The following is a 136,416-nucleotide window of genomic DNA, read 5'->3' as shown; positions in this document are numbered from 1 at the left end:
TGGCACAGTCAGGGCCCCACCCTCAGCCAGCTGGAAGGACATGGACGTCTCTGGACAGCAGTCCCTGGGGCCCTTAGCTCTCATAGGAGGCACCCTTGGGTTCCAAGGGGGAGGCCATGGGAGTGAGTGAGATGGTCCCAGATGGTAGAAGGGAGATTTCTGTTTATATAAAACATTCCTCACCATCAGAGAGTATGGTGGTTGGGGGCTCCTTGAGGTCAGGTGGTGGGCTTGGGGCTGGGTGCTCCCCAGGGTCCCAGGTGGTGGGTTGGGGGCTGGAGGCTCCCCAGGGTCTCAGGTGTTGGGTTGGGGGCTGGGGGCTTTCCCAGGGTCTCAGGTGGTGGGCTGGGGGCTGGAGGCTCCCAGGGTCCCAGGTGGTGGGTTGGGGGCTGGGGGCTCTCCCAGGGTCCCAGGTGGTGGGCTGGGGGCTGGGGGCTCCCCGGGGTCCCAGGTGGTGGGCTGGGGGCTGGGTGCTCCCCAGATTCCCAGGTGGTGGGCTGGAGGCTGGGGGATTCCCGGGGTCCCAGGTGGTAGGCTGGGTGCTGGGGGATAGGGTGCTCCCCAGGGTCCAGGTGGTGGGTTGGGGGCTGGGGGATCCCCAGAGTCTCAGGTGTTGGGCTGGGGGCTGGAGGCTTCCCAGGGTCTCAGGTGGTGGGTTGGGGCTGGGGGCTCCCCAGGGTCCCAGGTGGTGGGCTGGGGGCTCCCCAGGGTCCCAGGTGGTGGGTTGGGGGCTGGAGGTTCCTTAGGGTCCCAGGTGATGGGTTGGGGGCTGGGGGCTCCCCAGGGTCCAGGTGGTGGATTGGGGGCTGGGGACTCCCCAGGGTCTCAGGTGGTGGGCTGGGGGCTTCCCAGGGTCCAGGTGGTGGGCTGGGGCTAGGGACTCCCCAGGGTCTCAGGTGGTGGGCTGGGGGCTCCCCAGGGTCTCAGGTGGTGGGCTGGGGGCTGGGGGCTCCCCAGGGTCCAGGTGGTGGGCTGGGGCTGGGGGCTCTCCCAGAGTCTCAGGTGGTGGGCTGGGGGCTAGGGGCTCCCCAGGGTCCCAGGTGGTGGGTTGGGGCTGGGGGCTCCCCAGGGTCCCAGGTGGTGGGCTGGGGGCTGGGGGCTTTCCCAGTTCCCATGTTCATGTGGTGGGCTGGGGGCTCCCCAGGGTCCCAGGTGGTGGGCTGGGGGCTTCCCAGGGTCCAGGTGGTGGGCTGGGGCTAGGGACTCCCCAGGGTCTCAGGTGGTGGGCTGGGGGCTAGGGGCTCCCCAGGGTCTCAGCTGGTGGGCTGGGGGCTGGAGGCTCTCCCAGGGTCTCAGGTGATGGGCTGGGGGCTCCCCAGAGTCTCAGGTGGTGGGCTGGGGGCTGGGGGATCCCCAGAGTCTCAGGTGGTGGGCTGGGGGCTGGGGGCTCTCCCAGGGTCCCAGGTGGTGGGCTGGGGGCTCCCCAGGGTCCCTGGGGGTGGGCTGCGGGCTGGGGGCTTTCCCAGGTCCCATGTTCATGTGGTGGGCTGGGGGCTCCCCAGGGTCTCAGGTGGTGGGTTGGGGGCTGGGGACTCCCCAGGGTCCCTGGTGGTGGGCTGGGGGCTAGAGGCTCTCCCAGGTCCCATGTCCAGGTGGTGGGCTTGTTGCTGGGGGCTGTCCTGTGTCCCCATGTCCAGGTGGTGGGCTTGTTGCTGGGGGCTGTCCTGTGTCCCCATGTGTAGGTGGTGGGCTTGTTGCTAGGGGCTGTCCTGTGTCCCCAGGTGTTGTGACCACAACAGGAGTCTGGGACTATTAGCACACAAATGGTTGTCGCCCTGAGAAGGTGCTTCAGAGAAGGGTGGTGTAAAGCAGGGACTTTGAGCACTTCACTCTCTGGCTGCTGCTGCTTCTCCTGGTCAGAAGCATCTTGGCAGAGGAGCACCAGGTTCCGCCATGGCTGCTTCTCCTGGGAACTGAACGCGTGTGACTCTGCAGCCGGTAAACTTTTAGACCCTCCACAGCCATGAGCAACTTTCCCAGAGCTGGTAATAGTTTATCTTGTGGGACTAAACTCTTGATGACTATACTCAGACTTTATGGACCTAGCGTACTCTTAACCCTTGATGACAAGTGCTTACTTTGTCTTTTCCCTGCTTCACCCTAATAAACCTTGTGTTGTTTAAACCCGTTCCCAGCTCCCAACCTGAGTCCCTTCAGACACCGCAACTGCCCTCAGCCACAACCCTTTTGAGTTAAATCACAACACTCAGGGGTATGAGCTGGGGGCACCAGCCTTGCTGGGCCCTGCCCGCACCTGCAGAGCGCCCCCTTTGCCCAGGGTGAGATTCTGCCGCGTGGGGCTCCAGGGGCTTTGGCAGTTTGAGGGCAATTGTCCCCATCCCGAGAGCTGTCCCCTCAGGTGCCTGTGTTTAGGGCACTGTGTGTGCTTCTTATGTTCAGAAAGACCTACACTGCACACGTTGGCCTCCTTTTCCCGATTTCCATTTGTCTACGGACGGTAATGCTTTTATTTACAGTAGAAGAAAGGCCATTAGTGTCCACGTTCACACCCTGTGCGCTGGACTTGTCTGGTGGTGCTGGTGGATGTCTTCGCTCAGTTTACAAGGGGTGAGACGTAGAAGCCCTCCTCCCTCCATGCTCCTGCTCCTCCTCCTCTATCCCTCTCCTCCTCCCCCTCTCACTTCCTCTCCTTCTCGTCCCTCTCCTCCTCTGCCCTCCTCCCTCTCTCTAATCCTCTCTCTCCTCACTCCCCTTCCTCTCCTACCCCATGTCCTCCTCCTCCTCTCCCTCTCCTTCCTCTCCTACCCCATGTCCTCCTCCTCCTCCTCCCTCTCCTTCCTCTCCTACCCCATGTGCTCCTCCTCCTCTCCCTCTCCTTCCTCTCCTACCCCATGTCCTCCTCCTCCTCCTCTCCCTCTCCTTCCTCTCCTACCCCATGTCCTCCTCCTCCTCCTCTCCCTCTCCTTCCTCTCCTACCCCATGTCCTCCTCCTCCTCCTCTCCCTCTCCTTCCTCTCCTACCCCATGTCCTCCTCCTCCTCCTCTCCCTCTCCTTCCTCTCCTACCCCATGTCCTCCTCCTCCTCCTCTCCCTCTCCTTCCTCTCCTACCCCATGTCCTCCCTCCTCCTCTCCCTCTCCTTCCTCTCCTACCCCATGTCCTCCTCCTCCTCCTCCTCCTCTCCCTCTCCTACCCCATGTCCTCCCTCCTCCTCCTCCTCTCCTTCCTCTCCTACCCCATGTCCTCCTCCTCCTCTCCCTCTCCTTCCTCTCCTACCCCATGTCCTCCTCCTCCTCTCCCTCTCCTTCCTCTCCTACCCCATGTCCTCCTCCTCCTCCTCTCCTTCCTCTCCTACCCCATGTCCTCCTCCTCCTCCTCTCCCTCTCCTTCCTCTCCTACCCCATGTCCTCCTCCTCCTCCTCTCCTTCCTCTCCTACCCCATGTCCTCCTCCTCCTCTCCCTCTCCTTCCTCTCCTACCCCATGTCCTCCTCCTCCTCTCCCTCTCCTTCCTCTCCTACCCCATGTCCTCCTCCTCCTCCTCTCCTTCCTCTCCTACCCCATGTCCTCCTCCTCCTCCTCTCCCTCTCCTTCCTCTCCTACCCCATGTCCTCCTCCTCCTCCTCTCCTTCCTCTCCTACCCCATGTCCTCCTCCTCCTCTCCCTCTCCTTCCTCTCCTACCCCATGTCCTCCTCCTCCTCTCCCTCTCCTTCCTCTCCTACCCCATGTCCTCCTCCTCCTCCTCTCCTTCCTCTCCTACCCCATGTCCTCCTCCTCCTCTCCCTCTCCTTCCTCTCCTACCCCATGTCCTCCTCCTCCTCTCCCTCTCCTTCCTCTCCTACCCCATGTCCTCCTCCTCTCCCTCTCCTTCCTCTCCTACCCCATGTCCTCCTCCTCCTCTCCCTCTCCTTCCTCTCCTACCCCATGTCCTCCTCCCTCCTCCTCTCCCTCTCCTTCCTCTCCTACCCCATGTCCTCCTCCTCCTCCCTCCTCTCCCTCTCCTTCCTCTCCTCCCTCCCTCTCTGACTCCTCCCTCCCTCTCTGACTCCTCCTTTCCCTCTGCCATTTCCTTTCTCTCTTCCTCCCTCTGCATGTCTGCCCTCTCCTCTTCCTCCTCCACCCTCCACATCTCTCTCTAGTCTTCCCCCTTTCTTTCTCCTCCTCTCCCCCTCTCCTTCCCCTCCTCCTGCCTCCCCCGTTTCCTTCCTCTCCTCTGTCCTTTCCTCTCCTCCTCCCTCTCCCCCTCCTCCTCCTTTCCCTGCTCCTCCCTCTCCCCCTCCTCCTCCTTTCCCTGCTCCTCCCTCTCCCTCCTCCTCCTCCTTTCCCTGCTCCTCCCTCTCCTCCTCCCCTTCTTCTTCCCCATCCCCAGCTACCTCGCCCCACTCAACTCCAGAGACGGGTCTGACAGGGTCAGCACCCAGGAAAACTCTCTTCAAGGAAGAAGAATTCTGGGAGTGGGTCTTGGCATCCTGAGCAGATCTAAACTGGAAACTCTGATGAGTGTTTTCATTATGTACATGGTAATGATGCCGTGTAATCAGGGACGAACAGCCCTTGTTCCCAGATTAGATACAGATGAATAGGAAATGAGGTGGACAAAGTTTTAGGAAAAATTCTTAATACTTACCTCCTCTTATGATATATGTTAAAACTCTATGTAAAATGCTATTCTGCTAAGCCTATTCTTCAGAAATGCATCACCCCATGAAGTCCGACATTTCTGTGTAAAACTGCAAGGCTGTCTAATCAAGAAGCTTTGTTCCAGATATTGTTTATGTAAGACTGAAGAATATATAAACTATGACTGCTGAATAAAACTTGAGTTCAGATTCCCCTCCAACAGAGTGTGGTATATTCTGTTCTCCTCCTGACCCAACACGTGGTCACCTTCAGAGTTCCCTGATCCTTCCTGCTGCTCCTCGGCCTGAGCGGTCCGTCGCACCCAGCCCCCTGCTAAGTGGACTTGTGCTCCACCCAGACGCAGGCCATGGCCGCCCTGGGCCTCAGTCCCCTCAGCTGCTGTCCCCTCCCCACAAGGACCCTTTCATCATCATGCCCTCAGCTTCTCACTCCGTGTTGAGTCCCTCGTGGCCCCACAGCTGCCTGCAGAGGAGTGGGCCCAGGAGAACCTCTGTGTTCATCACTGGGCAGGGGCGGGCCTGCACCCACAGCGCAGATACCCCCACACGTGTGCCCACGGGAAGGGTGCGTCTCAGCGGCACCCAGACCCCTGCGGGGTGCGGGGGTAGACAGATGCCCCAGGAAGAGTGAGCTCCTGGGGTGACCACCCTGAAGGCTTCTGGAAGCCTGGGACCCACTCCCCATGGCCACGGCAGACCACTGCAGGCTGACCGACACTGAGGGTTCCCAGCCACCCTGGACGGAGCAGGACCCTCAGAGTGGGACCCACAGCAGGGTGCTCCCCGGGGTGCCAGCCTGGACCTGGGGGTCCTCACTGCACAGACTCAGCCACCCACCGAACAGCAGGCCGAGGCAGGCCTTGCCGCGGTGCCCCCGCCCCTACCTTCCTCCTGTGGCCCCGGTAGGCTGTCTCCCAGCTGTGCTGCAGGCCCCGGGGGGCCCGGGGAGCCATGAACTGGGGGGCCACGCTCATCTCCAGAAGAAAGCTTCCTGCTTCTGCAGAGGGCTGTTTACTGCGTCATGTGACCGTTGTCATGGCAGCAGAGCTGACAAAGCTGGGGCGTCCTCCACCCTGAGGGTGTGCTCTGGGGCTTGACTGAGGGGCCCTTGGAATGCCTCCTAAGCAGGACTCCATGTCTCCGCAGCTCAGGGGGCATTCCTCAGGAAGGAGGACTTGGCGCAGGGAGGACTCCTGTAGGACATTCTACAAGTCCTGAGCTGCCCAGAATGTCCCTGCCACAGCCAGGAGGACGCAGAGCTGCCAACCTACCTGCGCTAGCCGGAGCGGAGCCTCACAGGCAGTGTTGGGGCGTCTTGAAGGGCCAAGCTGGAGGCGATTTCACCATGGCTGTCACTCGAGAACCGCAGCCTTGGGGCACTGGCGTGGCAAAGGCACAAAGTCCACGTGCAGGACCCGTGCCACCTCGCACAGCGGGACCACGTGAAATTCAGGGACAGAAATGGACCCGGAGGTGGTGGGCAGCTGCCCTGCAGTGGGCTTGACTCGGGCTTCCCATCACCCGTACAGGGCCAAGCCCGCCTGCGTCAAGGCGGCCTTGTGGAGAGGAAGCCGGCAGCCTGCTCCAGGAACCCTGGCTGGACCAGCAGCTCTGAGCACCCCCAGAAGCGGTGACTTCAGGGCTGGTGCTTTGCTCACCTTCCCCCCAGTGGGTGCCCACAGTAGGGGACAGGCAGGCCCGCCTCTGACACCCATGCCCTCACACCTGCGTGCACATTCATGGGCTGCCTGGCTGAGGGCAGCAAACACACACACACACACACACACACACACACACTCACACATAGTCACACTCACACTCAAACACACACAGTCACACTCACACACACACAGTCACACTCACACACTCACACACTTACACAGTCACACTTACACAGTCACACTCACACACACACACAGTCACACACACACTCACACACACACTCATACAGTCACACACTCACTCACACAGTCACACACACACTCACACACACAGTCACACTGTCACAGTCACACACACACTCACACACACACACTCACACACAGTCACACACACAGTCACACAGTCACACACACACTCACACACACAGTCACACTCACACACACTCACATAGTCACACACTCACACACAGTCACACACAGTCACACACACTCAGACACTCACACAGTCACACAGTCACACACACTCACACACACACTCACACTCACACATAGTCACACTCACACTCACACTCACACATAGTCACAGTCACACTCACACACACAGTCACACTCACACACAGTCACACTCACACACTCACACAGTCACACTCACACACTTACACAGTCACACTTACACAGTCACACAGTCACACACACAGTCACACTCACACACACAGTCACACTCACACAGTCACACACACACACACTCAAACAGCCACACAGTCACACACACAGTCACACTCACACACACACAGTCACACTCACACACACTCACACACACACACACTCACACAGTCACACACACTCACACACAGTCACACACTCACACACAGTCACACACAGTCACACTCACACACACTCACACACACTCACACAGTCACACACACTCACACACATACTCACACAAGTCACACACACACACCACACACACTCACACACAGTCACACTCACACACATACTCACACAAGTCACACACACAGTCACACACACAGTCACACACACACACACACACACTCACACACACACTCACACAGTCACACACACAGTCACACACACTCACACACACAGTCACACAGTCACACACACACACTCACACACAGTCACACACATACTCACACAAGTCACACACACACAGTCACACACACACACAGTCACACACACACACACACACACACACACACACACACACACACACACACACACCACACACACACTCACACACACACCAGGAGGCTCTGTGCTTAGACTGTGGCTGTGGATTCTGCTCTTTCCTGGAATCTGTGTTTCCACAGCCCCAGTCCAGGCTGTGCTCAGCTGAGCTGCCGGGGAACTGGGACGGGCAGAGGTCTGCAGGGGGAGCCAGGCCCGTAAGTCCAGGCTGAGCTGGCAGGAGCTGGAGATGGGCAGAGGTCGGGGGTGGGGGTCTGGGAGAGAGCCAGCCCCCCCGAGTCCACAGCCCAGGCAATGCTGACCTTCCAGAAGGCTGTGTGTCCAGCGGGTCCCTGAGATCTCTTTTTGTTTTTATCTTTATTTATCTATTAGATAGAGACAGCATAAATCGAGGCAGGAGAGGGGAAATACAGGGGAAGAGAGACAGAGAGACACATGCAGCCCTTGCAAAGTTTTCCCCTTGCAGGGGACCAGGGGCTCAAGCACGTAACCCGCAGTTGTCTGAGCTCTCTGCTGTGGCCCAGGACCTGAGGACAGGGAGTCAGGAGAGCCAGGCCTCCCCGCCTCCCCCACGCCACTGTGACGGGCGTGTGGCCCCCGCCTGGAGCTGAGCTGTGCCGCCAGCAGCTGCTGCAAGGAAGCAGGCCTGCCCCTTGAGAGCAAAGCAGGAATAGGCTTTGCTTGAGGCCTTGCTGCCCAGTGTCCAGCCTGACCCCACACTGCAGCTGCTCCTCCCAGAATGGCCCTGGGGCCACGTGTCCAGTTTGGCCAGGACGGCCCCCTTTCCTCACGGGAAGTTCCCCGTCCCAGAGTCCCCTCGGCTCTGCCACGCTGGGAGGGGCCTCTCCCTTCTGGGATGGACGATGGAGCGCCACTTGGGGGAAGTGGACAGAGCTGCCACAGACCTGTGGTCAGCCTGGGCGTGGCCTGTGGCGGTCACTGGTGTCATTTGGCCTCAGTGACCAGCCTTGACAGCCTGCTGTGGGAGGGCAGCCTGCTAACCCCAGGGCCACTCCAGGGCTCTGACCAATGGCCCCGTGAAGGGTCCTGGTGCAGCTGTGCTGTGCAGTGTGCTCAACCAGTTGTGTGTGCCACCACCCGGCCTCTCTCCCTTTTCCCTCTCAGTTTTTCTCTGTCCTATCAAATTTAAAAAAAAAAAAAGGGAGTCGGGCGGTAGTGCAGTGGGCTAAACGCAGGTGGCGCAAAGCACAAGGACTGGCGGGAGGATCTGGGTTCGAGCCCCCGGCTCCCCACCTGCAGGGGAGTTGCTTCACAGGCGGTGAAGCAGGTCTGCAGGTGTCTGTCTTTCTCTCCTCCTCTCTGTCTTCCCCTCCTCTCTCCATTTCTCTCTGTCCTATCCAACAACGAGGACAACAATAACAACAACAATAGCAACAAAAGGTAATAGAGAGGGGTGGGGGTAGATAGCATAATGGTTATGCAAACAGACTCTCAAGTAGAGGTAGCCACTGGGTACTGACTGTACCCCTACTCCAGCCCGTGGGCAGGGGAGCCCTACACCCAGCCCCCTGTATCTGCCCCACAGCCCTGGGGCCTGTGCAGCCGCTGGTCCTGACCCGGGCAACGTGGGGCTGTGGGCTGGCTGCACGGCTTCCCGCGTGTGTCTGTGCACAGTGACTGCCATGGGGACAGGGGTCTGCATCTTGGGGCTGTGCAGCCTGGTCCCCAGTGCAGCTGACCTTGCCAGCGAGCCTCAGAGGCTGCCGGGAAAGGCCCTGCCTGGGGCTGGGTGCCTACAGTCTTCTCAGGGCAAAGGCCTGGGTGTCTGGCCTTCCCAGAGACCATGCAGAATCACACGGTCATGCTGCTGCGTGTGCGTGACTGCTGGCACTTAGCTCAGAGAGTAAGTCTGTGAGCGCAGACTTGAACCACACATCCGTTGGTCCTCCCATTCCCTGTCCCTTTGAATAGAAATTGAAGACCTGGCACAGCCTTCTTGGCACACCCAGGAGCCAACACACACGTGCCCAGAGGAGTCGGAGGGATGGAACAACGTGGGCGGCTCCCGTGAGCTGAGCGAGAGTCAGACACCTGGGGCCTGTGACCCGGCTGCACGCAACCCTGAGAGCTGGTGGCGAGGCACTCTGGGATGGCCAGCAGGGGCTCCACCACCTCAGCTTGGGCCAATCTCACCACACAACCACCCAGCACTTCAGACGCAGCACCCAGAGACTGTGAGAGACCAGGATTAGCTCAGCCAGTAGAGTGCACACTGTACCGTGTCCAGGGCCTGGATGTGAGCCCTCAGCACCACTCCCTCTGTCATCCTCCCACTTTCTGTCTTTCTCTATTTAAAGTTTAAAAAGATAGAGCTCGTCTGAAGTGGTGAAGTTGTGCAGGTATAAAGCCCGGCATGAAAAGAAGTGTCAAGGGTGTTGTTCAGAAGGGCTGCTGCACGAGGGAGCCCGGTGCCACTGCACAGCTGTGACTGACAGACAGCCCAGCCCTCCCTCGGGCCCTGCTCTGCCTCTCCTTTAGGGTCTGAGCACTGTCGCCTATATTTCTTTTAAAGGTGTTTATTGAGTGGGTGTGAAGGTGACCTGTGTGTGTGTGCATGGGCAGGGGGTCAGAAGAGACAGGCCACACACACAGGTGGGACCCCAGGGGCGTCTGGGCCTGCACAGATGAGGGTGCTGGGAAGTCCCCTTTCCGGACAGGAGGAAATGGGGGCTGGCGCCCCAGAAGAGGCATAAACAACCCCAGTGTCATCTGGGACCACACCCAAGCACCCTATGTTTCAGGCCTTTTGGTTTACAGATCTGAATCCTCTGTGGTTCAAAACCACTTGTGTGAAGTTAAAAAGAAAACAAACAGCCACATTTTGGCCCAGGATGGGCAAGAGACCCAGCAGAGGCCGGGCACTGCTCCTGGGAGCTACTGGGCTAGTGATGCATGTGGTTCTGGGGAAAGGTGCCACGTCCTGCTGAGCCCCCAGGGCTCAGCGTGACACCCACAGCACCCAGCAGGGCACAGACGTGCTGGCACACACAGTAGCTCCTCTAGGACCCGGAGCCTCCTGAGTCTGAGTGCAGACCAGGGCTGCACTTACTGCTGCAAAATGAGCCCGGAATTAGATGTTTTCACCCCACAAATCTGGAAGAGAGACAGTAACAACCACTTGCATAAAAATAGGCTGGGCGGAGACATGTGTTGGGAAGGAAAATAAAGCTGTGAGGAGAGGAGGTGGGACAGTGGTTTGGAGACAGGCAGACAGCACAAGCTCTCTGATGGCTCCCAGCTGTCCCAGAGGACTCTGGTAGAACCCTCTTCTGCACCCCGCCGCCACCTTTAGAGAAGTATCAGCCTGGTGAAGGTCAGGGAGGGTCAGGTACGGGGGCCGTGTGCACCACAGACCACATGCACAGGGTGTGCGGTGCTGCCCTTGGGAGACCAGAGGCACCAGAGGCCACATGGGCCTGGGGTCACACTCAGTGGGGGACAGAGGCTGTGCCCAAGTGAGCTGGCACAGCAACTCTAATTGGGGCCGTTGTGTGGTTGAGTCTGAGGGGGTCCACTGTCAGTCCACAGACCCTTCTGGCATAGGCCCACTGTCAGTCTACAGACCCTTCTGACATAGGCCCACTGTCAGTCTACAGACCCTTCTGACATAGGCCCACTGTCAGTCTACAGACCCTTCTGACATAGGCCCACTGTCAGTCTACAGACCCTTCTGACATAGGCCCACTGTCAGTCTACAGACCCTTCTGACATAGGCCCACTGTCAGTCTACAGACCCTTCTGACAGGCCCACTGTCAGTCTACAGACCCTTCTGACATAGGCCCACTGTCAGTCTACAGACCCTTCTGACATAGGCCCACTGTCAGTCTACAGACCCTTCTGACATAGGCCCACTGTCAGTCTACAGACTCTTCTGGCATAGGCCCACTGTCAGTCTACAGACCCTTCTGACATAGGCCCACTGTCAGTCTACAGACCCTTCTGACAGGCCCACTGTCAGTCTACAGACCCTTCTGGCATAGGCCCACTGTCAGTCTACAGACCCTTCTGACATAGGCCCACTGTCAGTCTACAGACCCTTCTGACAGGCCCACTGTCAGTCTACAGACCCTTCTGACATAGGCCCACTGTCAGTCTACAGACCCTTCTGACATAGGCCCACTGTCAGTCCACAGACCCTTCTGACATAGGCCCACTGTCAGTCTACAGACCCTTCTGACATAGGCCCACTGTCAGTCCACAGACCCTTCTGACATAGGCCCACTGTCAGTCTACAGACCCTTCTGACATAGGCCCACTATCAGTCTACAGACCCTTCTGACATAGGCCCACTGTCAGTCCACAGACCCTTCTGACAGGCCCACTGTCAGTCCACAGACCCTTCTGACATAGGCCCACTGTCAGTCCACAGACCCTTCTGACATAGGCCCACTGTCAGTCTACAGACCCTTCTGACATAGGCCCACTGTCAGTCTACAGACCCTTCTGACATAGGCCCACTGTCAGTCTACAGACCCTTCTGACATAGGCCCACTGTCAGTCCACAGACCCTTCTGACAGGCCCACTGTCAGTCCACAGACCCTTCTGACATAGGCCCACTGTCAGTCTACAGACCCTTCTGACATAGGCCCACTGTCAGTCCACAGACCCTTCTGACAGGCCCACTGTCAGTCTACAGACCCTTCTGGCATAGGCCCACTGTCAGTCCACAGACCCTTCTGACAGGCCCACTGTCAGTCCACAGACCCTTCTGACATAGGCCCACTGTCAGTCTACAGACCCTTCTGACATAGGCCCACTGTCAGTCTACAGACCCTTCTGACATAGGCCCACTGTCAGTCCACAGACCCTTCTGACATAGGCCCACTGTCAGTCTACAGACCCTTCTGACATAGGCCCACTGTCAGTCCACAGACCCTTCTGACAGGCCCACTGTCAGTCTACAGACCCTTCTGGCATAGGCCCACTGTCAGTCTACAGACCCTTCTGACAGGCCCACTGTCAGTCTACAGACTCTTCTGACATAGGCCCACTGTCAGTCTACAGACCCTTCTGGCATAGGCCCACTGTCAGTCTACAGACTCTTCTGACATAGGCCCACTGTCAGTCTACAGACCCTTCTGACATAGGCCCACTGTCAGTCTACAGACCCTTCTGGCATAGGCCCACTGTCAGTCCACAGACCCTTCTGACAGGCCCACTGTCAGTCCACAGACCCTTCTGACATAGGCCCACTGTCAGTCTACAGACCCTTCTGACATAGGCCCACTGTCAGTCTACAGACCCTTCTGACATAGGCCCACTGTCAGTCCACAGACCCTTCTGACATAGGCCCACTGTCAGTCCACAGACCCTTCTGACATAGGCCCACTGTCAGTCCACAGACCCTTCTGGCATAGGCCCACTGTCAGTCTACAGACCCTTCTGACAGGCCCACTGTCAGTCCACAGACCCTTCTGACATAGGCCCACTGTCAGTCTACAGACCCTTCTGGCATAGGCCCACTGTCAGTCTACAGACCCTTCTGACATAGGCCCACTGTCAGTCTACAGACCCTTCTGACATAGGCCCACTGTCAGTCTACAGACCCTTCTGACATAGGCCCACTGTCAGTCCACAGACCCTTCTGACATAGGCCCACTGTCAGTCTACAGACCCTTCTGACAGGCCCACTGTCAGTCTACAGACCCTTCTGACATAGGCCCACTGTCAGTCCACAGACCCTTCTGACATAGGCCCACTGTCAGTCTACAGACCCTTCTGACATAGGCCCACTGTCAGTCCACAGACCCTTCTGACAGGCCCACTGTCAGTCTACAGACCCTTCTGGCATAGGCCCACTGTCAGTCTACAGACCCTTCTGACAGGCCCACTGTCAGTCTACAGACTCTTCTGACATAGGCCCACTGTCAGTCTACAGACCCTTCTGGCATAGGCCCACTGTCAGTCTACAGACTCTTCTGACATAGGCCCACTGTCAGTCTACAGACCCTTCTGACATAGGCCCACTGTCAGTCTACAGACCCTTCTGGCATAGGCCCACTGTCAGTCCACAGACCCTTCTGACAGGCCCACTGTCAGTCCACAGACCCTTCTGACATAGGCCCACTGTCAGTCTACAGACCCTTCTGACATAGGCCCACTGTCAGTCTACAGACCCTTCTGACATAGGCCCACTGTCAGTCCACAGACCCTTCTGACATAGGCCCACTGTCAGTCCACAGACCCTTCTGACATAGGCCCACTGTCAGTCCACAGACTCTTCTGGCATAGGCCCACTGTCAGTCTACAGACCCTTCTGACAGGCCCACTGTCAGTCCACAGACCCTTCTGACATAGGCCCACTGTCAGTCTACAGACCCTTCTGGCATAGGCCCACTGTCAGTCTACAGACCCTTCTGACATAGGCCCACTGTCAGTCTACAGACCCTTCTGACATAGGCCCACTGTCAGTCTACAGACCCTTCTGACATAGGCCCACTGTCAGTCCACAGACCCTTCTGACATAGGCCCACTGTCAGTCTACAGACCCTTCTGACATAGGCCCACTGTCAGTCTACAGACCCTTCTGACATAGGCCCACTGTCAGTCTACAGACCCTTCTGACATAGGCCCACTGTCAGTCTACAGACCCTTCTGACATAGGCCCACTGTCAGTCTACAGACCCTTCTGACATAGGCCCACTGTCAGTCTACAGACTCTTCTGACAGGCCCACTGTCAGACTACAGACCCTTCTGACATAGGCCCACTGTCAGTCTACAGACTCTTCTGACATAGGCCCACTGTCAGTCTACAGACCCTTCTGACAGGCCCACTGTCAGTCTACAGACCCTTCTGACATAGGGGTTCTGCCTTTCCCCAGGTGTGTCTCTGTCTGAGAGGACCTCCTTCCGCCCCACATCATGGAGTCAGGGTGGGTGTCCTGCCAGGTCCTAGTGTGACCACACCCACTCTAGCTTAGTGCCAGGGTAGCACCCACGCAGGACCAGCCCAGTGTGCCACTCCACCCGCAACACAGTCACCTGATGGGGCATCGGCCCTCCCAGCCCAGCAGCAGCACCAGCTGAGCCACGTCCTCCAGGCTGACCTGCCAGGTGCGTGCAGACCAGGGGGAAGGCCCCAGCACCATGGGCCATGGTCGGCAGTTCAGGGGCGAGAGGGGCTGTAAGCTGGCAGAGGGACTGTGGCTCTGCTGGGTGGGGCAACCTTGCAGCCTCCCAGCCCGGCTCCGGCTGCCTCACCTGTACGGAGGGACCTGTCCTCGCTGGCCGGCCCAGCACCACCTGCACCGCTGTCCTGCCCTCGCACCCAGCGCCAACTCCTCCATGGCCTTCAGCCTCCTTGCTCACACCATGACCCTCGCCAAGCCTCTCAGGGGGAATTCACCACCTGGCCTCTGTCCTGCGCCCATGCCCCTCCTACAGTGCTCACAGCCACGGTCAGAGCAGCGCACCTGCGGGTGTCCCCTGCACGTTGCTGCAGGGCATGCGAGTGTGTGAAGGCCCCTGCGCTCCGGTGAAACTGGGCGGGAAGGGGCCTGCTGGTGGCGACTGAGGGAGATGGCCTGCTGGTGGCGACTGAGGGAGGGATGGCCTGCTGGTGGCGACTGAGGGAGGGATGGCCTGCTGGTGGCGACTGAGGGAGATGGCCTGCGAGTGAGCTGGAGGCGGCCCCTGGCCGGGCCCGAGGGGGGCTGCTCTGGGCCACCCGTCTGGCCACAGGCCCGGCCAGCTTGCGCCGCTGGCGCTTCCCTCGGACGCCTTCAGCCGGGGTGTGTAAGGATCACAAGCCGCGGGGTCTCAGCGCCGTCTCTGGGTAAGAACGTGCCGTGGGGACCCCCAGAGCGGACCGGACCCGCAGCGACGACAGCCGCCCGACCCCTCCCCAGCGCTCCCCGGACCCGCCACCCCTGCCCGGCCCCGGCCTCCCCACCGCCCCTGCCAAGCGCTCTGCAGGCCCGCGCCTCCTCTGCCTCCTGCTCCCCTTCCCGACCCGCCCGCCCTTCCAGGCCCCCTGCCCGCCGCCACTTCTCGCCCCCGCAGCTGCCCTCCTCTATTCCCCGATCCCGCCTCGGGAGGCCTGGACCAATGGGAGTCGGCATGGGCGGCAGGCGTGGCCACCTTATCCCGCCTCCCAGGTCTTAGCCAATGAGCAGTTGGAATCGTTGTGTGGGCGGGGCGACAGGCTGGGGGATGGGCAGCTCTGTAGGCGGGGGTACGGCCCCTGCTCCGCTGCTCCGATCAGCCAATGGGAGAGCGAGGAGGGGGCCGACGGGCGGACGCGGAGGAGGGGCCTTCGGTGACGGGGCGGGCAGGGGGCGGGGCCTGCGGCGGCGGGGCGGGGCCTGCGGCGGCGGGGCGGGGCCTGCGGCGGCGGCGGGGCGGGGCGGAGCCTGCGGCGGCGGGCGGGGCGGGTTGGGGCGGCCGCGCTCGCTCGCTCGCTCGCTCGCTCGCTGGGGCTCAGTCGCCGCGGGCCGGGCCGCTGTGGGGCCGCTTCCTCCGGGCAGCTCCTGGGCGGCCGGCCGGGCAGCCAGCATGGCGGTGGAGGACGAGGGGGCTGCGCGTCTTCCAGAGCGTCAGGATCAAGATAGGTGAGCCGCGCACCGCTGATGCGGGACCCGCGCCTTCATGGACCACACTGAGAGTGCCGGAGACCGCGGGTCCGCAAACGGGTCCCCTCCCCAGACCCGCACCCTCCCCCCAGGACCCTCCCCTCCGCCAGACCCGCACCCCTCCCCCAGGACCCTCCCCTCCGCCAGACCCGCACCCCCTCCCCCAGGACCCTCCCCCTCCGCCAGACCCGCACCCTCCCCCAGGACCCTCCCCCTCCGCCAGACCCGCACCCCTCCCCCAGGACCCTCCCCCCTCCCCCAGGACCCTCATCCCCTCCCCCAGGACCCTCATCCCCTCCCCCAGGACCCTCATCCCCTCCCCCAGGACCCTCATCCCCTCCCCCAGGACCCTCATCCCTCCCCCAGGACCCTCATCCCCCTCCCCCAGGACCCTCATCCCTCCCCCAGGACCCTCATCCCTCCCCCAGGACCCTCATCCCTCCCCAGGACCCTCCCCTAGGACCCTCCCCCTCCCCCAGGACCCTCCCCCTCCCCAGGACCCTCCCCTTCCCCAGGACCCTCCCCCTCCCCCCAGGACCCTCCCCCTCCCCAGGACCCTCCCCCTCCCCCAGGACCCTCCCCCTCCCCCAGACCTCATCCCCTCCCCCAGGACCCTCCCCCTCCCCAGGACCCTCCCCCTCCCCAGGACCCTCCCCCCCTCCCCCAGGACCCTCCCCCTCCCCCAGGACCCTCCCCCTCCCCCAGACCCTCATCCCCTCCCCCAGGACCCTCCCCCTCCCCCAGGACCCTCCCCCCTCCCCCAGACCCCTCATCCCCTCCCCCAGGACCCTCCCCCTCCCCAGGACCCTCCCCCTCCCCAGGACCCTCCCCTTCCCCAGGACCCTCCCCCTCCCCCAGACCCTCCCCCCTCCCCAGGACCCTCCCCCTCCCCCAGGACCCTCCCCCCCCCCAGGACCCTCCCCCTCCCCCAGGACCCTCCCCCTCCCCCAGACCCTCATCCCCTCCCCCAGGACCCTCCCCCTCCCCAGGACCCTCCCCCTCCCCAGGACCCTCCCCCTCCCCCAGGACCTCCCCCTCCCCCAGGACCCTCCCCCTCCCCCAGGACCCCCAAGATGCCGGCTTCCCATCCCTCCTCTTTCTGTTTCCTCTCTCCTGAGTCTGTCCCAGCCTTCCCAGCCCGGATCCATGGTCCCCTATTCCCTGCCCCTTATCCTGAGGACCCCGGGTGCCGCCCCACTCCCAGGCCCACCCCAGCTCTGTGACCACCCACAGGCCCAGGGAGGGTGGAGGTGCAGGGCAGAGGTGCTGGAAGGCTGGGGGCTCCATCCTGTGCTGTACCAGAAACTTCTTTCCCCAGCCTGGGGGCAGTGCCCATGGGGGTGGCCTGTGACTGTGCTGTGCACGTCCTTGTGTGACATGTGTGCACACTGCGTGTGGCGTGGTGTGTGCATACTGTCTTGTGTGTGACGTGGTGTGCACATTGTGTGACGTGTGTGCACAGTGTGTGACATGTTGTGTGCGCACTGACTGTGTGACGTGTGCGCACTGCGTGTGAGTGCACACTGTGTGACATGGTGTGTGCATACTGTCGTGTGTGATGTGTGTGTACACTGACGTGTGCACAGTGTGACATGGTGTGTGCATACTGTCTTGTGTGTGACGGGGTGTGTGCACAATGTCTTGTGTGTGACGTGGTGTGCACATTGTGTGACGTGTGTGCACAGTGTGTGACATGGTGTGTGTGCACTGTGTGATGTGTGTACACTGCGTGTGACGTGTGTGCGCACTGCGTGTGAGTGCACACTGTGTGACATGGTGTGTGCATACTGTCGTGTGTGATGTGGTGTGTGCACACTGTGCGATGTGTGCACAGTGTGTGACATGGTGTGTGCATACTGTCTTGTGTGTGACATGGTGTGTGCATACTGTCTTGTGTGTGACGTGGTGTGTGCACACTGTCTTGTGTGTGATGTGGTGTGTGCACACTGTCTTGTGTGTGATGTGGTGTGTGCACACTGTGTGTGATGTGGTGTGCACAGTGTGTGACGTGGTGTGTGCTCACTGTGTGTGAGTGCACACAGTGTGTGACATGGTGTGTGCATACTGTCTTGTGTGTGACGTGGTGTGTGCACACTGCCTTGTGTGTGATGTGGTGTGTGCACACTGTGTGTGATGTGGTGTGCACAGTGTGTGACATGGTGTGTGCTCACTGTGTGTGAGTGCACACAGTGTGTGACATGGTGTGTGCATACTGTCTTGTGTGTGACGTGCTGTGTGCACATTGTGTGTGACGTGTGCACAGTGTGTGACATGGTGTGTGCGTACTGTGTGTGACGTGTGGGTACATTGTGTGTGATGTGGTATGTGCGCACTGTGTGTGATATGGTGTGTGCACAGTGTCCTGTGTGTGACATGGTGTGTGCTCACTGACTGTGACGTGGTGTGTGTACACTGACTGTGATACGGTGTGTGCACACTGTCCTGCATGTGGCACTGTGTGTGCAATGCCCTGTGTGGCCATGTGTGTGCATCCTGCCTGTGTGCTGTGGGTGTCGTGTGCTCAATGCGTGTCTCAGTTGAGTACACTCGCTGCTGTGTGTGCACCGTTCCCCATAGCGCTGGCTCTGGGGCAGCAGACAGGAGCCTCCCACCCTCCAGCCACTGTGCTGGCCGCTGCCCCGCTGGCTCAGGGGCCTCCATTCAGGCCGGCTCTCACGGCTGGGGGAGGGCTGGGGGAGGGCCGAGGGCAGCGGGCCCCCACTTCCTGGGTTCAGCTGGGGAGAGACTGTTCCCAGTTCTGCTTTCTCCTGGGAGACTCGTGCAAACCCTCCCCCACACCCACACCCAGCAGGGCATGGCAGGCGGGCAGAGGAGGAGGGTGTCCCTGTGGGAGGCCTCCCCGGGACCCCAGTGTCTATCCCCCAAGCGTGAAGCAGGGTGGGGGGCTGCTTCTGGCTCAGGCTGGGGCTGAGTCTGTTGGTGTTGCTGGCAGCGTGTAGGCGGCGGCGGTGGCCCGGGAGGCTCCTGGTCATGGCAGACACGCAGTCGCTGTCAGAGGGGCGCGTGGGAGCCACTGCAGCCCCTTTGTGGGGGCCCGGGGCCGGTCTGTGGGCTCCACGGGCTCTCAGGGCTGGAGCTGGTGGCAGAGCTGGCCTGCCCATTGCAGGGTGGTTGGGGCGCAGCGGGCAGCCATCTCCTTCCAGGGTGGCGTCGTGAGGGGAGAGGGGAGGCCCTGGACCCTGGGGACCAACAGCCTGTGGAGGTGTTTCTGTGAAGGACTGGATGTTTGACCTGGACCCTGGCTTGGGGGCTCTGCAGTGAGGGAGGGGTGTCCACTCCTCTGCCCCAGTCTCGCTCCCAGAAGCCTCTGCTTCTTTGCACTCTTGCCTGCAGTGACGGGCTACGTTCTGCCTGAGTGTGGGGTTCAGGGAGTGGTCCCACCATCCACCCAGCGGGGTGCCTTCTGTGGGGGGAGGCAGGGACCCTACCACCCAGTGGGGTGACCTGTGGGGTGCAGGGGCTAACTCTCAGTGGGGTGCCCTGTGGGGTCAGGGGGTCTGCCTGGGGATGCTTGTTCAGAAGAGCCTGGCTAGGCCCTGCATGTGGCCAGTTCACTGCTCCTGGCTGGGTCCTGCATGTGGCCAGTTCACTGCTCCTGGCTGGGCCCTGCATGTGGCCAGTTTGCTGCTCCTGGCTAGGCCCTGCATGTGGCCAGTTCACTGCTCCTGGCTGGGTCCTGCATGTGGCCAGTTCGCTGATCCTGGCTGGGCCCTGCATGTGGCCAGTTCACTGCTCCTGGCTGGGCCCTGCATGTGGCCAGTTTGCTGCTCCTGGCTGGGTCCGGCCTGAGCAGCCTGGTGGCAGGAGTGGGTGGCAGAGGCTCCATCTGAGGCCCCAGCTCCCACTCCTGCACCCCTGCTGTGAGGCTGGCGGGAGGAGGGCTGGTCAGAGCTGTGCTCCCCCTGCCCCCAGCACTGGCTCACAGGCCCTGGGTGTCCTTTGCTCTGGGAACCCTGCATCCCAGTTGTCTGTCACCTCTGACTATGGGTGCTGGGTGCTCAGGCCTGGGGCATATCCATCCCCTCTGGCCCAGGAAGGGAGCAGGACCCCCCTAGGCTGTACTGCTGGGGGCGAGGCCAGGCCATACCCTCAGGGCCAGGCCTAGTGTGGGGGGCTGTGCGGGGAGGAGAGAGCCCTGCCCCTGCCCCCGCTCCCCTCCCTCTTCCCAGCTCCCCTGGAGGCTCATGGGAGGGCCCGCCAGCTCATCCTGCCTCTGCAGAGCGGGTCTCTCTCCGCTCCAGGCCCACGTCCACTTGGGTCTGCACACCCAGACCTCCGTCGTCCATCCGTCCATCGGTCAGCATGGGCCTCCCGCAGAGTCTCGGTCACTTCCTGAGGCCGCTCAGAGAGGCACTGCTTCCAGGCTGAGGCCTGTCTCTGGGCAGCTGACCCCTGGCTGCACACAGCCCCGCCCAGAGACACCTTTCTTTTCTGTGAGCTGGGGGAACACACAGGGCTCTGCAGAAGACTCCTTCTGCCCCAGGTTCAACCCCAGCACCACCACCAGCCAGAGCTCAGCAGGGCTCTGTCTCCTGCCCCCTTGCTCCTCCTTCCAAAATCTTTCATTAAAATGATTAAAGCATCTTAAAAGTAACTTTAAAAAGGCCTTCAGGGCCAGTGAATAGCTGTCTTGCTTAATGTTCTGTTTTCCAAGTGCATGGCCTGAGTTTGAGCCCAGCACCCACCACACCGAAGGAAGCTTGGCTATTGGGGCCTTTCTCGGTCTCTGGGGGCGAAAAAGTTTTTCCCTCTGCTGGGGCTTCACACCTGTGTGGACCCAGTGCTTCCAGACAGGACAGGAGGGAGCGAGACAGAGGAGAGCCCCAGACTCCAGTGCTCAGGAAACCTCCCAGCGCCAGTGCTTCCAGACAGGACAAGAGGGAGCGAGACAGAGGAGAGCCCCAGACTCCAGTGCTCAGGAAACCTCCCAGCGCTAGGTCCCCTGCGGTGGCCACAGCTCTACCCCAGACCCAGACAGGGTGTGCCACCGGGCCCAGCTCCTCCCTCTGGGGGGCAGACATGTCTCCGGGAGGAGACAGCATGGGGAGCAGAGGGTTCCCCATGGCGGAGCTGCTGGCCCACAAGCCCTCGGAGCCCTTGGGTGCTAAAATTAGCCTGGGTGTTCTGCTAACGGGAGTTAGTTCCTGTGCTGTTCTTAGCCCGAGACCAGAGTGTACAAGTGGGGCAGCAGGGAGGGGAGCAGGAGGGGAGGCCGTGCAGGGGCAGCAGGAGGGGAGGCCGTGCAGGGGCAGCAGGCGGGGAGGCCGTGCAGGGGCAGCAGGGAGGGGAGGCCGTGCAGGGGCAGCAGGAGGGGAGGCCGTGCAGGGGCAGCAGGAGGGGAGGCCGTGCAGGGGCAGCAGGAGGGGAGGCCGTGCAGGGGCAGCAGGCGGGGAGGCCGTGCAGGGGCAGCAGGGAGGGGAGGCCGTGCAGGGGCAGCAGGAGGGGAGGCCGTGCAGGGGCAGCAGGAGGGGAGGCCGTGCAGGGGCAGCAGGAGGGGAGGCCGTGCAGGGGCAGCAGGCGGGGAGGCCGTGCAGGGGCAGCAGGAGGGGAGGCCGTGCAGGGGCAGCAGGAGGGGAGGCCGTGCAGGGGCAGCAGGAGGGGAGGCCGTGCAGGGGCAGCAGGAGGGGAGGCCGTGCAGGGGCAGCAGGAGGGGAGGCGGAGGCGTGCAGGGGCAGCAGGAGGTTAGGCCGTGCAGGGGCAGCAGGCGGGGAGGCCGTGCAGGGGCAGCAGGAGGGGAGGCCGTGCAGGGGCAGCAGGGAAGGGAGGGTGTGCAGGGGCAGCAGGAGGGGAGGCCGTGCAGGGGCAGCAGGGAGGGGAGGCCGTGCAGGGGCAGCAGGAGGGGAGGCCGTGCAGGGGCAGCAGGGAGGGGAGGCCGTGCAGGGGCAGCAGGAGGGGAGGGTGTGCAGGGGCAGCAGGAGGGGAAGCTGTGCAGGGGCAGCAGGAGGTTAGGCTGTGCAGGGGCAGCAGGCGGGGAGGCCGAGCAGGGGCAGCAGGAGGGGAGGCCGTGCAGGGGCAGCAGGGAGGGGAGGGTGTGCAGGGGCAGCAGGGAGGGGAGGGTGTGCAGGGGCAGCAGGGAGGGGAGGCCGTGCAGGGGCAGCAGGAGGGGAGGGTGTGCAGGGGCAGCAGGAGGGGAGGCCGTGCAGGGCAGCAGGGAGGGGAGGGTGTGCAGGGGCAGCAGGGAGGGGAGGCCGTGCAGGGGCAGCAGGGAGGGGAGGGTGTGCAGGGGCAGCAGGGAGGGGAGGCCGAGCAGGGGCAGCAGGGAGGGGAGGGTGTGCAGGGGCAGCAGGGAGGGGAGGCCGTGCAGGGGCAGCAGGGAGGGGAGGCCGTGCAGGGGCAGCAGGGAGGGGAGGGTGTGCAGGGGCAGCAGGAGGGGAGGCCGTGCAGGGGCAGCAGGGAGGGGAGGGTGTGCAGGGGCAGCAGGGAGGGGAGGGTGTGCAGGGGCAGCAGGAGGGGAGGGTGTGCAGGGGCAGCAGGGAGGGGAGGGTGTGCAGGGGCAGCAGGAGGGGAGGCCGTGCAGGGGCAGCAGGAGGGGAGGCCGTGCAGGGGCAGCAGGAGGGGAGGCCGTGCAGGGGCAGCAGGGAGGGGAGGGTGTGCAGGGGCAGCAGGAGGGGAGGCCGTGCAGGGGCAGCAGGGAGGGGAGGGTGTGCAGGGGCAGCAGGAGGGGAGGGTGTGCAGGGGCAGCAGGGAGGGGAGGGTGTGCAGGGGCAGCAGGGAGGGGAGGCCGTGCAGGGGCAGCAGGGAGGGGAGGGTGTGCAGGGGCAGCAGGGAGGGGAGGGTGTGCAGGGGCAGCAGGGAGGGGAGGGTGTGCAGGGGCAGCAGGCGGGGAGGCCGTGCAGGGGCAGCAGGAGGGGAGGCCGTGCAGGGGCAGCAGGGAGGGGAGCAGGAGGGGAGGCCGTGCAGGGGCAGCAGGAGGGGAGGCCGTGCAGGGGCAGCAGGCGGGGAGGCCGTGCAGGGGCAGCAGGAGGGGAGGCCGTGCAGGGGCAGCAGGGAAGGGAGGGTGTGCAGGGGCAGCAGGAGGGGAGGCCGTGCAGGGGCAGCAGGGAAGGGAGGGTGTGCAGGGGCAGCAGGGAGGGGAGGGTGTGCAGGGGCAGCAGGAGGGGAGGCCGTGCAGGGGCAGCAGGGAGGGGAGGGTGTGCAGGGGCAGCAGGAGGGGGAGGGTGTGCAGGGGCAGCAGGGAGGGGAGGGTGTGCAGGGGCAGCAGGAGGGGAGGGTGTGCAGGGGCAGCAGGGAGGGGAGGGTGTGCAGGGGCAGCAGGGAGGGGAGGCCGTGCAGGGGCAGCAGGAGGGGAGGGTGTGCAGGGGCAGCAGGGAGGGGAGGGTGTGCAGGGGCAGCAGGGAGGGGAGGGTGTGCAGGGGCAGCTGGAGGGGAGGGTGTGCAGGGGCAGCAGGAGGGGAGGGTGTGCAGGGGCAGCAGGGAGGGGAGGGTGTGCAGGGGCAGCAGGAGGGGAGGGTGTGCAGGGGCAGCAGGGAGGGGAGGGCGTGCAGGGGCAGCTGGAGGGGAGGCCGTGCAGGGGCAGCAGGAGGGGAGGCCGTGCAGGGGCAGCAGGGAGGGGAGGCCGTGCAGGGGCAGCAGGGAGGGGAGGCCGTGCAGGGGCAGCAGGGAGGGGAGGGTGTGCAGGGGCAGCAGGGAGGGGAGGCCGTGCAGGGGCAGCAGGGAGGGGAGGGTGTGCAGGGGCAGCAGGGAGGGGAGGGTGTGCAGGGGCAGCAGGGAGGGGAGGGTGTGCAGGGGCAGCAGGGAGGGGAGGGTGTGCAGGGGCAGCCGGAGGGGAGGGTGTGCAGGGGCAGCAGGAGGGGAGGCCGTGCAGGGGCAGCAGGAGGGGAGGCCGTGCAGGGGCAGCAGGGAGGGGAGGCCGTGCAGGGGCAGCAGGGAGGGGAGGGTGTGCAGGGGCAGCAGGGAGGGGAGGGTGTGCAGGGGCAGCAGGGAGGGGAGGGTGTGCAGGGGCAGCAGGGAGGGGAGGGTGTGCAGGGGCAGCAGGGAGGGGAGGCCGTGCAGGGGCAGCAGGGAGGGGAGGGTTGCAGGGGCAGCAGGGAGGGGAGGGTGTGCAGGGTCAGCAGGGAGGGGAGGGTGTGCAGGGTCAGCAGGGAGGGGAGGGTGTGCAGGGGCAGCAGGGAGGGGAGGGTGTGCAGGGGCAGCAGGGAGGGGAGGCCGTGCAGGGGCAGCAGGGAGGGGAGGGTGTGCAGGGGCAGCAGGGAGGGGAGGCCGTGCAGGGGCAGCAGGGAGGGGAGGGTGTGCAGGGGCAGCAGGGAGGGGAGGCCGTGCAGGGGCAGCAGGGAGGGGAGGGTGTGCAGGGGCAGCAGGGAGGGGAGGGTGTGCAGGGGCAGCAGGGAGGGGAGGCCGTGCAGGGGCAGCAGGGAGGGGAGGGTGTGCAGGGGCAGCAGGGAGGGGAGGCCGTGCAGGGGCAGCAGGGAGGGGAGGGTGTGCAGGGGCAGCAGGGAGGGGAGGCCGTGCAGGGGCAGCAGGGAGGGGAGGGTGTGCAGGGGCAGCAGGGAGGGGAGGCCGTGCAGGGGCAGCAGGGAGGGGAGGGTGTGCAGGGGCAGCAGGGAGGGGAGGCCGTGCAGGGGCAGCAGGCGGGCAGCAGGCGGGGAGGCCGCGCAGGCCCAGTGAGTGGCTGGTGCGGGCCGTCCCTGCGTCCTGGAGCGGCTGCGAGGCTGTGCGGCAGACACGCTCCCCTCTGTCTCGCCCAGAAGCCGGTCCTCGGTGGCCTGTGCCGGACCTGTGCCTCCTCGGCCTGGACCAGGCCCTGCCCCGGCGGGGCGGCCACGCTGTCCGGGTGCTGGGACACCCTCGGCTGGGCTGCTGGGGGTGGGCGCTCCTCCCGCTGTGCCGGCCCCTGTCCCCTGGGGGCCTGGTGGCTTCCCCTGGCCCGGCCCCCGCAGCTGCTTGGCCCTTCTGAGGCAGGTCAGCCGGGACACGCGGTGCAGCGCTCAGGCTGGGCCTCCTGACGGGGTGGCTGGGTGGCGCCCCGCCAGGAGTCACAGGGGCTCGTCCTCATGGGGGCTCTGAGCTCACACACCACCACGCGAGGGCCTGGGCTCAAGCCCCTGCTGCCCACCTGTGGGGGCACTTCTGACACGGTGGAGCAGGTCTCCCATCCCTCTCAATTTCTCTCTGTCCTGTCAAGTAGAATAGGAAAAGAAGGAGAGGGAGGGAGGTAGAGAGAGGCCCGGGTGCTGTTTCTGAGTAGCTGTTATTTGCGTGGGGTGCACAGAAGGCCTCAACCTGACCGGGCTGGGTGTCTGTCCCAAGAGTCAGTGGCTCCGGCCTCTTTCTCCACTGGCCGTTCCTGTGCTGACCAGCGAGGACCTGCAGGGCCTGCAAGGGTGACGGGGTCGCACCCTGGACGGCACCTGAGGAGAGCGAGTAGGGCAAGGTGCTCGGCCGCTGGACAGACCGGCCTCATCCAGGCCCTGCCTGACGCCTGCCTGGAGCTGAGGGGACCTGGAGCTGAGGGGAACTGGAGCTGCGGGGACCGGTAGCTGAGGTGACCTGGACTGAGGGGGCCCTGGAGCTAAGGGGACCGTGAGCTGAGGGGAACTGGAGCTGAGGGGACCTGGAGCTGAGGGGACCTGGAGCTGAGGGGGCCTGGAGCTGCGGGGACCTGGAGCTGAGGGGACCTGGAGCTGAGGGGACCTGGAGCTGCGGGGACCTGTAGCTGAGGTGACCTGGACTGAGGGGGCCCTGGAGCTGAGGGGAACTGGAGCTGAGGTGACCTGGAGCTGAGGGGACCTGGAGCTGAGGGGGCCTGGAGCTGCGGGGACCTGGAGCTGAGGGGACCTAGAGCTGAGGGGACCTGGAGCTGCGGGGACCTGTAGCTGAGGTGACCTGGAGGGGGCCCTGGAGCTGAGGGGACCTGGAGCTGCGGGGACCTGGAGCTGCGGGGACCTGGAGCTGAGGGGAACTGGAGCTGAGGGGACCTGGAGCTGAGGGGGCCTGGAGCTGAGGGGACCTGGAGGGGGCCCTGGAGCTGAGGGGACCTGGAGCTGCGGGGACCTGGAGCTGCGGGGACCTGGAGCTGCGGGGACCTGGAGCTGAGGAGACCTGGAGCTGAGGAGACCTGGAGCTGAGGGGGCCTGGAGCTGAGGGGACCTGGAGCTGAGGGGACCTGGAGCTGAGGGGAACCTGGAGCTGAGGGGACCAGGAGCTGAGGTGACCTGGAGCTGAGCGGACCTGGAGATGAGGGGGCCTGGAGCTGAGGGGGACCTGGAGCTGAGCGGGCCTGGAGCTGAGGGGGCTTGGAGCTGAGGGGGACCTGGTGCTGAGGGGACCTGGAGCTGAGGGGTCCCTAGAGCTGAGGGGACCTGGAGTTGAGGGGGACCTGGTGCTGAGGAGACCTGTAGCTGAGGTGACCTGGACTGAGGGGACCTGGAGCTGAGGGAACCTGGATTTGAGGGGGACCTGGAGCTGAGGGGGCCTGGAGCTGAGGGGGGCCTGGAGCTGAGGGGGGACCTGGAGCTGAGGGGGGACCTGGAGCTGAGGGGGACCTGGAGCTGAGGGGACCTGGAGCTGAGGGGACCTGGAGCTGAGGGTGCCTGGAGCTGAGGGGGACCTGGAGCTGAGGGGGACCTGGAGCTGAGGGGGACCTGGAGCTGAGGGGACCTGGAGCTGAGGGGACCTGGAGCTGAGGGGGGACCTGGAGCTGAGGGGGACCTGGAGCTGAGGGGACCTGGAGCTGAGGGTGCCTGGAGCTGAGGGGGACCTGGAGCTGAGGGGGACCTGGAGCTGAGGGGGACCTGGAGCTGAGGGGACCTGGAGCTGAGGGGACCTGGAGCTGAGGGGACCTGGAGCTGAGGGGGTCCTGGATCTGAAGGGGTTTGGAGCTGAGGGGGGCCTGGAGCTGAGAGGGACCTGGAGCTGAGGGGACCTGGAGCTGAGGTGAACTGGAGCTGAGGGGGGACCTGGAGCTGAGGGGGACCTGGAGCTGAGGGGGACCTGGAGCTGAGGGGACCTGGAGCTGAGGGGGCCTGGAGCTGAGGGGGACCTGGAGCTGAGGGGGACCTGGAGCTGAGGGGGCCTGGAGCTGAGGGGGACCTGGAGCTGAGGGGACCTGGAGCTGAGGGGGTCCTGGAGCTGAAGGGGTCTGGAGCTGAGGGGGGCCTGGAGCTGAGGGGGACCTGGAGCTGAGGTGGGACCTGGAGCTGAGTGGACCTGGAGCTGAGGGGATTTGGAGCTGAGGGGGCTTGGAGCTGAGGGGGACCTGGAGCTGAGGGGGCCTGGAGCTGAGGGAACCTTGACCTGAAGGGGATCTGGTGCTGAGGTGAGGCCTGGTCTCTTTGTTGGTATGTACTGTGAGGGCTTCCCTGGGTAAATTGACAGTTCTGGGGCTTCTTAGCCTGAGCCCACATGGGGAGTATGGGACTGTGAAGGGGTCTTTCTTGCCCCGCAGTGCCACCCCCTCAGTGCTTGTGCAGGCAGGCCTAGTGCAGCCTCCCCAGCTCGGGCATGTTGTCGGTCCTATGGTTCTGGGGACCGCGGGGCCCTCCGCTGCCTCTCGCCTGTGGCCTTGCCCCTGGCTTCCATCCCGTGCCTGGCCCTGCGGTGGCCCCGGATCCTGTCTCATCTGACAGCGGCCCCCAGGAAGCCCAGCAGCACGGCCAGAGGAAACCTGTTTTAGCTCTGCAGATAAGACTGCGGTCTGGCGTCTGGTATCGCTGTGAAGTGGGTACATCCCCAGGACTCTGGCCTGCACGTCCCCTGTGCCCCAGCCCCCATGTCCCGGGCCCCTTTGGTCCCCAGGCTCCACCATGTGGCCAGGGACGTGGTTCAGGGACAGCTGGCCCTCTCTGTCCATGCGCTGTCTGCTCTGGGCTAGACGCCTCTCTCGCTCCCATCTGTACTCAGGTTAGGGCTGCTTCACACTCCAGGCCCAAGGGCTCCTGGGCCCTGTGCAACAGAGGGCGACGGTGAGGTCAGGTCAAGGTGAGGTCATGCCAGGGTGAGGTCATGGTTGGGTGTGAGGTAGGGGTGAGATTGGGCTTGAGAGAGGTCAGGGTCAGGGTGAAGTGGGGGTTGGGGTGAGGTCAAGGTCAGGGTGAGATTGGGTTTAAGATGAGATTGGAATTGGAGTGAGGTTGGGATGGGGGAGTTAGGGTTGAGGTGAATGGGCTGTAGGCTGAGGTGAGGGTCGGGGTGAGGTCAAGGTCAGGGCTGACATGGGGTCATGGGTGAGTCAGGGTCAAGGATGAGGCCAGGGTCAGGGCTGAGATCAGGTTCAGGGGTGAGGTCGTGTTCAAGGGTGAGGTCAGGGCTAAGGGCGTGGGTGGTCTGAGGCCGGCATCACAGTTGGGGGCTGAGTTCAGCTGAGTTGGGTGAGGTGATGGTGAGGTTTGGGGAGTTCAGCTAGGGAACCCAGAGGAGGTGGGTTTGGACAGCACATGGGCTCTGTGTGGACAGGAACTGTGACCAAGTGGAGACTCTGAGATGGCTCAGGAGGCCGGAGTGTCTCGGCTCTGCCCTTCCCCAGCTGCCCTGCCTGCCCTGAGTCTTGAGCTCTTAGTAGAGCTTCCCTTGCAGTCTTAGGCCTGAGGAAGGCTGCCCCAAGGGGTTGGGGTGACACATAGCCCTTCAGGTGCCTCAGTGACCAGGAAGCGGAGGAGAGTGACTAGTGCAGGCCACCAGCTCCAGCCTAAGTGACCGCTTGAGGGTCCCAACAAACTGCAGGCAACCCAGCTGCTCCCACCTTTGGAGAGTGAGCCCTTTCTGAAGTGAGAGTGGCCGTGGGCCCAGTGGGTAGGTCCCTGTGGGCTCTGGCTCTGTGAGTAGAGACCCCATGGACTGTGGGCTCTGTGGGCAGGGGTCCCGTGGACCGTGGGTTCTGCGGATAGTGGACTGTGGCCCCGTGGGTAGCGGCTTGTGGGCATCGTGGGTAGTGTTCTCTGGCAGGTTCTGTGGGTAGTGTCTTGTGGACTCCATGATAGCGGCCTGGAGGCCGTGGGCCCCGCGGTCTCTTGCGTGACCTCGATGTTGGGGTCTGTCCACGTGCAGTGAGTGACTCCTGTCTTCCACTCCGCCCCGGCCTCTCAGCCGGGCGCTCCCTGCTCCGTCCCTCAGGCCAGCCTTCTCCTGTGGGAAGTCCTCTGATGGGGAAGCCCAGGCCCATGTCCCACGTCAGGGAGCTGTTGTGAGCCCAGAAGTCCCCTGCTCTTCTCTGGCTGTGTGCAGGCCGCGGGCTGCCATCCCTCTCGGGATCCCGGCGGAGTCTGAGTGGGTTGTGGGGTCTGGGCTCTGAGCTGGCTGTAGCGGGCGCGGGGGGGTTCAGGGACTCAGGGACGTGGGGGCCTGCGGGGTGCGGTCCAGCTCGCACGAGGCCCCTCCGGGCTGTGGGTTCAGGCCTCTGGGGATCTCACGCTCTGGCCGAGGGTGCGGGTGGCGCGGTGCTGGTCTCTAGCCCCGAGTCTGGAGGAATCACTCCTTTCCATCTCCAGACACCCCTGGGATGCCGCTCCCAGCCCACACCACCATCCCTGGGGACTACACGCAGAGGGAGGGAGTCTGCCGTCTTTACAGCGCCACTGCCCCCGCGCCCTCGGAGGCCTGGCTGACAAGGGCTGTCCACCCTGTGGAGTATTACTCAGGCCTGAAGAGGAAGGCATCGCGGTGCTGCTTTGGTCTGGGCGCCCCATGTGCTGGCAGTGTGTGGTGATGCCGTGTAGAGAGGGCAGCCCTCCCGGCCACGTGCTTCACTGCACACAGGAGGCCATGTCAGGGATGGCCAAGTGAAGCAGTGAAGCAGTGCCTGCCTCTCCTACCTTGCCTGCCCCACCTGCCACACCTGCCTCGCTTGCCTCGCCTGCCTCACCTGCCTCACCTGCCTGGCCTGCCTCACCTGCCTGGCCTGCCTGGCCTGCCTCACCTGCCTGGCCTGCCTCACCTGCCTGGCCTGCCTGGCCTGCCTCACCTGCCTGGCCTGCCTGACCTGCCTGACCTGCCCCACTGCCCCACCTGCCCCACCTGCACCACCTGCCTGGCCTGCCCCACCTGCCTCACCTGCCCCACCTGCCTCACCTGCCTCGCCTGCCTCACCTGCCTCGCCTGCCTCACCTGCCTCGCCTGCCTCGCCTGCCTGGCCTGCCTCGCCTGCCTGGCCTGCCCCACTGCCCCACTGCCCCACCTGCCCCACCTGCCCCACCTGCCTCACCTGCCTCACCTGCCTGGCCTGCCTGGCCTGCCCCACTGCCCCACCTGCACCACCTGCCTGGCCTGCACCACCTGCCTCACCTGCCCCACCTGCCTCACTTGCCTGGCCTGCCCCACCTGCCTCACCTGCCCCACCTGCCTTGCCTGCCTCACCTGCCTCGCCTGCCTGGCCTGCCCCACCTGCCTCACCTGCCCCACCTGCCCCACCTGCCTCACCTGCCTCACCTGCCTCACCTGCCTCACCTGCCTCGCCTGCCTCACCTGCCTAGCCTGCCCCGCCTGCCCCGCCTGCCCCGCCTGCCCCACCTGCCCCACCTGCCTGGCCTGTCCCTCCTGCCCCACCTGCCACCTGCCTTGCCTCACCTCACCTGCCTGGCCTGCCCCATCTGCCCCGCCTGCCCCACCTGCCTGGCCTGCCCCACCTGCCTGGCCTGCCCCACCTGCCTCGCCTGCCTCACCTGCCTCACCTGCCTGGCCTGCCCCACCTGCCCCACCTGCCCCACCTGCCCCACCTGCCCCACCTGCCTGGCCTGCCCCACCTGCCCCACCTGCCCCACCTGCCCCACCTGCCCCATCTGCCCCACCTGCCCCACCTGCCCGGCCTGCCCCACCTGCCTCACCTGCCTCACCTTCCTCACCTGCCTGGCCTGCCTCACCTGCCTGGCCAGCCCCACCTGCCTGGCCTGCCTCACCTGCCTGGCTTGCCCCACCTGCCTGGCCTTCCTCACCTTCCTCACCTGCCTGGCCTGACTCACCTGCCTGGCCTGCCTCACCTGCCTCACCTGCCTGGCTTGCCCCACCTGCCTGGCCTTCCTCACCTTCCTCACCTGCCTGGCCTGCCTCACCTGCCTCACCTGCCCCACCTGCCTGGCCTGCTCCACCTGCCTGGCCTGCCTCACCTGCCCCAGTGCCTCACCTGCCACACCTGCCTCACCTACATCTGCCCGGCCTGCCCAACCTGCCCAAGCCTATCCATCACCCTTACCTGTCCCACCTGTCTCAGCTACCCCACCTGCCCCAACCTGCCCCTGTCACCCCCACCTGCCCCACCTGCCCCAGCCTGCCCCTGTCACCCCCACCTGCCCCACCTGCGCCGCCTGCCCTCGTTGCCCTAAGCCAGCATGCCAGAGCCTTCCTGGAGCACGAGTGTGCCGGGACAGGGCAGGCTGGCCTGGGGTTCCCGCTGTGTGGGGGGCTGACGCTCTGCTTCCCCCAGGTGAGGCCAAGAACCTGCCCACGTACCCGGGGCCCAGCAAGCTGCGCGACTGCTACTGTACTGTTAACCTGGACCAGGAGGAAGTGTTCCGGACCAAGGTGGTGGAGAAATCACTCTGGTGAGCCCCCCACAGCGGGCGTGAGCGGGGAGGGAGTGTTCCTCACCAAGGTGGAGACGTCACTCTGGTGAGCCCCCCAGGGCAGGCTGGCGTGAGCAGGGAGGGCACGGCCTGGCCCCAGGGCCAGGTAGGGGCGGCCACCACCTCTGGCCTCTCTGCAGAGAGTGGACATGCCCTCGCAGGCAGCTCTGAGGGCACTGGGGGGCTTGGGGGACAGGGCAGCAGGGGAGCGGGGCCCAGGCAGGCAGGGAGACCTGGGGGGGAGCGCGTGCCCCCAGCCTGGGGCTGTGCCCAGTTTTACCTTCAGAGTCAGGGCCTCAGGCACTGAGGGCTCTCGGCCCCAGGCCATGCTCTTCTCAGGCAGAGACAGAGAAAGAGAGACAGAGAGTCAGAGACAGAGTGAGGAAGAGAGAGAGAGACAGAGAGAGAGAGAGAGTAGACGAACCTTGGCTCTTCATGAGCTCTCCTCAGTGCCGTGGCACCTTCCATGAGGTGCCTGAGTGCACAGGTGCGAGCAGACTCCCTGCCCGCTGAGCTCCATGTGGCTGAGCAGAACCCGGGTGGGGACCCGGTTTGCAACCCGGGACCAACCACACCCAGCCCCGGGGTGTGTGTGGCAGGAAGTGGTGGCACCTCCAAGTCACAGCGGTCCCCTGGGGTGACAGCAGGCCTGCTGGGAGTGGCCCTGAGTCACTTGTTTGTGCCGAGAGGCTGGTGGCCCCCGGTGGAAGTGTGGGCTGTGCACGTGGCTATTTTGAGCTTGGGAGTCTTAGCAGATGACTCCTGTCCCCGCATTAGTGCCAACAGGAGCCAGTGGCCTCCATGACTCAGGGCTCGGATAGTCAAGGGGCTGCCTTCTTCCCTCCTTCCCTCCTTCCCTGCAGGGCTGCCAGCCAGAGAGTCCATGTGGAGCTACCAGCTGGGAAGAGAGGGGCCTGTCACCAGGAGAGAGAGGGGACCTGTCACCAGGAGAGGGGGGGGGGCTGTCACCAGGAGAGAGAGGGGACCTGTCACCAGGAGAGAGAGAGGGGGGGCCTGTCACCAGGAGAGAGAGAGAGGGCCTGTCAACAGGAGAGAGAGAGAGAGAGAGGGGGCCTGTCACCAGGAGAGAGAGGGCCTGTGACCAGGAGAGAGAGGGGGGGGCTGTCACCAGGAGAGAGAGGGGCCTGTCACCAGGAGAGAGAGAGAGGGCCTGTCACCAGGAGAGAGAGAGGGGGACTGTCACCAGGAGAGAGAGAGGGGACCTGTCACCAGGAGATAGAGAGGGCCTGTCACCAGGAAAGAGAGAGAGGGGGCCTGTCACCAGGAGAGGGAGTCTGTCACCAGGAGAGAGAGAGAGGGCCTGTCACCAGGAGAGAGAGAGAGGGGGCCTGTCACCAGGAGAGAGAGAGGGGACCTGTCACAAGGAGGGGGGGCTGTCACCAGGAGAGAGAGAGGGGACCTGTCACAAGGAGGGGGGGCTGTCACCAGGAGGGGGGGCTGTCACCAGGAGAGAGAGAGGGGGCCTGTCACCAGGAGAGAGAGAGAGGACCTGTCACCAGGAAAGAGAGAGAGGGCCTGTCACCAGGAGAGAGAGAGAGGGGGCCTGTCACCAGGAGAGAGAGAGGGGACCTGTCACAAGGAGGGGAGGCTGTCACCAGGAGGGGGGGCTGTCACCAGGAGAGAGAGAGGGGGCCTGTCACCAGGAGAGAGAGAGAGGACCTGTCACCAGGAGAGGGGGACTGTCACCAGGAGAGAGAGAGAGGGCCTGTCACCAGGAGAGAGAGAGGGGGACTGTCACCAGGAGAGAGAGGGGGCCTGTCACCAGGAGAAAGAGGGCCTGTCACCAGGAGAGGGAGCCTGTCACCAGGAGGGGGGGGCTGTCACCAGGAGAGAGGGGGCCTGTCACCAGGAGAGAGAGAGCGGACCTGTCACGAGAGGGGGGGGCTGTCACCATGAGAGATGGGGGGGAGCTGTCACCAGGAGAGAGAGAGGGACCTGTCACCAGGAGAGAGGGGGCCTGTCACCAGGAGAGAGAGAGGGCCTGTCACCAGGAGAGAGAGAGGGGACCTGTCACAAGGAGAGAGAGAGGGACCTGTCACCAGGAGAGAGAGAGAGGGCCTGTCACCAGGAGAGAGAGAGGGGGCCTGTCACCAGGAGAGAGAGGGGGGGTCACTTGAGTTACTGTGTCCTGGCCCTAAGTGACTGTGTCCTGCCCCTGAGTGACTGTGTCCTGGCCCTGAGTGACTGTGTCCTGGCCCCTGAGTGACTGTGTCCTGATCCTGAGTGACTGTGTGGCTCTGAGTGACTGTGTCCTGATCCTGAGTGACTGTGTCCTAGCCCTGAGTGACTGTGTCCTGATCCTGAGTGACTGTGTGGCCCTGAGTGACTGTGTCCTGATCCTGAGTGACTGTGTCCTGGCCCTGAGTGACTGTGTCCTGATCCTGAGTGACTGTGTCCTGATCCTGAGTGACTGTGTCCTGGCCCTGAGTGACTGTGTCCTGGCCCCTGAATGACTGTGTCCTGGGCCCTGAGTGACTGTGTCCTGGCCCCTGAGTGACTGTGTCCTGGCCCTGAGTGACTGTGTCCTGGTCCTGAGTGACTGTGTCCTGGCCCCTGAGTGACTGTGTCCTGGCCCTGAGTGACTATGTCCTGTCCCCTGAGTGACTGTGTCCTGGCCCCTGAGTGACTGTGTCCTGGCCCCTGAGTGACTGTGTCCTGGCCCTGAGTGACTGTGTCCTCGCTCTGAGTGACTGTGTCATGGCCCCTGAGTGACTGTTTCCTGATCCTGAGTGACTGTGTCCTGATCCTGAGTGACTGTGGCCTGATCCTGAGTGACTGTGTCCTGATCCTGAGTGACTGTGTCCTGTCCCCTGAGTGACTGTGTCCTGGCCCTCAGTGACTGTGTCCTGGCCCTGAGTGACTGTGTCCTGACCCTGAGTGACTGTGTCCTGATCCTGAGTGACTGTGTCCTGTCCCCTGAGTGACTGTGTCCTGATCCTGAGTGACTGTGTCCTGGCTCTGAGTGACTGTGTCCTGATCCTGAGTGACTGTGTCCTGGCCCTGAGTGACTGTGTCCTGATCCTGAGTGACTGTGTCCTGATCCTGAGTGACTGTGTCCTGGCCCTGAGTGACTATGTCCTGGCCCCTGAATGACTGTGTCCTGGGCCCTGAGTGACTGTGTCCTGGCCCCTGAGTGACTGTGTCCTGGCCCTGAGTGACTGTGTCCTGGTCCTGAGTGACTGTGTCCTGGCCCCTGAGTGACTGTGTCCTGGCCCTGAGTGACTATGTCCTGTCCCCTGAGTGACTGTGTCCTGGCCCCTGAGTGACTGTGTCCTGGCCCCTGAGTGACTGTGTCCTGGCCCTGAGTGACTGTGTCCTCGCTCTGAGTGACTGTGTCATGGCCCCTGAGTGACTGTTTCCTGATCCTGAGTGACTATGTCCTGATCCTGAGTGACTGTGGCCTGATCCTGAGTGACTGTGTCCTGATCCTGAGTGACTGTGTCCTGTCCCCTGAGTGACTGTGTCCTGGCCCTGAGTGACTGTGTCCTGGCCCTGAGTGACTGTGTCCTGACCCTGAGTGACTGTGTCCTGATCCTGAGTGACTGTGTCCTGTCCCCTGAGTGACTGTGTCCTGATCCTGAGTGACTGTGTCCTGGCTCTGAGTGACTGTGTCCTGGCCCCTGAGTGACTGTGTCCTGGCTCTGAGTGACTGTGTCCTGGCCCCTGAGTGACTGTGTCCTGGCTCTGAGTGACTGTGTCCTGGCCCCTGAGTGACTGTGTCCTGGCTCTGAGTGACTGTGTCCTTCTTCTAGCGTTTGCCCTTCTTCCGTACCAGTCAACAGCGTCAGGTTGAGCCTGATGTAAAGTTTCGAGACCTCCTTTGAATCTGGAGAGGTGGCAGTCGTTGACTATGTGGGACATAGTCTGTCTGTAGCCGCAGGGGCAGTACGGGTCGTCTCTGACTCCCCAGCGGTGGAACATAGCGGCGCACCGGCCATGGTCTGATCGATAGCGATTGAGGAGGGCCCAATCATAACTTGCTAGGTCAAAGCTGGGTTGACGCTTGCAGGGGTCTGTGATGAGGTGTTTGTTCTTTACCTCAGCTGACTGCCAGCTCTGTTTCCAAGAGACTGGAACTGTGTCCTGATCCTGAGTGACTGTGTCCTGGTCCTGAGTGACTGTGTCCTGACCCTGAGTGACTGTGTCCTGGCCCTGAGTGACTGTGTCCTGATCCTGAGTGACTTTGTTGGCCCCTGAGTGACTGTGTCCTGGCCCCTGAGTGACTGTGTCCTGGCCCCTGAGTGACTGTGTCCTGGCCCTGAGTGACTGTGTCCTGACCCTGAGTGACTGTGTCCTGATCCTGAGTGACTGTGTCCTGTCCCCTGAGTGACTATATCCTGATCTTGAGTGACTGTGTCCTGACCCTGAGTGACTGTGTCCTGGCCCTGAGTGACTGTGTCCTGGCCCTGAGTGACTGTGTCCGGATCCTGAGTGACTGTGTCCTGTCCCCTGAGTGACTATGTCCTGATCTTGAGTGACTGTGTCCTGGCTCTGAGTGACTGTGTCTGGGCCCCTGAGTGACTGTGTCCTGGCCCTGAGTGACTGTGTCCTGATCCTGAGTGACTGTGTCCTGGCCCTGAGTGACTGTGTCCTGGCCCTGAGTGACTGTGTCTTGATCCTGAGTGACTGTGTCCTGGCCCTGAGTGACTGTGTCCTGTCCCCTGAGTGACTGTCCTGGCCGCTGAGTGACTGTGTCCTGGCTCTGAGTGACTGTGTCCTGTCCCCTGAGTGACTGTGTCCTGATCCTGAGTGACTGTGTCCTGGCTCTGAGTGACTGTGTCCTGGCCCCTGAGTGATTGTGTCCTGATCCTGAGTGACTGTGTCCTGATCCTGAGTGATTGTGTCTTGGCCCTGAGTGGTGACTGTGTCCTGGCCCTGAGTGACTGTGTCCTGGACCCTGTGTGACTGTGTCCTGGCCCTGAATGACTGTGTCCTGGCCCGAGTGACTGTGTCCTGGCCCCTGAGTGACTGTGTCCTGGCCCTGAATGACTGTGTCCTGATCCTGAGTGACTGTGTCCTGGCCCTGAGTGACTGTGTCCTGTCCCCTGAGTGACTGTGTCCTGGCTCTGAGTGACTGTGTCCTGGCCCCTGAGTGACTGTGTCCTGGCCCTGAGTGACTGTGTCCTGGCCCCTGAGTGACTGTGTCCTGGCCCTGAGTGACTGTGTCCTGGCCCTGAGTGACTGTGTCCTGGCCCCTGAGTGACTGTGTCCTGGCCCTGAGTGACTGTGTCCTGATCCTGAGTGACTGTGTCCTGATCCTGAGTGACTGTTTCCTGGCCGTGAGTGACTGTGTCCTGGCCCTGAGTGACTGTGTCCTGGCTCCTGAGTGACTGTGTCCTGGCCCTGAGTGACTGTGTCCTGATCCTGAGTGACTGTGTCCTGGCCCCTGAGTGACTGTGTCCTGTTCCCTTAGTGACTGTGTCCTGGCCCTGAGTGACTGTGTTTTGGCCCTGACTGTGTCCTGGCCCTGAGTGACTGTGTCCTGGCCCCTGAGTGACTGTGTCCTGATCCTGAGTGACTGTGTCCTGGCCCCTGAGTGACTGTGTCCTGGCCCTTAGTGACTGTGTCCTGATCCTGAGTGACTGTGTCCTGGCCCTGAGTGACTGTGTTCTGGCCCCTGAGTGACTGTGTCCTGGCCCTGATTGACTGTGTCCTGGGCAGGAGTTAAGCGCTGGTGGTGGCTGTGTGGGATGCAGTGGCCTGGCCTAAGGGGGGTTGTGTCTCCGGCTGGGTGGAGTCCACTAGCCCCTGACTGCCCCTGGCCTAGATTAAAGGGTGGTCTGTGCTGAGTCCCCGGCGGGCTAATGGGCCGGAAGCATCTGCGGGCCGGGAGTCCCCAGAATGGGACATTGTCCTGCCCAGGAGGAGACAAGTGGACGCCCACCTGCTTCCTCTGCCCTTGTCTTGGGGACAAGTCCTGTGCCCGTCCCGGGGTGCTGTGATTGGGATGCTGCGTGTGTGGGTGCTGTGTGGGGTTCTGTAATTAGCGTGCTTCCCCCAGGCTGCTGCCCTGGGGTGCTGTGTGCGGTGCTGGTTGCGTGGTGCTGCCGGGGTGCTGTGTGTGGTGCTGGTTGCGTGGTGCTGCCGCGGTGCTGTGTGTGATGCTGGTTGCGTGGTGCTGCCAGGGTGCTGTGTGTGGTGCTGGTTGCGTGGCGCTGCCGGGGTGCTGTGTGTGGTGCTGGTTGCGTGGTGCTGCTGGGGTGCTGTGTGCGGTGCTGGTTGCGTGGTGCTGCCGGGGTGCTGTGTGTGGTGCTGGTTGCGTGGTGCTGCCGCGGTGCTGTGTGTGATGCTGGTTGCGTGGTGCTGCCAGGGTGCTGTGTGTGGTGCTGGTTGCGTGGCGCTGCCGGGGTGCTGTGTGTGGTGCTGGTTGCGTGGTGCTGCTGGGGTGCTATGTGTGGTGCTGGTTGCGTGGTGCTGCCGGAGTGCTGTGTGTGGTGCTGGTTGCGTGGTGCTGCTGGGTGCTGTGTGTGGTGCTGGTTGCGTGGTGCTGCCGGGTGCTGTGTGTGGTGCTGGTTGCGTGGTGCTGCCCGGGTGCTGTGTGTGGTGCTGGTTGCGTGGTGCTGCCGGGGTGCTGTGTGTGGTGCTGGTTGCGTGGTGCTGCCTGGGTGCTGTGCACGCAAGTGCAGTTGTGCAGCTGGTGGCCCTGCGGGGGTCCCTCTGTGGACGTGGGGCCTGAGCCGCTGCCCCCGCAGCCCTTTCTACGGTGAGGACTTCTACTGCGAGATCCCGCGCAGCTTCCGGCACCTGGCCTTCTACGTCTTCGACAGAGACGTCTTCCGGAGGGACTCCATCATAGGTGGGTGCCGGCCCCACCCCGGGCGTGGCGGGAGGGCGTGGCAGGCCTCTCTGCTGTGCTGCGGGGAGCGAGTGCACCTCAGGTACCTCAGGGCCGGGATACCTGACGGCCGCTCTGCCGTGGGACTGGAGGGGCTCTGGGTCTCTGGGAGCTGTGGGTCCCTGAGGTGTGGGGTCCCTGAGGTGTGGGGTCCCTGAGGTGTGGGGTCCCTGAGGTGAGGGGTCCCTGAGGTGAGGGGTCCCTGAGGTGTGGGGTCCCTGAGGTGAGGGGGTCCCTGAGGTGTGGGGTCCCTGAGGTGTGGGGTCCCTGAGTTGAGGGGCCCCTGAGGTGAGGGGTCCCTGAGGTGAGGGGTCCCTGAGGTGAGGGGTCCCTGAGGTGTGGGGTCCCTGAGGTGAGGGATCCCTGAGGTGTGGGGTCCCTGAGGTGTGGGGTCCCTGAGTTGAGGGATCCCTGAAGTGAAGGGTCCCTCAGGTGAGGGGTCCCTGAGTGAGGGGTCCCTGAAGTGAGGGGTCCCTGAGGTGAGGGGTCCCTGAAGTGAGGGGGTCCCTGAGGTGAGGAGTCCCTGAGGTGTGGGGTTTCTGAGGTGTGGGGTCCCTGTGGTGTGGGGTCCCTGAGGTGGGTGGTCCCTGGGGTGTGGGGTCCCTGAGGTTAGGGGGCACTTGAGGTAAGGGGTCCCTGAGGTGTGGTGTCCCTGAGGTGTGGGGTCCCTTAGGTGAGGGGTCCCTGAGGTGTGGGGTCCTTGAGGTGTGGGGTCCCTGAGTTGAGGGGTCCCTGAAGTGAGGGATCCCTGAGGTGAGGGGTTCCTGAGTTGAGGGGTCCCTGAAGTGAGGGGTCCCTGAGGTGAGGGGTCCCTGAGGTGTGGTGTCCCTGAGGTGAAGGGGTCCCTGCGGTGTGGGGTCCCTGAGGTGTGGGGTCCCTGAGGTGTGGGGTTTCTGATGTTGGGGGTCCCTGAGGTGAGGGGTCCCTGAGGTGTGGTGCCCTGATGTTTGGGGTTTCTGTGATATTGGGTTTCTGAGGTGTTAGGTTTCTGAGGTGAGGGGTCCCTGAGGTGAGGGGTCTCTGTGGTGTGGGGTTCTATGATTTGTGGGGTCCCTGAGTTGTGGTGTTCCTGAACTTGTGGGGGGTCCCTGAGTTGTGGGGTTTCTAAGGTTTCGGGTCCCTGAGATGTGGGGTCCCTGAGGTGTGCGGTTCCCTGAGGTGTGGGATTTCTGATGTTGGGGGTCCCTGAGGTGTGTGGGTTCCTGCGGTGATGGTTCCCTGAGGTGTGGGGTTCCCTGAGTTGTGGGGTTCCCTGAGGTTGGGGTTCCCTGAGGTTTTGGGGTCCCTGAGGTGTTGGGGTCCCTGAGGTGTTGGGGTCCCTGAGGTGTTGGTGTCCTTGAGATGTGGGATATTCTGAGTTGTGGTGGTCCCTGAGGTATAAGATTCCCTGAGGTGTTGTCCCTGAGATGTGGGGGTTTCTGAGGTGTGGTGTCATTGAGGTGTGGTGGTCCTTGAGGTGTGGTGGGTCTCTGAGGTATGGGGGTTTCTTAGGTGTTGTGGTTGTGGTTGAGGTGTGGGGGTCTCTAAGTTATGGGGATTTCTTCGGTGTTGTGGTTGAGGTGTTGTGGGTCTCTGAGGTGTGGGGTTCCCTGAGGCGTGGGGTTCCCTGTGGTGTGTGTTTTCCTGTGGTGTGATGGTCTCTGAGGTGTTGGGGTTTCTCAGGTGTCTGGGTTTCTGAGGTGTGTGTTTTCTGAGGTATGAGTGTTCCTCAGGTGTTGCAGTTTCTGATATGTGGGGGTTCCTGAGGTGTTGGAGTTTCTGTGTTTGGGTGTCCCTGAGGTGTGGTGTATCTGAGGTGTGGGGGTCCCTGAGGTGTGGTGGTTTCTGTGGTGTGCTGGTCCCTGAGGTGTGGGGGTTTCTGAGTGTGCGTGTCCCTGAGATGTTGAGGTTTCTGAGATGTGAGGGTCCCTGAGGTGTTGGGATATCTGAGGTGTGGGCTCCCTGAGGTATTGGGATATCTGAGGTGTGGGGGTCTCTGAGGTGTTGAGGTTTCTGAGGTATGGGGGTCCCTGAGGTGTTGAGTTTTCTGAATGTGGGGTGGTCCCTGAGGTGTTGGGGTCTCTCCCCAGATAGTCATCCCCAGGTTGGTATTAGTGTCACCACAGGCCAGATCCTTGCCTACCCTTGTCTCCATTTTTTCTCCCCTCCTTCCTCACTCTCCCCCTCCGTCCTCCCTTCTCTCTGCCCCTCCCTCCTCCCCACCCTCTCTGCCATCTCTCCTCTGCTTTGTCATCTCCTTTCCTCCTTCCCTGTTCCCTCCTCAGGATCTTGCCCTGCGTGCATCTTCTGTGGCCCTGGTGTGGCTCTGCTCCACACTGAGTCACCTCCTCTGACTCAGCCCTGGGAGACATGGCTCCAAGACACCCCTGGCTCTGTGTCTAGGGCACTCAGGCAGGGTGCTGGATGCAGTAGCACCGAGGGTGAGCGCAGGGAGTCACCCTGCAGCTCTGACTGGCCAGCCACAGGGTCTCGCTCGAGGGCTGGGAGAGCTGCCTTCAGCCAGAGTGGGGGTGCGGCCCCCTGAGTGGGCAGATTGGATAGGACAGAGAGACATGGAGAGAGGAGGGGAAGACAGAGCGGGGGAGAGAAAGACAGACACCTGCAGACCTGCTTCACCGCCTGTGAAGTGACTCCCCTGCAGGTGGGGAGCCGGGGGCTCGAACCCAGATCCTCCCGCCAGTCCTTGCGCTTCACGCCACATGCGATTAACCACTGTGCTGCCACCCAACTCGCTGACTCAGTGTTTCCAAGGGAGCTTTTCAGAATTCCTTTGCACGTTTATGGAGAGTGTTTGAATAGTGTCACCTTTCCTTCAGATGACAAAAGAAAGTGTTTTTTAGGCATTTTGTTTTAGACTATTTTAAAGTATATCTGGGTCAATCCTGGTTTCAGTGCTCTAGCAGCATAGGAATGCATGAGTGTGTGTGTGTGTGTGTGTGTGTGTGTGTGAGTGTGAGTCTGTGTGAGTGTGTGTGTGTGTGTGAGTGTGTGTGTGTGAGTGTGTGTGTGTGTGAGTGTGTGTGTGTGTGAGTGTGTGTGTGTGAGTGTGAGTGTGTGTGTGAGTGTGAGTCTGTGTGAGTGTGTGTGTGTGAGTGTGTGAGTGTGAGTGTGTGTGTGAGTGTGAGTGTGTGTGAGTGTGTGTGTGAGTGTGTGTGTGAGTGTGAGTGAGTGTGTGTGTGAGTGTGTGTCTGTGAGTGTGTGTGTGAGTGTGTGTGAGTGTGTGTGTGAGTGTGTGTGTGAGTGTGAGTGTGTGTGAGTGTGTGTGTGAGTGTGTGTGTGAGTGTGTGTGTGAGTGTGTGTCTGTGTGAGTGTGTGTGAGTGAGTGTGTGTGTGAGTGTGTGTGAGTGTGTGATTGTGTGTGTGAGTGTGAGTGTGTGTGAGTGTGTGTGTGAGTGTGTGTGAGTGTGTGTAATAGTGTGAGTATGTGTGTGAGTGTGTGTGTCTGTAAGAGTATGAGCCTGTGTGTGTGAGTGTGTGTAAGATTGTGTGTGAATGTGTGTGAGTGTGAGTGTGTGTGTGAGTGTGTGTGTGGGTGTGTGTGTGAGTGAGTGTGAGTGTGTGTGAGTGTGAGTGTGTGTGTGAGTGTGTGTGAGTGTGTGTAAGAGTGTGAGTGTGTGTGTGAGTGTGTGTGTGTGTGTGTAAGAGTGTGAGTATGTGTGTGAGTGTGTGTGTGTCTGTAAGAGTATGAGCCTGTGTGTGTGAGTGTGTGTGTAAGAGTGTGTGTGAATGTGTGTGAGTGCGTGTGTGTGTGTATGTGTGTGAGGGCGTTTGTGTGTGAGTGCATGTGTGAGATGTGTGAATGTGTGAGTGTGTGTGTGAGTGTGTGTGTGAATGTGTGTGTGAGTGTTGTTGTGGCGGTCTGGTGTCGGGCTGCACCGCGGAGAAGAGAGTGGACGTCTAGAGCAAAGGGGTACACAAATCTTTATTATAGGATGGGGGGGTTTGGTTCAGACCACGTGGAGCCAGCCGGCAATGGCCGACCACGGGGGGGGGGGGGGGAGAGCAGGGAGCAAGACCTCAGAGAGGGAGAGCCCAGAGCCCAGAGAGGGGGGAGGTGAGGGGGCTTTTTATTGGGCGACAACCAGAGGTGACATGTAGGGCCAGGATTGGTTGAAGGGGGCACTGCTAGGGTTTCGCTCCCCGAAGTAAAACCTGGGGGCGGAGACTGCATCAGAATAACTCCTCAGCAACATGTGAGTGTGCGTGTGTATATATGTCTGAGTGTGTGTGTGTGTGAGTGTGTGTGTATATGTCTGTGTGTGTGTGAGTGTGTGTGTATGAGTGTGTGTGTGATTGTGTGTGAGTGTGTATGCGTGTGTGAGTGTGTGTGAGTGGAAGTGTGTGTGAGTGAGTCTGAGTGTGTGTGAGTGTGTGTGTGTGTGTGTGTGTGTGTGTGAGTGGAAGTGTGTGTGTGTGTGTGTGTGTGAACTCATGGAGTTGTGAGGAGGGTGGGCGCTGGACTTCCCAATTCCACTTGATAGTAGTGACTTCAAACTCCGAGCTAAGGAATGGAAACTCCCTGTGTGCGGATGGTCCCTGCTACAGTTCACACTGGGAAATCTCCGGTGAGGCTAGACCAGTATCCAGCGTGCAGGGCAAGGAAGGACCCTGAGTTTATTCCTGCATTACAGCTAGGGGGCCTCAAAGCCCTCACACCTGGTGCACAGCCCCCTGGGTCCCAGCTCCTCCTACAGCCCCTCACACCTGGTGCACAGCCCCCAGGGTCCCAGCTCCTCCTACAACACCTCACACCTGGTGACAGCCCCCTGGGTCCCAGCTCCTCCTACAGCCCCTCACACCTGGTGCACAGCCCCCTGGGTCCCAGCTCCTCCTACAGCCCCTCACACCTGGTGCACAGCCCCCAGGGTCCCAGCTCCTCCTACAACACCTCACACCTGGTGACAGCCCCCTGGGTCCCAGCTCCTCCTACAGCCCCTCACACCTGGTGCACAGCCCCCTGGGTCCCAGCTCCTCCTACAGCCCCTCACACCTGGTGCACAGCCCCCAGGGTCCCAGCTCCTCCTACAGCCCCTCGGACCTGGTGCACAGCCACCAGGGTCCCAGCTCCTCCTACAGCCCCTCACACCTGGTGCACAGCCCCCCAGGGTCCAGCTCCTCCTACAGCCCCTCACACCTGGTGCACAGCCACCAGGGTCCCAGCTCCTCCTACAGTCCCTCACACCTGGTGCACAGCCCCCTAGGGTCCAGCTCCTCCTACAGCCACTCACACCTGGTGTACAGCCCCCTGGGTCCCAGCCAGCTCCTCCTACAGCCCCTCACACCTGGTGCACAGCCCCCTGGGTCCCAGCTCCTCCTACAGCCCCTCACACCTGGTGCACAGCCCCCAGGGTCCCAGCTCCTCCTACAACCCCTCACACCTGGTGCACAGCCCCCTGGGTCCCAGCTCCTCCTACAGCCCCTCACACCTGGTGCACAGCCCCCAGGGTCCCAGCTCCTCCTACAGCCCCTCACACCTGGTGCACAGCCCCCAGGGTCCCAGCTCCTCCTACAGCCCCTCACACCTGGTGCACAGCCCCCAGGGTCCCAGCTCCTCCTACAGTCCCTCACACCTGGTGCACGGCCCCCCAAGGTCCAGCTCCTCCTACAGCCCCTCACACCTGGTGCACAGCCCCAAGGGTCCCAGCTCCTCCTACAGCCCCTCACACCTGGTGCACAGCCCCCAGGGTCCCAGCTCCTCCTACAGCCCCTCACACCTGGTGCACAGCCCCCCAGGGTCCAGCTCCTCCTACAGCCCCTCACACCTGGTGCACAGCCCCCAGGGTCCCAGCTCCTCCTACAGCCCCTCACACCTGGTGCACAGCCCCCAGGGTCCCAGCTCCTCCTACAGCCCCTCACACCTGGTGCACAGCCCCCCAGGGTCCCAGCTCCTCCTACAGCCCCTCACACCTGGTGCACAGCCCCCCAGGGTCCCAGCTCCTCCTACAGCCCCTCACACCTGGTGCACAGCCCCCAGGGTCCCAGCTCCTCCTACAGCCCCTCACACCTGGTGCACAGCCCCCCAGGGTCCCAGCTCCTCCTACAGCCCCTCACACCTGGTGCACAGCCCCCCAGGGTCCCAGCTCCTCCTACAGCCCCTCACACCTGGTACACAGCCCCCAGGGTCCCAGCTCCTCCTACAGCCCCTCACACCTGGTGCACAGCCCCCCAGGGTCCCAGCTCCTCCTACAGCCCCTCACACCTGGTGCACAGCCCCCTGGGTCCCAGCTCCTCCTACAGCCCCTCACACCTGGTGCACAGCCCCCAGGGTCCCAGCTCTTCCTACAGCCCCTCACACCTGGTGCACAGCCCCCCAGGGTCCAGCTCCTCCTACAGCCTCTCACACCTGGTGCACAGCCCCCCAGGGTCCAGCTCCTCCTACAGCCCCTCACACCTGGTGCACAGCGCCCAGGGTCCAGCTCCTCCTACAGCCCCTCACACCTGGTGCACAGGCCTCAGGGTCCCAGCTCCTCCTACAGCCCCTCACACCTGGCGCACAGCCCCCAGGGTCCCAGCTGCTCCTACAACCCCTCACACCTGTTGCAGAGCCCCCAGGGTCCCAGGTCCTCCTATAGCCCCTCACACCTGTTGCACAGCCCCCCAGGGTCCCAGCTCCTCCTACAGCCCCTCACACCTGGTGCACAGCCCCCAGGGCTCCAGCTCCTACAGCCCCTCACACCTGGTGCACAGCCCCCAGGGTTCCATCTCCTCCTACAGCCCCTCAGACCTTTGGGCCAGCCTGGGGGGAGCTCCCTGGTAACTGGGGTGCAGAGCCCCCTCGTAACTGGACTGCATATCCCCCTGGTAACTGGGATGCAGAGCCCCTGGTAACTGGGGTGCAGAGCCCCCAGGTAGCTGGGCTGCAGAGCCCCTGGTAACTGGGGTGCAGAGCCCCCTGGTAACTGGGGTGCTGAGCCCCCTGGTAACTGGGGTGCAGAGCCCCCTGGTAAGTGGGGTGCAGAATCCTCTGGAAACTGGGGTGCAGAGTCCCCTGGTAACTGGGGTGCAGGGCCCCTGGTAACTGGGGTGCAGGTCCACTGGTAACTTGGGTGCAGAGCCCCTGGTAACTGGGGTGCAGAGCCCCTGGTAACTGGGGTGCAGTGCCCCTGGGAACTGGGGTGCAGAGCCCCTGGGAACAGGGCTGCAGAGCCCCTGGTAACTGGGGTGCAGAGCCCCTGGTAACTGGGGTGCAGAGTCCTCTGGTAACTGGGGTGCAGGGCCCCTGGGAACTGGGGTGCAGAGCCCCTGGGAACTGGGGTGCGGAGCCCCTGGTAACTGGGGTGCAGAGTCCTCTGGTAACTGGGGTGCAGGGCCCCTGGGAACTGGGGTGTAGAGCCCCTGGTAACTGGGCTGTAGATCCCACTGGTAACTGGGCTGCAGAGCCCCTGGTAACTGGGCTGCAGAGCCCCTGGTAACTGGGCTGCAGAGCCCCTGGTAACTGGGGTGCAGAGCCCCTGGTAACTGGGCTGAAGAGCCCCTGGTAACTGGGGTGCAGAGCTCCAGGATGCTCACACACCCCGCACGCCATGCTGCCTCTTTCCTTGGACTCTGCTACAGGGAGGCAACGGCGTCTGTGCGGGGGTCAGTATTGCAGATCCTTGCGGTGACCCTGGAGACTCAGCCAACGGAGCCTCATGTCCCCTGTCCATGCAGGGAAAGTGGCCATCCAGAAGGAGGACCTGCAGAAATACCACAACAGGGACACCTGGTTCCAGCTGCAGCATGTGGATGCTGACTCAGAGGTGCAGGTGAGGCTGGGGAGACTCAGGTGCAGGTGAGGCTGGGGGGAGATTCAGGTGCAGGTGAGGCTGGGGGGAGATTCAGGTGCAGGTGAGGCTGGGGGGAGACTCAGGTGCAGGTGAGGCTGGGGGGAGACTCAGGTGCAGGTGAGGCTGGGGGGAGATTCAGGTGCAGGTGAGGCTGGGGGGATATTCAGGTGCAGGTGAGTCTGGGGGAGATTCAGGTTCAGGTGAGGCTGGGGGGAGATTCAGGTGAGGCTGGGGGGAGACTCAGGTGCAGTTGAGGCTGGGGAAAGATTCAGGTGCAGGTGAGGCTGGGGGAGATTCAGGTGCAGGTGAGGCTGGGGGGAGACTCAGGTGAGGCTGAGGGGAGATTCAGGTGCAGGTGAGGCTGGGGGGAGATTCAGGTGAGGCTGAGGGGAGACTCAGGTGCAGGTGAGGCTGGGGGGAGACTCAGGTGAGGCTGGGGGGAGACTCAGGTGCAGGTGAGGCTGGGGGGAGATTCAGGTGCAGGTGAGGCTGGGGGGAGACTCAGATGAGGCTGGGGGAAGATTCAGGTGCAGGTGAGGCTGGGGGAGATTCAGGTGCAGGTGAGGCTGGGGGGAGATTCAGGTGAGGCTGGGGGGAGACTCAGGTGCAGGTGAGGGTGGGGGGAGATTCACGTGAGGCTGGGGGGATACTCAGGTGCAGGTGAGGATGGGGGAGATTCAGGTGCAGGTGAGGCTGGGGGGAGACTCAGGTGCAGGTGAGGCTGGGGGGAGACTCAGGTGCAGGTGAGGCTGGGGGGAGACTCAGGTGCAGGTGAGGCTGGGGGGAGATTCAGGTGCAGGTGAGGCTGGGGGGAGACTCAGGTGAGGCTGGGGGGAGACTCAGGTGCAGGTGAGGCTGGGGGGAGATTCAGGTGCAGGTGAGGCTGGGGGGAGACTCAGATGAGGCTGGGGGAAGATTCAGGTGCAGGTGAGGCTGGGGGGAGACTCAGGTGCAGGTGAGGCTGGGGGGAGACTCAGGTGCAGGTGAGGCTGGGGGGAGACTCAGGTGCAGGTGAGGCTGGGGGGAGATTCAGGTGCAGGTGAGGCTGGGGGGAGACTCAGGTGAGGCTGGGGGGAGACTCAGGTGCAGGTGAGGCTGGGGGGAGATTCAGGTGCAGGTGAGGCTGGGGGGAGACTCAGATGAGGCTGGGGGAAGATTCAGGTGCAGGTGAGGCTGGGGGAGATTCAGGTGCAGGTGAGGCTGGGGGGAGATTCAGGTGAGGCTGGGGGGAGACTCAGGTGCAGGTGAGGGTGGGGGGAGATTCACGTGAGGCTGGGGGGAGACTCAGGTGCTGGTGAGGATGGGGGAGATTCAGGTGCAGGTGAGGCTGGGGGGAGACTCAGGTGCAGGTGAGGCTGGGGGGAGACTCAGGTGCAGGTGAGGCTGGGGGGAGACTCAGGTGCAGGTGAGGGTGGGGGGAGATTCAGGTGCAGGTGAGGCTGGGGGGAGACTCAGGTGCCGGTGAGGCTGGGGAGAGATTCAGGTGCAGGTGAGGCTGGGGGGAGACTCAGGTGCAGGTGAGGCTGGGGAGAGATTCAGGTGCAGATGAGGCTGGGGGGAGACTCAGGTGAGGCTGGGGGGAGACTCAGGTGCAGGTGAGGCTGGGGGGAGATTCAGGTGAGGCTGAGGGGAGACTCAGGTGCAGGTGAGGTTGGGGGGAGACTCAGGTGAGGCTGGGCGGACTCAGGTGCAGGTGAGGCTGGGGGGAGACTCAGGTGAGGCTGGGCGGAGACTCAGGTGCCGGTGAGACTGGGGAGAGATTCAGGTACAGGTAAGGCTGGGGGGAGATTAAGGTGCAGGGGAGGTGGGGGGGAGATTCAGGTGCAGGGGAGGCTGGGGGGGGATTCAGGTGCAGGGGAGGCTGGGGGGAGATTCAGGTGCAGGTGAGGCTGGGGGCAGACTCAGGTGCAGGTGAGGCTGGGGGAGATTCAGGTGCAGGTGAGGCTGGGGGGAGACTCAGGTGCAGGTGAGGCTGGGGAGAGATTCAGGTGCAGGTGAGGCTGGGCGGTGAGGGACTCAGGTGCAGGTGAGGCTGAGGGAGACTCAGGTGCAGGTGAGGCTGGGGGGAGACTCAGGTGCAGTTGAGGCTGGGGGGGAGATTCAGGTGCAGGTGAGGCTGGGGGGAGACTCAGGTGCAGGTGAGGCTGGGGCGAGATTCAGGTGCAGGTGAGGCTGGGGGAGATTCAGGTGCAGGTGAGGCTGGGGAGAGATTCAGGTGCAGGTGAGGCTGGGGCGAGATTCAGGTGAGGATGGGGGGAGATTCAGGTGCAGGTGAGGCTGGGGGGAGACTCAGGTGAGGCTGGGGGGAGATTCAGGTACAAGTGAGGCTGGGGGGAGACTCAGGTGCAGGTGAGGCTGGATGGGAGATTCAGGTACAAGTGAGGCTGGGGGGAGATTCAGGTGCAGGTGAGGCTCGGGGGAGACTGAGGTGCAGGTGAGGCTGGGGGGAGATTCAGGTGAGGCTGAGTGGAGACTCAGGTGCAGGTGAGGCTGGGGGGGGAGACTCAGGTGCAGGTGAGGCTGGGGGGAGACTCAGGTGCAGGTGAGGCTTGGGGGGAGATTCAGGTACAGGTGAGGCTGGGGGGGATATTCAGGTGCAGGTGAGGCTGGGGGGAGACTCAGGTGCAGGTGAGGCTGGGGGGAGACTCAGGTGCAGGTGAGGCTGGGGGGGAGATTCAGGTACAGGTGAGGCTGGGGGGAGATTCAGGTGCAGGTGAGGCTGGGGGGGAGATTCAGGTGCAGGTGAGGCTGGGGGGAGATTCAGGTACAGGTGACGTTGGGGGGAGACTCAGGTGCAGGTGAGGCTGGGGGGGAGATTCAGGTACAGGTGAGGCTGGGGGGAGATTCAGGTGCAGGTGAGGCTGGGGGGAGACTCAGGTGCAGGTGAGGCTGGGGCGAGATTCAGGTGCAGGTTAGGCTGGGGGGGAGATTCAGGTGCAGGTGTGGCTGGGGGGAGATTCAGGTACAGGTGACGTTGGGGGGAGACTCAGGTGCAGGTGAGGTTGGGGGGGAGATTCAGGTGCAGGTTAGGCTGGGAGGAGACTCAGGTGCAGGTGAGGCTGGGGGGAGACTCAGGTGAGGCTGGGGGGAGATTCAGGTGCAGGTGAGGCTGGGGGGAGATTCAGGTGCAGGTGAGGCTGAGGGGAGATTCAGGTGCAGGTGAGGCTGGGGGGGAGATTCAGGTGCAGGTGAGGCTGGGGGGAGATTCAGGTGAGGCTGGGGGGAGATTCAGGTGCAGGTGAGGCTGAGGGGAGACTCAGGTGCAGGTGAGGCTGGTGGGAGATTCAGGTGCAGGTGAGGCTGAGGGGAGACTCAGGTGCAGGTGAGGCTGGGGGGGAGATTCAGGTGCAGGTGAGGCTAGCGGGTGCTTCAGGTGAGGCTGAGGGGAGACTCACGTGCAGGTGAGGCTGGGGGGGAGATTCAGTTACAGGTGAGGCTGGGGGGAGATTCAGGTGCAGGTGAGGCTGGGGGGAGATTCAGGTGCAGGGGAGTCTGGGGGGAGACTCAGGTGCAGGTGAGGATGGGGGGAGACTCAGGTGCAGGTGAGGCTGGGAGGAGACTCAGTTGAGGCTGGGGGGAGATTTAGGTGTAGGTGAGGCTGAGGGGAGAGTCAGTTGAGGCTGAGGGGAGACTCAGGTGCAGGTGAGGCTGGGGGGAGAGATTCAGGTGCAGGTGAGGCTGGGGCGAGATTCAGGTGCAGGTGAGGCTGGGGGAGATTCAGGTGCAGGTGAGGCTGGGGAGAGATTCAGGTGCAGGTGAGGCTGGGGCGAGATTCAGGTGAGGATGGGGGGAGATTCAGGTGCAGGTGAGGCTGGGGGGAGACTCAGGTGAGGCTGGGGGGAGATTCAGGTGCAGGTGAGGCTGGGGGGAGACTCAGGTGCAGGTGAGGCTGGGGGGAGATTCAGGTACAAGTGAGGCTGGGGGGAGACTCAGGTGCAGGTGAGGCTGGATGGGAGATTCAGGTACAGGTGAGGCTGGGGGGAGATTCAGGTGCAGGTGAGGCTCGGGGGAGACTGAGGTGCAGGTGAGGCTGGGGGGAGATTCAGGTGAGGCTGAGTGGAGACTCAGGTGCAGGTGAGGCTGGGGGGGGGGAGACTCAGGTGCAGGTGAGGCTGGTGGGAGACTCAGGTGCAGGTGAGGCTTGGGGGGAGATTCAGGTACAGGTGAGGCTGGGGGGGATATTCAGGTGCAGGTGAGGCTGGGGGGAGACTCAGGTGCAGGTGAGGCTGGGGGGAGACTCAGGTGCAGGTGAGGCTGGGGGGGGAGATTCTGGTACAGGTGAGGCTGGGGGGAGATTCAGGTGCAGGTGAGGCTGGGGGGGAGATTCAGGTGCAGGTGAGGCTGGGGGGAGATTCAGGTACAGGTGACGTTGGGGGGAGACTCAGGTGCAGGTGAGGCTGGGGGGGAGATTCAGGTACAGGTGAGGCTGGGGGGAGATTCAGGTGCAGGTGAGGCTGGGGGGAGACTCAGGTGCAGGTGAGGCTGGGGCGAGATTCAGGTGCAGGTTAGGCTGGGGGGGAGATTCAGGTGCAGGTGTGGCTGGGGGGAGATTCAGGTACAGGTGACGTTGGGGGGAGACTCAGGTGCAGGTGAGGTTGGGGGGGAGATTCAGGTGCAGGTTAGGCTGGGAGGAGACTCAGGTGCAGGTGAGGCTGGGGGGAGACTCAGGTGAGGCTGGGGGGAGATTCAGGTGCAGGTGAGGCTGGTGGGGAGATTCAGGTGCAGGTGAGGCTGAGGGGAGACTCAGGTGCAGGTGAGGCTGGTGGGAGATTCAGGTGCAGGTGAGGCTGAGGGGAGACTCAGGTGCAGGTGAGGCTGGGGGGGTGATTCAGGTGCAGGTGAGGCTAGCGGGTGCTTCAGGTGAGGCTGAGGGGAGACTCACGTGCAGGTGAGGCTGGGGGGGAGATTCAGTTACAGGTGAGGCTGGGGGGAGATTCAGGTGCAGGTGAGGCTGGGGGGAGATTCAGGTGCAGGGGAGTCTGGGGGGAGACTCAGGTGCAGGTGAGGATGGGGGGAGACTCAGGTGCAGGTGAGGCTGGGAGGAGACTCAGGTGCCGGTGAGGCTGGGGGGAGACTCAGTTGAGGCTGGGGGGAGATTTAGGTGTAGGTGAGGCTGAGGGGAGAGTCAGGTGAGGCTGAGGGGAGACTCAGGTGCAGGTGAGGCTGGGGGGGAGATTCAGTTACAGGTGAGGCTGGGGGGAGATTCAGGTGCAGGTGAGGCTGGGGGGAGATTCAGGTGCAGGGGAGTCTGGGGGGAGACTCTGGTGCAGGTGAGGATGGGGGGAGACTCAGGTGCAGGTGAGGCTGGGAGGAGACTCAGGTGCCGGTGAGGCTGGGGGGAGACTCAGTTGAGGCTGGGGGGAGATTTAGGTGTAGGTGAGGCTGAGGGGAGAGTCAGGTGAGGCTGAGGGGAGACTCAGGTGCAGGTGAGGCTGGGGGGAGAGATTCAGGTGCAGGTGAGGCTGGGGGGAGACTCATGTAGGCTGTGGGGAGATTCAGGTGCAGGTTAGGCTGGGGGGAGACTCAGGTGCAGGTGAGGCTGGGGGGTGATTCGGGTGAGGCTGAGGGGAGACTCAGGTGCAGGTGAGGCTGGGGGGAGACTCAGGTGAGGCTGGGGGGAGACTCAGGTGCAGGTGAAACTGGGGGGAGACTCAGATGAGGCTGGGGGAAGATTCAGGTGCAGGTGAGGCTGGGGGAGATTCAGGTGCAGGTGAGGCTGGGGGGAGATTCAGGTGAGGCTGGGGGGAGACTCAGGTGCAGGTGAGGCTGGGGGGAGACTCAGGTTAGGCTGGGGGGAGACTCAGGTGCAGGTGAGGCTGGTGTGTGAGGGACTCAGGTGCAGGTGAGGCTGGGGTGTGAAGGACTCAGGTGCAGGTGAGGCTGGGGGGAGACTCAGGTGCAGGTGAGGCTGCGGGGAGACTCAGGTGCAAGTGAGGCTGGGGGGGAGATTCAGGTGCAGGTGATGCTGGGGGGTGAGGGACTCAGGTGCAGGTGAGGCTGGGGGGAGACTCAGGTGCACGTGAGGGTGGGGGGTGAGGGACTCAGGTGCAGGTGAGGCTGGGGGGTGAGGGACTCAGAGGTGCAGGTGAGGCTGGAATATGACATGGTTGGGTGGGGAACTCAGGTGACAGGAAGGGACTCAAGTACAACTGATACTGGTGTGTAAAGGTGTGACCAGAAGGAGGACCTTCTGGTCACACCCACAGGACAGGTGGGTGGGGCTCTTCAGAGTGACAGGAGGGGACAAGTGGCCAGGCCCTTTTGGAGAGTGACAGGTGGGCACAGGTGACAGAAGGGTCCTGGTTGAGCGGGGGGGGGGGCTCAGGGCCTGGCCCGCAGTGGGTGCTGGCTGGACTCCGTGTCCGTCTCCCCTGTCCAGGGCCGTGTGTCTGTCTCCCCTGTCCAGGGCCGTGTTTCTGTCTCCCATGTCCAGGGCCGTGTGTCTGTCTCCCCTGTTCAGGGCCGTGTGTCTGTCACCCCTGTCCAGGGCCGTGTGTCTGTCTCCCCTGTCCAGGGCTTTGTGTCTGTCTCCCTGTCCAGGGCTGTGTTTCTGTCTCCCATGTCCAGGGCCGTGTCCGTCTCCCCTGTCCAGGGCCGTGTGTCCGTCTCCCCTGTCCAGGGCCGTGTGTCCGTCTCCCCTGTCCAGGGCCGTGTTTCTGTCTCCCATGTCCAGGGCCATGTGTCCGTCTCCCCTGTCCAGGGCCGTGTGTCCGTCTCTCCTGTTCAGGGTTGTGTTTCTGTCTCCCCTGTTCAGGGCCGTGTGTCTGTCTCCCCTGTCCAGGGCCGTGTGTCTGTCTCCCCTGTCCAGGGCCGTGTTTCTGTCTCCCATGTCCAGGGCCGTGTGTCTGTCTCCCCTGTTCAGGGCCGTGTGTCTGTCACCCCTGTCCAGGGCCGTGTGTCTGTCTCCCCTGTCCAGGGCTTTGTGTCTGTCTCCCTGTCCAGGGCTGTGTTTCTGTCTCCCATGTCCAGGGCCGTGTCCGTCTCCCCTGTCCAGGGCCGTGTGTCCGTCTCCCCTGTCCAGGGCCGTGTGTCCGTCTCCCCTGTCCAGGGCCGTGTTTCTGTCTCCCATGTCCAGGGCCATGTGTCCGTCTCCCCTGTCCAGGGCCGTGTGTCCGTCTCTCCTGTTCAGGGTTGTGTTTCTGTCTCCCCTGTTCAGGGCCGTGTGTCTGTCTCCCCTGTCCAGGGCCGTGTTTCTGTCTCCCATGTCCAGGGCCGTGTGTCTGTCTTCCCTGTCCAGGGCCGTGTGTCTGTCACCCCTGTCCAGGGCCGTGTGTCTGTCTCCCCTGTCCAGGGCTTTGTGTCTGTCTCCCTGTCCAGGGCTGTGTTTCTGTCTCCCATGTCCAGGGCCGTGTCCGTCTCCCCTGTCCAGGGCCGTGTGTCCGTCTCCCCTGTCCAGGGCCGTGTTTCTGTCTCCCATGTCCAGGGCCGTGTGTCTGTCTCCCCTGTCCAGGGCCGTGTGTCTGTCTCCCCTGTTCAGGGCCGTGTGTCTGTCTCCCCTGTCCAGGGCCGTGTGTCTGTCTCCCCTTTCCAGGGCCGTGTGTCCGTCTCCCATGTCCAGGGCCGTGTGTTTGTCTCCCATGTCCAGGGCCGTGTGTCTGTCTCCCATGTCCAGGGCCGTGTGTCTGTCTCCCCTGTCCAGGGCTGTGTCTGTCTTCCCTGTCCAGGGCCGTGTGTCTGTCTCCCATGTCCAGGGTCGTGTGTCTGTCTCCCCTGTCCAGGGCTGTGTGTCTGTCTCCCCGTCCAGGGCCGTGTGTCTGTCTCCCATGTCCAGGGCCGTGTGTCTGTCTCCCTGTCCAGGGCCATGTCCGTCTCCCCTGTCCAGGGCTGTGTCTGTCTCCCATGTCTAGGGCCGTGTGCCCGCCCTCCCTGTCCAGGGCCGTGTGTCTGTCTCTCCTGTTCAGGGTTGTGTTTCTGTCTCCCCTGTCCAGGGCCGTGTGTCTGTCTCCCATGTCCAGGGCCGTGTCTGTCTCCCATGTCCAGGGCCGTGTGTCCGTCTCCCATGTCCAGGGCCGTGTGTCTGTCTCCCATGTCCAGGGCCGTGTCTGTCTCCCATGTCCAGGGCCGTGTGTCTGTCTCCCATGTCCAGGGCCGTGTGTCTGTCTCCCCTGTCCAGGGCTGTGTCTGTCTCCCCTGTCCAGGGCCGTGTGTCTGTCTCCCATGTCCAGGGTCGTGTGTCTGTCTCCCCGTCCAGGGCTGTGTTTCTGTCTCCCCTGTCCAGGGCTGTGTGTCTGTCTCCCCGTCCAGGGCCGTGTGTCTGTCTCCCATGTCCAGGGCCGTGTGTCTGTCTCCCTGTCCAGGGCCATGTCCGTCTCCCCTGTCCAGGGCTGTGTCTGTCTCCCATGTCTAGGGCCGTGTGCCCGCCCTCCCTGTCCAGGGCCATGTGTCTGTCTCTCCTGTTCAGGGTTGTGTTTCTGTCTCCCCTGTCCAGGGCCGTGTGTCTGTCTCCCCTGTCCAGGGCTGTGTCTGTCTCCCCTGTCCAGGGCTGTGTCTGTCTCCCATGTCTAGGGCCGTGTGCCCGCCCTCCCTGTCCAGGGCCATGTGTCTGTCTCTCCTGTTCAGGGTTGTGTTTCTGTCTCCCCTGTCCAGGGCCGTGTGTCTGTCTCCCTGTCCAGGGCCATGTCCGTCTCCCCTGTCCAGGGCTGTGTCTGTCTCCCATGTCTAGGGCCGTGTGCCCGCCCTCCCTGTCCAGGGCCGTGTGTCTGTCTCTCCTGTTCAGGGTTGTGTTTCTGTCTCCCCTGTCCAGGGCCGTGTGTCTGTCTCCCATGTCCAGGGCCGTGTCTGTCTCCCATGTCCAGGGCCGTGTGTCTGTCTCCCCTGTCCAGGGCTGTGTCTGTCTCCCCTGTCCAGGGCTGTGTCTGTCTCCCTGTCCAGGGCCGTGTGTCTGTCTCCCCTGTCCAGGGCTGTGTCTGTCTCCCCTTTCCAGGGCCGTGTGTCCGTCTCCCCTGTCCAGGGCCGTGTGTCCGTCTCCCCTGTCCAGGGCCGTGTGTCCGTCTCCCATGTCCAGGGCCGTGTGTTTGTCTCCCATGTCCAGGGCCGTGTGTCTGTCTCCCATGTCCAGGGCCGTGTGTCTGTCTCCCCTGTCCAGGGCTGTGTCTGTCTCCCCTGTCCAGGGCCGTGTGTCTGTCTCCCATGTCCAGGGTCGTGTGTCTGTCTCCCCGTCCAGGGCCGTGTTTCTGTCTCCCCTGTCCAGGGCTGTGTGTCTGTCTCCCCGTCCAGGGCCGTGTGTCTGTCTCCCATGTCCAGGGCCGTGTGTCTGTCTCCCTGTCCAGGGCCATGTCTGTCTCCCCTGTCCAGGGCTGTGTCTGTCTCCCCTGTCCAGGGCTGTGTCTGTCTCCCCTGTCCAGGGCTGTGTCTGTCTCCCCTGTCCAGGGCCGTGTGTCTGTCTCCCATGTCCAGGGCCGTGTTTCTGTCTCCCCTGTCCAGGGCTGTGTGTCTGTCTCCCCTGTCCAGGGCTGTGTGTCTGTCTCCCCTGTCCAGGGCCGTGTGTCTGTCTCCCTGTCCAGGGCCATGTCCGTCTCCCCTGTCCAGGGCCGTGTGTCTGTCTCCCCTTTCCAGGGCCGTGTGTCTGTCTCCCATGTCCAGGGCCGTGTCTGTCTCCCATGTCCAGGGCCGTGTGTCTGTCTCCCCTGTCCAGGGCCGTGTGTCTGTCTCCCCTGTTCAGGGCCGTGTGTCTGTCTCCCCTGTCCAGGGCCGTGTGTCTGTCTCCCCTTTCCAGGGCTGTGTGTCCGTCTCCCATGTCCAGGGCTGTGTCTGTCTCCCATGTCCAGGGCCGTGTGTCTGTCTCCCATGTCCAGGGCTGTGTCTGTCTCCCCTGTCCAGGGCTGTGTCTGTCTCCCCTGTCCAGGGCCGTGTGTCTGTCTCCCATGTCCAGGGCCGTGTTTCTGTCTCCCCTGTCCAGGGCTGTGTGTCTGTCTCCCCTGTCCAGGGCTGTGTGTCTGTCTCCCATGTCCAGGGCCGTGTGTCTGTCTCCCTGTCCAGGGCCATGTCCGTCTCCCCTGTCCAGGGCTGTGTCTGTCTCCCATGTCCAGGGCCGTGTCTGTCTCCCCTGTCCAGGGCTGTGTGTCTGTCTCCCCTGTCCAGGGCTGTGTCTGTCTCCCTGTCCAGGGCCGTGTCCGTCTCCCCTGTCCAGGGCCGTGTGTCCGTCTCCCCTGTCCAGGGCTGTGTCTGTCTCCCCTGTCCAGGGCTGTGTCTGTCTCCCTGTCCAGGGCCGTGTGTCTGTGGGTCTCCGCTGTCCAGGGCTGTGTCTGTCTCCCCTGTCCAGGGCTGTGTCTGTCTCCCTGTCCAGGGCCGTGTGTCTGTGGGTCTCCGCTGTCCAGGGCTGTGTCTGTCTCCCCTGTCCAGGGCTGTGCCCGCCCTCCCTGTCCAGGGCCGTGTGTCTGTGGGTCTCCGCTGTCCAGGGCCGTGTGTCTGTGGGTCTCCGCTGTCCAGGGCCGTGTGTCTGTGGGTCTCCGCTGTCCAGGGCCGTGTGTCTGTGGGTCTCCGCTGTCCAGGGCCGTGTGTCTGTGGGTCTCCGCTGTCCAGGGCCGTGTGTCTGTGGGTCTCCGCTGTCCAGGGCCGTGTGTCTGTGGGTCTCCGCTGTCCAGGGCCGTGTGTCTGTGGGTCTCCGCTGTCCAGGGCCGTGTGTCTGTGGGTCTCCGCTGTCCAGGGCCGTGTGTCTGTGGGTCTCCGCTGTCCAGGGCCGTGTGTCTGTGGGTCTCCGCTGTCCAGGGCCGTGTGTCTGTGGGTCTCCGCTGTCCAGGGCCGTGTGTCTGTGGGTCTCCGCTGTCCAGGGCCGTGTGTCTGTGGGTCTCCGCTGTCCAGGGCCGTGTGTCTGTGGGTCTCCGCTGTCCAGGGCCGTGTGTCTGTGGGTCTCCGCTGTCCAGGGCCGTGTGTCTGTGGGTCTCCGCTGTCCAGGGCCGTGTGTCTGTGGGTCTCCGCTGTCCAGGGCCGTGTGTCTGTGGGTCTCCGCTGTCCAGGGCCGTGTGTCTGTGGGTCTCCGCTGTCCAGGGCCGTGTGTCTGTGGGTCTCCGCTGTCCAGGGCCGTGTGTCTGTGGGTCTCCGCTGTCCAGGGCCGTGTGTCTGTGGGTCTCCGCTGTCCAGGGCCGTGTGTCTGTGGGTCTCCGCTGTCCAGGGCCGTGTGTCTGTGGGTCTCCGCTGTCCAGGGCCGTGTGTCTGTGGGTCTCCGCTGTCCAGGGCCGTGTGTCTGTGGGTCTCCGCTGTCCAGGGCCGTGTGTCTGTGGGTCTCCGCTGTCCAGGGCCGTGTGTCTGTGGGTCTCCGCTGTCCAGGGCCGTGTGTCTGTGGGTCTCCGCTGTCCAGGGCCGTGTGTCTGTGGGTCTCCGCTGTCCAGGGCCGTGTGTCTGTGGGTCTCCGCTGTCCAGGGCCGTGTGTCTGTGGGTCTCCGCTGTCCAGGGCCGTGTGTCTGTGGGTCTCCGCTGTCCAGGGCCGTGTGTCTGTGGGTCTCCGCTGTCCAGGGCCGTGTGTCTGTGGGTCTCCGCTGTCCAGGGCCGTGTGTCTGTGGGTCTCCGCTGTCCAGGGCCGTGTGTCTGTGGGTCTCCGCTGTCCAGGGCCGTGTGTCTGTGGGTCTCCGCTGTCCAGGGCCGTGTGTCTGTGGGTCTCCGCTGTCCAGGGCCGTGTGTCTGTGGGTCTCCGCTGTCCAGGGCCGTGTGTCTGTGGGTCTCCGCTGTCCAGGGCCGTGTGTCTGTGGGTCTCCGCTGTCCAGGGCCGTGTGTCTGTGGGTCTCCGCTGTCCAGGGCCGTGTGTCTGTGGGTCTCCGCTGTCCAGGGCCGTGTGTCTGTGGGTCTCCGCTGTCCAGGGCCGTGTGTCTGTGGGTCTCCGCTGTCCAGGGCCGTGTGTCTGTGGGTCTCCGCTGTCCAGGGCCGTGTGTCTGTGGGTCTCCGCTGTCCAGGGCCGTGTGTCTGTGGGTCTCCGCTGTCCAGGGCCGTGTGTCTGTGGGTCTCCGCTGTCCAGGGCCGTGTGTCTGTGGGTCTCCGCTGTCCAGGGCCGTGTGTCTGTGGGTCTCCGCTGTGTGCTGCTCTCTGCTGGTGTCGGTATCCTGAGCTGATCTCTTTGCCTTGGTTTCTCTCCTTCCCCTCGGCCTTCCTTGCAGCTCTGAGAGTCTCCGGCTGCTTTCACGCCTACTCACCTCACAGATCTGACAAGTTTGTTTTCTTTCAAGACAGCGTGGGACTTAGTCTTTTTAAATTCTTTTTATTATTTCCCCTTTTTTCTTTTTTGCCTCTTCTCGCTGGGTCTCTGCTTGCACTAGAATCCACTGCTCATGTGGCTATGTTTGAAATTTTTTTTTTTTTGGACAGATAGAAGTTGAGAGGGGAGGGACAGACAAAAGAGTGAGAGAAAGATATCTGCAGACCTGCAGGTGGGAAGCCGGGGGCTCGAACCGGGATCCTTGTGCATTGTGCCACGTGTGCTCAACCTGCCATACTACCGCACGGCCGCCGTATTATCTTTATTGGATGTAGACAGAAATCAAGAGGGAGAGGGGTGACAGAGAGACAGAAAGACATCTGCAGCCCTGCCTCACCACTTGCAAAGCTTTCCTCCTGCAGGTGGGGCCAGGGGCTCGAACCCGGGTCCTTGAGCACTGTAACATGTGTGCTCAGCCAGGTGCGTACCGCCCGGCCCTGGGAATTAGTCTTTTTAAAAAAATATTTATTTATTCATTTCCCTTTTTTTTTTTTGCCCTTGTTGCTTTATTGTTGTTGTTATTGTTGTTGTTGGGTAGGACAGAGAAATGGAGAGAGGAGGTTGGGCGCCATACGTCAGTCAGAGTTCAGGGCGCCATTATGTTGTTTTCGCCAGGCTGGCTTTACGGGCGGGAGACAGAGACTAGGGACTCATGGCTGAGCGGAGAAGCAGTATTTCTTTATTCATGAGTGAACGGTTCAAAAACCTAATCTAATCTAATCACAACCCAAATCTGTCTTGCCTCTCTTTTCTCCGGCTGCAGCGTCCCAAACCAAGGCAGTACCCATACGATAGGGGCAGGGAGAAGGAAGGAGCACCGGACTAGCAAAGACTAAACCACAATCTCCCGGAGGCTGGGGGAGTGAGACCAAACCAGTGTAACAGAACGACCGTGTAAATAGACCCTGTCTAGCAATGTAACAGAAGGATCCCAGAACAGAACTAGAAGCACACCAACAGGAGGGGAAGGCAGAGGGGGAGAGACAGACAGACACCTGCAGACCTGCTTCACCACCTGGGAGGCGACTCCCCTGCAGGTGGGGATCCTTATGGCAGTCTCTGCACTTTGCGCCACCTGCACTTAACCCACTGAGCTACCTCCCGACTCCCCTGGGAATTAGTCTTTCACTGCTTCTTGAGTCTTCTGCTCAGGCTGCCTTGTAGACTGGACATGTGTTGTTTGATGGCCGGGGCCACACCACTCAGCAAGGAGCTGGGTGTGGACGCTGGGAGCAGGAATGGACGCCGGGAGCAGGGTGTGGACGCCGGGAGCAGGGTGTGGACGCAGGGAGCAAGAGTGGACGCTGGGAGCAGGTGTGGACACTGGGAGCAGGTGTGCACCATGGGAACAGGTGTGGACGCCGGGAGCAGGTGTGGACGCCGGGAGCAGGGTGTGGACGCCGGGAGCAAGAGTGGATGCTAGGAGCAGGTGTGGACGCTGGGAGCAGGTGTGCACGCTGGGAGCAGGTGTGGACGCCGGGAGCCGGTGTGGACGCCGGGAGCCGGTGTGGACGCCGGGAGCCGGTGTGGACGCAGGGAGCAGGGTGTGGACGCCGGGAGCAGGGTGTGGACGCCGGGAGCAGGTGTGGACGCCGGGAGCAGGGTGTGGACGCCGGGAGCCGGTGTGGACGCAGGGAGCAGGGTGTGGACGCTGGGAGCAGGTGTGCACGCCGGGAGCAGGTGTGGACGCCGGGAGCAGGTGTGGACGCCGGGAGCCGGTGTGGACGCCGGGAGCCGGTGTGGACGCAGGGAGCAGGGTGTGGACGCCGGGAGCAGGGTGTGGACGCCGGGAGCAGGTGTGGACGCCGGGAGCAGGGTGTGGACGCCGGGAGCAGGGTGTGGACGCCGGGAGCAGGGTGTGGACGCCGGGAGAAGGGTGTGGACGCCGGGAGCAGGTGTGGACGCCGGGAGCAGGTGTGGACGCCGGGAGCAGGGTGTGGACGCCGGGAGCAGAGTGGACGCCGGGAGCAGGGTGTGGACGCCGGGAGCAGGAGTGGACGCTGGGAGCAGGTGTGGATGCTGGGAGCAGGTGTGGACGCTGGGGACAGGGTGTGGACGCCGGGAGCAGGGTGGACGCCGGGAGCAGGGTGGACGCCGGGAGCAGGTGTGGACGCCGGGAGCAGGTGTGGACAATGGGAGAAGGTGTGGATGCTAGAAGCAGGTGTGGACGTGGGAGCAGGTGTGGACGATGGGAGCAGGGTGTGGACGCCGGGAGCAGGATGTGGACGCCGGGAGCAGGGTGTGGACGCCGGGAGCAGGTGTGGACGCCGGGAGCAGGTGTGGACGCCGGGAGCAGGGTGTGGACGCCGGGAGCAGAGTGGATGCCGGGAGCAGGGTGTGGACGCCGGGAGGAGGGTGTGGACGCCGGGAGCAGGTGTGGACGCCGGGAGCAGGTGTGGACGCCGGGAGCAGGGTGTGGACGCCGGGAGCAGAGTGGATGCCGGGAGCAGGGTGTGGACGCCGGGAGGAGGGTGTGGACGCCGGGAGCAGGTGTGGACGCCGGGAGCAGGTGTGGACGCCGGGAGCAGGGTGTGGACGCCGGGAGCAGAGTGGACGCCGGGAGCAGGGTGTGGACGCCGGGAGCAGGAGTGGACGCTGGGAGCAGGTGTGGATGCTGGGAGCAGGTGTGGACGCTGGGGACAGGGTGTGGACGCCGGGAGCAGGGTGGACGCCGGGAGCAGGGTGGACGCCGGGAGCAGGTGTGGACGCCGGGAGCAGGTGTGGACGCCGGGAGCAGGGTGTGGACGCCGGGAGCAGAGTGGACGCCGGGAGCAGGGTGTGGACGCCGGGAGCAGGAGTGGACGCTGGGAGCAGGTGTGGATGCTGGGAGCAGGTGTGGACGCTGGGGACAGGGTGTGGACGCCGGGAGCAGGGTGGACGCCGGGAGCAGGGTGGACGCCGGGAGCAGGTGTGGACGCCGGGAGCAGGTGTGGACAATGGGAGAAGGTGTGGATGCTGGAAGCAGGTGTGGACGTGGGAGCAGGTGTGGACGATGGGAGCAGGGTGTGGACGCCGGGAGCAGGGTGTGGACGCCGGGAGCAGGGTGTGGACGCCGGGAGCAGGGTGTGGACGCTGCGAGCAGGTGTGGACACAGGGAGCAGGTGTGGACGCTGGGAGCAGGTGTGGATGCCGGGAGCAGGGTGTGGACGCTGCGAGCAGGTGTGGACACAGGGAGCAGGTGTGGACGCTGGGAGCAGGTGTGGATGCCGGGAGCAGGTTTGGACGCCGGGAGCAGGGTGTGGACGCCGGGAGCAGGTGTGGATGCCGGGAGCAGGTTGTGGACGCCGGGAGCAGATGTGGACGCCGGGAGCAGGTGTGGACGCTGGGAGCAGGTGTGGACGCCGGGAGCAGGTGTGGACGCCGGGAGCAGGTGTGGACGCCGGGAGCAGGGTGTGGTCGCCGGGAGCAGGGTGTGGATGCTGGGAGCAGGGTGTGGTCACTGGGAACAGGGTGTGGATGTTGGGAGCAGGTGTGGACGCTGGGAGTAGGTGGGGACGCTGGGAGCAGGTGTGGACGCTGGGAGCAGCTGTGGACGCTGGGAGCAAGGTGATGCTGGGAGCAGGTTGTGGACGCCGGGAGCAGTGTGTGGATGCTGGGAGCAGGTGTGGACACAGGGAGCAAGGTGATGCTGGGAGCAGGTTGTGGATGCCGGGAGCAGGGTGTGGACGCTGCGAGCAGGTGTGGACACAGGGAGCAGGTGTGGACGCTGGGAGCAGGGTGTGGACGCCGGGAGCAGGTGTGGATGCCGGGAGCAGGTTGTGGATGCCGGGAGCAGGGTGTGGACGCCGGGAGCAGGTGTGGACGCCGGGAGCAGGTGTGGACGCTTGGAGCAGGTGTGGATGCTGGGAGCAGGTGTGGACGCTGGGAGCAGGTGTGGACGCTGGGAGCAGGTGTGGACGCTGGGAGCAGGTGTGGATGCTGGGAGCAGGTTTGGACGCCGGGAGCAGGGTGTGGACGCCGGGAGCAGGTGTGGACGCCGGGAGCAGGTTGTGGATGCCGGGGGAGCAGGGTGTGGATGCCGGGGAGCAGGTGTGGACGCCGGGAGCAGGTTGTGGACGCTTGGAGCAGGTGTGGACGCTGGGAGCAGGTTGTGGACGCTGGGAGCAGGTGTGGACGCTGGGAGCAGGTGTGGACGCTGGGAGCAGGTGTGGACGCTAAGAGCAGGTGTGCACGCTGGGAGCAGGTGTGGACGCTGGGGAGCAAGGTGTGAACGCTGGTAGCTGGTGTGGACGCTGGAGCAGGTTGTGGACGCCGGGAGCAGGTGTGGACGCCGGAGCAGGTGTGGACGCTCGGAGCAGGGTGTTGATGCTGGGAGCAGGTGTGGACACTGGAGCAAGGTGATGCTGGGAGCAGGGTGTGGATGCTGGGAGCAGGTGTGGACGCCGGGAGCATGGTGTGGATGCTGGGAACAGGTGTGGACACTGGGAGCAGTTGTGGATGCTGGGAACAGGTGTGGACACTGGGAGTAAGGTGATGCTGGGAACAGGTTGTGGACGCCGGGAGCAGGGTGTCGACGCCAGGAGCAGGTGTGGACGCCTGGAGAAGGTGTGGATGCTGGGAGTAGGTGTAGATGCTGGGAGTAGGGTGTGGACGCTGGGAGCAGGGTGTGGGTGCTGGGAGCAGGGTGTGGATGCTGGGAGCAGGTGTGGACACTGGGAGCAAGGTGTGGACGCTGGGAACAGGTGTGGATGCTGGGAGCAGGTTGTGGACGCCGGGAGCAGGGTGTGGACGCTGGGGGCAGGGTGTGCACACTGGGAGCAGATGTTGATGCCGGGAGCAGGGTGTGGATGCTGGGGACAGGGTGTGGACACTGGGGGCAGGTGTGGGCGCTGGGAGCAGGTGTAGACGCTGGGAGCAGGTGTGGACACTGGGAGCAGGTGTGGACGCTGGGAGCAGGTGTGCACGCTGGGAGCAGGTGTGCACGCCGGGAGCAGGTGTGCACGCTGGGAGCAGGTGTGGACGCCGGGAGCAGGTGTGGACGCCGGGAGCAGGTGTGGACGCCGGGAGCGGTGTGGATGCCGGGAGCAGGTATGGACGCCGGGAGCAGGGTGTGGACGCCGGGAGCAGGTGGTGGACGCCGGGAGCAGGTGTGGACGCCGGGAGCAGGTGTGGACGCGGGAGCAGGTGTGGACGCTGGGAGCAGGTGTGCACGCTGGGAGCAGGTGTGCATGCTGGGAGCAGGTGTGGATGCCGGGAGCAGGTTGTGGACACCGGGAGCAGGGTGTGGATGCTGGGAGTAGGTGTGGATGCTGGGAGCAGGTGTGGATGCTGGGAGCAGGTGTGGATGCTGGGTGCCTGGTGTGTGTTGGTCTGCTTCTAATTCTGCTTCTAAGACCCCTTCTGTTTCATTGGTTTAATCCCCCTGCTTAACACTGTATTCTGTTTACATAACCACTGTTAACTAAGCTCCAGCCTGCCTCCTGGGCACTGGTTTAACCCTCACTGTTTTGCATGCTTTTTCCTTCTCCCCACCCCCTATCCTACGTACATCCTCTTCAGACCTGACTCTTCCTCCTCAGGGTATATAAGGACAGGCTTGTGATTAGAGATGGCTTAGATTGTGCTGCGTTCCACATGAATAAAGACTGAACTGCGTACCGCTCAGCCATGAGTCCCTGGTCGTCTGTCTCCCGCCCGCAAAGCTAGCCCAACAATATGGCGCCCTGAACAGGGACTGATAGGGAGCAGGATTTGGACGCTGGGAGGAAGGGGTGTGGATGGCTGGGAGGAAGGGGTGGATGCTGGGAGCCATGAGTAGAGGGACCGGAGCCGTGTAGACTCAGCCCGTCCCAGCTCAGCCCAGGCTGCAGGGCATCTGTCAGGGTCATGCTGCCACTGGTCACTCTGGGCACTTCCCCTGGAGCAGCACAGGCCTGAGGCCTGAGTGGGCTGGAGGACCGGCTCACAGGCCAGGGGGTCATGGGGTGTGCAGGCGGCCTCAGCGGAGCCGACCTGTCCCCTCGGTCTTCCGGGCACAGCTCTCGGCCCTGTGGGGCTGCTTGGGACATGGCGTCTCTAGGCTCACGGTGTCATACCTCCTGCGGGTGCCACCAGCCAGGGCTGTCCCCATGTGCTTTGTGAGCTGACCACTCTGTGGCCCCTCAGCTCTGCACTGCCCACTCTGCCTGGCTGCCCCGACCTCTGCTCTTGTCCTTTGCAGGGGAAGGTCCACTTGGAGCTGAAGCTGAGTGAGGTCATCACGGACTCAGGTGTCGTGTGCCACAAGCTGGCCACACGGTGAGCGTCCCAGTGGGCAGCGGCTGGCCTGTGCCCAGGCCCAGGGTGAGGCTGCACACCGGCCCCCAGGGCAGCGCTCAGCCCCATAGAGTGGCCCCAGTCCGGGGGCACGGCGTGAGCGTGGGCTGATGCACGTGCACGACCGAGCTGGGAGCCTGGGCTCGAGGGAGCCACGCGTGCAGCCATGAGCGGGAGCTCACCGTCTGTGAGGGTGCATGTGAGCTCACGTGTGGGTGAGCGTGTGCGGCCCACTCTGCCAGGTCTGGTGAGCCCAGAGCCTGTCTGGATGACGCCTCCTCCTGACCCTGGGTAACCTGTGGGTGGGTCAGGACTCTCCCCCATCCTCCCCCACTCCTTCCTCACTCCTCCGTCCTCACCTCTCTTCACCCGTCTCATCCTCACCTCCCCACTCTTCCCTCGTCCACCTCCCTCCTCTTCCTCCTCCCCCCTCCTTCCTTCTTCCTGTCTTCCCTCCTCCTCGCCTCACCACTTCCTCCTCCTCTCCCCTCCCCTCATCCCTTCATCCCCCTCCCTGTCTGCTCCCAGCCCCTCCACTCAACCCTCCTCCTCCTCCTCCTCCCCTGCTCTTACAGCATCATCGAGTGCCAAGGCCTCCCCATTGTGAATGGGCAGTGTGACCCTTATGCCACCGTGACACTGACAGGACCCTACAGGCGAGTGTCCCCCCTCAGAGCGGCCACCACAAGGGCTCAGCCCTGGCTCCCTCCCTCAGGCAGAGGCTTGCTTGGTCAGGAGGGTCCTGGCTCCAGCCCATGGCTGCAGGAAGCCCTGGTGAATGGGGAAGGACCAGTGCCCTGCCCCTGCCCACTCTCCCTGGTACCCTCAGCCCCTGCCCTGTGCCCAGCCCTGGGGTCCCCACAGTGCCCTCAGCCCCTGCCCCGTGTCCAGACGGTCCCCACACTGCCCGCAGCCCCTGCCCTGTGCCCAGCACTGGGGTCCCCACACTGCCCTCAGCCCCTGCCCTGTGCCCAGCCCAGGGGTCCCCACACTGCCCTCAGCCCCTGCCCTGTGCCCAGCACTGGCGTCCCCACAGTGCCCTCAGCCCCTGCCCTGTGCCCAGCCCTGGGGTCCCCACAGTGCCCTCAGCCCCTGCCCTGTGCCCAGCCCTGGGGTCCCCACACTGCCCTCAGACCCTACCCTTCACTCTTAATGGCAGGTCAGAAGCCAAGAAGACTAAAGTGAAGAAGAAGACCAACAACCCCCAGTTTGACGAGGTGTTTTATTTCGAGGTTGGTATCTAGCGGGCGTGAGCTGCGACCCTTTCTCCGAGCTTCTTAGCAGGCAGTCCACAGAAAGTTCTGGACTGCAGGAGGGCGCCATGAAGCCCACTTCCGTGTCAGGCTGTGACTCTCAGAGTGACTGACCACAGTTTCACGATTTGTTTGCTTGGGGCTTTCCTGCCGGCGACACCCTGCCCCCTGAACAGAGCTGGGAGGCCAGTCTCCAGGGGTGAGCTGCAGGGTAGAGGCCATGTGGGGGTGAGCTGCAGGGTAGAGGCCACGTGGGGGTGAGCTGCAGGGTAGAGGCCACGTGGGGGTGAGCTGCAGGGTAGAGAGGCCACGTGGGGGTGAGCTGCAGGGTAGAGGCCACGTGGGGGTGAGCTGCAGGGTAGAGGCCACGTGGGGGTGAGCTGCAGGGTAGAGGCCACGTGGGGATGAGCTGCAGGGTAGAGGCCACGTGGGGGTGAGCTGCAGGGTAGAGGCCACGTGGGGGTGAGCTGCAGGGTAGAGGCCACGTGGGGGTGAGCTGCAGGGTAGAGGCCACGTGGGGGTGAGCTGCAGGGTAGAGGCCACGTGGGGGTGAGCTGCAGGGTAGAGGCCACGTGGGGGTGAGCTGCAGGGTAGAGGCCACGTGGGGGTGAGCTGCAGGGTAGAGGCCACGTGGGGGTGAGCTGCAGGGTAGAGGCCACGTGGGGGTGAGCTGCAGGGTAGAGAGGCCACGTGGGGGTGAGCTGCAGGGTAGAGAGGCCACGTGGGGGTGAGCTGCAGGGTAGAGGCCACGTGGGGGTGAGCTGCAGGGTAGAGACTCCACGTGGGGGTGAGCTGCAGGGTAGAGACTCCACGTGGGGGTGAGCTGCAGGGTAGAGGCCACGTGGGGGTGAGCTGCAGGGTAGAGGCCACGTGAGGGTGAGCTGCAGGGTAGAGACTCCACGTGGGGGTGAGCTATAGTTTAGAGGCCACGTGGGGGTGAGCTGCAGGGTAGAGGCCACGTGGGGGGTGAGCTGCAGGGTAGAGGCCACGTGAGGGTGAGCTGCAGGGTAGAGACTCCACGTGGGGGTGAGCTATAGTTTAGAGGCCACGTGGGGGTGAGCTGCAGGGTAGAGGCCACGTGGGCGTGAGCTGCAGGGTAGAGGCCACGTGAGGGTGAGCTGCAGACCCGGAGGATGGGACGTCTGTGTAGGGTCACATGACCCTTGGCACCTGTTTGGCACCTGCATGGCTACCTCTGTGGGGCTGCTTGTGTGGGGTCCTCTCTCTGCTGCCTACCTGTGTGGGGTGCCCTGGGGAATGGAGGTGTGAAGGGACCCAGAGATACGGCTATGGACACGAGTCCCTTCCTGCTGCTTGGGGATGCACTGGACGGACACTCAGTGCACAGTGGCTGTGTCTTGCCCAAGCAGGCCACCAGGTATAAGCTGTCCCCCAACCTCTCAGGTGACCAGGCCTAAGCTTCCCTCTCAGGCGACCCTACCTCTCAGGTGACCAGGCCCTGCAGCTATAGCCGCAAGTCACACTTTGACTTTGAGGAGGAAGATGTGGACAAACTGGAGATCCGGTGAGCACTGGGGCCAGGGAGCTGTGTGGCGGGTGGGGTCAGCATTGCCTGGTCAGCGGGGTGGGCGGGGTCAGCATGGCCGGGTCAGCGGGGTGGGCGGGGTCTGCATGGACTGGTCAGTGGGGTGGGCGGGGTCAGCATGGCCGGGTCAGCGGGGTGGGCGGGGTCAGCATGGCCAGGACACCGGGGTGGGCGGGGTCAGCATGGCCGGGGTCAGTGGGGTGGGCGGGGTCAGTATGGCCGGGGTCAGTGGGGTGGGTGGGATCAGCATGGCCTGGTCAGCGAGGTGGGCAAGGTTAGCATGGCCGGGTCAGCAGGGTGGGTGGGGTCAGCATGGCCAGGTCAGTGGGGTGGGCGGGGTCAGTATGGCCGGGGTCAGTGGGGTGGGTGGGATCAGCATGGCCTGGTCTGCGAGGTGGGCAAGGTTAGCATGGCAGGGTCAGCGGGGTGGGTGGGATCAGCATGGCCTGGTTAGTGGGGTGGGCGGGTCAGCACTGCTGAGTCAGCAGGGTGGGTGGGGTCAGCATGGCCTGGTCAGCGGGGTGGGCGGGTCAGCATGGCCTGGTTAGTGGGGTGGGTTGGTGAGGTCAGGATTATGGTCAGAAGGTTCGTGCTGGGGTCAGGTGCATAGATTGGTATCCAAGGGTACAGGTGGGTGGAGGTCAGATGAGACCTTCACTCCCCTCTGACAGCCTCACTCCCCTCTGACAGCCTCACTCCCTCTGACAGCCTCACTCCCCTCTGAAAGCCTCACTCCCCTCTGACAGCCTCACTCCCCTCTGACAGCCTCACTCCCTCTGACAGCCCCACTCCCCTCTGACAGCCTCACTCCCCTCTGACAGCCCCACTCCCTCTGACAGCCTCACTCCCTCTGACAGCCCCACTCCCTCTGACAGCCCCACTCCCCTCTGACAGCCCCACTCCCCTCTGACAGCCCCACTCCCTCTGACAGCCTCACTCCCTCTGACAGCCTCACTCCCCTCTGACAGCCTCACTCCCTCTGACAGCCTCACTCCCTCTGACAGCCTCACTCCCTCTGACAGCCTCACTCCCTCTGACAGCCTCACTCCCTCTGACAGCCTCACTCCCTCTGACAGCCTCACTCCCTCTGACAGCCTCACTCCCCTCTGACAGCCTCACTCCCTCTGACAGCCTCACTCCCTCTGACAGCCTCACTCCCTCTGACAGCCTCACTCCCTCTGACAGCCTCACTCCCTCTGACAGCCTCACTCCCTCTGACAGCCTCACTCCCTCTGACAGCCTCACTCCCTCTGACAGCCTCACTCCCTCTGACAGCCTCACTCCCCTCTGACAGCCTCACTCCCTCTGACAGCCTCACTCCCTCTGACAGCCCTCACTCCCCTCTGACAGCCTCACTCCCCTCTGACAGCCCCACTCCCTCTGACAGCCTCACTCCCTCTGACAGCCTCACTCCCTCTGACAGCCTCACTCCCTCTGACAGCCTCACTCCCTCTGACAGCCTCACTCCCTCTGACAGCCTCACTCCCCTCTGACAGCCTCACTCCCCTCTGACAGCCCCACTCCCTCTGACAGCCTCACTCCCTCTGACAGCCTCACTCCCTCTGACAGCCCCACTCCCTCTGACAGCCTCACTCCCTCTGACAGCCTCACTCCCTCTGACAGCCCCACTCCCTCTGACAGCCTCACTCCCCTCTGACAGCCTCACTCCCTCTGACAGCCTCACTCCCTCTGACAGCCTCACTCCCCTCTGACAGCCTCACTCCCCTCTGACAGCCTCACTCCCCTCTGACAGCCTCACTCCCTCTGACAGCCTCACTCCCTCTGACAGCCTCACTCCCTCTGACAGCCTCACTCCCCTCTGACAGCCTCACTCCCTCTGACAGCCCCGCTCCCCTCTGACAGCCTCACTCCCTCTGACAGCCCCACTCCCCTCTGACAGCCTCACTCCCTCTGACAGCCCCACTCCCTCTGACAGCCCCACTCCCTCTGACAGCCTCACTCCCTCTGACAGCCTCACTCCCTCTGACAGCCCCACTCCCTCTGACAGCCTCACTCCCTCTGACAGCCTCACTCCCCTCTGACAGCCTCACTCCCTCTGACAGCCTCACTCCCTCTGACAGCCTCACTCCCTCTGACAGCCTCACTCCCTCTGACAGCCCCACTCCCCTCTCACAGCCTCACTCCCTCTGAAAGCCTCACTCCCTCTGACAGACTCACTCCCTCTGACAGCCCCACTCCCTCTGACAGCCTCACTCCCTCTGACAGCCTCACTCCCCTCTGACAGCCTCACTCCCTCTGACAGCCCCACTCCCTCTGACAGCCCCACTCCCTCTGACAGCCCCACTCCCCTCTGACAGCCTCACTCCCCTCTGACAGCCCTCACTCCCTCTGACAGCCTCACTCACTCTGACAGCCTCACTCCCTCTGACAGCCTCACTCTCCTCTGACAGCCTCACTCCCTCTGACAGCCTCACTCCCTCTGACAGCCTCACTCCCTCTGACAGCCTCACTCCCTCTGACAGCCCCACTCCCTCTGACAGCCTCACTCCCTCTGACAGCCTCACTCCCTCTGACAGCCTCACTCCCTCTGACAGCCTCACTCCCTCTGACAGCCCCACTCCCTCTGACAGCCTCACTCCCTCTGACAGCCTCACTCCCCTCTGACAGCCTCACTCCCTCTGACAGCCTCACTCCCCTCTGACAGCCTCACTCCCCTCTGACAGCCTCACTCCCTCTGACAGCCTCACTCCCTCTGACAGCCTCACTCCCTCTGACAGCCCCACTCCCTCTGACAGCCTCACTCCCTCTGACAGCCTCACTCCCTCTGACAGCCTCACTCCCTCTGACAGCCCCACTCCCTCTGACAGCCTCACTCCCCTCTGACAGCCTCACTCCCTCTGACAGCCTCACTCCCTCTGACAGCCTCACTCCCTCTGACAGCCTCACTCCCTCTGACAGCCTCACTCCCTCTGACAGCCTCACTCCCTCTGACAGCCTCACTCCCTCTGACAGCCTCACTCCCTCTGACAGCCTCACTCCCTCTGACAGCCTCACTCCCCTCTGACAGCCTCACTCCCTCTGACAGCCTCACTCCCTCTGACAGCCTCACTCCCTCTGACAGCCTAACTCCCTCTGACAGCCTCACTCCCTCTGACAGCCTCACTCCCTCTGACAGCCTCACTCCCCTCTGACAGCCTCACTCCCTCTGACAGCCTCACTCCCTCTGACAGCCCTCACTCCCCTCTGACAGCCTCACTCCCCTCTGACAGCCCCACTCCCTCTGACAGCCTCACTCCCTCTGACAGCCTCACTCCCTCTGACAGCCTCACTCCCTCTGACAGCCTCACTCCCTCTGACAGCCTCACTCCCTCTGACAGCCTCACTCCCTCTGACAGCCTCACTCCCTCTGACAGCCCTCACTCCCCTCTGACAGCCTCACTCCCCTCTGACAGCCCCACTCCCTCTGACAGCCTCACTCCCTCTGACAGCCTCACTCCCTCTGACAGCCTCACTCCCTCTGACAGCCCCACTCCCTCTGACAGCCTCACTCCCTCTGACAGCCTCACTCCCTCTGACAGCCCCACTCCTCTGACAGCCTCACTCCCTCTGACAGCCTCACTCCCTCTGACAGCCTCACTCCCTCTGACAGCCTCACTCCCTCTGACAGCCTCACTCCCCTCTGACAGCCTCACTCCCTCTGACAGCCTCACTCCCTCTGACAGCCTCACTCCCTCTGACAGCCTCACTCCCTCTGACAGCCTCACTCCCTCTGACAGCCTCACTCCCCTCTGACAGCCTCACTCCCTCTGACAGCCCTCACTCCCCTCTGACAGCCCCACTCCCTCTGACAGCCTCACTCCCTCTGACAGCCTCACTCCCTCTGACAGCCCCACTCCCTCTGACAGCCCAGCTCCCTCTGACAGCCTCACTCCCTCTGACAGCCTCACTCCCTCTGACAGCCTCACTCCCCTCTGACAGCCTCACTCCCTCTGACAGCCTCACTCCCTCTGACAGCCCCACTCCCTCTGACAGCCTCACTCCCTCTGACAGCCTCACTCCCTCTGACAGCCCCACTCCCTCTCACAGCCTCACTCCCCTCTGACAGCCTCACTCCCTCTGACAGCCTCACTCCCCTCTGACAGCCTCACTCCCTCTGACAGCCTCACTCCCTCTGACAGCCTCACTCCCTCTGACAGCCCCACTCCCTCTGACAGCCTCACTCCCTCTGACAGCCTCACTCCCTCTGACAGCCCCACTCCCTCTCACAGCCTCACTCCCCTCTGACAGCCTCACTCCCTCTGACAGCCTCACTCCCCTCTGACAGCCTCACTCCCTCTGACAGCCTCACTCCCCTCTGACAGCCTCACTCCCTCTGACAGCCCCACTCCCTCTCACAGCCTCACTCCCTCTGACAGCCTCACTCCCTCTGACAGCCTCACTCCCTCTGACAGCCTCACTCCCTCTGACAGCCTCACTCCCTCTGACAGCCCCACTCCCTCTCACAGCCTCACTCCCTCTGACAGCCTCACTCCCCTCTGACAGCCTCACTCCCTCTGACAGCCTCACTCCCTCTGACAGCCTCACTCCCCTCTGACAGCCCCACTCCCTCTCACAGCCTCACTCCCCTCTGACAGCCTCACTCCCTCTGACAGCCCCGCTCCCTCTGACAGCCTCACTCCCTCTGACAGCCTCACTCCCTCTGACAGCCTCACTCCCTCTGACAGCCTCACTCCCTCTGACAGCCTCACTCCCTCTGACAGCCTCACTCCCTCTGACAGCCTCACTCCCTCTGACAGCCCCACTCCCTCTCACAGCCTCACTCCCTCTGACAGCCTCACTCCCCTCTGACAGCCTCACTCCCTCTGACAGCCTCACTCCCTCTGACAGCCTCACTCCCCTCTGACAGCCTCACTCCCTCTGACAGCCCCGCTCCCTCTGACAGCCTCACTCCCTCTGACAGCCTCACTCCCTCTGACAGCCTCACTCCCTCTGACAGCCTCACTCCCTCTGACAGCCTCACTCCCTCTGACAGCCTCACTCCCTCTGACAGCCTCACTCCCTCTGACAGCCTCACTCCCTCTGACAGCCTCACTCCCTCTGACAGCCTCACTCCCTCTGACAGCCTCACTCCCTCTGACAGCCTCACTCCCCTCTGACAGCCTCACTCCCTCTGACAGCCCCACTCCCCTCTGACAGCCTCACTCCCCTCTGACAGCCTCACTCCCTCTGACAGCCTCACTCCCTCTGACAGCCTCACTCCCTCTCACAGCCTCACTCCCCTCTGACAGCCCTGCTCCCTCTGACAGCCTCACTCCCTCTGACAGCCTCACTCCCTCTCACAGCCTCACTCCCTCTGACAGCCTCACTCCCTCTGACAGCCTCACTCCCCTCTGACAGCCTCACTCCCTCTGACAGCCTCACTCCCTCTGACAGCCTCACTCCCTCTGACAGCCTCACTCCCTCTGACAGCCTCACTCCCTCTGACAGCCTCACTCCCTCTGACAGCCTCACTCCCTCTGACAGCCTCACTCCCTCTGACAGCCTCACTCCCTCTGACAGCCTCACTCCCCTCTGACAGCCTCACTCCCTCTGACAGCCCCACTCCCCTCTGACAGCCTCACTCCCCTCTGACAGCCTCACTCCCTCTGACAGCCTCACTCCCTCTGACAGCCTCACTCCCTCTCACAGCCTCACTCCCCTCTGACAGCCCTGCTCCCTCTGACAGCCTCACTCCCTCTGACAGCCTCACTCCCTCTCACAGCCTCACTCCCTCTGACAGCCTCACTCCCTCTGACAGCCTCACTCCCCTCTGACAGCCTCACTCCCTCTGACAGCCTCACTCCCTCTGACAGCCTCACTCCCTCTGACAGCCTCACTCCCCTCTGACAGCCTCACTCCCTCTGACAGCCTCACTCCCTCTGACAGCCTCACTCCCTCTGACAGCCTCACTCCCCTCTGACAGCCCCACTCCCTCTGACAGCCTCACTCCCTCTGACAGCCTCACTCCCCTCAGACAGCCCCACTCCCTCTGACAGCCCCGCTCGCTTGACAGCCTCACTCCCTCTGACAGCCTCACTCCCTCTGACAGCCTCACTCCCCTCTGACAGCCCCACTCCCCTCTGACAGCCTCACTCCCTCTGACAGCCCCACTCCCTCTGACAGCCCTCACTCCCTCTGACAGCCTCACTCCCTCTGACAGCCCCACTCCCTCTGACAGCCCCACTCCCCTCTGACAGCCTCACTCCCTCTGACAGCCTCACTCCCTCTGACAGCCTCACTCCCTCTGACAGCCTCACTCCCTCTGACAGCCTCACTCCTCTGACAGCCTCACTCCCTCTGACAGCCTCACTCCCTCTGACAGCCTCACTCCCTCTGACAGCCTCACTCCCTCTGACAGCCCCACTCCCTCTGACAGCCCCACTCCCTCTGACAGCCTCACTCCCCTCTGACAGCCCCACTCCCTCTGACAGCCTCACTCCCTCTGACAGCCTCACTCCCTCTGACAGCCTCACTCCCTCTGACAGCCTCACTCCCTCTGACAGCCTCACTCCCTCTGACAGCCTCACTCCCTCTGACAGCCCCACTCCCTCTGACAGCCCCACTCCCTCTGACAGCCTCACTCCCCTCTGACAGCCCCACTCCCTCTGACAGCCTCACTCCCTCTGACAGCCTCACTCCCTCTGACAGCCTCACTCCCTCTGACAGCCTCACTCCCTCTGACAGCCCCACTCCCTCTGACAGCCTCACTCCCTCTGACAGCCTCACTCCCCTCTGACAGCCTCACTCCCTCTGACAGCCTCACTCCCTCTGACAGCCCCACTCCCTCTGACAGCCTCACTCCCTCTGACAGCCCCACTCCCCTCTCACAGCCTCACTCCCTCTGAAAGCCTCACTCCCTCTGACAGCCTCACTCCCTCTGACAGCCTCACTCCCTCTGACAGCCTCACTCCCTCTGACAGCCTCACTCCCTCTGACAGCCTCACTCCCTCTGACAGCCCCACTCCCTCTGACAGCCTCACTCCCTCTGACAGCCTCACTCCCTCTGACAGCCTCACTCCCTCTGACAGCCTCACTCCCTCTGACAGCCTCACTCCCTCTGACAGCCTCACTCCCTCTGACAGCCTCACTCCCCTCTGACAGCCTCACTCCCTCTGACAGCCTCACTCCCTCTGACAGCCTCACTCCCTCTGACAGCCCCACTCCCCTCTGACAGCCTCACTCCCTCTGACAGCCCCACTCCCTCTGACAGCCTCACTCCCTCTGACAGCCTCACTCCCTCTGACAGCCTCACTCCCTCTGACAGCCCCACTCCCTCTGACAGCCTCACTCCCCTCTGACAGCCCCACTCCCTCTGACAGCCTCACTCCCTCTGACAGCCCCACTCCCTCTGACAGCCTCACTCCCTCTGACAGCCTCACTCCCTCTGACAGCCTCACTCCCTCTGACAGCCTCACTCCCTCTGAAAGCCCCACTCCCTCTGACAGCCTCACTCCCTCTGACAGCCTCACTCCCTCTGACAGCCCCACTCCCTCTGACAGCCCCACTCCCCTCTGACAGCCTCACTCCCTCTGACAGCCCCACTCCCTCTGACAGCCCCACTCCCCTCTGACAGCCTCACTCCCTCTGACAGCCTCACTCCCTCTGACAGCCCCACTCCCTCTGACAGCCTCACTCCCCTCTGACAGCCCCACTCCCTCTGACAGCCTCACTCCCTCTGACAGCCTCACTCCCTCTGACAGCCCCACTCCCTCTGACAGCCTCACTCCCTCTGACAGCCTCACTCCCCTCTGACAGCCCCACTCCCTCTGACAGCCTCACTCCCTCTGACAGCCTCACTCCCTCTGACAGCCTCACTCCCTCTGACAGCCTCACTCCCTCTGACAGCCTCACTCCCTCTGACAGCCTCACTCCCTCTGACAGCCTCACTCCCTCTGACAGCCTCACTCCCTCTGACAGCCTCACTCCCTCTGACAGCCCCACTCCCTCTGACAGCCTCACTCCCTCTGACAGCCCCACTCCCTCTGACAGCCTCACTCCCTCTGACAGCCTCACTCCCTCTGACAGCCCCACTCCCTCTGACAGCCTCACTCCCTCTGACAGCCTCACTCCCTCTGACAGCCTCACTCCCTCTGACAGACTCACTCCCTCTGACAGCCTCACTCCCTCTGACAGACTCACTCCCTCTGACAGCCTCACTCCCTCTGAAAGCCCCACTCCCTCTGACAGCCTCACTCCCTCTGACAGCCTCACTCCCTCTGAAAGCCCCACTCCCTCTGACAGCCTCACTCCCTCTGACAGCCTCACTCCCTCTGACAGCCTCACTCCCTCTGACAGCCTCACTCCCCTCTGACAGCCTCACTCCCTCTGAAAGCCTCACTCCCTCTGACAGCCTCACTCCCTCTGACAGCCTCACTCCCTCTGACAGCCTCACTCCCTCTGACAGCCTCACTCCCTCTGACAGCCTCACTCCCTCTGACAGCCTCACTCCCTCTGAAAGCCCCACTCCCTCTGACAGCCTCACTCCCTCTGACAGCCTCACTCCCTCTGACAGCCCCACTCCCTCTGACAGCCCCACTCCCCTCTGACAGCCTCACTCCCTCTGACAGCCCCACTCCCTCTGACAGCCCCACTCCCCTCTGACAGCCTCACTCCCTCTGACAGCCTCACTCCCTCTGACAGCCCCACTCCCTCTGACAGCCTCACTCCCCTCTGACAGCCCCACTCCCTCTGACAGCCTCACTCCCTCTGACAGCCTCACTCCCTCTGACAGCCCCACTCCCTCTGACAGCCTCACTCCCTCTGACAGCCTCACTCCCCTCTGACAGCCCCACTCCCTCTGACAGCCTCACTCCCTCTGACAGCCTCACTCCCTCTGACAGCCTCACTCCCTCTGACAGCCTCACTCCCTCTGACAGCCTCACTCCCTCTGACAGCCTCACTCCCTCTGACAGCCTCACTCCCTCTGACAGCCTCACTCCCTCTGACAGCCTCACTCCCTCTGACAGCCCCACTCCCTCTGACAGCCTCACTCCCTCTGACAGCCCCACTCCCTCTGACAGCCTCACTCCCTCTGACAGCCTCACTCCCTCTGACAGCCCCACTCCCTCTGACAGCCTCACTCCCTCTGACAGCCTCACTCCCTCTGACAGCCTCACTCCCTCTGACAGACTCACTCCCTCTGACAGCCTCACTCCCTCTGACAGACTCACTCCCTCTGACAGCCTCACTCCCTCTGAAAGCCCCACTCCCTCTGACAGCCTCACTCCCTCTGACAGCCTCACTCCCTCTGAAAGCCCCACTCCCTCTGACAGCCTCACTCCCTCTGACAGCCTCACTCCCTCTGACAGCCTCACTCCCTCTGACAGCCTCACTCCCCTCTGACAGCCTCACTCCCTCTGAAAGCCTCACTCCCTCTGAGAGCCTCACTCCCTCTGACAGCCTCACTCCCTCTGACAGCCTCACTCCCTCTGACAGCCTCACTCCCTCTGACAGTGTTGCTGAGGACTTATTCTGATGCAGTCTCTGCCCCCAGGTTTTTCTATGCTCAGCTAAATCCTATAGTGCCCCCTTTCAACCAATCCTGGCCCTACACAGCCTCACTCCCTCTGACAGCCCCACTCCCTCTGACAGCCTCACTCCCCTCTGACAGCCTCACTCCCTCTGAGAGCCTCACTCCCTCTGACAGCCTCACTCCCTCTGACAGCCTCACTCCCTCTGAGAGCCTCACTCCCTCTGACAGCCTCACTCCCTCTGACAGCCCCACTCCCTCTGACAGCCTCACTCCCCTCTGACAGCCTCACTCCCTCTGAGAGCCTCACTCCCTCTGACAGCCTCACTCCCTCTGACAGCCTCACTCTCTTCTGACAGCCTTCCTCCCTGTGGGCGTCTCTGTCACTGTGGGCACATTCTCGCCAGTCCCAGCTGGCAGTTCCCCTGCCCCAGGGAGGACAGACTGACTGCAGCTTCACAGTGACACTTGTGTCTGGTGCAGAGTCGGCCTCTGGAATGCCAGCAACCTCAAGTTTGGAGATGAGTTCCTGGGTGAGCTGAGGGTCCCGCTGAAGGTGCTGCAACAGTCCAGTTCCTACGAGGCCTGGTATGGCAGTGGTCATCGCTCAGAAGTGGGGGGTGGCATTGCCGGGTCTCCCCTGCCCCTGCTCTGCTGACTCCAGTGTGTCCCCATGCTGGGTAGGGTGATAGAGGGCCTCCCGGGAGGTGGCAGTGGGCCAGCAGACTCAGCCTATGAGGCAGGACTCCTCCAGGCCCTTGGAATGAAAGTCTTATGATGCTACAGGCTGCCTTCTTCCTCAGGCCACTCAGTGCCGGGGTGGGGTGCGGATGCCTGCTGCCCAGCCTCTGTGTTTCGGCCCTGGGATGTGTCTTCTTTCTGGTGACCCTTGTGTCTCAGGGAATTTCAGACACTAGTCTGGGCACTTCCTTCAGCAAACACAGAGGAAATGTGCAGCTCCTTTGCACAGTGCTGGGCTCAGGGCACATGGCACGGCACAGGGCACAGGGCAGAAAGCACAGCACGTGACATAGGGCAGAGAGCACAGCACAGGGCCCAGGGCAGAGAGCAGAGAGCACAGCACAGCACATGGCAGAGAGCACAGGGCACAGGGCAGAGAGCACGGCACAGGGCACAGGGCAGAGAGCACAGCACAGCACAGGACAGAGAGCACAGGGCACAGGGCAGAGAGCACGGCACAGGGCACAGGGCAGAGAGCACAGGGCACAGGGCAGAGAGCACGGCACAGGGCACAGGGCAGAGAGCACAGCACAGGGCACAGGGCAGAGAGCACAGCACAGCACAGGACAGAGAGCACAGGGCACAGGGCAGAGAGCACGGCACAGGGCACAGGGCAGAGAGCACGGCACAGGGCACAGGGCAGAGAGCACGGCACAGGGCACAGGGCAGAGAGCACGGCACTGGGCACAGGGCAGAGAGCACGGCACAGGGCACAGGGCAGAGAGCACGGCACTGGGCACAGGGCAGAGAGCACGGCACAGGGCACAGGGCAGAGAGCACAGGGCACAGGGCAGAGAGCGCGGCACAGGGCACAGGGCAGAGAGCACAGGGCATAGGGCAGAGAGCACAGCACCTTGCAGAGAGCACAGGGCACAGGGCAGAGAGCACGGCACAGGGCACAGGGCAGAGAGCACAGGGCACAGGGCAGAGAGCACGGCACAGGGCAGAGAGCACGGCACAGGGCACAGGGCAGAGAGCACGGCACAGGGTACAGGGCAGAGAGCAGGGCACAGGGCAGAGAGCATGGCACAGGGCACAGGGCAGAGAGCACAGGGCACAGGGCAGAGAGCACAGCACAGGGCACAGGGCAGAGAGCACAGGGCACAGGGCACAGGGCAGAGAGCACGGCACAGGGCACAGGGCAGAGAGCACAGCACAGCACAGGGCAGAGAGCACAGGGCACAGGGCAGAGAGCACGGCACAGGGCACAGGGCAGAGAGCACAGCACGGGGCACAGGGCAGAGAGCACAGGGCACAGGGCAGAGAGCACGGCACAGGGCACAGGGCAGTGAGCACTAGGCACAGGGCACAGGGCAGAGAGCACAGCACGGGGCACAGGGCAGAGAGCACGGCACAGGGCACAGGGCAGAGAGCACAGCACAGGGCACAGGGCAGAGAGCACGGCACAGGGCAGAGAGCACGGCACAGGGCACAGGGCAGAGAGCACAGGGCACAGGGCAGAGAGCACAGCACAGGGCACAGGGCAGAGAGCACAGGGCACAGGGCAGAGAGCACAGGGCAGAGAGCAGAGAGCACGGCACAGGGCACAGGGCAGAGAGCACAGGGCACAGGGCAGAGAGCATGGCACAGGGCACAGGGCAGAGAGCATGGCACAGGGCACAGGACAGAGAGCATAGCACAGGGCACAGGGCAGAGAGCACAGCACAGGGCCCAGGGCAGAGAGCACGGCACAGGGCACAGGGCAGAGAGCACAGGGCACAGGGCAGAGAGCACAGCACAGGGCACAGGGCAGAGAGCACAGCACAGGGCACAGGGCAGAGAGCACAGCACAGGGCACAGGGCAGAGAGCACAGGGCACAGGGCAGAGAGCACAGCACAGGGCACAGGGCAGAGAGCACAGGGCACAGGGCAGAGAGCACGGCACAGGGCACAGGGCAGAGAGCACAGGGCACAGGGCAGAGAGCACGGCACAGGGCACAGGGCAGAGAGCACAGGGCACAGGGCAGAGAGCACGGCACAGGGCACAGGGCAGAGAGCACAGCACAGGGCACAGGGCAGAGAGCACAGCACCGGGCACAGGGCAGAGAGCACAGGGCACAGGGCAGAGAGCACAGCACAGGGCACAGGGCAGAGAGCACGGCACAGGGCACAGGGCAGAGAGCACAGGGCACAGGGCAGAGAGCACAGCACAGGGCACTGGGCAGAGAGCACAGGGCACAGGGCAGAGAGCACAGCACAGGGCACAGGGCAGAGAGCACGGCACAGGGCACAGGGCAGAGAGCACGGCACTGGGCACAGGGCAGAGAGCACGGCACAGGGCACAGGGCAGAGAGCACGGCACTGGGCACAGGGCAGAGAGCACGGCACAGGGCACAGGGCAGAGAGCACAGGGCACAGGGCAGAGAGCGCGGCACAGGGCACAGGGCAGAGAGCACAGGGCATAGGGCAGAGAGCACAGCACCTTGCAGAGAGCACAGGGCACAGGGCAGAGAGCACGGCACAGGGCACAGGGCAGAGAGCACAGGGCACAGGGCAGAGAGCACGGCACAGGGCAGAGAGCACGGCACAGGGCACAGGGCAGAGAGCACGGCACAGGGTACAGGGCAGAGAGCAGGGCACAGGGCAGAGAGCATGGCACAGGGCACAGGGCAGAGAGCACAGGGCACAGGGCAGAGAGCACAGCACAGGGCACAGGGCAGAGAGCACAGGGCACAGGGCACAGGGCAGAGAGCACGGCACAGGGCACAGGGCAGAGAGCACAGCACAGCACAGGGCAGAGAGCACAGGGCACAGGGCAGAGAGCACGGCACAGGGCACAGGGCAGAGAGCACAGCACGGGGCACAGGGCAGAGAGCACAGGGCACAGGGCAGAGAGCACGGCACAGGGCACAGGGCAGTGAGCACTAGGCACAGGGCACAGGGCAGAGAGCACAGCACGGGGCACAGGGCAGAGAGCACGGCACAGGGCACAGGGCAGAGAGCACAGCACAGGGCACAGGGCAGAGAGCACGGCACAGGGCAGAGAGCACGGCACAGGGCACAGGGCAGAGAGCACAGGGCACAGGGCAGAGAGCACAGCACAGGGCACAGGGCAGAGAGCACAGGGCACAGGGCAGAGAGCACAGGGCAGAGAGCAGAGAGCACGGCACAGGGCACAGGGCAGAGAGCACAGGGCACAGGGCAGAGAGCATGGCACAGGGCACAGGGCAGAGAGCATGGCACAGGGCACAGGACAGAGAGCATAGCACAGGGCACAGGGCAGAGAGCACAGCACAGGGCCCAGGGCAGAGAGCACGGCACAGGGCACAGGGCAGAGAGCACAGGGCACAGGGCAGAGAGCACAGCACAGGGCACAGGGCAGAGAGCACAGCACAGGGCACAGGGCAGAGAGCACAGCACAGGGCACAGGGCAGAGAGCACAGGGCACAGGGCAGAGAGCACAGCACAGGGCACAGGGCAGAGAGCACAGGGCACAGGGCAGAGAGCACGGCACAGGGCACAGGGCAGAGAGCACAGGGCACAGGGCAGAGAGCACGGCACAGGGCACAGGGCAGAGAGCACAGGGCACAGGGCAGAGAGCACGGCACAGGGCACAGGGCAGAGAGCACAGCACAGGGCACAGGGCAGAGAGCACAGCACCGGGCACAGGGCAGAGAGCACAGGGCACAGGGCAGAGAGCACAGCACAGGGCACAGGGCAGAGAGCACGGCACAGGGCACAGGGCAGAGAGCACAGGGCACAGGGCAGAGAGCACAGCACAGGGCACTGGGCAGAGAGCACAGGGCACAGGGCAGAGAGCACAGCACAGGGCACAGGGCAGAGAGCATGGCACAGGGCACAGGGCAGAGAGCACGGCACAGGGGACAGGGCAGAGAGCACGGCACAGGGGACAGGGCAGATAGCACGGCACAGGGCACAGGGCACGGCACAGGGATGACACAGGGCACGGCACAGGGATGACACGGCACAGGAATGACACGGGCGGCACAGGGATGACACAGGGACGGCACAGGGACAGCACAGGGAAGACACAGGGATAACACAGGCACGGCACAGGGATGGCACTGGGATGACACAGGGACGACACAGGGACAGCACAGGGAAGACACAGGGATGACACAGGCACAGCACAGGGAAGACACAGGGATGACACAGGGACGACACAGGGACAGCACAGGGAAGACACAGGGATGACACAGGGACAGCACAGGGAAGACACAGGGATGACACAGGCACGGCAAAGGGATGACACAGGCACGGCACAGGGCTGACAGCACATCTTGAAGCAGTGCTGTGCACATGGCACACACCTGGGCGGCTTTCCTTGGGGTAACAGAGCACCCCAGGCCTGTACCTACGGCGTCGGGTGCTGTGTGAGCTCGGACTGAGTCTCACTGAGCCTCCCTCAGGTACTTCCTGCAGCCTCGGGACAATGGCAGCAAGACCCTGAATTCAGGGGACCTGGGTTCCTTGCGCCTCAACGTGGTTTACACAGAGGATCATGTCTTCGCCTCCGACCGCTACCAGCCCCTGCGGGACCTGCTGCTCACGTCTGCAGATGTGGAGGTAGCTGCAGGCCAGGCATGGGGGCGAGTGAGGGGCCGAGTGTGGGGTGCTGACCCACTCCCTGTCCCCTCAGCCTGTGTCGGCCTCGGCGGCACACATCCTGGGCGAGGTTTGCCGGGAGAAGCAGGAGGCGGCTGTCCCGCTTGTACGTCTGTTGCTGCACTACGGCCGCGTGGTGCCCTTCATTAGCGCCGTGGCCAGCGCCGAGGTGGGGCGCACCCAGTGAGTGTGGGGCTGAGGTGGGCGCACCAGTGAGTGTGGGGCTGAGGCGGGCGCACCCAGTGAGTGTGGGGCTGAGGTGGGCGCACCCAGTGAGTGTGGGGCTGAGGTGGGCGCACTAGTGAGTGTGGGGCTGAGGTGGGCGCACTAGTGAGTGATTGTGGGGCTGAGGCGGGCGCACCCAGTGAGTGTGGGGCTGAGGCGGGCGCACCCAGTGAGTGTGGGGCTGAGGTGGGCGCACCCAGTGAGTGTGGGGCTGAGGCGGGCGCACCAGTGAGTGTGGGGCTGAGGCGGGTGCACCAGTGAGTGTGGGGCTGAGGCGGGCGGACCCAGTGAGTGTGGGGCTGAGGCAGGCGCACCCAGTGAGTGTGGGGCTGAGGTGGGGCGCACCCAGTGAGTGTGGGGCTGAGGCGGGCGCACCCAGTGAGTGTGGGGCTGAGGCGGGCGCACCCAGTGAGTGATTGTGGGGCTGAGGTGGGCGCACCCAGTGAGTGATTGTGGGGCTGAGGCGGGCGCACTAGTGAGTGTGGGGTTGAGGCGGGCGCACCCAGTGAGTGTGGGGCTGAGGTGGGCGCACACAGTGAGTGTGGGACTAAGGTGGGTGCACCCAGTGAGTGTGGGGCTGAGGTGGGCGCACTAGTGAGTGATTGTGGTGCTGAGGTGGGCGCACCCAGTGAGTGTGGGGCTGAGGCGGGCGCACCCAGTGATTGTGGGGCTGAGGCGGGCGCACCCAGTGAGTGTGGGGCTGAGGTGGGTGCACACAGTGAGTGTGGGACTAAGGTGGGTGCACCCAGTGAGTGTGGGGCTGAGGTGGGCGCACCCAGTGAGTGATTGTGGGGCTGAGGTGGGCGCACCCAGTGAGTGATTGTGGGGCTGAGGCGGGCGCACCCAGTGAGTGTGGGGCTGAGGCGGGCGCACCCAGTGAGTGTGGGGCTGAGGCGGGCGCACCCAGTGAGTGTGGGGCTGAGGCGGGCGCACCCAGTGAGTGTGGGGCTGAGGCGGGCGCACCCAGTGAGTGTGGGGCTGAGGCGGGCGCACCCAGTGAGTGTGGGGCTGAGGCGGGCGCACACAGTGAGTGTGGGGCTGAGGTGGGCGCACACAGTGAGTGTGGGGCTGGGGTGGGCGCACCCAGTGAGTGTGGGGCTGGGGCGGGCGCACACAGTGAGTGTGGGGCTGAGCCGGGCGCACCCAGTGAGTGTGGGGCTGAGGCGGGCGCACCCAGTGAGTGTGGGGCTGAGGCGGGCGCACCCAGTGAGTGTGGGGCTGAGGCGGGCGCACCCAGTGAGTGTGGGGCTGAGGTGGGCGCACACAGTGAGTGTGGGGCTGAGGCGGGCGCACCCAGTGTTGTGGGGCTGAGGCGGGCGCACCCAGTGAGTGTGGGGCTGAGGCGGGCGCACACAGTGAGTGTGGGGCTGGGGTGGGCGCACCCAGTGTTGTGGGGCTGACGTGGGCGCACCCAGTGAGTGTGGGGCTGAGGCGGGCGCACACAGTGAGTGTGGGGCTGAGGTTGGCGCACCCAGTGAGTGTGGGGCTGAGGCGGGCGCACCCAGTGAGTGTGGGGCTGAGGTGGGCGCACCCAGTGAGTGTGGGGCTGAGGTGGGCGCATCCAGTGAGTGTGGGGCTGAGTTGGGCGCACCCAGTGAGTGTGGGGCTGAGGCGGGCGCATCCAGTGAGTGTGGGGCTGAGGCGGGCGCACCCAGTGACTGTGGCCTAGGTGGGCGCACCCAGTGAGTGTGGGACTGAGGTGGGCGCACACAGTGAGTGTGGGGCTGAGGCGGGCGCACCCAGTGAGTGTGGGGCTGAGGTGGGCGCACCCAGTGAGTGTGGGGCTGAGGTGGGCGCACCCAGTGAGTGTGGGGCTGAGGTGGGTGCATCCAGTGAGTGTGGGGCTGAGGTGGGCGCACCCAGTGAGTGTGGGGCTGAGGCGGGCGCACCTAGTGAGTGTGGGACTGAGGTGGGCGCACCCAGTGAGTGTGGGGCTGAGGTGGGCACACCCAGTGAGTGTGTGGCTGAGGCGGGCACATCCAGTGAGTGTGGTGCTGAGGCGGGCGCACCCAGTGAGTGTGGGGCTGAGGCGGGCACACCCAGTGAGTGTGGGGCTGAGGCGGGCGCACCCAGTGAGTGTGGGGCTGAGGCGGGCGCATCCAGTGAGTGTGGTGCTGAGGCGGGCGCACCCAGTGAGTGTGGGGCTGAGGTGGGTGCATCCAGTGAGTGTGGGGCTGAGGCGGGCGCACCCAGTGAGTGTGGGGCTGAGGCGGGCGCACCCAGTGAGTGTGGGGCTGAGGCGGGCGCACCAGTGAGTGTGGGGCTGAGGCGGGCGCACCCAGTGAGTGTGGGGCTGAGGCGGGCGCACCCAGTGAGTGTGGGGCTGAGGCGGGCGCACCCAGTGAGTGTGGGGCTGAGGCGGGCGCATCCAGTGAGTGTGGGGCTGAGGCGGGCGCACCCAGTGAGTGTGGGGCTGAGGTGGGTGCATCCAGTGAGTGTGGGGCTGAGGCGGGCGCACCCAGTGAGTGTGGGGCTGAGGCGGGCGCACCCAGTGAGTGGGGCTGAGGCGGGCGCACCAGTGAGTGTGGGGCTGAGGCGGGCGCACCCAGTGAGTGTGGGGCTGAGGCGGGCGCACCCAGTGAGTGTGGGGCTGAGGCGGGCGCACCCAGGGTTGTGGGGCTGTGGCGGGCGCACCCAGTGAGTGTGGGGCTGAGGTGGGCGCACACAGTGAGTGTGGTGCTGAGGCGGGCGCACCCAGTGAGTGTGGGGCTGAGGCGGGCGCACCCAGTGAGTGTGGGGCTGAGGCGGGCGCATCCAGTGAGTGTGGGGCTGAGGTGGGCGCACCCAGTGAGTGTGGGGCTGAGGTGGGCGCACCCAGTGAGTGTGGGGCTGAGGCGGGCGCATCCAGTGAGTGTGGTGCTGAGGCGGGCGCACCCAGTGAGTGTGGGGCTGAGGTGGGTGCACCCAGTGAGTGTGGGGCTGAGGCGGGCACACCCAGTGAGTGTGGGGCTGAGGTGGGTGCACCCAGTGAGTGTGGGGCTGAGGTGGGTGCATCCAGTGAGTGTGGGGCTGAGGCGGGCGCACCCAGTGAGTGTGGGGCTGAGGCGGGCGCACCCAGTGACTGTGGCCTAGGTGGGTGCACCCAGTGAGTGTGGGACTGAGGTGGGCGCACACAGTGAGTGTGGGGCTGAGGTGGGCGCACCCAGGGTTGTGGGGCTGTGGCGGGCGCACCCAGTGAGTGTGGGGCTGAGGTGGGCGCACACAGTGAGTGTGGGGCTGAGGCGGGCGCACCCAGTGAGTGTGGGGCTGAGGCGGGCGCACCCAGTGAGTGTGGGGCTGAGGCGGGCATACCCTGTGAGTGTGGGGCTGAGGCTGGCGCACCCAGTGAGTGTGGGGCTGAGGCTGGCGCACCCAGTGAGTGTGGGGCTGAGGTGGGTGCACCCAGGGTTGTGGGACTGAGGTGGGCGCACCCAGGGTTGTGGGGCTTCGGTTGACGCCCCAGGGAGTGGTGCCTGGTGCGGTAGAGGAGGTTGGCCCCCTTAGGGTGTAGCTTGCACCCCATGTCTGGGGGTTGGTTGAGGCATGGCTTGGGCCAGAGTGGGGTTTCTTGTCCACCTGAAGTTCAGGAGGGACCTGTAGCTGGGTCCCCTGACTCGTGAATGTCTGTGGTGGGTGCCCTGCCCTTCGGGAGGGTGTGGGTAGGTGTGGGTGGGTGGCTCTCGCCTGGGGGTGTCCCTTCTGCCCCCGGGATCACTGGGGTTTGGGCTCTCTGCCTGCGGTGGCCGCACTCTGGCCAGACACCGTGCTTCCCAGGGACCCCAACACTATTTTTCGGGGCAACTCATTGGCATCCAAGTGTATAGATGAGACCATGAAGCTGGCAGGAATGCAGTACCTGCACCTCACACTGAGGCCGGCCCTGGAGGAGGTGAGGGCCTGGGTGGTGGGGGTCAGGGCTGTGGGTGTCTGGGGAGGTGGGGTCGGGAGGTGGGGCCTGTGGAGGTGGGGTCTGGGAGGTGGGTGTCTGGGGAGGTGGGGTCTGGGGAGGTGGGGCCGGGAGGTGGGGCCTGGGCGGTGGGGTCTGGGGAGGTGGGGTCGGGGAGGTGGGGCCTGGGGAGGTGGGCCCTGGGGAGGTGGGGTCTGGGGAGGTGGGGTCTGGGAGGTGGGCCCTGGGGAGGTGGGGTCGGGGAGGTGGGTGTCTGGGGAGGTGGGTGTCTGGGGAGGTGGGGTCTGGGAGGTGGGGTCGGGGAGGTGGGTGTCTGGGGAGGTGGGTGTCTGGGGAGGTGGGGTCTGGGGAGGTGGGGTCTGGGAGGTGGGGTCTGGGGAGGTGGGGTCGGGGAGGTGGGTGTCTGGGGAGGTGGGTGTCTGGGGAGGTGGGGTCTGGGAGGTGGGGTCGGGGAGGTGGGGTCTGGGGAGGTGGGGTCGGGGAGGTGGGGCCTGGGCGGTGGGGTCTGGGGAGGTGGGGTCGGGAGGTGGGGTCGGGGAGGTGGGGCCTGGGGAGGTGGGCCCTGGGGAGGTGGGGTCTGGGGAGGTGGGGTCTGGGAGGTGGGGTCTGGGGAGGTGGGTGTCTGGGGAGGTGGGTGTCTGGGGAGGTGGGGTCTGGGAGGTGGGGTCGGGGAGGTGGGTGTCTGGGGAGGTGGGTGTCTGGGGAGGTGGGGTCTGGGGAGGTGGGGTCTGGGGAGGTGGGGTCTGGGAGGTGGGGTCTGGGGAGGTGGGGTCGGGGAGGTGGGTGTCTGGGGAGGTGGGTGTCTGGGGAGGTGGGGTCTGGGAGGTGGGGTCGGGGAGGTGGGGTCTGGGGAGGTGGGGTCTGGGGAGGTGGGGTCTGGGGAGGTGGGGCCTGGGGAGGTGGGGTCTGGGGAGGTGGGGCCTGGGGAGGTGGGGTCGGGGAGGTGGGGTCTGGGGAGGTGGGGTCTGGGGAGGTGGGGCCTGGGGAGGTGGGGTCGGGGAGGTGGGGTCTGGGGAGGTGGGGCCTGGGGAGGTGGGGTCTGGGGAGGTGGGGTCGGGGAGGTGGGGTCGGGGAGGTGGGGTCTGGGGAGGTGGGGTCTGGGGAGGTGGGCCCTGGGGAGGTGGGGTCTGGGAGGTGGGGTCTGGGGAGGTGGGGCCTGGGGAGGTGGGGTCTGGGGAGGTGGGGTCGGGGAGGTGGGGTCGGGGAGGTGGGGTCTGGGGAGGTGGGGTCTGGGGAGGTGGGCCCTGGGGAGGTGGGGTCTGGGAGGTGGGGTCTGGGGAGGTGGGGCCTGGGGAGGTGGGTGTCTGGGGAGGTGGGGTCTGGGGAGGTGGGGTCTGGGGAGGTGGGGTCTGGGGAGGTGGGGTCTGGGGAGGTGGGTGTCTGGGGAGGTGGGGTCTGGGGAGGTGGGGTCTGGGGAGGTGGGGTTGGGGAGGTGGGGGTCCATGCAGCTATAGGCATCTTCCTGCCACTCTGGGCAGCTCCGGGCCATTTGGGCAGCTCTGGCAGCTCTCCTGGGCAGGACGATGTGCGCAGCCAGGCACCTCGCCTCCCCGCCTGCCCTGCGCCCCTCAGCCAACCAGCAACGCCCTTCCAGATCCTGCAGGGCCACAAGCCCTGTGAAATCGACCCTGTGAAGCTGAGAGATGGCGAGAACCTGGAGACCAACATGGTGAGGTGGTGTAGACGGGGAGGGGCTGCAGGTGTAGACGGGGAGGACAGCAGGTGTAGACGGGGAGGGCAGCAGGTGTAGACGGGGAGGGCAGCAGGTGTAGACGGGGAGGGGCTGCAGGTGTAGACGGGGAGGGGCTGCAGGTGTAGACGGGGAGGGGCAGCAGGTGTAGACGGGGAGGGGCTGCAGGTGTAGACGGGGAGGGGCAGCAGGTGTAGACGGGGAGGGCAGCAGGTGTAGACGGGGAGGGGCTGCAGGTGTAGACGGGGAGGGGCAGCAGGTGTAGACGGGGAGGGCAGCAGGTGTAGACGGGGTGGGCAGCAGGTGTAGACGGGGTGGGCAGCAGGTGTAGACGGGGAGGGGCAGCAGGTGTAGACGGGGTGGGCAGCAGGTGTAGACGGGGAGGGCAGCAGGTGTAGACGAGGAGGGGCAGCAGGTGTAGACGGGGAGGGCAGCAGGTGTAGACGGGGAGGGCAGCAGGTGTAGACGGGGAGGGGCTGCAGGTGTAGACGGGGAGGGGCAGCAGGTGTAGACGGGGAGGGCAGCAGGTGTAGACGGGGAGGGGCTGCAGGTGTAGACGGGGAGGGGCAGCAGGTGTAGACGGGGAGGGCAGCAGGTGTAGACGGGGAGGGCAGCAGGTGTAGACGGGGAGGGGCAGCAGGTGTAGACGGGGAGGGCAGCAGGTGTAGACGGGGAGGGCAGCAGGTGTAGACGGGGAGGGGCTGCAGGTGTAGACGGGGAGGGCAGCAGGTATAGACGGGGAGGGCAGCAGGTGTAGACGGGGAGGGCAGCAGGTGTAGACGGGGAGGGGCTGCAGGTGTAGACGGGGAGGGGCAGCAGGTGTAGACGGGGAGGGGCTGCAGGTGTAGACGGGGTGGGGCAGCAGGTGTAGACGGAGAGGGGCTGCAGGTGTAGACGGCCAGGGCAGCAGGTCTAGACGGGGAGGGCTGCAGGTGTAGACGGGGAGGGGCAGCAGGTGTAGACGGGGAGGGCAGCAGGTGTAGATGGGGACTGGCTGCAGGAGTCAAGGGGGGGCAGTTCAGGGTGTGGACTGCAGGCCGTGGGGAAGCCACCCCATCCCGACTCGCTCCCCAGGTGGCGCCTGTCTCATGTGGAAGACTGGGCCCCATGGAGGCTCCCGTGGTCCACTCTCTGGACTGGTCCCACAGAGGTTCACATGCAGGGTGCTTCCTGGAGCATGTGGACCTCGTGCCTCTGGGTGCTGTGGGGACCCAGGAGTGAGGTCCCAGGCTCTGGACCCTGGGCAGGTCCCCCCCTGAGGTGCGGGGTTACTGGCCCCGGGTCCAACCGAGTCCCTTGCAGGAGAACCTGCGGCAGTATGTGGACCGCGTCTTCAGTGCCATCACCAAGTCGGGGGTCAGCTGCCCCACAGTCATGTGTGACATATTCTTCTCCCTGAGGGAGGCAGCCGCCAAGCGCTTCCAAGGTGTGTGCGTGTTGTACCTGAAATGCCCACAGCCCCTCGAGTCCTCAGTGTCTAGTCCCTGCCAGGCCTGCGGCAGGGAGGTGGCCCCAGCTCACACCCTGAGCTCCGTCAGGTGACAGACGTGTCCCTGCCAGACGCAGGGACAGGCGAGTGTGGGCAGCTGGGGCCCGGCTGCCCAGGGCAGAAGCAGACTGGGCGGCACCGGGTCTCAGGAAGTGCCCTGACCCAGCTGCTGACTGCCCTGCCCTGTGCACAGACGACATGGACGTCAGGTACACGGCCGTGAGCGGCTTCATCTTCCTGCGCTTCTTTGCTCCTGCCATCTTGTCTCCCAACCTCTTCCAGCTGGCCCCGCACCACACGGTGAGTGGGACTAGTCAGTGTCAACTAGTCAGTGCTAACTAAAGGGATAACCAGTCCTCTTCCAGCTGGCCCCGCACCACGCGGGGAGTGGGACTAGTCAGTGTCAGCTAGTCAGTGCTAACTAAAGGGATAACCAGTCCTCTTCCAGCTGGCCCCGCACCACGCGGGGAGTGGGACTAGTCAGTGTCAGCTAGTCAGTGCTAACTAAAGGGATAACCAGTCCTCTTCCAGCTGGCCCCGCACCACGCGGGGAGTGGGACTAGTCAGTGTCAGCTAGTCAGTGCTAACTAAAGGGATAACCAGTCCTCTTCCAGCTGGCCCCGCACCACACGGGGAGTGGGACTAGTCAGTGTCAACTAGTCAGTGCTAACTAAAGGGATAACCAGTCCTCTTCCAGCTGGCCCCGCACTACGCGGGGAGTGGGACTAGTCAGTGTCAGCTAGTCAGTGCTAACTAAATGGATAACCAGTCCTCTTCCAGCTGGCCCCACACCACATGGGGAGTGGGACTAGTCAGTGCTAACTAGAGAGCTAACCACTCCTCTCCCTACTAGCCTCACACCACATGGGGAGTGGCACTAGTCAGTGCTAATGAGTGCTAACAAGAGTTTTAACTAGTGAGTAGTAACTAGAATGCTAGCCAGTTCTCTCCCCACTGGCCACACACCACACAGTGAGTGAAGGGGGAGCATTCCAGCCCCGGGGGACCCGAGGGTCTGGGGGCACGTCCCCACCCGTCCTTGTGAGACCCTGTGTGACCTGGCTCCGTGGCAACGTCCCTGTGGCCCAATGCAGCGTGTCCCTCTGCCCCCACAGGACCCACAGATGTCCAGGACGCTGACCCTCATCTCCAAGACCATCCAGACCCTGGGCAGCCTGTCCAAGGCCAAGTCTGTACGTGTCTCCAGCTGTGTTGGGCTGCCTGGCCCAGACAGAAGGGGTGCCCTGCTGACACCCCGCTTCCTGCCAGGAGAGGGTGCTGTCCCCACACCCCACCTCCTGACCAAGAGTAGCGTCCTACTGACACCTGACATCCTGACCAGGAGTGGGTGCTGTGCTCCTGAGGAGGAGGAAGCCCTTCAGCCACCCACAGCTTCCCTAGAACCTCCTGCTGGTGCATTTCTCAGCCTCGTGATCTGCTCTAGAGGGGGAGCGGCCACAGGCTGCTGCTGTGCCCGGACAGAGGTGGCACAGGCCAGGCACAGAGGTGGCTGGGAGCCCAGGCTCCCTAGTGCCCTCACTATCCAGCCAGTGACCGTGGGTCCCTGTGACCGTGGGTCCCTGTGACCTGGGCTCCCTGTGACCGTGGGTCCCTGTGACCTGGGCTCCCTGTGACCGTGCATCCCTGTGACCTGGGCTCCCTGTGACCTGGGCTCCCTGTACCTGGGCTTCCTGTGACCAGGGCTTCCTGTGACCAGGGGTCCCTGTGATCTGGGCTCCCTGTGACCTGGACACCCTGTGACCTGGGCTCCCTGTGACCTGGGCTCCCTATGACGTGGCTCCCTGTGACCTGGGCTCCCTGTGACCTGGGCTCCCTATGACGTGGCTCCCTGTGACCTGGGCTCCCTGTGACCGTGGGCTCTCTGTGACCTGGGTTCCCTGTGACCGTGGCCTCCCTGTGACCAGGGCTCTCTGTGACCTGGGCTCCCTGTGACCTGGGCTTCCTGTGACCGTGGGTCCCTGTAACCAGGGCTCCCTGTGACCTGGGCTCCCTGTGACGTGGCTCCCTGTGACCTGGACACCCTGTGACCTGGGCTCCCTGTGACGTGGCTCCCTGTAACCTGGGCTCCCTGTGACCAGGGCTCTCTGTGACCTGGGCTCCCTGTGACCGTAGCCTCCCTGTGACCTGGGCTCCCTGTGACTGTGGCTCCCTGTGACCTGGGCTTCCTGTGACCAGGGCTCTCTGTGACTGTGGGTACCTGTGACTGTGGCTCCCTGTGACCTTGGCTTCCTGTGACCTGGGCTCCCTGTGACTGTGGGTCCCTGTGACCTGGGCTCCCTATAACCATGGATCTCTGTAACCACGGCTCCCTGTGACCTGGGCTCCCTGTGACCGTGGGTCCCTGTGACTGTTGCTCCCTGTGACCTGGGCTCCCTGTGACTGTGGGTCCCTGTGACCTGGGCTCCCTGTGACCTGGGCTACCTGTGACCGTGTGTCCCTGTGACCTGGGCTCCCTTTGGCCATCTGCCCACCCACCAGCAAAGTGTCCCTTCCCTCCTGATCTCCGTATTTCCTGGCCCTCAAGTAGGGAGTCTGGTGTAGAAGGAGGGGTAGTGGGTGCTGACCTCAATGGTGTGAGTCCCGGGGCTTGGCTCCCTTTGGAGGGGGGGCCCAGCACAGGTGGGTTTCTGACCCAGAGGCCCCCAGCACAGGGTCCCCAGCATGGGCTACTCCCCTGGGCTGGGTGGAGCCGGGCCACAGGAGGCCCACACACATTTCTCTCTCATGGGACCTGCAGTGCACCGAGGCCCCTGCACTTTGCGACAGTCCCCCAGCATAAGGTCTCCCATGTTGGGGTGCTCTCTTTGCTTGGGTCTTCCCTGTTATGGGTACCCGTCTGATGAAGGCCCCCGATGGGGCATCAACACTCCACCTACGACTGTTCCCCATCCTGGAAGCAGCCACAGTGTGGCCAGGTGTGGCCCCTATTGAGCCCCCTGGCATGGCCCTGGTTAATCCCTGGCATGGCCCTGGTGATGCCCTGGTGGGTCCTTGTGAAGCCCTGGCATTGCCCTGGTTAATCCCTGGTGTGGTCCTGGTTAATCTCTGATGGCTCTGGTTAATCCCTGATGGGCCTGGTTAATCCCTGATGGGCCCTGGTTAATCCCTGATGGGCCTGGTTAATCCCTGATGGACCCTGGTTAATCCCTGATGGCCCTGGTTAATCCCTGATGGTCCTGGTTAATCCCTGATGGGCCCTGGTTAATCCCTGATGGGCCCTGGTTAATCTCTGATGGCCCTGGTTAATCCCTGATGGGCCCTGGTTAATCCCTGATGGGCCCTGGTTAATCTCTGATGGCCCTGGTTAATCCCTGATGGGCCCTGATTAATCCCTGATGGCCCTGGTTAATCCCTGATGGCCCTGGTTAATCCCTGGTGTGGTCCTGGCTAATCCCTGATGGGCCCTGGTTAATCCGTGATGGCCCTGGTTAATCCCTGATGGGCCTGGTTAATCCCTGATGGACCCTTGTTAATCCCTGATGGCCCTGGTTAATCCCTGATGGGCCTGGTTAATCCCTGATGGGCCTGGTTAATCCCTGATGGCCCTGGTTAATCCCTGATGGGCCTGGTTAATCCGTGATGGACCCTGGTTAATCCCTGATGGACCCTGGTTAATCCCTGATGGTCCTGGTTAATCCCTGATGGGCCCTGGTTAATCCCTGATGGCCCTGGTTAATCCCTGATGGCCCTGGTTAATCCCTGGTGTGGTCCTGGCTAATCCCTGATGGGCCCTGGTTAATCCCTGATGGGCCCTGGTTAATCCCTGTTGGGTTCTGGTTAATCCCTGTTGTGGCCCTGGTGACACCCTGGTGGGTCCTCGTGAAGCCCTGGTGTGGCCCTATTGAGCCCCCTGGCACAGCCCTGGTTAATCCCTGATGGGCCTGGTTAATCTCTGATGGTCCTGGTTAATCCCTGATGGGCCCTGGTTAATCCCTGATGGCCCTGGTTAATCCCTGGTGTGGTCCTGGTTAATCCTTGATGGCCCTGGTTAATACCTGATGACCCTGGTTAGTCCCTGGTGTGGTCCTGGTTAATCCCTGATGGGCTCTGGTTAATCCCTGGTTAATCTCTGGTTAATCCCTGATGGGCCTGGTTAATCCCTGATGGGCTCTGGTGAAGCCCTGGTGTGGCTCTGGCTAATCCCTGATGGGCCCTGGTTAATCCCTGGTGTGGTCCTGGTTAATCCCTGATGGCCCTGGTTAATCTCTGATGGCCCTGGTTAATCCCTGATGGGCCTGGTTAATCTCTGATGGCCCTGGTTAATCCCTGATGGGCCTGGTTAATCCCTGATGGGCTCTGGTTAATCCCTGGTTAATCTCTGGTTAATCCCTGATGGGCCCTGGTTAATCCCTGATGGGCTCTGGTGAAGCCCTGGTGTGGCTCTGGCTTGTCCAGGCTGTGGGCAGCAGAGCTGTGGCCCTTTTGTTCCAGGCGAGCTTCAAGGAGTCATACATGGCCACCTTCTATGACTTCTTTAACGAGCAGAAGTACGCAGACGCAGTCAAGAATGTGAGTGTCCCTTGGTCCCCAGAAGCCTCACTGGACTGACACCACTTGAGGGGCCCTGGCCCTCTCAGTGCCAGGCCTGGTCGGCCATGACCTGTGACCCCATGCCCCCCCACTGCCATCGCAGCCTCGTGTCCCTATCCTGTGAGCCCGTTATGCCAGCTTGGCCCTGGCCCCGTCCATCTGACGTCCCCCTGAGCCCCAGAACCAGGACCCCCACTGAGGACTCAGTGCCAGGATGACACCCCACCCTGACCCTCCGTTTATGGCTGGACTTGTAAAGCCTGTCCCTCACCTGCCTGGCTTCTCTCCCCAGTTCCTGGACCTGATCTCATCGTCTGGGAGACGGGACCCCAAAAGCATGGAGCAGCCCATCCTGCTCAAAGAGGGGTAGGTGGGGAGGGGTTGTGTGCAGCTCTGCTTGAGGGGTGCCTGCTGTGAGCCATCTGGGGGGGCCCTGGCTTCAGTGTGCAGCGCTGGGCCACCAGCAAGTCCCTGGGGCCACCCTCCCTGCCGGGCCACCTTCCCTGCTGGGCCACCCTCCCTGCTGGGCCGCCCTCCCTGCTGGGCCACCCTCCCTGCCGGGCCACCTTCCCTGCCGGGCCGGCTGGGCCGCCCTCCCTGCCGGGCCACCTTCCCTGCTGGGCCACCCTCCCTGCCGGGCCACCCTCCCTGCCGGGCCATCCTCCCTGCTGGGCCATCCTCCCTGCTGGCCGCCCTCCCTGCTGGGCCGCCCTCCCTGCCGGACCACCCTCCCTGCCGGACCACCCTCCCTGCCGGGCCACCCTCCCTGCCGGGCCATTCTCCCTGCCGGGCCATCCTTCCTGCTGGGCCGTCCTCCCTGCCGGGCCGCCTTCCCTGCTGGACCGCCCTCCCTGCTGGGCTGCCCTCCCTGCTGGGCCGCCCTCCCTGCTGGGCCACCCTCCCCGCTGGGCCGCCCTCCCTGCTGGGCCGTCCTCCCTGCTGGGCCACCCTCCCTGCTGGGCCATCCTGCCTGCTGGGCCACCTTCCCTGCTGGGCCACCCTCCCTGCTGGGCCGCCCTCCCTGCTGGGCCACCCTCCCTGCTGGGCCATCCTGCCTGCTGGGCCACCTTCCCTGCTGGGCCACCCTCCCTGCTGGGCCACCCTCCCTGCTGGGCCGCCCTCCCTGCTGGGCCACCCTCCCTGCTGGGCCATCCTGCCTGCTGGGCCACCTTCCCTGCTGGGCCACCCTCCCTGCTGGGCTGCCTTCCTTGCTGGGCCACCCTCCCTGCTGGGCCGCCCTCCCTGCTGGGCCACCTTCCCTGCTGGGCCGCCTTCCCTGCTGGGCCGCCCTCCCTGCTGGGCCGCCCTCCCTGCTGGGCCACCCTCCCTGCTGGGCCATCCTGCCTGCTGGGCCACCTTCCCTGCTGGGCCGCCTTCCCTGCTGGGCCGCCCTCCCTGCTGGGCTGCCTTCCCTGCTGGGCCACCCTCCCTGCTGGGCCATCCTCCCTGCTGGGCCGCCTTCCCTGCTGGGCCGCCCTCCCTGCTGGGCCACCCTCCCCGCTGGGCCGCCCTCCCTGCTGGGCTGCCAGCTGGCCCCAGAGCCACTCCAGCTACCGCCCCCATGCAGGTTCATGATCAAGCGGGCACAGGGCCGAAAGCGTTTCGGGAGGAAGAACTTTAAGAAAAGGTGGTTCCGCCTCACCAACCATGAGCTCACCTACCAGAAGAGCCGAGGTAGCACCCTCTCCCCAGCACCCCAGAAGAGCCGAGGTAGCACCCTCTCCCCGCACCCCAGAATCTTCCTGGACTGGGAGCCCAGTGTACTCAGTGCAGACCCCGGATGAGGGCTGGGCAGGGGGGATGAGGCATGGACAGGGCAGGTGAGTGTGGACAGGGTGGGGGTCCAGGCAGAGAGGGGGTATGGGTGGTGGGGGTCAGGGTGGTGGGGGTCTTGGCAGAGCAGGGGGTCTGGGTGGTGGGGGTCCAGGCAGAGCAGGGGGTCTGGGTGGTGGGCATCCGGGCAGAGCAGGGGTCTGGGTGGTGGGGGTCCGGGCAGAGCAGGGGGTCTGGGTGGGTGTCTGGGCAGATAAGGGGGTCTGGGTGGTGGGGGTCCGGGCAGAGCAGGGGGTCTTGGTGGGTGTCCGGGCAGATAAGGGGGTCTGGGTGGCGGGGGTCCGGGCAGAGCAGGGGGTCTGGGTGGTGGGGGGTCCGGGCCGAGCAGGGGTCTGTGCAGTGCAGGGGTTTCAGGCAGAGCAGGAAGTGGGTGTTGGGCGTCTAGGTAGAGCAGGGGGTCTGGGTGTGGTGTCCAGGCAGAGAAGGGGCCTTGGGCAGAGTAGGAGTCTGGGCTGACCATGGGTCTGCGGAGAGCTGCGGGTCCAAGCAGAGCAATGAGCTGATCAGAGCAGTGGGTCCAGTCAGAGTAGGGGGCTCTTGGCAGAGCAGGGGTCCAGGCAGAGCAGGGACCAGGAGAGGTGGGGTCTCTGGGCAGAGCAGGGACCATGAGCCTGGGGTCTCTGGGCAGAGCAGGGACCAGGAGCCTGGGGTCTCTGAGCAGAGCAGGGACCAGGAGCCTGGGGTCTCTGGGCAGAGCAGGGACCAGGAGCCTGGGGTCTCTGGGCAGAGCAGGGACCAGGAGAGGTGGGGTCTCTGGGCAGAGCAGGGACCAGGATCCTGGGGTCTCTGGGCAGAGCAGGGACCAGGAGCCTGGGGTCTCTGGGCAGAGCAGGGACCAGGATCCTGGGGTCTCTGGGCAGAGCAGGGACCAGGAGCCTGGGGTCTCTGGGCAGAGCAGGGACCAGGAGAGCTGGTGTCTCTGGGCAGAGCAGGGTCCAGGAGAGCTGGGGTCTCTGAGCAGAGCAGGGACCAGGAGCCTGGGGTCTCTGGGCAGAGCAGGGACCAGGATCCTGGGGTCTCTGGGCAGAGCAGGGACCAGGAGCCTGGGGTCTCTGGGCAGAGCAGGGACCAGGAGCCTGGGGTCTCTGGGCAGAGCAGGGACCAGGAGCCTGGGGTCTCTGGGCAGAGCAGGGACCAGGAGCCTGAGGTCTCTGGGCAGAGCAGGGACCAGGAGCCTGGGGTCTCTGAGCAGAGCAGGGACCAGGAGCCTGGGGTCTCTGGGCAGAGCAAGGACCAGAAGAGCTGGGGTCTCTGGGCAGAGCAAGGACCAGAAGAGCTGGGGTCTCTGGGCAGAGCAGGGACCAGGAGCCTGGGGTCTCTGGGCAGAGCAGGGACCAGGAGAGCTGGGGTCTCTGGGCAGAGCAGGGACCAGGAGCCTGGGGTCTCTGAGCAGAGCAGGGACCAGGAGCCTGGGGTCTCTGGGCAGAGCAGGGACCAGGAGCCTGGGGTCTCTGGGCAGAGCAGGGACCAGGAGAGCTGGGGTCTCTGGGCAGAGCAGGGACCAGGAGCCTGGGGTCTCTGGGCAGAGCAGGGACCAGGAGAGCTGGGGTCTCTGGGCAGACAGGGACCAGGAGCCTGGGGTCTCTGGGCAGAGCAGGGACCAGGAGCCTGGGGTCTCTGGGCAGAGCAGGGACCAGGAGCCTGGGGTCTCTGGGCAGAGCAGGGACCAGGAGAGCTGGGGTCTCTGGGCAGAGCAGGGACCAGGAGCCTGGGGTCTCTGGGCAGAGCAGGGACCAGGAGAGCTGGGGTCTCTGGGCAGACAGGGACCAGGAGCCTGGGGTCTCTGGGCAGAGCAGGGACCAGGAGCCTGGGGTCTCTGGGCAGAGCAGGGACCAGGAGCCTGGGGTCTCTGGGCAGAGCAGGGACCAGGAGCCTGGGGTCTCTGGGCAGAGCAGGGACCAGGAGCCTGGGGTCTCTGGGCAGAGCAGGGACCAGGAGCCTGGGGTCTCTGGGCAGAGCAGGGACCAGGAGCCTGGGGTCTCTGGGCAGAGCAGGGACCAGGAGCCTGGGGTCTCTGGGCAGAGCAGGGACCAGGAGCCTGGGGTCTCTGGGCAGAGCAGGGACCAGGAGCCTGGGGTCTCTGGGCAGAGCAGGGACCAGGAGCCTGGGGTCTCTGGGCAGAGCTGGGACCAGGAGCCTGGGGTCTCTGGGCAGAGCAGGGTCCAGGAGCCTGGGGTCTCTGGGCAGAGCAGGGACCAGGAGCCTGGGGTCTCTGGGCAGAGCAGGGACCAGGAGCCTGGGGTCTCTGGGCAGAGCAGGGACCAGGAGCCTGGGGTCTTGGGCAGAGCAGGGACCAGGAGCCTGGGGTCTCTGAGCAGAGCAGGGACCAGGAGCCTGGGGTCTCTGGGCAGAGCTGGGACCAGGAGCCTGGGGTCTCTGGGCAGAGCAGGGTCCAGGAGCCTGGGGTCTCTGGGCAGAGCAGGGACCAGGATCCTGGGGTCTCTGGGCAGAGCAGGGACCAGGAGCCTGGGGTCTTGGGCAGAGCAGGGACCAGGAGCCTGGGGTCTCTGGGCAGAGCAGGGACCAGGAGCCTGGGGTCTCTGGGCAGAGCAGGGACCAGGAGCCTGGGGTCTCTGGGCAGAGCAGGGACCAGGAGCCTGGGGTCTCTGGGCAGAGCAGGGACCAGGAGAGCTGGGGTCTCTGGGCAGAACAAGGACAAGGAGAGCTGGGGTCTCTGGGCAGATGATGCCCAGGCATAAGGTGGGGGCCCAATCTCATTGGATGGGGTGGATGGGGCCAGGTAGGCTTTGTGGTTGCCCCTGTCATCCATGCCTGCGGCCAGCAATAGAAATGACGTGTCCTCACTCTCTCTCTGCTGACCTATGCCCAAGGGTAATGGTTCCCACCTGGCTGCCCCCCCCCAACTACCTGACCCCTGGCACTGCCAGCCCAGTGATCCTCCCAAGAGACCCTCCCCTGTACGTATCTCCTCCCCTCCCCTCCCCAGGAGACCCTCCCCTCTACAGCATCCCCATTGAGAACATCCTGGCCGTGGAGAAGCTGCAGGAGGAGTCCTTCAAGATGAAGAACGTGAGTGCCCCACACCCACACTCTCTGGTCCTGGTTGTCCCGGGTGAGGGCGCGGCCCAGTGGGCAGCCGTGCTCAGAGGCCCCCAACTCCCTCTGCCCCCCAGATGTTCCAGGTGGTGCAGCCCGAGCGGGCCCTGTACATCCAGGCCAACAACTGTGTGGAGGCCAAGGCCTGGACAGACGTCCTCACCAAGGTCAGCCAGTGCAACCAGCGCCGCCTGTCTGTCTACCACCCCTCAGCCTACCTGGGCGGCCACTGGCTGTGCTGCAGGGCGCCCTCAGACACGGCTCCCGGCTGCACCCCCTGTACTGGGTAGGTACCCCCCCACGCACAGCTGGGTACAGGTGGCCGTCTCCTCAGAGCCTGACCCCCATCTTCTGCCCTCATGAGGTGGGGCTACCCTCCTCCAACAAGAATCCCTGATTGCCACACCCCTCCAAGCCTACCCCCACCCCTTCCTAGGGGTCCTGAGCTGGGCTGGGGCTTGGGAGCAGGACCAGACCCCCAAGCCAGGCTGGGGAGTGGGGCTAAGGCTGGGGAGTTGGACCAGGTTCCCCAAGTGGGGCTGGGGAACATAGCTGAGCAGAGCTGGGGACTGTAGAGTGGACATGGGGGCAGGGGAGCAGGGCTGGGCATTAGGGAGCAAGGGTGGGGGCTGGAGAGCCGGGCTAGGGCCTGGAGAGCAGAGCTGGGGGCTGGGGAGCAGGGCTGGGGGCTGGGGAGCAGGGCTGGGGGCTGGGGAGCAGGGCTGGGGCTGGGGAGCAGGGCTGGGGCCAGGAGAGCAGGGCTGGGGCCAGGAGAGCAGGGCTGGGGGCTTGGGAGCAGGGCTGGGGACTGGGGAGCAGGGCTGGGGGCTGGGGAGCAGGGTTCGGGGCTGGGGAACAGAGCTGGGGCCTGGAGAGTAGAGCTGGGGGCTGGGGAGCAGGACTGGGGAGCAGGGCTGGGGACTGGGGAGCAGGGCTGGGGCCTGGAGAGCAGAGCTGGGGGCTGGGGAGCAGGGCTGGGGGCTTGGGAGCAGGGCTGGGGGCTGGAGAGCAGAGCTGGGAGCTGGGGAGCAGAGCTGGTGGCTGGAGACCAGAGCTGGGGGCTGAGGAGCAGAGCTGGGGAGCAGGGCTGGGGGCTGGGGATCATGGCTGGGAGCTGGGGAGCAGGGCTGGAGACTGGGGAGCAGGGCTGGGGACTGGGGAGCTGGGCTGGGGGCTGGGGAGCAGGGCTTGGGGCTGGGGAGCAGAGCTGGGGCTGGGGAGCAGGGCTGGGTGCTGGGGAGCAGAGCTGGGGAGCAGAGCTGGGAGCAGGGCTCGGGCTGCGGAGTAGGGCTGGGAGCTGGGGAGCAGGGCTTGGGGCTGGGGAGCAGAGCTGGGGCTGGGGAGCAGGGCTGGGTGCTGGGGAGCAGAGCTGGGAGCAGGGCTGGGGCTGCGGAGTAGGGCTGGGAGCTGGGGAGCAGGGCTTGGGGCTGGGGAGCAGAGCTGGGGCTGGGGAGCAGGGCTGGCTGCTGGGGAGCAGAGCTGGGGAGCAGAGCTGGGGCTGTGCCCTGACCAGAGGGGCAGTGATCAGGGGCTAGGAACCTAAAAGACCGGGAATGACGGGACAAGAGACACGAAAGAACGACAGTAAGACAGGTTTCTGATCAAGCTGAAAATTTTTATTGTGTTCACAGGCATTATAAGGCTTTGGGAAAAAGTGGGGGGGAAGTGCTGGAGGAGGAGGAGGGGGAGCAATCTTCAAAGGGGATTGATCCTTGCAACATACAATGGCTGAAACCATGTTTGCTACCACAACTATGTGTTGTGTCACTGTTTCTGATAAATGATCTACCTGAGGGGAAAATGGCCTGCCCAGGGGGGAAATGAAACTTGTCTCGAGGGCTTCCATTGTTTCAAAGCTTATCATCTATCAAGCAGAGAAATGGCTCCTGGCATCTCATCCCTTTGTTATAATTTAACTTGAGGCAGGCAGTCGGGGTGAGGAGCAGAGACCTTAACAGCAGGTTTGGTGGGCGTAACCAGAGGGGCGAAATATTGACCCGATTCCTCCCGCGGGGTGAGTGCAAAACCAATCTTCCCGCATCTTATAAGGCTCTCGGTGTCTTTTTGTGGAGGGGAGGCAGAGCCAGGATTTCTAGGGAAACAATTTTTTGTTGCTGACACCAACCTCCATGCAAATCAGGTTTGCTTCACGGGGGACTCAGAGGCAGACTATAGGGTCCTCCCCCTGCAGTGCTTTGCCTTGCACCCCTTACTGGTGTCCTTGCCCTGCCAAGGTTGGATGTCTCGATGCATAATTCTGAGTTTTATGACATCCGAAAGGGAGGTCTGTCATCCTCAGGTTCAGCCAGGCCTCTATCAGCCAAATCAAGTCTGTGATAATGTATTTGCAAAGGTTTTGATGCCAAGGAGTCAATCTGCCGTTTTATAAAATCAGTAATCTTATTAAAAATAAAGGGTCCTAAGGTAACCATTAACAGAAGACTAATCAAGGGTCCTACGATTGAGGGCAGCCAAGTAAAAAAGGGAGAATTCATCCATGATTGTGCAAAGGAAGGGTCATATCTGTTTCTCAAATCTCGACTAAGTGTTTGTAGGTTTCTGACATTTTCTTCTATAACTCCTGATTCATTAATGTAAAAACAACATTCTTCTTGTAAAGCTAGGCAGGTTCCTCCCTTTTCTGCCGTCAAAAGGTCAAGAGCTCGCCTGTTCTGTAAAGTGACCTTTGCCAGTGACGTGATCTGTCTCTGTAATGACTCTAGACTATTTGTGGTGGAATCTATGACTTGCTGTAATTTGTTAGAAAAATCATGGGAGGAGTAGATAGAATTTCCTAGTGCCCCACCAGCTATGCCGGTAGAGGTAGCTAAGCCTATGCCAATTATCAATGGAAGGAAAACAGCTCTTTTATGAGTGGAGTGTAAGAGCCATGCAAACTCGTCAGGTTCATATAAAGTGAGTTGGGGGACTATAGCTACTATGAGGCAGGGTCCAGGGGTAGTGGTATTTATGCTAGTCAGAAGTGTCCCACAGCACCAGAAGTAAGCTAATGGGGGGGCTGTATGGACAGCGCTTACAGAGACATTGTGGGTGCAGGTGAAATTAACAGAGCCAGAGTTGCTGGTATAAAGGCACACCAGTATGAATGAACTGCCTATGTGTTCTAGAAAAAGCGGGACTGAGGGGATGGAGGGATGGGGCCCCATAGGGGTTTTTTTTGTGGTGGCCTCCAGGGAAGCTGGAGGCGTGTTGTTTAAAGGTGCTGCTGCAAGAATGGGTCGTGAGAGGGATGCACACAGCAAGCAACGGGAAGTGTTGAGAACAATCTGAGAATGATTTAAAAGATCAATTGCATATTGAAGATAAAGGGGCCAGGTAGCCCATTTTTTAGTGACTTCCATGGCCGAATTTGTTTGGAAAGCTGAATGGAGCTTATTTTCTGTTTCTGTAATGGTTTGATTTACTTGTTCTCTGTGCTCGGCCAACGCCAATTGTCGGGAGATATGTATAGTTCCTGTAGGATATGTGGAGTATCCATCATTATATAATTTACCTGTAACTCCCTCTTGCCAACGGGTATCCCAGGGATCAGAAATCTGAACAGTAAACTGGGACCCTTGTAATCTGAGAATACTGGGCTTTCCTGCTTTGGTTCTTGGCGAGTGGGCATCATGGAGAATGCAGGACCAATAGCGGCAGCCTCCATAAGTGGAAACATCAGTGAGGCATCCGCTCCTGTCTTTATTATCAAAGGGAAAGCAGGCATAAGGCCGATAGGTGCTAGATATAGTTTTGGGAGAAATATTAATAACAACAGTCTCCCGGCAACCTTTAGGAGGACAGCGTGCCGTGCCAATGTTTTGGACTGTGGTGTGTGAGTCCGTAGTTTGTGTCTCTCTAACCTGGAATTCCCACTGATAAACAAGAGCTGCACGGGTGGGAACAGCCAATAATAGGGGCAGGTAGAGAAGACAAGGAAGCATCACACGGCTGGACTTCTTTGGAGCCATCTTCAGATTGTTGAGTTGTTTTCCTGAAAACAAGAGAAGAAAAAAGGCCTTGGGAACTTAACATTCTTGGGCACGGAATGCATTAGTAACTCTTGGGGCTTTAGGGAAGTGTATCAACACTGTTTTTAGGAAGAGCAATCTACCCTTGAGGGTGAGATTCCGTTGACTTGTCTAACAAGTCTTTCAGGAAGCCACCTAGGAGCTCCTTCATTTTGATCATATATGCAGGCTGAACCACGTCCCCATATGAGGACAGGGTCGGGACCCTTCCATTGCGAGGTCAGGGGATCACACCACCTGACCATGGCTTGTCTATCCTGGGTCTCTGGGTGCCAGAGACGGTCAGCAGCAGATCTTTCTTGTGCATCGAGATTGAGAAAATTAAGAACAAAAGGAGCATGGTTGAGGATATTACGTGGCGCTCCACGAGTTTCATAGAGGGAAGTCTTTTTGACTTTATGCAGAGTTGCCTTAAGTGTTTGGTGAGCTCGTTCTACAATGTCTTGGCCCTGAGGGTTATAGGGGATGCCAGTGATATGTTTAATACAGAGTTTCTGGCAGAAGGCCTGAAATTTTTTTCCCGTGTATCCCGAACCATTGTCTGTCTTGACCACCTTATGTTTGCAAATGACTGAAAGGCATTGAAGGACATGAGCAATAACATTTTTTGAGGCCTCTCCAGTATGGAGGGAGGCAAAGATAAAGCCACTAAAGGTATCAACAGTAACATGAATGTATTTAAGTTTTCCAAATTCATTAAAGTGAGTAACATCCATTTGCCAAATTTCATTTAGAACCAGTCCACGTGGATTAACTCCAATGTGAGGGACTGGGAGTGAGATAGAACAGTCAGGGCAATTTTTAACAATTTCACGAGCTTGGTCACGGGTAACCTTGTATGCAAGGCGAAGGGTCTGAGAGTTAAGGTGGTGGAGAGAATGGGCCTGTTGTGCTAGGGAAACGGGGTCAGCAAGTACGGGGTAAGTTAGCTGAGTGGCAGCATCTGCCAGTGCATTTCCTTCAGAGAGGGGACCAGGTAACAGTGTGTGAACACACAAATGGCCTATGAAAAAAGGGCAGGTTCGAGCAACAATTAAGGAGCGCAATGTTACAAATAAGGGAGAAGCATTGGTGGAAGATTTGATAAAAGGAACAGTCTCTAACAAGGGCACTGAATGAGCAGCATAGGCACTGTCTGTATATAGGTTAAAGGGCTGGGAATGCAATTCCTGAAACACTTTGATGATAGCATAAAGTTCAACAAGCTGAGCTGAAGTGTAAGGGGAGAGGCAGGAGGCAGGGTTCCCATCAATCACGTAGGCTGCAATTCCATTAGCAGAGCCGTCAGTAAATACCAAGGAGGCCTTATCAAGAGGCTGGGTGGCTGTTACTTTGGGGAACACAAAGGGCTGTACAGCAGCAAATTGTAGCAGGGGATTGTTGGGATAATGATTATCAATGGTGCCTGAGAAGGAGGCACATGCAATAGGCCAGTCATCAGAGGCTTGGAGCAACCTTCAAGCTGATCTTTAGTGTAGGGTAAGATAAGAGAGTCAGGATCTTTCCCAAAATATTGACGGCTCAATTTACGTGCTTTTATAATCAGCTGTGCAATCAGGAATGGATATGTGGCAAGCACTTTTTGAGGGGAAGCGGGCAGATGAACCCATAGTAGGGGGTGCCCCTTATCTTTCGCCATAAGTGAGTTTTGCCAGAAAACACCAGTGGGCGTATGAGAAGTGGAACAGATAACAAACAGCAGGGGTGTATTATAGTCAATTTGAAAAACAGTGTGTTCTTGTATGGAGCGGTTTATAAGGGTTAAGGAAGCTTGGGCTTCAGGGGAAAGTTTTCTGGGAGACGATGGGTTTGGGTCACCGTTAAGGATTTCATTTAGGGGGAGCAGGGCATGAGTGGGCAATTTTAAATATGGTCTAAGCCATTGAATGTCACCTAAAAGTTTTTGGAAGTCATTTAAGGTCTGTAAATGGGAGGCGCGTAGTTGAATTCATGGGGTTAGCACACGGTGGTGAAGCAATTCATATCCTAAGTAGGTATAAGGGTCAGCTATTTGTACTTTATCGGGGGCAACTTGAAGTCCTCTATTTGAAAGGCTGGCTGTCAGGTCTTCTAGGCCTAGGAATAGGCTGTCCTTTTGGGGAGCAGCCAAAAGAATGTCGTCCATATAATGTAGGATGTATATGGAAGGCCATTTTTGTCTAATTGGAGCAACAGCCTGATCAACAAATTTTTGACAAAGGGTAGGGCTATTGGCCATGCCTTGTGGTGATACTTTCCATTGATAACGGGGCATAGGGCCCTGAAAATTTATTTGGGGTATGCTGAAGGCAAAATGGGGCCTGTCATCAGGGTGTAAGGGAATAGTGAAGAAACAATCTTTGAGATCAATAACTATTTTAAAATAGCCAGAGGGGATTGCTACAGGGGAGGGTAGGCCCGGTTGAAGGGCCCCCATAGGGAACATTACTTTGTTAATAGCTCTCAAGTCTTGTAATAATCGCCATTTTCCTGATTTCTTTTTTATGACAAAAATTGGGGTATTCCATGGGGAGGTGGTTGGCTCTATGTGACCTGCAGCAAGCTGCTCCTGCACTAGCGTCAGTGCTGCTTTGGCTTTTTCTTGTGTTAAAGGCCATTGATCAACCCATATGGGAACACTTGTTTTCCAGGCAATTTTTTCTGCATGGGGTGCAGGTATGTCAATGGCCATTAGGAAAAAGGCGAAGGGGGAGGGATACCCAGCCCCGACCGATCTGTTCTTTGGACGACTGTAAGGGGATCTCTAATTCCTTGAGAGTTTTTTCCTAATCCTCTTCCCGGGAGAAAACCTTGATTTAACATCTGCTGGGTAACTTTTTCATTGGGGCTGCACATAATAACATTCATTTGAGAGAGAATATCACGACCCCAGAGATTAACTGGCAGCCCAGGGATAACAAATGGAGTAACAGAGCCAGTATTGCCTTCCCTTCTTCATCTGACCAAGTAAGAGCCTGGGAGCTGACTTTGGGGTCAGTGGACTGGCCTATGCCTTTTAAATGGGTGTGAGAGGCCGTTAAGGGCCAAGTGTGCGGCCAGTCTTTTTCAGAAATAACTGTGGCATCAGCCCCTGTGTCTATAATACCAGTAAAAGGTTTGCCATTTAAAAATAATTTTAAGGAGGGGCGGTTGAGGGAAACCTGTTGGACCCAATATGTATCTGAAGACCCAGGGGGGTCATTGAGACGGGACTGTTTATGGAAATTGTTATTAAGGTGTTGTAAGGGAAGTAATATTAACTGTGCTAAACGCTCACTGGGTGGAATGACCTGTGTGTCTTCCTGAGAGGAGGCAATAACTTTAATTTCTCCAGTGAAGTCTTTATCAACAACTCCAGGGACCACATGCAGACCTCGGAGGGTGAAACTAGCTCTTCCTAATATGAGGCCAAACAAATTTGGGGGGAGAGGGCCAAAAACTCCAGTATTTATGGTCTGAGGGCCTGTATCGGCGGTTAATATTGCGCGGGAGGTGGCACAGAGGTCCAGTCCTGCGGTGGCTCTCCAGAGACTAGAGACTGATCTGCGGAGGCATTGGGAGTTGGCTGGGGAGGGGGAAGCGGCTGGAGCGGTTGCTGAAGTGGTTGGGCTGGAGCCCGAGAGACAAACCTGATAGCCCCAGGGTTTGTCCTTTGTGTGGGGGCCAGGGGCCGGCCCGCAGGAAGTTTCCCGGGGGTTTAAGAATTGGCCCTGGATGTTAGTTTTCGATTTGCATTCAGAGGCCCAGTGTCTGCCCCTGTGGCAGCGCGGACAAACTGTTGCCGGAAGAGGGCGCTCTGACACAGGATGTTGAATTTGGGCAGTAGCCGTGCACTCTCTCATAAAATGGCCAGGCTGTTTGCAGTTACAGCAAGTCCTATTATGTTGGCCGGCGCCTGCAGCAAAATTATTATTACGGAGGGCGACCCCGATGGCGAGCCCAAGCGCATGTGTAGTGCCGATGCCGGAGCAAAGCTTAACATAATCAGCAAGAGTGCCACGCCTGTGAGGACAGGGTTAGCATTTTCAAAAGCCAAATGTTTAACAAAAGGATTATCGGTTTCCTCACCTCCGAAAAGCCTCTCTGCTGCCTCAATTAGGCGGCTGATAAAATCACTGTAGGGCTCTTCTGGGCCTCGTCTAATTTTTGCCAGAGAAGTAGTGGTCGATCCCTTAGGGGGAGGCGTTCCCATGCTTTTAGGCCAGCCTGCTGTATCTGGGTGAGCAAGCCGTGTGGGAAATGGGCTTGAGCCTCATTGGAATTATAAGGGCTCTCACCAACAAGTTTTTTAAGGGTCCATGTTTTTGAGGAGTCTTTTTTCTCATTGCGCTGGGCCATGTCTCTACAATTTTCTATGAATTCAATTCTCCAGGAGACGTAGCCTCCTCCACTAAGAGCAGCACGAGCCAACCGATTCCAGTCATTAGAAGTGAGCCATTTATTACTAAATCCTTCTAACAAGGTTATGGTAAAGGGAGCGGTCGGACCATAATTAGCAACTGCCGCTTTTAGTTTTTCTAAGTATTTAAGATTTAGACTTTTATATTTTTGAGAATCATTATAATTATTTAGATTTTTATGCTTTTGAGAGCAATTATCATCGTCTGAATTTGATTGGGCTTTGTCATCTTCAGTTTTAGAGGGGGCGGGAGGTTCTGGGAGATTATCATCACTACCAACATCTGAGTCTGGGGGGTTCTTCAGGATTTTCTATTTGTATAGAGTCCTCATGTGCAGGGTCAGTTTGAGCCTGGCTCCGAGTAACAGGGAAAGCTAGAACTGGTCTTGATTTGGATGGTTTAGTTTTAGTTTTAGTTTTAGGGATTGGGTTTAAGTTTTTTGGGTTTAGGTTTTTTGGTGAGGCTAAAAATGTAAGTCCTTCTGTAACTGCAGCTATTTCTTTCATTAATTGAAGCTGCTCTCTCCGGTCAGCAAGGACCTTGCAGAGGGTGGAAATTCCTGTAAGGGCTCCTGAGCGTGCCCGCCTGACAGAGGGATTGTCAAGGAGAGGGTCAGGCTGGAGAGCAGGGGCATGGATATAGGGAGGGGAATTAAAGGGAGGAGGACACCAATCAGGACTGTAGTATCTGGCAGCCTCTTTTTCTAGCAAAGCCTCATTCTCTGCGGGAAGTGCTTCAGGAGAGGGGGGGTTTTATAAAACTGGATAGAGGCGGGGGAAAGAATGCTGGGTTTCATTCTCATGTGAATTAGCAATAGGAGGGTCAATGGAGGGAACTTTAGTGAGTGAGGTGGAACCTGTAGGGAGGGGGACAGGGCTTTTACTTTCAATGGGTGCTGGGAGGCTTTTATTTTGACTGGGTACTGGGGGATCAAGATCAATAACCACAGAAGGGCATGGGGATGGGGACTTTGTCCTGGACGGTGGACCTTTTCACCCTCTGTAATAAAGTTTTTAATATCAGGGTGATTATTATAAAATTTTTAAGATATCATTAATTAAATTCCAGTAACAAAAGGCAGAAACAGGTACACATTCAGGACCAAAAGGCTGATAGTGATCGTTAAGACAGTCACCAATTCTCCTCCAACGCTTCTCATCTATAGTGCCTTCCTGGGGGAACCAGGGGCAAATATTTCCAATATAATCTAAAAACGTCTTTAATTCTTTCTTTTTAACCCTAGTTCCTCATGTCTTGAATGACTCCTTGAATAAATGAATAAATGAATAAATCTTAATGAATAAATCTTGTTTGCTAAATTTATGTCCCATGGTATTGCTTACCTCAGCCGCTGTGACACTCTCCTCCAGATGCGACTCACGGTTGGGTAGTTCCGTGGTGGTCTATGCGAGTCTTTGCGTTACTCCCTCGGGCACGGTGACTCGGTGAATTCGGGTAGGCCTACCCTCTCGATCAGCGGAGTTCCTAGGTCCAGAAGGCTTCTGCGCCCCACGCTCGGGCGCCAGATGCCCCGACCAGCGGGGCGGTGAGCAGGGGCTAGGAACCCAAAAAGACCTAGAATGATAGGGACATGAGACATGAAGGAACGACAGTAAGACAGGTTTCTGATCAAGCTGCCAAATTTTATTGTGTTCACAGGCATTATAAGGCTTTGGGAAAAAGTGGGGGGGAAGTGCTGGAGGAGGAGGAGGAGGGGGAGCAATCTTCAAAGGGGAATGTTCCTTGCAACATACAATGGCCAAAACCATGTTTGCTACCACAACTATGTGTTGCGTCACTGTTTCTGATAAATGGTCTACCTGAGGGGAAATGGCCTGCCCAGGGGAAATGAAACTTGTCTCGAGGGCTTCCATTGTTTCAAAGCTTATCATCTATCAAGCAGAGAAATGGCTCCTGGCAGGGCTGGGGGCTGGGGAGCAGAGCTGGGGGCTGGGGAGCAGGGCTGGGGGCTGGAGAGCAAGGCTGGGTGCTGGGGAGCAGGACTGGGTGCTGGAGAGCAGGGCTGGGTGCTGGGGAGCAGGGCTGGGGGCTGGGGAGCAGGGCTGGGGCCTGGGGAGCAGGGCTGGGGGCTGGGGAGCAGGGCTGGGTGCTGGGGAGCAGGGCTGGGTGCTGGAGAGCAGGGCTGGGTGCTGGGGAGCAGGGCTGGGGGCTGGAGAGCAGGGCTGGGTGCTGGGGAGCAGAGCTGGGGGCTGGGGAGCAGGGCTGGGGCCTGGGGAGCAGGACTGGGGGCTGGAGAGCAGGGCTGGGTGCTGGGGAGCAGGGCTGGGGGCTGGGGAGCAGAGCTGGGGGCTGGGGAGCAGGGCTGGGGCCTGGGGAGCAGGGCTGGGGGCTGGAGAGCAGGGCTGGGCACTGGAGAGCAGGGCTGGAGGCTGGAGAGCAGGGCTGGGGGCTGGGGAGCAGGGCAGGGGTCTGGGGTGCTGGGCGGGGGTCTGGGGAGCAGGGCGGGGGTCTGGGGAGCAGGGCTGGGGGCTGGGGAGCAGGGCTGGGGGCTGGGGAGCAGGGCTGGGGTCTGGGGTACTGGGCTGGGGTCTGGGGAGCAGGGCTGGGGGCTGTGGAGCAGGGCTGGGGTCTGGGGAGCAGGGCTGGGGTCGGGTGCTGGGCTGGGGTCTGGGGAGCAGGGCTGGGGGCTGGGGAGCAGGGCTGGGGTTGCAGGGCTGGGGCCTGGAGAGCAGAGCTGGGGGCTGGGGAGCAGGGCTGGGGGCTGGGGAGCAGGGTTGGGGGCTGGGGAGCAGGGCTGGGGGCTGGGGAGCAGGGCTGGGAGCTGGAGAGCAGGGCTGGGGGCTGGGGAGCAGGGCTGGGGCCTGGGGAGCAGGGCTGGGGGCTGGGTAGCAGGGCTGGGGCCTGGGGAGCAGGGCTGGGGGCTGGGGAGCAGGGCTGGGGGCTGGGGAGCAGGGCTGGGGGCTGGGGAGCAGGGCTGGGGGCTGGAGAGCAGGGCTGGGGGCTGGGGAGCAGGGCTGGGGGCTGGGGAGCAGGGTTGGGGGCTGGGGAGCAGGGCTGCGGGCTGGGGAGCAGGCCTGGGTGCTGGAGAGCAGGGCTGGGGGCTGGGTAGCAGGGCTGGGGCCTGGGGAGCAGGGCTGGTGGCTGGAGAGCAGGGCTAGGAGCTGGGGAGCAGGGCTGGGTCTGGGGAGCAGGGCTGGGGTCCTGGGGAGCAGGGCTGGTGGCTGGAGAGCAGGGCTGGGGGCTGGGGAGCAGGGCTGGGGCCTGGGGAGCAGGGCTGGGGGCTGGGTAGCAGGGCTGGGGCCTGGGGAGCAGGGCTGGGTGCTGGGGAGCAGGGCTGGGGGCTGGGGAGCAGGGCTGGGGGCTGGGGAGCAGGGCTGGGGGCTGGAGAGCAGGGCTGGGGGCTGGGGAGCAGGGCTGGGGGCTGGGGAGCAGGGCTGGGGGCTGGAGAGCAGCACTGGGGGCTGGGGAGCAGGGCTGGGGGCTGGGGTGCTGGGCTGCGGTCTGGGGAGCAGGGCTGGGGGCTGGGGAGCAGGGCTGGGGTTGCAGGGCTGGGGCCTGGAGAGCAGAGCTGGGGGCTGGGGAGCAGGGCTGAGGGCTGGGGAGCAGGGTTGGGGGCTGGGGAGCAGGGTTGGGGGCTGGGGGCTGGGGAGCAGGGCTGGGGGCTGGGTAGCAGGGCTGGGGCCTGGGGAGCAGGGCTGGGGGCTGGGGAGCAGGGCTGGGGGCTGGGGAGCAGGGCTGGGGAGCAGGGCTGGGGCCTGGGGAGCAGGGCTGGGGGCTGGGGAGCAGGGCTGAGGGCTGGGGAGCAGGGCTGGGGAGCAGGGCTGTGGGCTGGGGAGCAGGGCTGGGGCCTGGAGAGCAGAGCTGGGGGCGGGGGAGCAGGGCTGGGGGCTGGGGAGCAGGGCTGGGGGCTGGGGAGCAGAGCTGGGAGCTGGGGAGCAGGGTTTGGGTCTGGGGTGCAGGGCTGGGGTGCAGGGCTGGTGGCTGGGGAGCAGGGCTGGGTGCTGGGGTGCTGGGCTGGGGGCTGGGGAGCAGGGCTGGGGGCTGGGGTTGCAGGGCTGGGGCCTGGAGAGCAGAGCTAGGGGCTGGGGAGCAGGGCTGGGGGCTGGGGAGCAGGGCGGGTTGCTGGGGAGCAGGGCTGGGGGCTGGGGAGCAGGGTTGGGGGCTGGGGAGCAGGGCTGGGGGCTGGGGAGCAGGGCTGGGGGCTGGGGAGCAGGGCTGGGGGCTGGAGAGCAGGGCTGGGGGCTGGGTAGCAAGGCTGGGGCCTGGGGAGCAGGGCTGGTGGCTGGAGAGCAGGGCTGGGGGCTGGGGAGCAGGGCTGGGGCCTGGGGAGCAGGGCTGGGGGCTGGGTAGCAGGGCTGGGGCCTGGGGAGCAGGGCTGGGTGCTGGGGAGCAGGGCTGGGGGCTGGGGAGCAGGGCTGGGGGCTGGGGAGCAGGGCTGGGGGCTGGGGAGCAGTGCTGGGGGCTGGAGAGCAGGGCTGGGAGCTGGGGAGCAGGGCTGGGTGCTGGGGAGCAGGGCTGGGGGCTGGAGAGCAGCACTGGGGCTGGGGAGCAGGGCTGGGGGCTGGGGAGCAGGGCTGGGGGCTGGGGAGCAGGGCTGGGGGCTGGAGAGCAGGGCTGGGGGCTGGGGAGCAGGGCTGGGGGCTGGGGAGCAGGGCTGGGGGCTGGAGAGCAGCACTGGGGGCTGGGGAGCAGGGCTGGGGGCTGGGGTGCTGGGCTGCGGTCTGGGGAGCAGGGCTGGGGGCTGGGGAGCAGGGCTGGGGTTGCAGGGCTGGGGCCTGGAGAGCAGAGCTGGGGGCTGGGGAGCAGGGCTGAGGGCTGGGGAGCAGGGTTGGGGGCTGGGGAGCAGGGTTGGGGGCTGGGTGCTGGGGAGCAGGGCTGGGGGCTGGGTAGCAGGGCTGGGGCCTGGGGAGCAGGGCTGGGGGCTGGGGAGCAGGGCTGGGGGCTGGGGAGCAGGTCTGGGGAGCAGGGCTGGGGCCTGGGGAGCAGGGCTGGGGGCTGGGGAGCAGGGCTGGGGGCTGGGGAGCAGGGCTGGGGAGCAGGGCTGGGGCCTGGGGAGCAGGGCTGGGGGCTGGGGAGCAGGGCTGGGGGCTGGGGAGCAGGGCTGGGGACTGGGGAGCAGGGCTGGGGGCTGGGGAGCAGGGCTGGGGGCTGGTGAGCAGGGCTGGGGGCTGGGGAACAGGGCTGGGGTGCTGGGCTGGAGGCTGGGGAGCAGGGCTGTGGGCTGGGGAGCAGGGCTGGGGCCTGGAGAGCAGAGCTGGGGGCGGGGGAGCAGGGCTGGGGGCTGGGGAGCAGGGCTGGGGGCTGGGGAGCAGAGCTGGGAGCTGGGGAGCAGGGTTTGGGTCTGGGGTGCAGGGCTGGGGTGCAGGGCTGGTGGCTGGGGAGCAGGGCTGGGTGCTGGGGTGCTGGGCTGGGGGCTGGGGAGCAGGGCTGGGGGCTGGGGAGCAGGGCTGGGGGCTGGCGAGCAGGGCGGGGGGCTGGGGAGCAAGGCTTGGCGCTGGAGAGCAGGACTGGTGGCTGGGGAGCTCGGCTGTGTGCAGGGGAGCAGGGCTGGGGTCTGGGCTGGGGACTGGGGAGCAGGGCTGGGTGCTGGGGAGCAGGTTTGGGGCCTGGGGTGCTGGGCTGGGGGCTGGGTTCAGGGCTGGGGCCTGGAGAGCAAGGCTGGGGAGCAGGGCTGGGGGCTGGGGAGCAGGGTGGGGGCTGGGGAGCAGGGTGGGGGCTGGGCTGCTGGCTGGGGAGCAGGGCTGGGGGCTGGGGAGCAGAGCTGGGGAGCTGTGCTGTGACCTCCGGAAGCCCTGGGATCCTGGCAGGTCACTTTTTGGAGGGCAGGTTTCTGTCCTCTGCATGGGAGGCATGACCCACCAGCTGCTGCCCTCCCTGTGCTGAGTGGCCATCCCTCTCCCTGGCCTGGGCAGCGGCCTCCCAGCTAACATCCAGCTGGACATCGACGGAGACCGCGAGACAGAGCGGATTTACTCGCTGTTCAGCTCCTACATGAGCAGGCTGGAGCACATGCAGGGTGAGAGGGGAGGGGGAGCAGTTTGGAGGCATGTAGGGTGGGGGTGGGGGAGCAGGCTGGAGGCAGCAGGGTGGGGGTGGGGGAGCAGGCTGTCCCCGCGCCCCAAGCCCTGCACTGACCGCAGTCGCCGCCCGCCCGCAGAGGCCTGTGGGAGCAGGTCTGTGTACGACGGGCCTGAGCAGGAGGAGTACTCCAGCTTCCTCATCGACGACCCCCAGGAGACCTACAAGACGCTGCGGCAGGTCATGGTGGGCGTGGGCGCGCTGGAGCGGGAGCACGCCCAGTACCGCAGGGACAAGTTCAAGAAGACCAAGTACGGGAGCCAGTGAGTACGGGGGCTGGGGCCGCCTCGTCGCGCCCACCCCTGCCTCTCCCTCTCCGGGGAGCCCCGGCTGCCCTCCTGTCCCCTCCTCCGCAGGGAGCACCCCATCGGGGACAAGAGCTTCCAGACCTACATCCGGCAGCAGTCAGAGACGTCCACCCATTCCATTTGAGCCGGACTCGGATCTCAGCCCGGGACAGGCAGGGCAGAGCAGTGCCCCCGCTCTGCCGGTGGGGACGTGCGACTGGGCCGCGGGACAGCTCTGCCCAGGACTGGGAGGGGGCTGCGCTAGGCTCAGAGAGCTGCCAGGACACGGGGACAGGGATGGGACAGGGATGCCCTTCCAGAAGCCTGGCCCTGCACCCGCCTTGGCTGCCTGGCTTTGGGTCTGTGGAAGGAGCAGGCCATGCGCCGTCCTCGGGCGTCTCATCTCCTTCAGCCAGCTCCCTGCTCGGAAGGGACCAGCACCCGGGTCCTGCGGCGGGAGTGTGTGCTGGGGCTCGGGGAGGGACCCCGGACCATGGTCCAGCGCTGCCCCTTGGGCAGGGGAGGGGAGGGGAGGGCTGTCCCGCCTCACCGTGTGGCGCCGTCGCCGGGTTGCCCGACTGGCGGCCTTTGCCCATTTGCTTGTGTCCCCACACTCCTACTCACATCTGGAAAGACTTAGTTCAGCCCTCACCTGCTTGTCAGTTGTACAGGTGTGGATGGCTCGGCATATGCGGCTCACAGCTGCAGAAACCGCAGTTTTTACCTGGTGTGTAACTCCACGGTGTTTCTAGGTATTAACCACTCCAAGTGTATTTTACTGGCCAATTAAAGCAGATGTTTTATTTCTGAGGTCTGGCTTGCTCTCCTGGGAGCACACAGGGCTGGGGGGGAGGCAGCTGGAGCTAGGGAACATGCCTGTGACCATAGGTGAGGCCCCAGGGACAGGTGAGGCCCCAGGGGCAGGTGTGACCCCAGGGGCAGGTGAGGCCCCAGGGACAGGTGAGGCCCCAGAGACAGGTGAGGCCCCCAGGGACAGGTGAGGCCCCCAGGGACAGGTGAGGCCCCCAGGGACAGGTGAGGCCCCAGGGACAGGTGAGGCCCCCAGGGACAGGTGAGGCCCCAGGGGCAGGTGAGACCCTAGGGACAGGTGAGACCCCAGGGACAGGTGAGGCCCCAGGGACAGGTGAGGCCCCAGGGACAGGTGAGGCCCCCAGTGACAGGTGAGGCCCCAGAGACAGGTGAGGCCCCAGGGACAGGTGAGGCCCCAGGGACAGGTGAGGCCCCCAGGGACAGGTGAGGCCCCAGAGACAGGTGAGGCCCCAGGGACAGGTGAGGCCCCAGGGACAGGTGAGGCCCCAGGGACAGGTGAGGCCCCCAGGGACAGGTGAGGCCCCAGGGACAGGTGAGGCCCCAGGGACAGGTGGGCCCTAATGACACCAGGGCCCGTTGTCAGCTGGAGCAGTACACGTGTCCACACGGATTTGTGTGTGTGTGGAGCAGAGCACACAGCCCCACCCTGAGCTGGGATGCTGCACAGGGCCTTTGCCGGGAACCCTGCCAACCCTTGTCTGCCTTCCTCATTCCAGTCTTCCTCCTTGCGCTGGTTCCCACCAAGCTGGTGGCTCTGGGCGTCTGGGGGCCTTGGAGTGCCAGGCTCACAGGTCTGGGCTGGTGGCTCTGGGCGTCTGGGGGCCTTGGAGTGCCAGGCTCACAGTGCTGGGCTGGTGGCTCTGGGGGCTTGGGGGCCTTGTGGGGTGTTGGGGTCATAGGCCTGGAGGTGTTTTGGGGGTCTGGGGATCTGGGAGTTCTGTGGGGAGTTGGGGTCACAGACCTGGGGCTGGGCTGGTGGCTCTGGGGGTTTGGGGACCTTGTGGGTTGTTGAGGTCACGACACAAGGCTAGACTGGTGATGGGGGTCCTGTGGGGTGTTGGGGTCATAGGGGGGGCCTGGGGGTCTGGGACCCTGTGGGGTGTCTTTGACATAGTCATGACTGGGCAGAGCAGTGGCTCCCTCTGGTTGGGACAGGCAGACAAGGCTGTTGCTGGTCAGAGGCCTTGGGCCACAGCTGGACGTGGGACATAGTGGGGGGAGGGCTGGACGATCCCATCTGGTCCTCACACAGCCCAGCAGGCGCAGTGGATGTGGGAGTGAGGGAGGCAGTCAGGGAGTGGACGCTTGGACACGGAGACCCTGGGAACAACGGGGTTCCTGTCCCTGCCTGCTGGCAACCCTGCCCTGGAGGGGTCTGGACGTCTCTGCCGGGCAGCCCTCCTGCACTTCTGGGAGGGCCCTGCCCCCGGCCGTGAGCAGCCTCAGCCCCAGGACAGGTGATGGAGTGGCAGGCTGGGACCTCCCTGGACTGTGCTGACCTCTGACCTGGGCAGCTGTGATGTCACAGGGGCCACCCGGCAACGGGGCCAGGCGCGACCAGAGGCGGCGGGAGGCTGAGCCGGGCCTCTTCTGCCTCGGGCACAGGGATGGACAAGGACAGCACAGCCGCACCGAGGAGGCACCGGCCAGGCCCCGGGGCCCCTCCCACAGGGCCCCCCGGGAGCCTGAAGTCGGCCAGCGAGATGGGGGAGCTTCAGCGCAGCCGGAGTGTGGGCGGCCTGCACCAGAAGGGGGACCCTCCCAGCCGCCTGGCCCGGCCCGGCAAGGAGCAGGGTGGGTGGCCCAGGGTGCAGGGAGGCAGGGACACAGCTAAGGGGAACCCCGCCCCTCCCACCCGCTTGGAACAGCCCGGCAAGGAGCAGGGTGGGTGGCCCAGGGTGCAGGGGGGCAGGGACACAGCTAAGGGGAACCCCTCAAATCACGGGCTTGGTTCTTGGGCCTCAGTGCTGATTCTGATCCACAGTGTTACGTGCTTGGTGTTGAGTCTTTGGTCCTCACTGCTGATTCTCAGTGCTGCGTCCTCAGTGTTGAGTGCTTGGTCTGGGTCCTCCATGCCAGCTCCTTGGTGTCACTGAGGAGGTGGCCTAGTCACTCCCAGACGTTTCTTGACCCAACTCAGAACAGCACCCCTGAGAGGTCAGCCTCTGCTCCTGTCACCAGGAGCTGTGATGTCCGCTCTTCTGAGACCCAGTGTCTGCTGACCCCCAGCCCAGGCTGGTGGCTGACCCCCGGCCCAGGCTGGTGGCTGTCCCCTGGCCCAGGCTGGTGGCTGTCCCCTGGCTCAAAGTAGCGACTGACCCCGGCCCAGGCTGGTGGCTGACCCCTGACTCAAAGTAGCGACTGACGCTGTCCCAGGCTGGTGGCTGTCCCCTGGCCCAGGCTGGTGGCTGTCCCCTGGCTCAAAGTAGCGACTGACCCCGGCCCAGGCTGGTGGCTGACCCCTGGCTCAAAGTAGCGACTGACCCCGGCCCAGGCTGGTGGCTGACCCCTGGCTCAAAGTAGCGACTGACCCCGACCCAGGCTGGTGGCTGTCCCCTGGCCCAGGCTGGTGGCTGTCCCCTGGCTCAAAGTAGCGACTGACCCCGACCCAGGCTGGTGGCTGACCCCTGGCTCAAAGTAGCGACTGACGCTGGCCCAGGCTGGTGGCTGTCCCCTGGCTCAAAGTAGCGACTGACCCTGGCCCACGCTGGTGGCTGACCCCTGGCTCAAAGTGGTGACTGACCCCGGCCCAGGCTGGTGGCTGTCCCCTGGCTGGACCCAGGCTGGTGGCTGTTCTCATGGGGCCTGGGGATACAGCTGCCCTCATGGGCCCCGGACCTTGGTGGCCGCATGCTGCTGGCAGGCCAACCTGTCCCAGACGCTTGACAAAGGTCTCATGGCTCTTTGCTCAGAATCTGAAGATCGAGGAAAGGACCTAAGAAATGACTCAGAGGACGCCAGCTGGTGAGTGACCTCTGTGGGCAAAGTTCTAGAAAGAGGGGCGGAGGGTAGATAGCATAATGGTTCTGCAAACAGACTCTCATGCCTGAGGCTCCAAAGTGCCAGGTTCAACCCCCTGCACCACCATAAGTCAGAGCTGAACAGTGCTCTGGTTAAAAAATTGAAATAAGTGGCCTGGGAGTTGGCACAGTGGATAAAGCATTAGACTCTCAACCACGAGGTCCTCAGTTCAGTCCCTGGCAGCGCATGTGCCAGAGTGATGTCTGGTTCTTTCTCTCTCCTCCTTTCTCATTAATAAATAAAATATTTTAAAAAAATAAATAAGTCCTAGAAAGAGGAGGGCAGGGTGCCAGGTGCAGAATGCTGCCCCAAGGGAGTCGGGCTGTAGCGCAGCAGGTTAAGCACAAGTGGCGCAAAGCACAAGGACCGGCATAAGGTTTGAGCCCCCGGCTCCCCACCTGCAGGGGAACCACTTCACAAGCGGTGAAGCAAGTCTGCAGGTGTCTGTCTTTCTCTCCCCCTCTCAGTCTTCCTCTCCTCTCTCCATTTCTCTCTGTCCTGTTGTTTTCGACGGGCTGGCTTCACGGGCGGGTAACAGACGACCAGGGACTCATGGTTGAGCTGTAGGCAGTATCTCTTTATTCATGCAGGACGCAGCGCAATCTATACCAAGCTAAACTAAACTAACTCACTACAAACAATCCGGTCCTTATAAATATACTAGCCCAGTAGGGTGGGAACAGGATGCGACGCAGAGAGGGTGGAGAGAAAAGTGGCTGGTGAAAATCAGGGTGTGACAAGGAGGGGGCGGAGCAGGTGAGAATTCTACCACTGAACCACCAATGCCCTGGAGGGAGGGTGGTGCTTGTTGACAGCGGTTATGTAAATAGAATGAAGTGGTCATGTAAATAGAATAGTGTTAAGCAGGGGGGATTAAACCAGTGAAACAGAAGGGGGTTTTAGAAGCAGACCAACACTGTCCTATCCAACAACAACAACAATAAAACAAGGGCAACAAAAGGGAATAAATATTTTTTTTAAAAGGGGAAAAAGACTGAAAATTTATAAGCTGGAAGTGACAGGATACAAGGGGAAAAAGCCAGATCCACCACTGAGAATTAAGACCTCTTTCAGTAAATGATATACCCATCAAAAAAGAAGGGAGGAAGGAAGGAAGGAAGGATGAAAGAAAGAAAGAAAGAAAAAGAAATAAAGGAAGGAAGAAAGAAAGAGAAAGAAAGGAAGCTGCCCCAAGAGAGACCTGAGGTCTGGAGCTGGGACTCAGGTGCAGGGTAAGTGGGAGCTGCACCAGGGTCCCAGCCCCGCCCTAACCCACCCCGACCCGACCTGATGCTGGCCGCCATCCTCCCCTGAGGCAGGCCACCGGACCCCCCAGCCTGATCCCTGACCTCCACTTGTCTTCTGACTCTTAGTCCAGCACTGATCTGTGTCCCCAGTCTTAAAGCCACTGTCTATCATTACCTGTCCCTGCCTGTCCCCTGCCTGTCCCCTGCCACTGTCCCCTGTCTGTCCCCTGCCACTGTCCCTGCCTGTCCCCTGCCTATCCCCTGCCACTGTCCACTGTCCCTGCCTGTCCCCTGCCTATCCCCTGCCACTGTCCCCTGTCCCCTGCCACTGTCCCTGCCTGTCCCCTGCCTATCCCCTGCCACTGTCCTCTGTCCCCTGCCACTTTCCCTGCCTGTCCCCTGCCTGTCCCCTGCCACTGTCCCGTCTGTCCCCTGCCTGTCCCGTCTGTCCCCTGCCACTGTCCCCTGTCTGTCCCTGCCTGTCCCCTGTCACTGTCCCATCTGTCCCCTGTCACTGTCCCCTGCCTATCCCCTGCCACTATCACCTGCCACTATCACCTGTCTGTCCCCTGTCTGTCCCCTGTCACTGTCCCGTCTGTCCTGTCACTGTCCCCTGCCTGTCCCCTGTCTGTCCCCTGCCACTGTCCCTGCCTGTCCCCTGTCTGTCCCCTGCCACTGTCCCTGTCTGTCCCCTGCCACTGTCCCTGCCTGTCCCCTGCCTGTCCCCTGCCACTGTCCTTGCCTGTCCCCTGCCACTGTTGCTGCCTGTTTCTGTCTGTCCCCTGCCTCTGTCCCTCTGTCCCTGCCTGTCCCCTGTCTGTTCCCTGCCACTGTTGCCTGTTTCTGTCTGTCCCCTGCCACTGCCCCGCCTGTCCCATCTGTTCCCTGCCACTGTTGCTACCTGTTTCTGTCTGTCCCCTGTCTGTTCCCTGCCACTGTTGCCTGTTTCTGTCTGTCCCCTGCCACTGCCCCTGCCTGTCCCCTGTCTGTCCCCTGCCACTGTTGCTGCCTGTTTCTGTCTGTCCCCTGCTGTCACTGCCTGTCCCTTCTCTGTCCCCTGCCACTGTCCCTGCCTGTACCCTGCCCACTAGCCAGCACAGATGACTTCTCTCAATCTTGGTTGCTGAGCCAGCTACACCCCAGGGTGCTGGCGGTGAAGTCTCCATAGAACTGACCCCAGGAAAGAGCAGTGTCCAGGGCCCTGTCAATGCTGTGTTCCCACCTGTGTCTCCTTCAGTCCAGTGAGCGTGGAGGAGACCAAGCAGGACAAGGACAAACTGGGACAGTCAGGCCTGGACAGTGGGCAGGCGGAGCTCGAGGGGAACAGGAGCTCGGACCCTAACGCCCGGGAGGAGAGCGGCGAGGGTCTGGACAGACGCTCCCTGGGGACCCAGGTGGGCATCCCCACCCCAGAGCCAGGACAGGCCCCTGGACCCTGGTGGGCATCCACCCCAGAGCCAGGACAGGCCCCTGGGCCCTGGTGGGCATCCCCACCCCAGAGCCAGGACAGACCCCTGGGCCCTGGTGGGCATCCCCCCCAAAGCCAGGACAGGCGCCTGGGCCCTGGTGGGCATCCCCCCCAAAGCCAGGACAGACCCCTGGGCCCTGGTGGGTGTTCCTCCCCCAAAGCCAGGACAGACCCCTGGGCCCTGGTGGGCATCCACCCCAAAGCCAGGACAGACCCCTGGGCCCTGGTGGGCGTCCCTACCCCAAAGCCAGGACAGAGCCCTGGGCCCTGGTAGGCGCCCCCCCCCTGCGGCCAGGACAGACCCCTGGGCCCTGGTGGGCGTCCCCACCCCAAAGCCAGGACAGACCCCTGGGCCCTGGTGGGCGTCCCTACCCCAAAGCCAGGACAGACCCCTGGGCCCTGGTGGGCGTCCCTACCCCAAAGCCAGGACAGATCCCTGGGCCCTGGTAGGCGCCCCGCCCCTGCGGCCAGGACAGACCCCTGGGCCCTGGTGGGCGTCCCCACCCCAGAGCCAGGACAGACCCCTGGGCCCTGGTGGGCGTCCCCCCCCCTGCGGCCAGGACAGACCCCTGGTCCTGGTGGGCGTTGCATGGCCACCTGGAGCTGCCTCCACCTTCTGGATCTCTTCCAGGAGCTCAAGGCCCAGGGCAGCCTGCTGGAGAAAGAGGTGAGAACTGGGCACTTGTGTGTGTGGGGGGGTTCCGGGGCCTAACAGTGGGGGCTGGGTGAGCGAGGGGCCCTGGGCCTGACCCACACCAGGTTCCGGCAGGAGGCTCCCAGGCTGACCCCTGGATGTTCTGAGGACTGACCCCCAGAGGGAGGACACTCGGGGAGGGAGAAGACCACACCCAACCCAGGACCCCTGTGTCCATCCTCCAGCTCAGCTGGGGACTGAGGCCCATGGTCAGCCCCTCCCTGCAGAAGGTCCTGTCCCCAGAGCTGGCATCACCCACGCTCCACTCTCACCCACAGAAGCTGCCAGTGTTTGTGGAGATTGACCTTCGAGACTGTGCGGAGGAGGTAAGGAGCTGAGAGTCCATGGGGGACACACGGCCTCAGGGCCCATGGGGGACACACGGCCTCAGGGTTCATGCTGGGGTGTGGCCATGAGACCTGACCCCCAGTGCACGGCCTTCCACAGGTGGTCCCTTGTGCTGTGAGAGAAGACAAACAGCCACAGACAGATGTGGGGGACTTGTCGGAGGACGAGTGAGTGGTGGCCGGGCCAGTGTGGGCGGTGGGCGTGTCCTCTCACCTTGTGCAGGGAAAGCATAGGACCCCAAGACCTTCCCTGCCTCGAAGAAAACTTGCAGACCCCATCTTCACCTGGCCTGGGGGCTCGGGTCTCCAGTCTCACAGGGGGGCTCAGGACACCTCAGTCAGGTAGGCTCAGGGTAACCCTGGGCTCAGCCAGGTGGGATGTGCTAGGTGGGCTCAGATGGGGTCTCAGTCAGGGGGGCTCAGCCAGGGGGGCTCAGACAGGGCTCAGACAGGGGGGACTCAGACGGGGGACTCAGACGGGGGGGTCTCAGGGGGGCTCAGCCAGAGCTCAGACAGGGCTCAGACGGGGGCCTCAGACGGGGGACTCAGGGGGCTTCAGATGGGGGGTCTCAGGGGGGCTCAGCCAGAGCTCAGACAGGGGGACAGGGGGGACTCAGACGGGGGACTCGGGGCCTCAGACAGGGGGGCTCAGACAGGGCTCAGACAGGGGGGCCTCAGACGGGGGACTCAGACAGGGGGGCCTCAGACGGGGCTCAGACAGGGGGGCCTCAGACGGGGCTCAGACGGGGGACTCGGGGCCTCAGACGGGGGACTCAGACAGGGGGGCTCAGACAGGGAGCCTCAGACAAGGGGGACTCAGACAGAGGGACTCAGGGCCTCAGACAGGGGGACTCAGACGGGGGGGGGCTCAGACGGGGGGGGGGGCTCAGACGGGGGGCTCAGACAGGGGGACTCAGACAGGGGGAACTCAGACAGGGGGACTCAGACGGGCTCAGACGGGGCTCAGACGGGGGACTCAGACAGGGGGGACTCAGAGGGGCTAAGACGGGGGGCTCAGACAGGGGGGACTCAGACAGGGGGCACTCAGAGGGGCTAAGAAGGGGGGGCTAAGACGGGGGGGCTCAGACAGGGGGACTTAGAGGGGCTAAGACAGGGGGGCTCAGATGGGGGCTCAGACATGGGGGCTCAGACAGGGGGACTCAGACAGGGGGGGGCTCAGACAGGGGGGCTCAGACAGGGGGACTCAGACAGGGGGGACTCAGACAGGGGGGCTCAGACAGGGGGACTCAGACAGGGGGGCTCAGACAGGGGGGCTCAGACAGGGGGACTCAGATGGGGACTCAGACAGGGGCTCAGACGGGGGACTCAGACAGGGGGGACTCAGACAGGGGGGACTCAGACAGGGGGGCTCAGACAGGTGGGCTCAGATGGGGGGGCTCAGCCTGGGGGGCTCAGACAGGGGGACTCAGACATGGGGGCTCAGACGGGGCTCAGACGGGGACTCAGGGGGGCTCAGACGGGGGACTCAGACATGGGGGCTCAGACGGGGGGCTCAGACAGGGGGGCTCAGACGAGGGGGCTCAGACGGGGGGGCTCAGACAGGGGGACTCAGACAGGGGGGCTCAGACAAGGGGGCTCAGACGGGGGGGCTCAGACGGGGGCTCAGACAGGGGGACTCCGACAGGGGGGCTCAGACAGGGGGACTCAGACAGGGGGCCTCAGACAGGGGGGCTCATACAGGGGGGCTCAGACGGGGGGACTCAGACGGGGGGGCTCAGACGGGGGGCTCATACAGGGGGGCTCAGACAGGGGGACTCAGACGGGGGGGGCTCAGACAGGGGGGCTCAGACAGGGGGCCTCAGACGGGGGGGCTCAGACGGGGGGGGGCTCAGACAGGGGGACTCAGACGGGGGGCTCAGACGAGGGACTCAGACAGGGGGGCTCAGACGGGGATTCAGGGGGCCTCAGATGGGGGCTCAGACAGGGGGACTCAGACAGGGGGACTCAGACAGGGGGGGGCTCAGACAGGGGGGCTCAGACAGGGGGACTCAGACAGGGGGGCTCAGACGGGGGGCTCAGACGGAGGGGCTCAGACAGGGGGGACTCAGGGGGGCTCAGACAGGGGGACTCAGACAGGGGGGGCTCAGACGGGGGGGCTCAGACAGGGGGGCTCAGACAGGGGGGCTCAGGGCTCTGCACACAGTGGCCACACTGCGAGGAGGCAGGAATAGTGAGACACTTGCTGTGTTTGGGGGCGACCGCACCTGCTGTCCTTGCTACAAGTCACTCAGTCAGCCCCATGGAGCTGCCAGCAATGCTGGGGCCCCGGCGAAGCTCGGCCAGCTCTGGGGACGCCAGGTCTGGCCCTGGCCTCAGCCGGCAGAAACCCTTCCAGACAGACTCGGTTCAGGGGGGAAGGGAGGGGGTTGCTTTTCTCTGCTCCCCGTCCCACAGCAAACCTGTCCCCCATGGTACACCTGGCCCCCATGGGACTCCTGTCCCCCATGATACTCCTGTCCCCAATGACACTCCTGTCCCCCATGACACTCCTCTCCCCCATGACACTCCTCTCCCCCATGACACTCCTCTCCCCCCATGACACTCCTATCCTCCCATGACACTCCTCTCCCCCTATGACACTCCTGTCCCCCATGACACTCCTCTCCCCATGACACTCCAGTCCCCCATGACACTCCAGTCCCCCATGACACTCCAGTCCCCCATGGGACTCCTGTCCCCCATGACACTCCTGTCCCACATGACACTCCTGTCCCCCATGACACTCCTCTCACCCCATGACACTCCTGTCCTCCATGACACTCCTGTCCCCCCATGACACTCCTCTCCCCCATGACACTCCTGTCCCCCATGACACTCCTGGCCCCCATGACACTCCTGTCCCCCATGACACTCCTGTCCCCCATGACACTCCTCTCCCCATGACACTCCTGTCCCCCATGATACTCCTGTCCCCCATGACACTCCTCTCCCCCATGACACTCCTCTCCCCCATGACACTCCTCTCCCCCATGACACTCCTCTCACCCCATGACACTCCTCTCACCCCATGACACTCCTCTTCCCCATGACACTCCTGTCCCCTATGACACTCCTGTCCCCCATGACACTCCAGTCCCCCATGACACTCCTGTCCCCCATGACACTCCTCTCCCCCCGTGACACTCCTGTCCCCTATGACACTCCTGTCCCCATGACACTCCTCTCCCCCCCGTGACACTCCTGTCCCCCATGACACTCCTCTCCCCACATGACATTCCTGTCTCCCATGACACTCCTCTCCCCCCGTGACACTCCTGTCCCCCATGACACTCCTCTCCCCCCGTGACACTCCTGTCCCCCATGACACTCCTCTCCCCACATGACATTCCTGTCCCCCATGACACTCCTCTCACCCCATGACACTCCTGTCCCCCATGACACTCCTCTTCCCCATGACACTCCTGTCCCCTATGACACTCCTGTTCCCCATGACACTCCTGTCCCCCATGACACTCCTATCCCCCATGACACTCCTGTCCCCCATGACACTCCTGTCCCCCATGACACTCCTCTCCCCCGTGACACTCCTGTCCCCCATGACACTCCTCTCCCCACATGACATTCCTGTCTCCCATGACACTCCTCTCCCCCCATGACATTCCTGTCCCCCATGACACTCCTATCCCCCATGACACTCCTGTCCCCCATGACACTCCTCTCACCCCATGACACTCCTGTCCCCCATGACACTCCTGTCCCCCATGACACTCTTGTCCCCCATGACACTCCTGTCCCCCATGACACTCCTCTCACCCCATGACACTCCTGTCCCCCATGACACTCCTGTCCCCCATGACACTCCTGTCCCCCATGACACTCCTCTCCCCCCATGACATTCCTGTCCCCCATGACACTCCTGTGACCCCTAGACCCCATGTGCTCAGACCCAAGCCTTTGTCCTGCTGGCTGGTTGTCCTGTGGGGAGCGGCCATGCTTGGCTGTATTCCAGGACATCTTGGAAGGCGCAGCTCAGGGGAGCCCCCAGGAAAGGGTGAAGTTGGGGTCCAACGCCCAAGGCCTAGTGCTCCATCTTCCACACCCTGGGCAGCCTGGCCCAGCTGGGCCTTCTGACTCAGAGCACTAGGGCCAGGGCCAGTGGGTACTGTGAGCTCTGTCCCCCTCCGCCCTGAACTGGAGTGCTGTGAGCTCAGTACCCTCAGCCCTGGGCTGTGCCAGTGACCCCACCCTGTCCAGGGCCCGGACCAGCTGGGTGTGCTGCATCCCATACACATCCAAGAAGAGAAGCAGGGACAGCGTGTAGCCACAGGTGAGGCTCCTGGGGGGGCTGCTCTGGGTCCAGCCTGGGGAGCTGGGGGGGGGGGGCTGCTCTGGGTCCAGCTGTCCTGGGGGGCTGAGGGGGGCTGCTATGGGTCCATCCTGGGGGGCTGAGGGGGGGCTGCTCTGGGTCCATCCTGGGGGGCTGGGGGGGCTGCTCTGGGTCCATCCTGGGGGTCTGAGGGGGGCTGCTCTGGGTCCAGCTGTCCTGGGGGGCTGAGGGGGGCTGCTCTGGGTCCATCCTGGGGAGCTGAGGGGAGGCTGCTCTGGGTCCATCCTGGGGGGCTGAGGGGAGGCTGCTCTGGGTCCAGCTGTCCTGGGGGGCTGAGGGGGGCTGCTCTGGGTCCATCCTGGGGAGCTGAGGGGGGGCTGCTCTGTGTCCAGCTGTCCTGGGGGGCTGAGGGGGGGCTGCTCTGGGTCCAGCTGTCCTGGGGGGCTGAGGGGGGCTGCTCTGGGTCCATCCTGGGGAGCTGAGGGGGGGCTGCTCTGTGTCCAGCTGTCCTGGGGGGCTGAGGGGGGGCTGCTCTGGGTCCAGCTGTCCTGGGGGGCTGAGGGGGGCTGCTCTGGGTCCATCCTGGGGGGCTGAGGGGGGGCTGCTCTGTGTCCAGCTGTCCTGGGGGGCTGAGGGGGGGCTGCTCTGGGTCCAGCTGTCCTGGGGGACTGTGGGGGGGCTGCTCTGGGTCCATCCTGGGGGGCTGAGGGGGGCTGCTCTGGGTCCAGATGTCCTGGGGGGCTGAGGGGGGCTGCTCTGAGTCCAACTCTCCTGGGAGGCTGAGGGGGGGGCTGCTCTGGGTCCAGCTGTCCTGGGGGGCTGAGGGGGCTGCTCTGGGTCCATCCTGGGGGCTGAGGGGGGCTGCTCTGGGTCCAGCTGTCCTGGGGGGCTGGGGGGGCTGCTCTGGGTCCAGCTGTCCTGGGGGGCTGAGGGGGACTGCTATGGGTCCAGCTGTCCTGGGGGGCTCAGGGGGGGCTGCTCTGGGTCCAGCTGTCCTGGGGGGCTGAGGGGGGCTGCTCTGGGTCCATCCTGGGGGCTTAAGGGGGCTGCTCTGGGTCCAGCTGTCCTGGGGGGCTTAAGGGGGCTGCTCTGGGTCCAGCTATCCTGGGGGGCTTAGGGGGGGCTGCTCTGTGTCCAGCTGTCCTGGGGGGCTGCTCTGTGTCCGGCTGTCCTGGGGGGCTGAGGGGGGCTGCTCTGGGTCCATCCTGGGGGGCTGAGGGGGGGCTGCTCTGGGTCCAGCTGTTCTGGGGGGCTGAGGGGGCTGCTCTGGGTCCAGCTGTCCTGGGGGGCTGAGGGGGGGCTGCTCTGGGTCCATCCTGGGGGGCTGAGGGGGGGCTGCTCTGGGTCCAGCTGTTCTGGGGGGCTGAGGGGGGCTGCTCTGGGTCCATCCTGGGGGGCTGGGCGGGGGGGCTGCTCTGTGTCCAGCTGTCCTGGGGGGCTGGGGGGGCTGCTCTGGGTCCAGCTGTCCTGGGGGGCTGAGGGGGCTGCTCTGAGTCCAACTATCCTGGGGGGCTGAGGGGGGCTGCTCTGGGTCCACCCTGGGGGCTTAAGGGGGCTGCTCTGGGTCCAGCTGTCCTGGGGGGCTTAAGGGGGCTGCTCTGGGTCCAGCTATCCTGGGGGGATGAGGGGGGGCTGCTCTGTGTCCAGCTGTCCTGGGGGGCTGAGGGGGGCTGCTCTGGGTCCATCCTGGGGGGCTGATGGGGGGCTGCTCTGTGTCCAGCTGTCCTGGGGGGCTGAGGGGGGCTGCTCTGGGTCCATCCTGGGGGGCTGATGGGGGGCTGCTCTGGGTCCAGCTGTTCTGGGGGGCTGAGGGGGGCTGCTCTGGGTCCATCCTGGGGGGCTGAGGGGGGCTGCTCTGGGTCCATCCTGGGGGGCTGAGGGGGGGCTGCTCTGGGTCCAGCTGTCCTGGGGGGCTGAGGGGGGGCTGCTCTGGGTCCATCCTGGGGAGCTGATGGGGGGCTTCTCTGTGTCCAGCTGTCCTGGGGGCCTGAGGGGGGCTGCTCTGAGTCCATCCTGGGGGCCTGAGGGGGGCTGCTCTGAGTGCAGCCTTCCCCCGGGGGCTTGTGGGGGGCCCTGGCCTGCTCCGCGTGCAGCCATACTCAGCTCCTCTATTCCTCACCAGGGCCGAGGGTCTTGCCGTCTCCTGGGCACAAAGTGGCCTGTCCAGGCCTAGGACCAGCCACACGACCTCTGGAAACAATAAAGAACACCCAGCTGCCTCCTCACCTGCCGCCTGGCTCACCACCATGACGCATCAGGGGCTGGGCGGCAGGGGGACACGGCACAGGGAACACGGCTGCCGGCCTGGTCGTCCTGCCCGGCCTCCCTGCCCCCACATCCAAGACATGTCCCTATGCCCAGAGAGGGTGTTGCTGGGGCTGGGGTGAAGGCATTAGGCTCAGGCTTGGTCAGGCTCGACCGCGGTCACTACAGACGTGAGCGGTCACAGTGGGCTCCCCTCCCCATTGTGGGTCCCCCTCCTCCTGTGGGCTCCCCTCTCCGCCCCCCACCCATGGGCCCTGTCTGACCCCTGTGGCCGGGTGTGGCTTTGCAGACAGCTCCGCAGTTCCCTGTGGGCCGAGTGTCTTATGGGGAGACAGGCCTGTGGCCTCTGGGGTCTGCCCTCCCGCTGCACACAGGCATGTTCACCCCCGGCCTCGGCTCCATTCACATATGGGCCCACAGATCTGCAGTGTCCAGCCCAGTGGCCACTTCCTCTAGTGGACACCAGCCAGTCAGCCTTATTTAGCCTGTTTCTGGGCGTGGGTGCCCTCCCTGGCCCTCTGTCACCCTGAGGGAAGCTCCTGTCTGGTGTTTGCCACAGACCCACGGCTTCTATCTGAGCCAAGACCCTGGGCCGTGGGGAGGCTGGGGGGAGGGGTGTCTCCTGCTACACCAGCAGGGACGTCAGGGTGGGCTCAGGGCACTGGGCACGCAGGGGTGCGGGCCGCAGGAGGACCGGTCAGGGTGGGCACAGGTGTTCTGAGTGCGCACAGAGCTCCTGGCCGCCCCCACCTCGCGGACTCATGGGCAGCGAGCAATGTTGCAGGGCCTCTCCTCTCCTCTGTCTGCCTCTCTCTCTCTGCCTCTTTCTCACACACAGTCCTTCCAAATAATTTTTTTAAGAAAGGAAAGGGAGGGAGGGAGGGATGGGGGAAGAGAGGGAGAGAGAACGCGGTCTCCAGCACAGTGTGGGGTCCTGCGTGAATGGAGCTGCAACCTGCTGCTGAGAGGAGAGAGCGGACGGACAACGGACAACCGGCAGGAGATGAGGACCTGCTCACAGAAGACTCGCAGCTCAGAGGCCGTAGGAGCTGCCCCAGCTCAACCTGCAGAAACCACGCAATCAAAACATGAATCAAAAGCAAAGCAAGAACCGTCCAGAGAAGCCAGTGTTAGTTTGCAGAGACCGACGTGTCAGCCCAGAGTTTAGTTAGACATGCCGAGCACTTCACCATGAGAGCCATGGGGGAGCTGAGAGAGAGGTTCTGTGTTATCTGATTTGTTTACTGCCACAGGGGAGCTGAGGGAGGGAGACTTCATTTTATTCTGGTTATCCTGGGATTTTGGTTTCCACACAACAAACCCCCTGCTTCTGGATTTTTCCTTTTTTTTTTTTTTATGGAGACAAATTGAGGAAGGGGAGATAGAGAGGGACAGACAGACACCTGCAGCCCTGCCCCACCGCTCGTGAGGCAGAGGGAGACTGGGGCCTTGAACCCAGGTCCTTGTGCTGGGGGGGGGGGGCAGCTCTTCCAGTTGCTGCCCCACTGGCCCCAAAAGAGCTTGAAGACGTTGTCACCTGCAGGGTGCCACCGGGTGCCTGGCAGAGTGGTGGGCACTGGAGACGCTTCCAAGTGGCTTGACAAGAGAATCGTCTTTCGACAAAACTTGTTGGCCCGTGTGGACGTTTCTATGCAGCAAAACAAAACCTCAGAAACCTCGATTCTTTACACAAAAATGAACTTGCAACAGACCAAGACTCAGTGTGAGCTGAGCGAGAGGGTGAGATTGGGCGACTGTCGGTGTGACCGTGGGCCGGGAGAGATTTCACGCAGAAGCAGCAGGTCACGGTCTGTGGGGACACCAGGAAATCCAGGTGTGCTGGTCCTGAAGCGGAGGGCAGGCGAGGACACCCAGCAGAGCACTCTCTGCACGAGGACCCCAGTTCCGGTCCCTGGGGCACATGGGAGCACCTGCAAAGGGAGGCTTCACGCCTGGTGGGCCGTGCTGGTGCGCGTCCCTCCCTCCCCCTCCTCGGCTCTGTGACTGACAACAGGGATCAGGGCCGAGTGGGAGCACCAAGCCCGCGTGATTCTTCAAATGAAATGGGAGAAGGGCGGAGGACACAGGCTGATGGTTCTGCAGAGACTCTCCTGCCCGAAGCTCTGAGGTCTCAGGTTCAATCTCCAGCATCAGACAGAGTTCATCGGGGTTCTGGTAAAATGATTAAGATATCTATATATAGTTTATTGGATAGAGATACAAGTTGAGAGAGTAGGGGAAATAAAGAGGGAGAGAGACAGACGCATGCAGCCCTGCGTCACCACTCATGAAGGTGGGACCAGGGACTTGAACCCAGGTCCCTCCCTGCACATTGTAACTTGTGCCCTCGACCTAGTGCATTACCACCCAGCCCCTAGGTAATTTTTGTTAGTGACTTACAGAGTCCTAAGGTAACGGGTGTAATTCCACACTGCTCTGTGCCCCATCCCCTCCACTGGAAACTGCAGTGGTTCACCCAGAGTCACAGATTGGGGCTCTTTCTATGGCTGTCTACTTTTTCCCTTTTTGTTTTTGCCTCCAGAGTTTCAGGGTTATCTCGGCTCGGTGCCTGCACTATGATGAGTCCATCGCTGCTGGGTTTTTTTTTTTTTTTTTGTATAGGACAGAGAAATCGAGAGAGGGGAGGAAGACAGACACCTGCGGGCCTTTTTCACCACTTGTGAAGCTTCTCCCCTGCCGGTGGGGAGCTGGGGGCTCAAACCAGGATCCTATGGTGCTGCCTTCTCTCCCATTTTAAGTTACACCTACACTTATTCCTATTTCCAAATGTTCTTTTTTTCCTCTTCTCTCTCCGGGTCCTGATAGAGTTGGGTTTCAGAGTGCTCTGGTCATCTTCCCCTAACATGTCTCCCCCCTCCATAGGTAATTTCTTAATAGTGGGGGCTAGGGAGACAGCTCAGTGGTTCTGCAAAGAGACTCTTCTACCTGAGGCTCTTGGATCCCAGGTTCAATCCCCAGCACCACCATCAGCTAGAGCTTAGCAGGGCTCTGGGGAAAATAACTCAGTAATTATAATTTTACATAATTATATAAAGATATAATAGTTAATACAAATATAATTAAAATATAGATTTATAATGATAAGTACATCATATGTAGTAATTAGGTAACAATATATAATACTGGGGTTGGAGAGACTGCACAGGGCTCTACAAAGAGACTCCTGCCTGAGGCTCTGAGGTCCCATCAGGTTCAATCCCCCACACCACCGTCAAGCCAGGGCTGAGCAGGGCTGGGGCAGGTAGGTAGGGGATGATGCAGGTAGGTAGCATAATGATTCTGCAAAGAGACTCATGCCTGAGGCCCCACAGTCCCAGGTTCAATCCCCCACAGCAGCATCAGCCAGGGCTGAGCAGGGTTCTGGGAATAAATGCATGAACACCAAAGTAAGATAGGAGAGAGGTTTGCACAACACACTGAGCAGAGAACGTCTGCCAGGCACACAAGAGGCTGAAGGAGGTCTGATCGGCGGCTACCCCAGCACAAGCCTGACGTCCAGCCAGGTGGGCAGGGCTCTCGGACCCCAGGCTGTGCCCAGACAGGCTGGCCACTGTGGCTGAGCGGATGCTGTGTTCACCCCGGTATTTCGGCCTTAGGTCACTGCTCCTTCCTTCTCTGTTCTGGATGGCCGCGCACTGGGAGCAGCAACAGCCTGGGCGTGTGTCAGTCCCGTGAGCTGATGTGCTCGGTGCCCTCTGAGCCGTAAGGGACGCCCTGCGAGCAGAAGTGTCATCTGAAAGCAGGGCACCACCTCTGGTGTCTGGCCACGCTTCAGCGGGCGCAGGGGCAGTGTCCTCAGCCTCTCTCCCCAGACGCCCCTGTGGTTTAGAGTGCCCTCCAGCTCCCACGTTTCCAGTGTCCTCGAGCCCGGCCTGGGTTGAGGCGAGTCTCCCGGGCAGCTCCCTCCTGTCTGAGGATGACCCTACAGTTAGGGCTGCACAGTCCTCCTGGAGTGTTCTGCAAGGGCCCTCTGCCATTGGGGAGTGTGGGCTCCAGTCTGGGAGCGACAGGTGTCCCCAGGCCTTCTCGAGGGTTCAAACGGGACCACCCCCTGCTCCTCCCCTCTTCCTTCCCCTGCTCCTCCTCCCCCTGCTCCCCCTCCTGCCCCTCATCCTCCTCCTGCTCCTCCCTCTCTGTCCTCCCCCCTCTGGGTCAGCAGAGCTGATTTCTGGATTTCTGGGCTCCCTGCCCCATGTTCCCACCTCTTACTGTGCGGGTTTCCTCACTTTGAGGCAACGCCTGTTATTTCTGCCTTTGTTTTTCCCTTTTCCATTCTTGCTGACTGGGTTTCGCTTCTGCTGTGTCGAGTCACGGAATGTGCTGAGGACAGCTTGCAGCTGCCCACCCGGCTAGCAACCCAGCTGACAACCCAGCTGATCACCCCCAGCTGACCAGCCTAGCTAGCAACCCCAGCTGACCACCCTGTTCACCATTCCTAGCTGACCAACCCAGCTGACAACCCAGCTGATCACCCCCAGCTGACCACCCTAGCTGGCAACTCCAGATAAACACCCCTCAGCTGACCACCCTAGCTAGCTACCCTGGCTGACTACCCGGCTCACCATTCCTAGCTGACCACCCTTGGCTGACCATCCTTTGCTGGGAAATTGTGCAGATGCAGTCACATCTGCCATGTTTTCCCCTCAGGCTACTAGTTCCCGAGAGTTGGAACATTCTGGGAGTGCCTGTTCCGCCATGTTGTGCCCTCAGGGCATTGTCTTTCCCCCGCGATATCCGGAGTGCTCTGGTTACTCCAACCCCCTTCCCATTCTCGTGAAAACTGCTCCTATAAAAGCCCTTCTTCTTCCGCACCTCGTTCTCTTGCCAGCGCTCCACTCCGGTGTTCAGACGCAGGAAAGGTTACTGCGTGAGGCGGCCATTTTAGCTGCCTCCACGTGGCCCAACCTGCTTCTCAGGCACCCAACTCTAAAGTGCCAGCGTGAATAAAGATTTGTGTTTCCTCTTCGCTCCGGACCCCTCTCTCTTCTCCACGGCGTGCACAACAATCCTTGACTATCCCAGCTGACCACCCCCTGGCTGATCACCCCAGCTGACCACCTGGTGGGCCTTGGACCAGGGTCACTGCTCACTGGGCTGCCTGTGACGTCCATCTTGGTTACTCTGAGGGGCAGTGACATGGGGGATGGTTATGCCAGGAACTCGCTATGGCCAGCTGCTGTGTGGACGGTCGGCTCTTGCCGTCATGTTGGTCTGCTTCTAACTGCTTCTAAGACCTTCTGTTTTGATCATCATGTCAGGTTCCCCTGCATTGCTTAACACTATGGTCCATTTACATAATCACTGCTTTACCTGAGACCCGCCGTGCCTGCAGGGGACTGGTTTGACACCAACGGTTAGATGCAAGCTTGATACTCCCTGTACTACTACTTCCTACCTACTTCCGCTTCCGACCTGACACTTCTGCCTCAGGAGATAAAGGACAGGATTTTCTAATGAATAGAGATTGAATGCACTGCATCCCTGCTCATCAATAAAGACTGTCACACCTGTCTCTGGACACTGTCCCCATCACACCTGCCTCTCTGGACACTGTCCCTGTCACACCTGTCTCTCTGGACACTGTCCCCTTCACACCTGTCTCTCTGGACAATGTCCCCTTCACACCTGTCTCTCTGGACACTGTCCCCGTCACACCTGTCTCTCTGGACACTGTCCATGTCACACCTGTCTCTCTGGACACTGTCCCCTTCACACCTGTCTCTGGACACTGTCCCCATCACGCCTGCCTCTCTGGACACTGTCCCCTTCACACCTGTCTCTCTGGACACTGTCCCCTTCACACCCGTCTCTCTGGACACTGTCCCCGTCACAACTGCCTCTCTGGACACTGTCACACCTGTCTCTCTGGACACTGTCCCCATCACACCTGTCTCTGAACACTGTCCCCGTTGCACCTGCCTCTCTGGACACTGTCCCCTTCACATCTGCCTCTCTGGACACCGTTCCCTTCACACCTGTCTCTCGACACTGTTCCCTTCACACCTGTCTCTCTGGACACTGTTCCCTTCACACCTGTCTCTCTGGACACTGTCCCCTTCATACCTGTCTCTCTGGACACTGTCCCTGTCACACCAGTCTCTCTGGACACTGTTCCCTTCACACCTGTCTCTCTGGACACTGTCCCCTTCACACCTGTCTCTGGACACTGTCCCCATCACGCCTGCCTCTCTGGACACTGTCCCCTTCACACCTGTCTCTCTGGACACTGTCCCCTTCACACCCGTCTCTCTGGACACTGTCCCCGTCACAACTGCCTCTCTGGACACTGTCACACCTGTCTCTCTGGACACTGTCCCCATCACACCTGTCTCTGAACACTGTCCCCGTTGCACCTGCCTCTCTGGACACTGTCCCCTTCACATCTGCCTCTCTGGACACCGTTCCCTTCACACCTGTCTCTCGACACTGTCCCCTTCACACCTGTCTCTCTGGACACTGTCCCCATCACACCCGTCACTCTGGACACTGTCCCCGTAACACCTGCCTCTCTGGACACTGTCACACCTGTCTCTCTGGACAGTGTCCCCATCACACCTGTCTCTGAACACAGTCCCCGTTGCACCTGCCTCATTGGACACTGTTACCTTCACACCTGCCTCTCTGGACACTGTCCCTGTCACACCTGTCTCTCTGGACACTGTTCCCTTCACACCTGTCTCTCTGGACACTGTTCCCTTCACACCTGTCTCTCTGGACACTGTCCCCTTCATACCTGTCTCTCTGGACACTGTCCCTGTCACACCTGTCTCTCTGGACACTGTTCCCTTCACACCTGTCTCTCTGGACACTGTCCCCTTCACACCTGTCTCTCTGGACACTGTCCCCGTCGCACCTGCCTCTCTGGACACTGTCCCCTTCACACCTGTCTCTCTGGACACTGTCCCCTTCACGACTGCCTCTCTGGACACTGTTCCCTTCACACCTGTCTCTCTGGACACTGTTCCCTTCACACCTGCCTCTCTGGACACTGTCCCTGTCACACCTGTCTCTCTGGACACTGTCCCCTTCACACCTGTCTCTCTGGACACTGTCCCCATCGCACCTGCCTCTCTGGACACTGTCCCCTTCACACCTTTCTCTCTGGACACTGTCCCCTTCACACCTGTTCTCTGGACAATGTCCCCTTCACACCTGTCTCTCTGGACACTGTCCCCTTCACACCTGTCTCTCTGAACACTGTCCCCTTCACACCTGCCTCTATGGACACTGTTCCTTTCACACCTGTCTCTCTGGACACTGTCCCCTTCATACCTGTCTCTCTGGACACTGTCCCCTTCACACCTGTCTCTCTGGACAATGTCCCCTTCACACCTGCCTCTCTGGACACTGTTCCCTTCACACCTGTCTCTCTGGACACTGTCCCCTTCACACATGCCTCTCCGGACAGTGTCCCCTTCACACCTGTCTCTCTGGACACTGTCCCCTTCACACCTGTTCTCTGGACACTGTCCCCTTCACACCTGTCTCTCTGAACACTGTTCCCTTCATACCTGTCTCTCTGGACACTGTCACACCTGCCTCTCTGGACACTGTTACCTTCACACCTGTCTCTCTGGACACTGTTCCCCTCACACCTGCCTCTCCGGACACTGTCCCTGTCACACCTGTCTCTCTGGACACTGTCCCCTTCACACCTGTCTCTCGACACTGTCCGCTTCACATCTGCCTCTCTGGACACTGTTCCCTTCACACCTGTCTCTCGACACTGTCCCCTTCACACCTGTCTCTCTGGACACTGTCCCCGTCACACCTGCATCTCTGGACACAGTCCCCTTCACACCTGTCTCTCTGGACACTGTCCCCAATACACTTGTCTTTCTGGACACTGTCCCCATCACACCTGTCTCTCGACACTGTCCCCTTCACACCTGTCTCTCTGGACACTGTTCCCTTCACACCTTTCTCTCTGGACACTGTCCCTGTCACACCTGTCTCTCTGGACACGGTCCCCGTCGCACCTGTCTCTCTGGACACTGTCCCCGTCACACCTGTCTCTATGGACACTGTTCCCTTCACACCTGCCTCTCTGGACACTGTCCCTGTCACACCTGTCATTCTGGACACTGTCCCATTCGCACCTGTCTCTCTGGACACTGTTCCCTTCACACCTGTCTATGGACACTGTTCCCTTCACACCTGCCTCTCTGGACACTGTCCCTGTCACACCTGTCTCTCTGGACACTGTCCCCTTCACACCTGTCTCTCTGGACACTGTCCCCTTCACACGTGTCTCTCTGGACACTGTCCCCTTCACACCTGTCTCTCTGGACACTGTTCCCTTCATACCTGTCTCTCTGGACACTGTCCCCTTCACACCTGTCTCTCTGGACAATGTCCCCTTCACACCTGCCTCTCTGGACACTATTCCCTTCACACCTGCCTCTCTGTACACTGTCCCCTTCACACCTGTCTTTCTGGACACTGTCCCCTTCACACCTGCCTCTCTGGACACTGTCCCCTTCACACCTGTTCTCTGGACACTGTCCCCTTCACACCTGTCTCTCTGGACACTGTCCCCTTCACACCTGTCTCTCTGAAC

At 62.8% G+C, this 136,416-nt stretch overlaps 3 protein-coding genes across 5 annotated transcripts in view; 2 read left to right on the top strand and 1 right to left on the bottom strand.

Moving 5' to 3' along the window:
- CFAP97D2 (CFAP97 domain containing 2) overlaps nucleotides 1-5,608 on the bottom strand; it is a 13,134-nt gene extending 7,526 nt beyond the window's left edge. The window contains exon 1 of the mRNA XM_060183711.1: nucleotides 5,483-5,608. Coding sequence (XP_060039694.1) covers nucleotides 5,483-5,572 — 90 coding nt within the window. The 5' untranslated portion in view covers nucleotides 5,573-5,608. The remainder of the gene's footprint in view (nucleotides 1-5,482) is intronic.
- Nucleotides 5,609-31,436: 25,828 nt separating this feature from the next.
- Nucleotides 31,437-114,484, top strand: RASA3 (RAS p21 protein activator 3). 3 transcript variants are annotated; one of them, XM_060183725.1, is made up of 23 exons: nucleotides 31,571-31,617; nucleotides 38,285-38,388; nucleotides 46,078-46,172; nucleotides 64,538-64,614; nucleotides 65,208-65,288; nucleotides 65,792-65,864; nucleotides 67,334-67,410; nucleotides 77,384-77,488; nucleotides 82,012-82,168; nucleotides 82,242-82,390; nucleotides 86,186-86,300; nucleotides 87,913-87,987; nucleotides 89,311-89,434; nucleotides 89,691-89,797; nucleotides 90,613-90,690; nucleotides 93,950-94,027; nucleotides 94,341-94,414; nucleotides 95,616-95,722; nucleotides 98,829-98,911; nucleotides 99,016-99,224; nucleotides 113,222-113,325; nucleotides 113,467-113,650; nucleotides 113,744-114,484. In XM_060183725.1, the coding sequence occupies exons 11-23, from the start codon at nucleotides 86,244-86,246 to the stop codon at nucleotides 113,817-113,819; spliced, it is 1,356 nt and encodes a 451-aa protein (XP_060039708.1). In that variant the 5' UTR covers nucleotides 31,571-31,617; nucleotides 38,285-38,388; nucleotides 46,078-46,172; nucleotides 64,538-64,614; nucleotides 65,208-65,288; nucleotides 65,792-65,864; nucleotides 67,334-67,410; nucleotides 77,384-77,488; nucleotides 82,012-82,168; nucleotides 82,242-82,390; nucleotides 86,186-86,243; the 3' UTR covers nucleotides 113,820-114,484. The 3 variants fall into 3 exon arrangements, with proteins under 3 accessions (XP_060039709.1, XP_060039708.1, XP_060039710.1); XM_060183726.1 differs by lacking the exons at nucleotides 31,571-31,617; nucleotides 38,285-38,388 and adding an exon at nucleotides 31,437-31,550; XM_060183727.1 differs by lacking the exons at nucleotides 31,571-31,617; nucleotides 38,285-38,388; nucleotides 46,078-46,172; ... (5 more) ...; nucleotides 82,012-82,168; nucleotides 82,242-82,390 and adding an exon at nucleotides 82,766-82,780.
- Nucleotides 114,485-115,843: 1,359 nt separating this feature from the next.
- C5H13orf46 (chromosome 5 C13orf46 homolog) lies at nucleotides 115,844-127,795 on the top strand. Its single transcript, XM_060183728.1, has 8 exons — nucleotides 115,844-116,299; nucleotides 117,418-117,469; nucleotides 120,011-120,167; nucleotides 120,873-120,908; nucleotides 121,214-121,261; nucleotides 121,383-121,450; nucleotides 125,498-125,570; nucleotides 127,693-127,795. Exons 1-7 carry the CDS (start codon nucleotides 116,113-116,115, stop codon nucleotides 125,562-125,564), a joined length of 615 nt encoding a protein of 204 aa, XP_060039711.1. The 5' UTR covers nucleotides 115,844-116,112; the 3' UTR covers nucleotides 125,565-125,570; nucleotides 127,693-127,795.
- The last annotated feature ends 8,621 nt before the right edge of the window (nucleotides 127,796-136,416 follow it).

The sequence above is a fragment of the Erinaceus europaeus genome (genome assembly GCF_950295315.1).
Source record: "Erinaceus europaeus chromosome 5 unlocalized genomic scaffold, mEriEur2.1 SUPER_5_unloc_1, whole genome shotgun sequence".
In the NCBI taxonomy this organism is placed as follows: Eukaryota; Metazoa; Chordata; class Mammalia; order Eulipotyphla; family Erinaceidae; genus Erinaceus; species Erinaceus europaeus.
The sequence above is the reverse complement of the archived record's forward strand: the minus strand, read 5'-3'. Positions and strand labels throughout refer to the sequence as shown.

What these genes read in the sequence shown, in the direction of transcription:
- RASA3 (XM_060183726.1), top strand. Translation starts at nt 86,244, where the DNA reads ATGAAGCTGGCAGGAATGCAGTACCTGCACCTCACACTGAGGCCGGCC. An exon ending in AGCTGGCCCCGCACCACACG is followed by an intron (nt 89,798 to 90,612) that starts GTGAGTGGGACT and finishes CTGCCCCCACAG; the next exon opens with GACCCACAGATGTCCAGGAC. An exon ending in ACGCAGACGCAGTCAAGAAT is followed by an intron (nt 94,028 to 94,340) that starts GTGAGTGTCCCT and finishes TTCTCTCCCCAG; the next exon opens with TTCCTGGACCTGATCTCATC.
- C5H13orf46 (XM_060183728.1), top strand. Translation starts at nt 116,113, where the DNA reads ATGGACAAGGACAGCACAGCCGCACCGAGGAGGCACCGGCCAGGCCCC. An exon ending in CCGGCCCGGCAAGGAGCAGG is followed by an intron (nt 116,300 to 117,417) that starts GTGGGTGGCCCA and finishes CTCTTTGCTCAG; the next exon opens with AATCTGAAGATCGAGGAAAG. An exon ending in GACGCTCCCTGGGGACCCAG is followed by an intron (nt 120,168 to 120,872) that starts GTGGGCATCCCC and finishes GATCTCTTCCAG; the next exon opens with GAGCTCAAGGCCCAGGGCAG.